The following is a 144179-nucleotide window of genomic DNA, read 5'->3' as shown; positions in this document are numbered from 1 at the left end:
AATGTAGCAGAATAAGGAAGTGATGAGTTTTGATCATTTTTTTGTCTTTGTTCGTGATGTAATTTATTTAATTGTAAGTTTATAAAAGTTAATTTTTAATAATGGCATTATTTAACAGCTGGCTCACAAAATTCCTATAAATTGAACAGCTGGCTCTCTTGAGCTGTTACAAACCAGTTCCGACATAACAATAAAGATCAAAAGTTTGCTCTCTATCAGTTACGTGATAGTGAAAGGTAAGTGGTTATTGCCAGCAAAAATTATTGGCCTAAAAATTAGGAATTTGCAGAAGACAGTTTTATCACCAGATCTCTTTTCATTCAGAATTAGCTTCACAGGTATAAATATAAAAGTATGTGTTGATCTGAGACTCCAGTTTGGAAGGATTTGTGAGTGGAGACATGAATGACTTTAGAAAGAGGTAATTTCTGCTAGAATCTAACAACCAAATGGCTCTAAAATAGAGCCCATCAAGAGATTTGAACAGACAGTTCATAGTAAAGAACTAGAATGGCCCTTCATCATATGATAAAAAGACTCGTCTTTCAAGAGAGTAAGACAAGTCACAGACCGGGAGAAAATATTTGCAAAAGACATATGTGATGTAGGACTGTTATTCACAATATACAAAGAACTCTTTAAACTCAACAATAAGAAAACAAACAACCCAATTGAAGAATGAGCAAAAGACCCGACAGCTCACCAAAGAAGATATACAGATGGCAAATAAACATATGAAAAGATGCTCAACATCATATGTCATTAGGGAATTGCAAATTATAATATCAGTAAGATACTACTACACACCTATTAGAACGGCCAAAATCCAAAACACTGTTAGCACCATGTGCTGAGAAGGATGTGGAGCAACAGGAACTCTCATTTATTGTGGTGGAAATGCAAAATGCTACAGCCACTTTTTGGAAGACAGTTTGACAGTTTCTTACAAAATTAAATGTACTCTTATTATATGATCCAGCAATTGCACTCCTTATCAAAATGAGTTGAAAACTTATGTTCATACAAAACCCTATACACAGATATTTCTAGCAGCTTTATTCATAATTGCCCAAACTTGGCAGCAAACAAGATGTCCTTCAACAGATAAATGAATGAAGAAACTGTGGCAGATCCTGACAGTGGAATATTATTCAGCCCTAAAAAGAAATGATCTATCAAGCCATGAAAAGACATGGAGAAATCTTTAATGCACATCACTACGTGAAAAAAGCCAATCTGAACAGTATGATTCCAACTACATGACATTCTGAAAAATGCAAAACTATGGAGAGAGTAAAAAGATCAGTGGTTATAAAGATCAGGTCAGAAATAAATGAAAAAGAAATGAAGGAAACAATAGCAAAAATCAATGAAACTAAAAGCTGGTTCTTTGAGAAGATAAACAAAATTGATAAACCATTAGCCAGACTCATCAAGAGAAAAAGGGAGAAGACTCAAATCAATAGAATTAGAAATGAAAAAGGAGAAGTAACCACTGACACTGCAGAAATACAAAAGATAATGAGAGATTACTACAAGCAACTCTATGCCAATAAAATGGACAACCTGGAAGAAATGGACAGATTCTTAGAAATGCACAAACTGCCGAGATTGAACCAGGAAGAAATAGAAAATATGAACAGACCAATCACAAGCACTGAAATTGAAACTGTGATTAAAAACCTTCCAACAAACAAAAGCCCAGGACCAGATGGCTTCACAGGTGAATTCTATCAAACATTTAGAGAAGAGCTAACACCTATCCTTCTCAAACTCTTCCAAAATATTGCAGAGGGAGGAACACTCCCAAACTCATTCTACAAGGCCACCATCACCCTGATACCAAAACCAGACAAAGATGTCACAAAGAAAGAAAACTACAGGCCAATATCACTGATGAACATAGATGCAAAAATCCTCAACAAAATACTAGCAAACAGAATCCAACAGCACATTAAAAGGATCATACACCATAATCAAGTGGGGTTTATCCCAGGAATGCAAGGATTCTTCAATATACGCATATCAATCAGTGTGATACACCATATTAACAAACTGAAGGAGAAAAAACCATATGATCATCTCAATAGATGCAGAGAAAGCTTTCGACAAAATTCAACACCCATTTATGATAAAAGCCCTGCAGAAAGTAGGCATAGAGGGAACTTTCCTCAACATAATAAAGGCCATATATGACAAACCCACAGCCAACATTGTCCTCAATGGTGAAAAACTGAAACCATTCCCACTAAGATCAGGAACAAGACAAGGTTGCCCACTCTCACCACTATTATTCAACATAGTTTTGGAAGTGTTAGCCACAGCAATCAGAGAAGACAAAGAAATAAAAGGAATCCAAATCGGAAAAGAAGAAGTAAAGCTGTCACTATTTGCAGATGACATGATACTATACATAGAGAATCCTAAAGATGCTACCAGAAAACTCCTAGAGCTAATCAATGAATTTGGTAAAGTAGCAGGATACAAAATTAATGCACAGAAATCTCTTGCATTTCTATACACTAATGACGAAAAATCTGAAAGTGAAATTAAGAAAACACTCCCGTTTACCATTGCAACAAAAAGAATAAAATATCTAGGAATAAACCTACCTAAGGAGACAAAAGACCTGTATGCAGAAAATTATAAGACACTGATGAAAGAAATTAAAGATGATACAAATAGATGGAGAGATATACCATGTTCCTGGATTGGAAGAATCAACATTGTGAAAATGACTCTACTACCCAAAGCAATCTACAGATTCAATGCAATCCCTATCAAACTACCACTGGCATTTTTCACAGAACTAGAACAAAAAATTTCACAATTTGTATGGAAACACAAAAGACCCCGAATAGCCAAAGCAATCTTGAGAACGAAAAATGGAGCTGGGGGAATCAGGCTCCCTGACTTCAGACTATATTACAAAGCTTCAGTAATCAAGACAGTTTGGTACTGGCACAAAAACAGAAATATAGATCAATGGAACAGGATAGAAAGCCCAGAGATAAACCCACACACATATGGTCACCTTATCTTTGATAAAGGAGGCAAGCATATACAGTGGAGAAAAGACAGCCTCTTCAATAAGTGGTGCTGGGAAAATTGGACAGGTACATGTAAAAGTATGAAATTAGAACACTCCCTGACACCATGCACAAAAATAAACTCCAAATGGATTAAAGACCTAAGTGTAAGGCCAGACACTATCAAACTCTTAGAGGAAAACATAGGCAGAACACTCTATGACATACATCACAGCAAGATCCTTTTTGACCCAGCTCCCAGAGAAATGGAAATAAGAACACAAATAAACAAATGGGACCTAATGAAACTTAAAAGCTTTTGCACAGCAAAGGAAACCATAAACAAGACCAAAAGACAACCATCAGAATGGGAGAAAATTTTTGCAAATGAAGCAACTGACAAAGGATTAATCTCCAAGATTTACAAGCAGCTCATGCAGCTCAATAACAAAAAAACGAACAACCCAATCCAAAAATGGGCAGAAGACCTAAATAGACATTTCTCCAAAGAAGATATACAGATGGCCTACAGACACATGAAAGAATGCTCAACATCATTAATCATTAGAGAAATGCAAATCAAAACTACAATGAGATATCATCTCACACCGGTCAGAATGGCCATCATCAAAAAATCTAAGAAACAATAAATGCTGGAGAGGGTGTGGAGGAAAGGGAACACTCTTGCACTGTTGGTGGGAATGTAAATTGATACAGCCACTATGGAGAACAGTATGGAGGTTCCTTAAAAAACTACAAATTGAACTACCATACGACCCAGCAATCCCACTACTGGGCATATACCCTGAGAAAACCATAGGTCAAAAAGTGTCATGTACCACAATGTTCATTGCAGCTCTATTTACAATAGCCAGGACATGGAAGCAACCTAAATGTCCATCGACAGATGAATGGATAAAGAAGATGTGGCACATATATACAATGGAATATTACTCAGCCATAAAAAGAAATGAAATGGAGGTATTTGTAATGAGGTGGATGGACCTAGAGTCTGTCATACAGAGTGAAGTAAGTCAGAAAGAGAAAAACAAACACAGTATGCTAACACATATATACGGAATCTAAGGAAAAAAAAAAAAAAAGGCCATGAAGAACCTAGTGGCAAGACGGGAATAAAGACACAGACCTACTAGAGAATGGACTTGAGGATATGGGGAGGGGGTGGGGTGAGATGTGACAGGGTAAGAGAGTGTCATGGACATATATACACTACCAAATGTAAAATAGATAGCTAGTGGGAAGCAGCCGCATAACACAGGAAGATCCGCGCGGTGCTTTGTGACCACCTAGAGGGGTGGGATGGGGAGGGTGGGAGGGAGGGAGATGCAAGAGGGAAGAGAAATGGGAACATATTGTATATGTATAACTGATTCACTTTGTTATAAAGCAGAAGCTAACACACCATTGTAAGGCAATTATACTTCAATAAAGATGTTTAAAAAAAAAAAAAAAAGATCAGTGGTTGTCAGAAGTTAGGAGAGTGGAAGGGATGAATTAGCAGAGCACAGAATATCTTTAGGGCAGTGAAACTACTCTGTAGGATACTATAATGGTAAATACATGCCATTATAAATTTGTCCGAACTCAAGGAATGGACAAGAGTGAACTATAAGGTAAACTATGGAATTCAAGTGATAATGATGTGTCAGTATAGGTTCATCAATTGTAACAAATGTACCACTCTGGTGGGAGATGTTGATAGGGGAAGAGGCTGTGCATGTGTGGGAACAGGCAGTATAAGGGAACTCTGTATCTTCTGCTCAGCTTTGCTGTGAGCCTAAAAGTGTTCTTAAAAATGTCTATTTAAAAAAAAAAAAGGGGGAGACCTTCAAGATGGCGAAGGAGTAAGACATGGAGATCACCTTCCTCCCCACAAATACATCAGAAATACATCTACATGTGGAACAACTGCTACAGAACACCTACTGAACGCTGGCAGAAGACCTCAGACTTCCCAAAAGGCAAGAAACTCCCCATGTACCTGAGTAGGGCAAAAGAAAAAAGAAAAAACAGAGACAAAAGGATAGGGACAGGACCTGCACCTCTGGGAGGGACCTGTGAAGGAGGAAAAGTTTCCACACACTAGGAAGCCCCTTCACTGGCAGAGATGGTGGGTGGGTGAGGGGAAACCTTCAGAGCCACGGAGGAGAGCGCAGCAACAGGGGCGCAGATGGCAAAGCGGAGAGATTCCCGCACAGAGGATCGGAGCCGACCAGCACTCACCAGCCTGAGAGGCTTGTCTGCTCACCCGCCCGGGCGGGCGAGGGCTGGGAGCTGAGGCTTGGGCTTCGGTCGAATCCCAGGGAGAGGACTGGGGTTGGCTACGTGAACACAGCCTGAAGGGAGCTGGTACGCCACAGCTAGCCAGGACGGAGTCCGGGAAAAAGTCTGGACCTGCCGAAGAGGCAAGAGACCATTGTTTCGGGGTGCACGAGGAGAGGGGGCTCAGAGCACCGCCTAAACGAGCTCCAGAGACGGGCGCGAGCCGCAGCTATCAGCGTGGACCACAGAGACGGGCATGAGATGCTAGGGCTGCTGCTGCCGCCACCAAGAAGCCTGTGTGCGAGCACAGGTCACTCTCTACACCTCCCCTCCCGGGAGCCTGTGCAGCCTGCCACGGCCAGGGTCCCGTGATCCAGGAACAGCTTCCCCAGGAGAACACACGTTGTGCCTCAGGCTGTTGCAACGTCACACTGGCCTCTGCCGCCACTGGCTCACCCCGCATTCCGTACCCCTCCCTCCCCCCCCACGCCTGAGTGAGCCAGAGCCCCCTAATCAGCCACTCCTTTAACCCCATCCTGTCTGGGCGGGAACAGACGCTCTCAGGCGATCTACACGCAGAGATGGGGCCAAATCCAAAGCTGAACCCCAGGAGCTGTGCGAACAAAGAAGAGAAAGGGAAATTTCTCCCAGCAGCCTCAGGAGCAGCGGATTAAATCTTCACAATCAACTTGATGTACCCTGCATCTGTGGAATAGCTGAATAGACAATGAATCATTCCAAAATTGAGGCGGTGGACTTTGGGAGCAACTGTAGACTTGGGGTTTTTCTGTATGAGACTGACTGGTTTCTGGTTTTATGTTTATCTTAGTTTAGTATTTAGAGTTTATTATCATTGGTAGATTTGTTTATTGATTTGGTTGTTCTCTTCCTTTTTTTTGTATATATATATGTATATATTTTCCTTTTTCTCTTTTTGTGAATGTGTATGTGTATGCTTCTTTGTGTGATTTTGTCTGTATAGCTTTGCTTTTACCATTTGTCCTAGGGTTCTGTCTGTCCGTTTTTTTTTTTTTTTTTTGGAATAGTTTTTTAGCGATTGTTTATCATTGGTGGATTTGTTTTTTGGTTTGGTTGCTCGGCGTTCTGTCTTCTTCGTTTGGGAATACTGGAATGGGAATTTTAATAATGGGGGTGGGTGTATGGAATCACTTGAGCTGGGGTAGTTTCGTCTTTACTCTTATGGGGATTCTTTCTTGTTCTTTCTTCTTCCTCCTCCCTCCCTCCCTCCGTCCCTCTCTCTCTTCTCTTTCTTTCTTTCTTTCTTTATTCTTTCTTTCTTTCTTTCTTTCTTTCTTTCTTTCTTTCTTTTTCTTTCTTTCTTTCTTTTTTCCTACCTTTTCTTCTAAGCTGTGTCGCTGACAGGGTCCTGGTGCTCCAGCCGGGTGACAGGCCTGTGCCTCTGAGGTGGGAGAGCCGAGTTCAGGACATTTGTCCACCAGAGACCTCCTGGTTCCACGTAATATCAAATGGTGAAAGTTCTCCCAGAGATCTCCATCTCAACGCTAAGACCCAGCTCCACTCAACGACCAGCAAACTAAGTGCTGGATACCCTATGCCAAACAACTAGCAAGACAGGACACAACCCCACCCATTAGCAGAGAGGCTGCCTAAAATCATAATAAGGTCACAGACACCCCAAAACACACCACCGGACGTGGTCCTGCCCACCAGAAAGACAAGATCCAGCCTCATCCACCAGAACACAGGCACCAGTCCCCTTGACCAGGAAGGCTACACAACCCACTGAACCAACCTTAGCCACTGGGGGCAGACACCAAAAACAACAGGAACTACAAACCTGCAGCCTGCAAAAAGGAGACCCCAAACACAGTAAGTTAAGCAAAATGAGAAGACAGAGAAACACACAGCAGATGAAGGAGCAAGGTAAAACCCCACCAGACCAAACAAATGAAGAGGAAATAGGCAGTCTACCTGAAAAAGAATTCAGAGTAATGATAGTAAAGATGATCCAAAATCTTGGAAATAGAATGGAGAAAATACAGGAAACGTTTAACAAGGACCTAGAAGAACTAAAAAGAGCAAGTAAACAATGATGACCAACACAATAAATGAAATTAAAAATTCTCTAGAAGGAATCAATAGCAGAATAACTGAGGCAGAAGAACAGATAAGTGACCTGGAAGATAAAGTAGTGGAAATAACTACTGCAGAGCAGAATAAAGAAAAAAGAATGAAAAGAATTGAGGACAGTCTTAGAGACCACTGGGACAACATTAAGTGCACCAACATTCAAATTATCGGGGTCCCAGAAGAAGAAGAGAAAAAGAAAGGGACTGAGAAAATATTTGAAAAGAGTATAGTTGAAAGCTTCCCTAATATGGGAAAGGAAATAGTCAGTCAAGCCCAGGAAGCACAGAGAGTCCCATACAGGATAAATCTAAGGAGAAACACACCAAGACACATATTAATCAAACTACCAAAAATTAAATACAAAGAAAAATATTAAAAGCAGCAAGGGAAAAACAACAAATAACATAAAAGGGAATCGCCATAAGGTCAACAGCTGATCTTTCAGCAGAAACTCTACAAGCCAGAAGGGAGTGGCGAGACATATTTAAAGTGATGAAAGGGAAAACCTACAACCAAGATTACTCTACCCAGCAAGGATCTCATTCAGATTCGATGAAGAAATCAAAACCTTTACAGAAAAGCAAAAGCTAGGAGAATTCAGCACCACCAAACCAGCTTTGCAACAAATGCTAAAGGAACTTCTCTAGGCAGGAAACACAAGAGAAGGAAAAGACCTACAATAACAAACCCAAAACAATTAAGAAAATGGTAACAGGAACATACATATCAATAATTACCTTAAATGTAAATGGATTAATGCTCCAACCAAAAGACATAGACTGGCTGAATGGATACATAAAAAAGATCCATATATATGCTGTCTACAAGAGACCCACTTCAGACCTAGGGACACATACAGACTGAAAGTGAGGGGATGGAGAAAGATATTCCATGCAAATAGAAATCAAAAGAAAGCTGGAGTAGCAATTCTCATATCAAACAAGATAGACTTTAAAATAAAGACTATTACAAGAGACAAAGAAGGACACTACCTAATGATCAAGGGATCAATCCAAGAAGAAGATATAATAATTGTAAATATTTATGTACCCAACATAGGAGCACCTCAATACATAAGGCAAGTGCTAACAGCCATAAAAGGGGAAGTCGACAGTAACACAATCATAGTAGGGGACTTTAACACCCCACTTTCACCAATGGACAGATCATCCAAAATGAAAATAAATAAGGAAACACAAGCTTGAAATGATACATTAAACAAGATGGACTTAATCGATATTTATAGGACATTCCGTCAAAAAACAGCAGAATACACTTTCTTCTCAAGTGCTCATGGAATATTCTCCAGCATCGATCATATCTTGGGTCACAAATCAAGCCACAGTAAATTTAAGAAAATTGAAATCATATCAAATATCTTTTCCAACCACAAAGCTATGTGACTAGATATTATCAATTACAGGGAAAAAATCTGTAAAAAAATGCAAACACATGGAGGTTAAACAATACACTACTTAATAACCAAGAGATCACTGAAGAAATCAAAGAGGAAATCAAAAAATACCTAGAGACAAATGACAATGAAAACACGATGATCCAAACCTATGGGATGCAGCAAAAGCAGTTCTAAGAGGGAAGTTTATAGCAATACAAGCCTACCTCAAGAAACAAGAAAAATCTCAGATAAACTATCTAACCTTACACCTAAAGGAACTAGAGAAAGAAGAACAAACAAAACCCAAAGTTAGCAGAGGGAAAGAAATCATAAAGATTAGAGCAGAAATAAATGAAATAGAAACAAAGAAAACAATAGCAAAGATCAATAAAACTAAAAGCTGGTCCTTTGAGAAGATAAACAAAATTGATAAACCATTAGCCAGACTCATCAAGAAAAAGAGGGAGAGGACACAAATAAATAAAATTAGAAATGAAAAAGGAGAAGTTACAACAGACACCACAGAAATACAAAGGATCCTAAGAGACTACTACAAGCAACTCTATGCCAATAAAATGGACAACCTGGAAGAAATGGACAAATTCTTAGAAAGATATAACCTTCCAAGACTGAATCAGGAAGAAACAGAAAATATGAACAGACCAATAACAAGTAATGAAATTGAAACTGTGATTAAAAATCTTCCAACAAACAAAAGTCCAGGACCAGATGGCTTCACAGGTGAATTCTATCAAACATTTAGAGAAGAGCTGACACCCATCCTTCTCAAACTCTTCCAAAAAATTGCAGAGGAAGGAACACTCCCAAACTCATTCTATGGGCCACCATCGCCCTGATACCAAAACCAGACAAAGATACTACAAAAAAAGAAAATTACAGAGCAATATCGCTGATGAATATAGATGTAAAAATCCTCAACAAAATACTAGCAAACAGAATCCAACAACACATTAAAAGGATCAGACACCATGATCAAGTGGGATTTATCCCAGGGATGCAAGGATTCTTCAATATACGCAAGTCAATCAATGTGATACACCATATTAACAAATTGAAGAAGAAAAACCATATGATCATCTCAATAGATGCAGAAAAAGCTTTTGACAAAATTCAACACCCATTTATGATCAAAACTCTCCAGAAAGTGGGCATAGAGGGAACCTACCTCAACATAATAAAGACCATAAATGACAAACCCACAGCAAACATTCTCAATGGTGAAAAGCTGAAAGCATTTCCTCTAAGATCAGGAACAAGACAAGGATGTCCACTCTCACCACTATTATTCAACATAGTTTTGTAAGTCCTAGCCACGGCAATCAGAGAAGAAAAATAAGTAAAAGGAATACAAATTGGAAAAGAAGACGTAAAACTGTCACTGTTTGCAGATGACATGATACTATACATAGAGAATCCTAAAGATGCCACCAGAAAACTACTAGAGCTAATCAATGAATTTGGTAAAGTTGCAGGATACAAAATTAATGCATAGAAATCTCTTGCATTCGTATACACTAATAATGAAAAATCTGAAAGAGAAAATAAGGAAACACTCCCATTTACCATTGCAACATAAAGAATAAAATATCTAGGAATAAACCTACCTAGGGAGACAAAAGATCTGTATGCAGAAAACTGTAAGACACTGATGAAAGAAATTAAAGATGATACCAACAGATGGAGAGATATACCATGTTCTTGGATTGGAAGAATCAATATTGTGAAAATGACTATACTACCCAAAGCAATCTACAGAATCAATGCAATCCCTATCAAATTACCAATGGCATTTTTTACAGAACTAGAACAAAAAATCTTAAAATTTGTATGGAGACACAAAAGACCCCGAATAGCCAAAGCAGTCTTGAGGGAAAAAGACGGAGCTGGAGGAATCAGACTCCCTGAATTCAGACTATACTACAAAGCTACAGTAATCAAGACAATATGGTACTGACACAAAAACAGAAATATAGATCAATGGAACAGCATAGAAAGCCCAGAGATAAACCCATGCACTTATGGCCAACTAATCTATGACACAGGAGGCAAGGATATACAATGGAGAAAAGACAGTCTCTTCAATAAGTGGTGCTGGGAAAACTGGACAGCTACATGTAAAAGAATGAAATTAGAATACTCCCTAACACCATACACGAAAATAAACTCAAAATGGATTCGAGACCTAAATGTAAGACCGGACACTATAAAGCTCTTAGAGGAAAACATAGGAAGAACACTCTTTGACATAAATCACAGCAAGATCTTTTTTGATCCACCTCCTAGAGTAATGGAAATAAAAACAAAAATAAACAAATGGGACCTAAGGAAATTTAGAAGCTTTTACAAAGCAAAGGAAACTACAAACAAGACAAAAAGACAACCCTCAGAATGGGAGAAAATATTTGCAAATGAATCAACGGACAAAGGATTAATCTCCAAAGTATATAAACAGCTCGTGCAGCTCAATATTAAAAAAACAAACAAACAAATCCAAAAGTGGGCAGAACTCCTAAATAGACATTTCTCCAAAGAAGACATACAGATGGCCAGGAAGCACATGAAAAGCTGCTCAACATCACTAATTATTAGAGAAATGCAAATCAAAACAACAATGAGGCATCACCTCACACCAGTTAGAATGGGCATCATCAGAAAATCTACAAACAACAAATGCTGGAGAGGGTGTGGAGAAAAGGAAACCCTCTTGTACTGTTGGTGGGAATGTAAATTGATACAGCCACTATGGAGAACTGTGTGGAGGTTCCTTAAAAAACTAAAAATAGAATTACCGTATGACCCAGCAATCCCACTACTGGGCATATACCCAGAGAATACCATAATTCAAAAAGACACATGCACCCTAATGATCACTGAAGCACTATTTACAATAGCCAGGTCATGGAAGCAACCTAAATGCCCATTGACAGATGAATGGATAAAGAAGAAGTGGTACATATATACAACGGAATATTACTCAGCCATAAAAAGGAATGAAATTGGGTTTTTGTAGAGACATGGATGAATCTAGAGACTGTCATACAGAGTGAAGTAAGTCAAAAGAGAAAAACAAATATCGTATATTAACACATATATGTGGAACCTAGAAAAATTGTACAGATGAACCAGTTTGCAGGGCAGAAATTAGACCCAGATGTAGAGAACAAACGTATGGACACCAAGGGGGGAAAGCGGCAGCGGGTGGGGGTGGTAGTGGGATGAATTGGGAGATTGGGATTGACATGTATACACTGATGTGTATAAAATTGATGACTAATAAGAACCTGCTGTATAAAATTAAATAAATAAAATAAAATTCAAACAAAAAAAAATTACAAGTGAGTGCACCCTTTGAGACAATAATTTCATTTTGGGGAACTTATTGTAAGGCTGTACTCCCCAATGTGTGAAATGATGATGGACAAAGGTATTCATTGCAACGATTTTTGTGCTAGCAAAGATTGAAAACAGATAAAATGTACATCATTAAATAAAGTTCAAACAAAACTTCCCTAGGAATGTGGAAGCTTTTATGTATTAAAACAGAAATATTTCCTAGATGGATTAATAGAAAAGGAAGAGGCAAAACTGCATGGTTATCTGCTTTAAGTTTAAAAAAGAAACACCAGGAGATACTTCACATTCCTATGTATTATCAACATAAAGACTATCTCTGGAAGGATATACAATTAACTAATAATAGTAGTTACCTATTGGGAGAGTGTGGGAATTGAACAGATAAGGGAGGGACAGAAAGAAGATTTTCTCTGTACTTCAAAAAATTTTTCAAATCATGTGAATGTATTACATATTCAATAAAGTAAATATATAAGCACACTCCCAGAAAAAAATATATAGCCCATGCCCAAGTCATAAATATATATGCCACCCCTAATAAAATAGAAAATATCTCAAATGTCAGTTTTTGTTTGAATTTTATAGTTGGAATTTTATATGATTTTAATAGAGTTATGTGTGTATGCCTATGCACACATGTGCACACACACATGCATATATATATGTAGGCACTGAGAAGGAAAAAAAGCATCCTTTGACATCCAGGAACTGACCTGGTACTACCAGCTGGTAGTACTATTGGTACTACTACTACTGGTACTACTAGTATGAGCTGGCCTGACAGCTAGGTCTTAATGCTCTCCTGTTGGACATGAACTATTTCACAGACCATCAACATCAGACGAGACCGCTCTGTGACCATGATACATCAACACAAAAACAAGACCACTTCATAATCATGTCTGAACACAGACAAAACATTAACAGTATGCAAGCCATAAAATGCCACACATCCGCCTATCCTGACTAATGTGAATGATGCTGCTTTAGCTTTGCTGTAATCTGTCCTTCTAATAAATAAGATTTATTGAGATACTCAATGATAGAATTGTCCCCACTTTCTAACAGCCTGGGTGAACCCTGTCTTCTTTGTACCCTCCTCAAAATCATCCAACCAAAGCTCAGGTCCTAAATGAGTCCTTTCTAACACCCTCTTACTGAGATGCCCTGCAGTTCCCCATGGTATATGTTCTCTCCTGCTGCAACGAGTTATAAACCAAACTTGTTCAACTACAGAAGTGTTCTTGATGGTATTTGGCTGAAGAGCATTGACAAAATATATGAATAAAGATTAAATAATCTCCAGTTTAGCCTGGCATTTACACATTAGACTCTACTATAGGCAAACCTGGATCCAAACCTGTCACTAGCCCAGTCAGCCCCAAACCACCAGGGACAAGCATGCAGGTGACAAAGTCAGGTAAAATGACTCCTTACTATGAGGGAGACTGCACACCAAAGGAGCTATGGGGCAGGAAAATATAGAATTATTGTAGGATTTGAGGAAAGGGCAGAATTTTAGGTGTAACTGAGGGAAGCAGTGTTCTGATTAGGCTTAGAGTGAAACAGGGCTATTTGTAAATGGGTTAACATCAGTTTAGGACTGCTAATGGACCAAGGGTCCTGTTTCCTTGGATTTTACAAAGTTAAGGTAGATATGGAATGTTGTGTCCAGAACTCATCTGAAACTCTCACCTAGGTTGAAAATCAAGGCAGTCTCTCTGTAGCAAAGCGACTAAGAACCTCTAGGCAAAAGTAGGGTGTTTCTTTTTTACTGGTATAATTTCAAACAACGACGTTTTGGATACTCTGTGATTTTAGAAAACAAGGTTTTTCAATGAGTAAGAAAGCAGTGGTCCCTCCAGAAGGGGATCATTTGTAACACTTTATGGTTACCGTGTACCCTTAGGAGAAACAATAGTTCTTGCCAACTTTGCAGCTAGCTTTATCTGTGTCTGCCCCCCCAACCCCCGACTTGCCTGCCAGCTTGATGAATGGAAGGACAGACTTCTACTTCCTCAGATTCTATCTGTGCCTCTTACTATGTACTTTCACCCAAGTAGCTTGACCTCTTATATTTCAGTTACCTCCACTGTAAACTGGGGATACCTACTATCTAGGGTTAATATTTAAATGAGATAATGTTTGTAAAGAGTCCAACATGTTACACGGATATAGTGCATACTCAAAAAAAAAAAAAAAATCGTCTGTCACCATAGAGATAGACTTCCTGGGTCAGATAAGTTGTTTCTCCTGGTCTAGGATATAAAATGAAATCCTGTCTTATGAGAGTCTGTTAGATTTCATCCTGTTGTATGATACTCCATTTATTGAGTGCCTGTACTGTTGGGGGCAATCAGGAGAGAAGCTTCATAACACAAGGAGGAGTTCAGCCCTTTTTTAGAGCCAGCAATGCAGCCTGAAAGGTGAAGAGTTTAAGACTCAGGGAAATTATGGATGCAGGATTCTTTTTATTTTCTTCCAGTTTTACTGAGACATAATTGACATATAACATTGCATTCATTTTAGTTGTACAACATAAACATCAGTATTCTGATTAATAACAGTTTAGCATACCCTTGAGGTCCAATAGCTACTAGAACTTACATGATGTGCTGTTGTAAGTTGTAATGATGTGTTGCTGAAAGAAAGAAAGAGAGAGAGAGAGAAGGAGGGAGGAAGGAAGGGAGGGAGGGAGGAGAAAGGAGGGACTATAAACACAAGCCCAGAGATGGATTTTCTTCATGATGTGCCAGAGGACAGAGCACTTCTGAGCTGTAATGACTGATAAACATGTATTTGATCCTACCTGTAGCATTTCTGAACCACTTTATCTTGGGCATCTTCTAAGACTTTTGATCTTTTTCTTTCTGTCCTGAACTGTACATAATTAAATCTGGATGTCTGGCCATCTAATCCTCTAATCCTAGCCGCATTCAAATGTAGCCAGTAAAGAGTACGAAATACATCATGACCATTTAAGTATAAGAGTGTCAGTCTCTGAATATACATACTTGAAGAAAGCTCGTCAAGAAAAAAAAAAAATCTTCTTTCAGCCTTAAAAATGTCATATCCTTTGACTTAGTAAAAATCTATGTGGGGCTTCCCTGGTGGCGCAGTGGTTGAGAATCTGCCTGCCAATGCAAGGGACACGGGTTCGAGCCCTGGTCTGGGAAGATCCCACATGCCGCAGAGCGGCTGGGCCCGTGAGCCACAATTACTGAGCCTGCGCGTCTGGAGCCTGTGCTCCGCAACAAGAGAGGCCGCGATAGTGAGAGGCCCGCGCAACGCGATGAAGAGTGGCCCCCACTTGCCGCAATTAGAGAAAGCCCTCGCACAGAAACGAAGACCCAACACAGCCATAAATAATTAAATAAAATAAAATAAAATAAAAATTAAAGAAAAAAAACCAAAAAAACCTTATTAAAAAAAAAATCTATCTGAAGGAAAGAATTCCAATTATGCAAAAGCTTTTATGACAAAATATTTACCAAAACATTATTTATAATGGTGGAAAATTGGTAACAATCTAAAGATACAACAGTAGAAGATCTATTAATTATGGTACTTCAACTGGATGGGCTACTATGCAGTCATTTTTTAAAATGATATTTCTGAATAATTTATAAGCCCCTAGAAAAATGCTTACATAAAATTTTTGTTTAAAATGCAGAAAATAGGTCTTCCTGGTGGCGCAGTGGTTAAGAATCTGCCTGCCAATGCAGGGGACACGGGTTCGAGCCCTGGTCCGGGAAGATCCTACATGCCGCGGAGCAACTAAGCCCGTGCGCCACAACTACTGAGCCTGTGCTCTAGAGCCCACAAGCCACAACTACTGAAGCCCGTGCACCTAGAGCCTGTGCTCCACAACAAGAGAAGCCACTGCAATGAGAAGCCCGTGCACCGCAATGAAGAGTAGCCCCTGCTCGCCGCAACTAGAGAAAGCCCGCATGCAGCAACGAAGACCCAACGCAGCCAAAAATAAATAAATAAATAAACATTAAAAAAAATAAAATAAAATGCAGAAAATAAAATAGCATATACAATACAGTCCAACAAAAACAACAACCAAATCTAGGCTTTAAAAAAAAAGATGAGTGGAATTCCCTGATGGTGCAGTGGTTAAGAATCCACCTGCCAACAGGCGGCGGATTCTCAAACACGGGTTCGAGCCCTGGTCCAGGAAGATCCCACATGCCACGGAGCAACTAAGCCCGTGCTCCACAACTACTGAGCCTGCGCTCTAGAGCCCGTGAGCCACAACTACTGAAGCCTGTGTGCCTAGGGCCCGTGCTCTGCAACAAAGAGAAGCCACCACAATGAGAAGCCCACGCACCGCAACGAGGAGTAGCCCCCACTCGCCACAACTAGTGAAAGCCCACGTGCAGCAACAAAGACCCAATGCAGCCAAAAATAAATAAATAAAAAAAATAATATTTATTTTAAAAAAAAAGAACATATTAAAAAAAAAAGATGAGAAGGAAATAGACAAAAATGTTAATAGGGGTTGTCTTCGGTTGTGGGAATATGAGAGGGCTGAGATTACTGTCCCTCATTCTTTCCACATGTTGGTATTTTTGCAACTTTTCTGTAATGAGCACACTATATTTTCCTCTTGATGTTTCTTCATCTGTTCTTATTATCCTTACGTAATTCTTAGAGCCCTGAGCAATAGCACCCTCAAGGAGCTGTGCTGTGGAGGAGCGAGTACAATACTAAAGAAACGGAGACTAGAATTCACCATTCTAAGAACTCAAGTAGGATACATCCAAAGCTAACTAATGTCAGACATTGTTTTTCACGTGAAATTTTAATTTGCTTAGAATTTTTTTTTTTTAATAAATTTATTTATTTATTTATTTATTTTTGGCTGTGTTGGGTCTTCGTTTCTGTGCAAGGGCTTTCTCTAGTTGCGGCGAGTGGGGGCCACTCTTCATCGCGGTACGCGGGCCTCTCACTGTCGCGGCCTCTCCTGTTGCGGAGCACAGGCTCCAGACGCGCAGGCTCAGTAGTTGTGGCTCACGGGCCCAGCCGCTCTGCGGCATGTGGGATCTTCCCGGACCAGGGCTCGAACCCGTGTCCCCTGCATCGGCAGGCAGATTCCCAACCACTGCGCCACCAGGGAAGCCCTTAGAATTTTTTAAAGTTACTGTAACTCCAACTTCCAGAGGGAGTTGGAAGGGAAGTCCCTAGACAATAACTATGTAGCAGGCTTATAAAACAACACAACTAGATTGGAGGTGTATGAGAACAGAGGGCTCCAGAAGGAGTATCTCTAGGAAAGCACGGAGACTGTGCGTTGTCTGATATGTTTGACTCTATAAAAGCCTATAATAAGAAGCTGTTGGAGTATATGGGAAGAATTTGCAATAGATACATAGAAAATTGAGCAAATTAAAAAATGAGACAATTATTAAATCTGGAAGAAACTGAAATATATGTAAGAAAGGAAACAATTTATGTATGATACATGCTTCAATAGTAAATTATGCTTAGTCATATTGAATTAACTAAACTTGTTTACATAATTATATTGAAAGGATGGGAGGAGTGGAAGAAGAGAATGGTTGAAGAATGCTGAATCTGTCTGCCATAATTACAAAATAATAATGACTGAAACAGGTAAATCGAGAAATAACAATCTTAGCATATTATTTAGGATGATGGAGTGGAGGATCAGAAGAACAACTAAAATAGTTGGGAAAAAAAAACTGCTCTGGGGCTTCCCTGGTGGCGCAGTGGTTGAGAGTCTGCCTGCTAATGCAGGGGACACGGGTTCGAGCCCTGGTCTGGGAAGATCCCACATGCCACGGAGCAACTAGGCCCGTGAGCCACAGCTACTGAGCCTGCGCGTCTGGAGCCTGTGCTCCGCAACAAGAGAGGCCGCGATGGTGAGAGGCCCGCGCACCGCGATGAAGAGTGGCCCCCGCTTGCCACAACTAGAGAAAGCCCTCGCACAGAAACGAAGACCCAACACAGCCATAAATAAATAAATTAATTTAATTAAATAAAAAAAAAAAAAAAAAAAAAACTGCTCTGAGGAGCAGGATTGGGGGGCAAAAAGGGATGGGACAGGAATGAGGACATTATAACCCTTTTAGAATTGCATTATTTGACTTTTTAACCTCATGCAGCCATTTTTAAAAAGGTTTTATTTTGATTTTTTAATTAACCACAAAACCATGATGAGATATTACCTCATACTCATTAGGATGGCTACTATAAAATGAACAAAAACAAAATCAGAAAATAACAAGCGTTGGGACTTCCCTGGTGGCACAGTGGTTAAGACTCCATGCTCCCAATGCAGGGGGCCTGGATCCAATCCCTGGTCTGGGAACTAGATCCCACATGTATGCTGAAACTAAGAGTTCACATGCCACAACTAAAGAGCCTGGGAGCTGCAACTAAGGAGCCCGTGAGCCACAACTGAGACCTGACACAACCAAATAAATAAATAAATAAAGTAACAAGTGTTGATGAGGATGTGGAGAAATTGGAACCCTTGTGCACTGTTGGTAGGAATGTAAAATAGTGCAGCACTATGGAAAACAGTATGACAGTTCCTCCAAAAAATTAAAAATAGAACTACCATATGATCCAGCAATTCTACTTCTGGGTATATACCCAAAAGAATTTAAAGCACGGTCTCAAAGAGATATTTGTATATGCATGTTCATAGCAGCAGTATTCACAATAGCCAAATGAGGGAAGCAACCCATGTGTCCATGAATAGATGAAGGGATAAACAAAATGTGCTACATACATACAATTGTATGTTATTCAGCCTTAAAAAGCAAAGGAAGGGCTTCCCTGGTGGCGCAGTGGTTAAGAATCTGCCTGCCAATGCAGGGGACATGGGTTCGAGCCCTGGTCTGGGAAGATCCCACATGCCGCGGAGCGACTAAGCCCGTGAGCCACAACTACTGAGCCTGCGCGTCTGGAGCCTGTGCTCCGCGACGGTGAGAGACCCGCGCACCGCGATGAAGAGTGGCCCCCGCTCGTCGCAACTAGAGAAAGCCCTTGCACAGAAACGAAGACCCAACACAGCCAAAAATAAATATAAATAAATAAATAAATTTAAAAAAAAAAAAAAAAAAAAAAAAAAAAAAGCAAAGGAATTCTGACACATGCTACAACATGGATGAATCTTGATGACATTATACTAAGTGAAATGAGCCAGTCACAAAAAGATAAACACTTTTGTATGATTACACTTATATGAGGTTCCTAGAGTTACCAAATTCATAGAGATGGAAAGCAGAAAGGTGGTTGACAGGAGCTGGAAGGAAGAGGAATGGGAAGTTGTTTAATGAATATAGAGTTTCAGTTTTGCAAGGTGAAAAGAGTTCTGGAGGTTGGTTGCACAACAGTGTGAATATACTTAATGCCACTGAACTATATACTTAAAAATGATTAAGATGGGGACTTCCCTGGTGGCGCAGTGGTTAAGAATCTGCCTGCCAATGCAGAGGACACGGGTTCGAGCCCTGGTCCGGGAAGATCCCACATGCCACGGAGCAGCTAAGCCCGTGCACCACAACTACTGAGCCTGCGCTCTGGAGCCCGCGAGTCACTGCTGAAGCCCACACGCCTAGAGCCCATGCTCCACAACAAGAAAAGCCACCGCAATGAGAAGCCCATGCACCACAACAAAGAGTAGCCCCCGCTCGCCGCAACTAGAGAAAGCCTGTGCACAGCAATGAAGACCCAATGCAGCCATAAATAAATAAATAGATAAATTTATTTAAAAAATGGTTAAGATGGTAAATTTCATGTTATGTGTATTTTACTGCAACTTAAAAAAAATTGTAAATTAACCAAAGTAGTTGGAAATCAGACTACATATGACTATGCTATGTGCTCTGCTATTATACTCTCTTGTGGAGTGTAATAATCTTTAGCTGAGCTCTGCAATGCAACTGCACAACTTAAGATATCAAGAAATGATAAACATAGCCCAAGAGAACATAATGTATTTTTCCTTTTAAGATTAAGTGATGGATACGGCTTACAACACCTGACTAAATTTAGAATATAAAAGGAGGTAGTTTTGGTCATCCTAACTAATGCCTAGAAACTGGCTTGACATCAAGCCAGAAATCAATGTCAAATTAATTGATGTATACATTCTATATTTATTCAGCAAGTGTTAACTGAGCACTGACTATGTGCCAGGCACTGTGCTGGACAATGAAACTACCTTGTAATTCATAAGCCAACTTCAGAAAGAGAAAGGGATTAAATCAGGAAGAGCAGAGTCTGAGCCCCTACTGGGTACCAAGCACTATGCCAGCTTTATTTTTTTTTAAAGACTTATTTATTATTTATTTTATTTTATTTTTGGCTGCATTGGGTCTTAGTTGCGGCACGTGGGATCTTTGTTGAGGCATGTGGGATCTTCATTTTGGTGCGCAGGCTTCTCTCTAGTTGTGGCGTGTGGGTTTTTCTCTCTCTAGTTGAGGCGTGCAAGCTCAGAAGTTGTGGCGTGCGGGTTTCTCTCTCTAGCTGAGGTGCGCGGGCTGAGTTGCCCTGCGGCATGCGGGATCTTAGTTCCCTGACCAGGGATCGAACCCCGTCCCCTGCATTGCATGGCAGATTCTTTACCACTGGACCACCAGGGAAGTCCCTATGCCAGCTTTATACACATTATCTCCACTAAGCTGCACACCATGGTGTGTTTTTCATTAGCTGTCAAACTGTAAGCCAATCACTTTTATGAAATAAGCATCCTGAATGTCTATGATATTTTTTCCAGTCAACATACAATGGATTTGTCTATTATTGAAGAATACATATGTAAGTATACCCCATCTTTCAAATCACATTTACTTTAAAACCTTTCTAGTTGACAATTTCTGCTTCAATAACTTTTCTTTGCAATTCCCACCCCCAGCTCCTCCTAAATTCCCATAGCCCGCTGTTTATACATTCTTTTTCACAATTTTCTGCTCTATAGTTTTGAGTCTCCTTTTCATATTCCCACTGGATTGCAGGGGTCGGGGTTGATGTGTTCACTACAAGTGTCTAATCTCACACAGACGAACTAACTGTTCCAGTCTGCCCCAGGACTGAACAGATTCTCGGGTTGTGATTCAGGTTTTGGGGGTTTTTTTTCTCATTTGTAATTTTTTTTTAATTTTTTTTTCTCATTTGTAATTTTAATCGAAGCATTGCTATTCATTTTTAAAAGTCTTTCCTTATAAGCACCAAATTTTAATATCTATGTCAATTTTGGGGGGAAAGAAACTCCATCAAGAACTTCCCTCCAGAAGAAAACAATGATGTTCATTCCTCCAAACAACCAAATTCAAAGTCTACCAAAACAGAAACAAACAAAGAAAAAAGCCCACACAGGAAAACAAAAACAAAAATCACATTCTAGGGGTTCATTGCATTTAGCAGCCTTCACTGTGCTGTCTAATTATCCTTCAGCTGACTTTCAAAAAAGTTAACAGCCTAGCTCATCAAAATATACATTTTCCATTTGATTTTTAAATTAAAAAAATAATTTAAAAAAAGAAAAATTGAAGGGATTCACAATCAATTGCCTGACTCATTTCGATGTCATGTACAGCCTACGAAGGTCAGGAAGGCTATTTGCAGCACACATGGTTAGGGGAATTGATTTTCAAGGTTTAGCTTTCTTCCAAACAGTGTAAAATACCCACAACTCCAAGTATGAAGGGACACAGACAATCTCCTTCGAGAATTCCACAGAACAATACAGGCACCCCAGCTGTTCTTCATAGAGTGACAGGGCTTCCGTCAAATTGACACAGTTCCCCTGTGTAAAATATTTCCCATCCGGTTTCAATACTTGCATTGAGAGGTCAAGAATCAGTCTGAGATGGGGCTTCCCTCGTGGCGCAGTGGTTAAGGATCCGCCTGCCAATGCAGGGCACACGGGTTCGAGCCCTGGTCTTGGAGGATCCCACATGCCACAGAGCAACTAAGCCCATGCGCCACAGCTACTGAGCCTGCGCTCTAGAGCCCGCGAGCCACAATAACTGAAGCCCGCGCAACTAGAGCCCGTGCTCCTCAACAAGAGAAGCCACTGCAATGAGAAGCCCGTGCACCGCAGCAAAGAGTAGCCCCCAATCGCCGCAACTAGAGAAAGCCCACGCACAGCAACGAAGACCCAATGCAGCCATAAAGAAAGAAAGAAAGAAAGAATCAGTCTGAGAAACTCCCATGTGGAATCTTCTTCCAGAGATGTGGATATTGGAACAGCTGTCAAATCATTATGTGATTCAGTTTTAAAACCGAGAAAGTACTTGGCAAACTCACTTTTAGCAGTTTAAGTCCCATGTTCTGGGGACCCCCTTGGTCCTGAGGTTGGGGTCATCCTAACTCTCAGCTTTCTCTTCTCATTGTCTATCTTGATCTTGTGTGTGTGTGTTGATATATTTATATAAAGTCAAGGGCTCAGCAGAGCGGGAGAGAGCTGAGCTGCCAGATGTTCAGAGTGCTCGATTAAAGCAACAGGCTAAAATGAAAGTAAGAGTCAAGCCTTTCATCACTTACTGTGATAGTATAAGCAAGAGGCTAAAACAGAGAAAGTTTTGACTCCATCTCCTTGCATTTTCCCTCATGGAACATTGCAGGTCAGGTGGATCAGCACAGATCTGGAATCGGGGTTGGGGGGTAAGGGGGTTTATAGGAGGGCTAGGAGTGGAAAAGTACTGAGTACTGAGTCAGAGTGGAAAAGTACTAGTACTGAGTGAGAAGGGAGAAAGTGTCTTCATGACCTCTCCCTCCCTCCTCTCCCACCAATAAGGAAGCCTAAGCAGAGGCCCTGAGGAAAGTCCTAATGAAAGGGACCTCCAAGTGAAGGCTCCTGGTCTAGAAATACAGATATGTAAGATCATGGGCGGCCAGAGGGTCCTGAGTCCTTGAGTAAAACTCCCATCAGAGGCTGCAGCGTACTGCGTGTGCAATTCTAATGGGGGCAGTATTCACCTGTGAGACTTGCCAAGTAAAGCCTTTGTAATTGCCTACACCTGGGCCTGAAAAAAATTACACATAGGTTTTTGGCCAGGAGCTGGAATATATCTCTCTTCCTCTACAACCCAATAGAAAAATGGACAACGATTACGATCAAATGGTCCACACAGAAAAAGAAATGTTAAATGATTCTTAAATACATGGAATGATGTTCAATCTCACTTATAAGAGAAATGCAAATTAAACCTGGACGGAGATAACAATTTTTCACTTAACACACTGTGATCCTAAAGGAATGGGGAAACAGATACTCCTACTGTAGGAGGGCATATATACTGGTACTGCCTCTACAGAGAGCAATTTCACAACTTCAATCAAAATTACAGATTCAGGGACTTCCCTGGTGGTCCAGTGGTTAAGACTCCGTACTCCCAATGCAGGAGGCCTGGGTTTGATCCCTGGTCAGGGAACTAGATCCCGCATGCTGCAACTGAAAGATCCCACCCGCGGCAGTGAAGATCCTGAGTGCTGCAACTAAGACCCGGCACAGCCAAATTAAAAAAAAAAAAATTACAGATTCAGGTATCTTTGACCAGTAAATACATTCTAGGAATTTATCCTGCATATAGGCCCACACCCGTGGGAAATTGGTTTTTTTTCTTAATTTTAAAATATTTATTTGACTGAGCCGGGTCTTAGTTGTGGCGTGCGGAATCTTTAGTTGTGGCATGTGGGATCTAGTCCCTTGACCAGGGATCGAACCTGGGCCCCCTGCATTGGGAGTGCAGAGCCTTAGCCACTGGACCACCAGGGAAGTCCCCCATTCATTGCTTATAATAGCAAAATATTGGAAACCACCTAACAGTTATGGACTGGTAAAACAAAAATATAATATATTCATACACAGAAATACTGTGCAGCCATTCAGAAGATATATCATTATGTTTTAAAAGCAAATGTGGGGCTTCCCTGGTGGCACAGTGGTTAAGAATCTGCCTGCCAATGCAGGGGACATGGGTTCGAGCCCTGGTCCGGGAAGACCCCACATGCCGTGGAGCAACTACGCTCGTGAGCCACAACTGAAGCCCACGCACCACAACTACTGAAGCCCGCGCACCTAGAGCCCGTGCTCCGCAACCAGAGAAGCCACCACAGTGAGAAGCCCGCGCACCGCAACAAAGAGTAGCCCCCGCTCGCCCCAACTAGAGAAAGCCCACGTGCAGCAACGAAGACCTAACACAGCCAAAAATAAAAAATAAAATAAAATAAAAAATAAATAAAAGTAAATGTGGAAAAATATGTACTGTATACACAGTTTGTGTGATAATATGGGGAAATAACATATATATTTTTTGTTTGTGTATAGAAGGATACATAAGAAGCTAATAGCATTGGTTTTTAGGGAGAGAACTAGGTAGCTGGTAACAGTAACAGAGACATTTCATTGTATACTATTTTACACCTTTGGAATCATTTTGAATGTAAATCAAAATTTAAACAACAACAACAAGCAAACAAACCAACCACAGAAACATGGGCTCTGGTATCAGACTGCCTGGGTTTAAACCTTTCTCCATCACTTACCAGTTGTGTGACCTCAGGCAAATTACTTAACTTTATGTTTCTTTCCACATCTACAAAATGGGTATAATGATAGCACTGATTTCAGAGAGTTGTTGTGAGAATTAAAGGAGATCACGCGGGTCAAATATTTATTTATTTATTTATTATTTTTTAAAAATTTATTTTATTTAGTATTTTTATTTTTGGTTGCATTGGATCTTTGTTGTTGTGCGCGGGCTTTCTCTAGTTTTGGCGAAGGGGGGCCACTCTTCGTTGCAGTGCGCAGGCTTCTCATTGCTGTGGCTTCTCTTGTTGTGGAGCATGGGCTCTAGGAGGGCGGGCTTCAGTAGTTGTGGCTCGTGGGCTCTAGAGCGCAGGCTCAGTAGTTGTGGCACACGGGCTTAGTTCCTCCGCAGCAGGTGGGATCTTCCCAGACCAGGGCTCCAACCCGTGTCGCCTGCATTGGCAGGCGGATTCTTAACCACTGCGCCACCAGAGAAGCCCAAGGGTCAAATATTTAGATCAGCGGCAGAGACTCTGGAGCAAGACTTTCAGGTCTCAAATGCCAGCTCCACCCCTCCCAGGTTGTGTGACCTTGGGCAAATTATTCAACCTCGCTTTTCCTCAGTTTCTTCATTTGGAAATGGGGAGAATAATCAGATCGTGTGAAGATTAAATTAGTTAATATTTATAAAGTACTTACAACTGCATTTGGAATATATTAAGTGCTATATAAGTATTTGCTGAATATTAGATATTTATTTAACACAAATATTAGTTATTATGGTTAGCTATTCTCCAACACTGTTGAAATAAACTCTACTTAGGTTACTTTTCAGAATTATCTTACCTACCCTCAACCTTGCTCCTCTCCTATCTGTAATTCTACAAATACACTGCATCTGTTATTTGCTCATATTATTCTCACAGTGTGGAATGCCAGTTCCAACCATGACTGACTGAAGAATGCTTAACTGTCCTTCAAGATCCAATTCAACGATCTCTTCCTCCCTGAAGGTGGCTGCTCTCTCCTATTAGCTGCCCCATCACAGATCTCTAGTCTGACCCTTCCCTACTTTGGCTGCCTCTTGTCCTGCCCCAGACCAGCAGGCAGAGCAGGCAACAATTCGTGCTCGTGGGAATAAATGGGTAAATGGAATACTGACATTTTCAAGGTAATTCCAAAAAGTGTAAGTTTTCTGTTGTGACATGTATCAAGTTCATTTTTATGCCCTAAATTCTCAGACAGAGAGGAAAGAAAGAGCTGTTCACGGACACTTAATGGAAGGTGGAAATAGAATACTTTGGAAATTAGAAGGGGTTTTTTTTAGTGTTTTTTTTGGGGGGTGTGTTGTTCTGGTTTGGTTTTTGCCTTTAATCAACATGGACCTGGCTCCCCCTGCTGGATCTAGAGTAAAACATGGATGGACTTGGAGAGTATTATACTTAGTGAAATGTCAAAGACAAATACTATATGATATCACTTATATGTGGAATCTAAAAAATAAGACAAACCAGTGAATATTGCAAAAAAGAAATAGACTCACAGATATAGAGAACAAACATGATTACCGGCAGGGAGTGGGAAGGGGGGAGGAGCAAGATAGGGGTAGGGGATTAAGAGATACAAACTACTATGTATAAAATAAATAAGCTACAGGGACTTCCCTGGTGGTTCAGTGCGTAAGACTCCACGCTCCCAATGCAGGAGGCCGGGGTTTGATCCCTGGTCAGGGAACTAGATCCCCCATGCCTGCCGCAGCTAAAAGATCCCACATGCTGCAACTAAAGATCCCACATGCCACAACTAAGACCAGCACAGCCTAAATAAATAAATAAATACTTTAAAAAAATAAGCTACAAGAATATATTGTACAGGGACTTCCCTGGTAGACTTCCCTGGTGGTGCAGTGGTTAAGAATACACCTGCAAATGCAGGGGACATGGGTTCAAGCCCTAGTCCAGGAAGATCCCACATGCTGCGGAGCAACTAAACCCGTGCGCCAAAACTACTGAGCCTGCGCTCTAGAGCCCACGAGCCACAACTGCTGAAGCCCGTGCGCCTAGAGCCTGTGCCCTGCAACAAGAGAAGCCACCGCAATGAGAAGCCTGCGCACCGCAGTGAAGAGTAGCCCCCGTTCGCCGCAACTAGAGAAAGCCTGTGTGCAGCAATGAAGACCCAAGGCAGCCAAAAAAAAATTTAAAAATAAAAAATTTATTTTTAAAAAACTGATTTGGGACCTTTCTCCTTTAAGAAAAAAAAAAGAATATATTGTAGAGCACAGAGAATATAGCCAATATTTTATAATAGCTATAAATGAAGTATATAACGTTTAAAAATTGTGAATCACTATGTTGTATACCTGAAACTTGTATGATATTGTACATCAACCATACTTAAATTTTAAAAATCAATTCATTTATGTAAAGGCAGAGGAAACAAAACTCATAGCGTATTTAAAATAGTATCTAGAGCTTTCATCAAGGCTCTTATTACAGATGGCATCGTTGTAGCTATGACATTCTAGCATCCCCATAATGACTGGCTACATAACAATTACAGTTACCTCATGTATTTGGAGAGAGAAGTGTGGCTTTGAAATCTAAGCCCAGGACTGCAGGCCAGGAATTCCTGAGTGTATATCCAACTTTGACAAGAACTGCAAAAATCGGTCTCTGGCAAATAATTTAACTTGTTTTTTATGGCATTGTTAATTTTTATTTTACTGTCTGTGTGACGGGCGCAAGAATGCTACTAGCATCTCATTGCCATTGAAGCACTTGAATGATATCAGTTGTCAACTGAATACCAAATGTCTCCTATGTGCACAGCAACACTCAGGGCCCTGAGGAACCGAAGAGCAGTATAACGTTCCTCCCCTCAAGGATCTGTGTGTCTTAAGGGAACGTGGAGGCTGTGTATGGTGCTTCGAATGGTGTCTGATACACAGTTTTAAGTCTTCAAAAAACATACATTCACTTCCTTCTTCCACCTTTGAATCTGGCTTCTGCCCAGGGCTAGAATCCCTGATTCCAGGCCTGATGGAACATTTTCTGAGATGGATTCTTCCCATCTAGATTGTCTAGATTGCCTAGATTGTCAGTGCCATGAGAACAGGGACCAGGTCTTATTCATGCTCCATCCCCAGTAACTAGGACCATGCCTGGCACATGAAATGTGCTCAATACATTTTGTTGAGTGAATGATCTTCCAAGGAAACTCATTCTATTTTTGGCTTACCCTCATTGTTAAAGAAGTGAGCTGAAATCTACCTCCCTGTCACTTGCATTCACTGGTTCTTCTCTTCCCTAATCTAGATAGTTCTCAATAAATGTAAGCTCTCTTTCTACCTCCCCTTCATGCCCTTCTGTCATCATCACCCTCATGAATATCACGAGACTATTTAAATCCCTTGCTGAAATCTAGATACTACTGACTGTACCTCCAGTGTTTCTCTAATCCATTAGCCAAATAATTAAAAACTCACAATGTAACTGAGGAAATCCATCCTGAAACATGAAACAAAGAGGAATCAAAGCCTTTAAATGTGGTGGGTGATTGTGGTCAGACAGGAGTAAATTCAGGAGTTCAGAAAAGGGAACTATCCTTAGGGTATAAAAGAGTGAGAAGAGATTTTCTGCAGTTTTGGGGCTGAAACGTTGATTCATTCATCTTAAGACCTAGATGAAGCAAACAACACAGTACTTCCCCTCACATGTTCACTCTCTAGTGGAGGAGACAGGTAACTATCAAGTGAATTAATAAAATGAACTTAAAAGATGGTGCTATGAAGAAAAAGGCAGGGTGCTGGGAGGGAGAATAATGAGGTGAGGTAGGTAGAGGACAAACATCAGCTTTAGAGAGAACGGGGGTCAGAAAGCCTCTCTGAGGAGCCATCAAGAAGGAGCTTGAGAAAAAGTAAAGGTGGGAGGGGTTTAAAGCATGAATTGAAGGACAGATGTTAGAATCAGTGAAGTACAAGGAAAGAAACAAACATGAACTCCAAGGTAAAACTTGTGTTAAAGCAAATATCTAGCTCAAAATCTTTTGTTTGTTATTCCAAATATTTGAGCATTACTTCATATAAAAACATACACACGCAAATACGTTCTGAAACATGTAAATAGTTTATATGTTCCCAAAAGGTTTCGAAGCAACTTATAGAAACATAACAGGAAATAATTCAGAAATTGGGATGAAGGTGAAAAGTAAAGACAGTGCTCCCTTCGGCAGCACATATACTAAAATTGGAACGATACAGAGAAGATTAGCATGGCCCCTGCGCAAGGATGACACGCAAATTCATGAAGCGTTCCATATTTTTAAGCAGCCGCATAGCACAGAGAGATCAACTCGGTGCTTTGTGTCCACCTAGAGGGGTGGGATAGGGAGGGTGGGAGGGAGACGCAAGAGGGAGGGGATATGGAGATATATGTATGCGTATAGCTTATTCACTTTGTTATACAGCAGCAACTAACACAACAATGTAAAGCAATTATACTCCAGTAAAGATGTTAAAAAAAAAAAAAAGAAAAGTAAAGACTAACAGGAGAAGGAAAATGAAGTCAATTGTTAGAACTGACATACAAAAGTGCATATTATACAGTTCTACACAGTAACTAGATCTGGGCTGTATATTTGATTCTGAGCTTCCAGGAACAGAGCAATAGGGAAATATGAACAATTATGAAGTTCAATGTGCCCATAATAAAAAAAAAAACGAAGTAGTTCTTAAGAGAAATATAGCTTCCTGGTATTAGGATCTGAGAGAAATATTCCTTCATCATGAGTCACTCTGTGACATAATGGTCAAAGTCCTCAACAATATCCCTGCAGTAAACACAACAGCAAGATTCCCAGGGCCATCTCTCAGAACTAGCTTCAATGCGTAAAACCAAAGTGCGGCTCAGTAAAAGAAGTTCTATAAGGGACCAGAGGCAATCCAGCTACACAGCTTATACTAGCAGCTGTGAATCAGGGATAACATTTAGAATGTCTAGAGAAATGGGTGGATTACTTATCCTTCAGGTAATCCTCAATGAATAGTACTTCTTTCACCTGAGCTTTTGATGAATAATTTGTAGTAGAGAATTGAAGTCATTTCTCTGGCAAGAAACTAGAGTGGAAATGATCTTGCTGCTAATTAGTAATTGTTTTGAAAATCAATGGCACTGAAGATAGGACTAACAATCTTTTAGAGAAGTAAGGGGTCTAACAGTGTGATAGCTTGAAAAAGGCTATCCTATTGCCATTTGGAAGTGGACTTAAAACTTTCCTCAAAAAATAGATCTTAACCCACATAATCACATGGACAGATAATGCCTCAGGCCCCAAAGTTCTTCCACACACATGTGGTCAAGATCATTCTAGCCTCTATTAGTCAAGAGAACTCAGTAAATTAGTTAAAAATTTTTACTTTCCAGGTAACTGCATAGTGCATGTGCTGTATAAATTTTTTATCAATAAATGAATTAAATGTTGGAGGACAGCGACCTAAAACAATATTTGAATATAAAAAGAGTTGATCTCAAGCCATGCTTTCTGACAATAATTATGTAGAAAGATTCAGAGCCTGCTTAGTGGTAATATCCTCAGCATAGAGGCAAATAATTATCTTTCCCTTCTTTAAAAAAAAAAAAAAAGCCATGCACTAAGCTCATCTAAAAGTGCCTTTAGGGGGCTCCTCTGGTGGTCCAGTGGTTAAGACCTCGTGCTTCCACTGCATGGGGCACGGGCTCCATCCCTGGTCGGGGAACTAAGATCCCACATGCCCTGCGACACGGCCGGAAAAAAAAAAAATGGTTTTAGTTCTTTAAGGAGCACATTTTGAAAGAAAAAGGGGAAGCTTTCTGCTTGAACCAGTGGAGTTATCTGATCTGTTAGTTTGACCGACACTGGCTAGCTGGTTGCCAAACTGGTTTTGTTTCCCTCTGGGCCCACAGTTCAACTAAATTTCCCAGCCTCCCTTGCAGTTAGGTGTAGGCAAGAGAATTCTGGCCAGTTGAATTGGGTGCATTTCACCTTCAGGATGGTGCAAGAAACCTCAGAGTGACTTTGGGTGTAGTGTACCGAAGACGATAGACCTTTCCATCAGTCTGGGTCACTCAATACCCAAGCTCTTATTGGGCATATGTGTGAGAGAAATAACTTTATATTGCATTAAGCCACTGAGATATCAAAGTTTGTTGTTACAGCAGCTAGTGTACAGTCAATACAACATTTAAATCAAGTCAAGAATATGCTTCTACCTCTCTGTACCTCAGTTTCCTTAACCATAAAATGTAGATTTTAATAGCACTTACCTCATAAATTTGCTCTAAGAATTAAATTTGTTAATGCATGTTAATGCTTCCAACAGTGCCTAGCACATAGTAAACATTCAATTCATGTTAACTATTATAGTTATTACAATAGTACAAATCTTCCTAGTAGAATTAAGTTCCCTATAACTCAAATTTCCTCTGACTATTCAGATTGTAGTAACAAGTGATGTCACATTCATGTTACTATCTGCACTGTACTGATCTGTGCCCCAATCACTGCAGGATTTCAGTACATTTCTTGGTCACCTTGGGTTGTCCCATACATGCTCTGAAATTATTCTCTGATCTCCATTTTGTTGTCTGCTAACCCCTTTTGAAGTTACTGGGAAGTAGGGGGTGGCAGAATGAGGAAGGCTTGCCGTCACGGTGTACTGCCTCTCATTTGTCCCAAAGCTATAAACCCTCAAAGTGCCAAAATAGACTCCCATCCATTTGTATCTGTTTTTTCTCAAATTTGCTTTAATTTTTAAACTTTGTGTAACAATATACTGCGTTTCAGGAAATGTTAGAAACACATTTAAGGAATTATTCTCAGATATCACAGAACAAGTTTTAATTCATTTAATTTTCCATTGTCAATCAACAGGCTTATGGGAAGGGGCGAACAGTCCACACCACTGAATCCAGGAATTCTCAGTCAGGTGCCTGGGCCTCTTCTTAACCCACTTCTTGTCCATACAGTGGGTCACCACAGTTTACCCAGTTTACCTTGGCTCATAGGGATTTTTAACCTGAGGCCCACAGACCTCCCTACCCAGCTGAAATAATCCCCAGGATATCCATGGACAGAACTCAGGAGGCCTGTGATCTTGGATGGGGAAAAAAAATTACATTTTTTTTTTTTTTTTTACTAATCTCTAATAGAAATTTAGCAATTCCTTCATTACTAATGTAGGCAACAAGTTATAGTAGTATTAGCTGTACCTGTGACTGTCACCAACAGATATACCAATAGATATTTCTATGTCACATTATAGCAGTTAAAAATATTTTGAAATAGCATTTATGCTCACACTACTATGAAATTACAGTAGTCACTAGATCTGCCATTGTCCTCCCATTTGTCTTATTTTGTACATTAATAAGGATGTATATTACTATAGCAAATGCTGATTTAATATTCTGAGAACTATAGTTTAATATAATTGGCTTCCAAATGTTTGTATGTAGAAACATTGTTCTGAGAAAGGAATCTATAGACTTTACCTGACTGCCAAAAGGGTCCATGGTACAAAAAAGAAAAACCTTTGGGTTATTGGGTTTGACATTAACTCCACACCCCAATGTATTTTTCCTTACTCACCCTCCTCTGTAGTCTTGAAGAGGACTATAGTGGTGACAAACACTCAGACACATTGAAATGCCATCCCTTAGGACAGCATGGTAGGTGATTAAGAGCTTGGGCACTGGAGTCAACTTGTCCTGCTCCACCGCTTATTAACTGTGTGACCCAGGGCAAGTTACTTAACCTCTCTGTGCTTCATGTCTGTAAAATGGGAATTATAATTTTTCCTTCCTCATAGGGTTATTGTGAAGAATAAATAAGTTAATCCATTAAGTCTCTTAGAGTCTAGCACATAGTAAGCTCTCAGAAAATGTTAGCTGCTCTTTCAAGTGCCTGTCACAGCTGTTTCTTTATGATATTTATAGGGAAGGGAGAGGAAGAGAGAAAAGAGTAGGCTAGACATTCCTCTTGTGAGTCATAGACTACACATATTACTTTTATGATGCACAAAATTGATATCCTTTTTTAAAGCACGCATAGTTCTTCCTTGAAAAGTTTCCAATTTAATTTTGTATTTTATATAATAACTCCCAACTGAATCTTTTTTAATGCTTCCGTGGCAGTACAAATGCTCCCTGCCCTTGGTTTACAAAGCAGGGCTTACATTTAAATAATATTAGTCTTTCATAATTCATGCTCCTTTCTAAGCCCTTTAAGAGGTAAATCTTGGCTATGTCATTTTAACTGAAGGGGAGAAAATATTAAAAATAAATGAAAGTAGATTCATTCATTCATTCATTTAACAATTCTTACGCTCCTGCTCTGTGCCAGGCACTGCTCTAAATGCTGAGGACTTAGTGATGAACAACACAAAGTCCACACTGTCACTGAGCTTACTTTCTAGTTTGGACAATGAACTAAAAGTATCAGGAGGTGATCAATGCTTCACAGAGCATTAAAATAAAGTGATGTTATATACATAAGGACCAGGTAGTTATTTTATATTGGGTAGTCAGGGAAGTTCTCCCCAAAGAGGTGACATTTAAGCAGAGATCTGAATAACAAAACAGAGCTAGCCAATAAGGAGACAACATTCCACGCAAAGGGAAGAGCTAGTGCAAATTCATTAGAGCGGGACTGAGCTTACCTGTTCTTATCTCTTTAGGAATGAAAAGAAGGCTGCTGTTGCTGGAACATAGTGTGCAAAGGGTGGAGCCATTCAGTAGAGGTAAACAGGGATGAGATATTGTGAGGGTTTGCAAGTAAAGGCAAGGTTCATTTTCAGTGCAATGGGAAGCTACTACAGAGTTTTAGTCAGAGGCGAGGTGATCTGATATACCATTTAAAAGCACTCCGAGATAGGGAAGGAGAGTTGAAAATAAATAAAAAAAGTCCACTTACTCATGGGTAATGAATTTAGTGGGGCAAGACTAGATATGGGAAGACTGGTTGGATGGTGGCTTAGACCAGGATTACAGCAAAGAGATGGCAAAGATGGTCAGTTTATGTGTTAGAGTATATTTTGGAGGTAAAGCCAGTAATACTTACTGATTGGGATATGAAGAAATGAGAGGAATCAAGGATAACTCCTGACCTTTTGGCCTATGTAACTGGGCTGATGGTGCCAATTATAGAGATGGATAAATCCTGGGGGAATGAGGGGATGAGGAAGTGGGAACAGATGTGAGATAATGAGTTGCAATTTCTCATTTAGTGCTCATCTTGATTTTGAGTTGCCTATCAAACATCCAAATGGAGATATCAAATATACAGTTACACAAGTTTTAAGTTCAGGGGAGAAGGCAGGGGCTGGAAATATAAGTTTAAGAATCATTGGCCTAGGAATGGTATTTAAAACCACGGGACTTGATGAGCTCACCTAGTTAGACAGTATAAACAAAGAAAAAAGGGTTGAAGACTAGGTCTTGGGGGCACTCCTAACTTTGGAGGTCTGATAAAGGGGAAGGAGCTGATAAGAAACTAAGAAGTAAGCAGGAAGATAGAAGGAAAACAAGATGAACCTGGCATCATGGAAGCTTTGAGAACAAAGTGCTTCCAGGAGGGAGTGATAACTAATGTCAGAAAATGCTGAGTGGTCCGGAAGGATGAGGACAGAGAATTGACCTGTCTTTGGCAAGATGTGGGTCAATAGTGACTTGATAGGAGATGTTTCAGTATGTGGAGGGGGATGAAAGTCCAGGGGGATGAGAAAGTAGAGTTGGCAAATATGAGACAGTTCTTTTGAGGCACCAACATCAGGCAGAAGCTGGAGGCGGTGTAAGATCAAGGGAGAGAGGGAAGTTATGTGTGTAAGGGGGTTAAATGAGGAGGGCTGGGTAGGGAAGTTGTGAGAAAGGAAAACATAGATCTAAACTTTGGTTTCTGCCCTCAGGGAGTTTATGATCTTATCTGGGAGAAGTTGAGGATAGCAGTAGCAAAAAATTTAGGCTTTGGATTAAATAAAACAGTATCTGTAATGCTGAGCACGATGCCTAACAGTAAGAACTCAATAGATGGAAGTTATAATTACAAAACAATTTGAAAGCACTCTAAGATAGGCAGTAATTAAGGACTAAACTGAGTAAGTAATTAAATGTTAGGATTTTAGAAAATGGAGAGATTACTGTCAGCCACAGCGACCATACTTCCCAGTTAAAACTCAGGACCCATCATATGACAGTGGGTTAAAAAAAATCTGTTAATATATTTATGTGAACAAATTTGCAAAGGCCTAAGATTTAAAAAAACTTTCAGCCACCTACTTAAATAATTGCCTATATTGGAGATATTTAAGTTCCATGTATCCCCAAATACCCTGAGCCATTTTGAGGCCTCTGTACCTGTGCTCTTGCTTTTCCCTCTGCCTGAAACACCATTCCCCACCTTTACATGACTAACTCCTACTCATTCTTCAGGGCTACTTCTTCTGGGAAGCCTCCCTTGCCCTGCCCTCCCCTCCAGCGGGGCTGGGAGCTCCTGTGTTGGGACCTTGTGCACAATTTTACCATAGCTTTTACTACACTGTATTGACATTTTGTATTTGTGTACCTTTTGTGGTTTTTTTCTGTTGTTTTGGAGTTTACTAGACTGCAGGCTTTCCAAGGGCAGTGTCAAGACTGTATTCACCATTTTTTCCCTTGCACTCAGCCCAGCTTCTGGCCGATCTCAATCAATGTCTATTGAACCCAGCTGAATCTAATACTAGGACTATGTTGGAATATCCTGGACACAAGTCCTTGAATGACTGATAACTAGCTTAAACACCCCACCGTGATCTTATAACAGGTTTATAACATGAGAACTACTCAGGACCCCATCCTTCCTCACTCCCTCTGAGTCTGCACAATTCCACATACTTCCTGAGCTGTTTTACAACACTTCCCAATAAACTTTTTAAAAAATCTTTTTTTTGATCATTCAGCTTCTAATCAAAATGTATTAGCATCCAGTGCAGTCTAACTATACTTCATGCCAAAATTATTAAGCTCTCATATTTTTCTCTTCTAAGTTGAAAGGAATACACACTCATGGTAACAAAGCCAATCTGTATAAAAGGAATATATAGTTAAAAGGAAGGCTCCATTCTGTTGCTGACTCCCAGCCTCCCGGGTCCTCTTTGTAGACACAGTCACTACTACCAACTTCTTTTGTATCCTTCCAGAGGTATCCTATGCTATTACAACACACTCCGTTGTTTTTCATTTTAATAAATTTATTTTACTTATTTTTATTTTTGGCTGCATTTGGTCTTCGTTGCTGTGTGAGGCAAGTTGCGGCAAGTAGGGGCTACTCTTCGTTGTGGTGCGCAGGCTTCTTATTGCGGTGGCTTCTCGTGTTGCCGTGCATGGGCTCTAGGTGCATGGGCTTCAGTAGTTGTGGCACAAGGGCTCAGTAGTTATGGCTCGCGGTCTCTAGAGCACAGACTCAGTAGTTGTGGTGCATGGGCTTAGTTGTTCTGCGGCATGTGGGAATCTTCCCAGACCAGGGCTCGAACCTGTGTCCCCTGCACTGGCAGGCGGATTCTTAACCACTGTGCCACCAGGGAAGCCCTCATACACTCTGTTTTTTAAAACATAAATACTAGCATTCCACAGATTATTTGCAACCTGGCTTTTTCCTTTAACAGATAGCTTGACTGTAACCTCATGAGAAAAGCCTTGAGGCGAAAGTACCCACCTAAGCCATGCCTGGATTCCTGACCAAAGAAACTGTGAGATAGCAAATTTTTGTTGCTGTAAACTGTTAAGCTTTGGGATAATTTGATATGCACCAATAGATAACTAATATACCTTCATCCTCTCCTCCTCTTTGTCCTGAGCTTCCCAAGTTACTTAGAGATATCTCTAGTAATGCTTTTAGAACACTACATCATACTTGTTTCCAAGTCTCTTTCCCCTACTTGACTATCTCCAAGGACAGGAATCCTGGCCCAGTTCGCTTTATATTTACTGTGTCTTACACAACGTTCAAGCTAGAACGTCATCACTTCCCTAGATTTTTGCAATAACCTCCAAACTTGGCTGCCCAAAACCCCTCTAGCCTCTCTCTGATCCATTCTCTACCCAGCTCTAAGAAATCTTTTAAAATGCAACTTGGGTTATTTGAGAGCTTAAAATCCTTCTCCTCATTCTTAGGATAAAGACCTAAATTTTTAATACAGCCTCCCAGGCCTGGCATGGTCTGCCTGCCCCATCACCACATATAAAGCCACTTCCGCTTTGTTCCCAGCACAACAGCAACACTGGTTTTTCATTTCCTCAGCTGAACCATGCCCCTTCCTCCCTCACTGTCTTTGCTCACACTGTTCCCTCTGCCTGGGATGTTTTTCCCCTCCTCCTCACTCAATTTCTACTCATCCTTTAGATCTCAGCTCAATGTCATTTCCTCAGGGAATGCCTTTCTGCTTTCCATTCTAAATCAAAGAACCCTATAGTTTTCTTTCATACCACTTATCACAATTGAGATTAAGTGATTGTTTAATTAGGTGTTTAATATTTGTCTCCCCTGGTGGACTTTAAGCTGTGTTAGGGAGGGGACACCTTGTCTTGTTCACTACTGTATCCCCAGCACAGACCATAATGCCTGACATATTGAAAATAAGGGCTCAATACTTTTTTTTTTTCTTTTATTTTTTGCTAAATGAAACACAGGACAAACATTTCCTATTCCTTCTTCAAATCTTTTCACCTTCTGAGTGTCATTCCTCTATGACAGTGTTATCTACCTTAGGTAATGACTTCTGAGAGGTAGAGATCACAGCTTTTAAGTTGTATCATATAGGACCCAGCAGAGTTCTCCTACTGAGGTGGGGATACAGCTTTGGGAAAGGAAAGACAATAGGTTTACTTATTAACGGCCTTTTGTAGCTACTTTATTGCTCTTAATATCTCTTTGGCCTGTTGGGGGCAGTGTGAAGTTAAAAGAGCATGAGGCATGCAGTCCCACCCAGCTTTGGACCCCAGCTACAGTACTTAGTAGCTGTGTGACTCTGGGCAAATTACTAATGTTCTCTGTTCCTCAAATTCCTCAGCTATAAAATGAGGATATCATAATGGTACCGTTTTATGAGGTTGTTGGAGGGATTCTTGTAAATTCCTCTCCATGACTTGTAAAGCACTAAGAACAAGGACTGGCCTTAGCAAATGCTCAATAAATGTCAGCTACTATTTTTAGCTGTGGTAAAACAAGGTTGCCCATTTCTCATTTGGTACTGGAAGAAGTTTGGGAATATTTGTGGTGCTGTGAAGTTCCCTGTGGGAGGTTAGGATTGGAACACTTAAAAGTATAATGCCTCCTCCTCAATTCTTTTCTCTACCTTTAAATCTTAATATTGAAGCCAGTGGGAGAAGGGAAAGAGGAGAAACAGCTGCCAGCTATGTTCTATTTGGTTCCAAATGACAGCAGCACCAGTTTGCACTTTCTCCTAGAAGTTTGTGTTTCTATTGTTCACACATGCATCTTCATATGCCTATTGCCAGAGAGATGAGATAAGCTAAGCAAGAGCTACCATTTCAGATTCTTGACACCTGGTAGTTTGTGAATGCTGCTTTTTTGGAATCCAGAGAACCGTCAAGCTCCCTTTCTTCCTCTTCTTATTGGGACCCTTCCAATTGATCAGAGCCTATGAAGTATTGGCCATTCAAGAGCCATAATAAAACAGTAATAAAATAATGAAGTCTGAACTGCAACAAGGAATTCACTCAAGCAAGGGCCCTCTGCTGCTGGGACCCAGAGAAAATATTTCTTCTAAGAAAAATGTAAGAAGGATACAAAAAAGTCAAACAGATAATCTTCCCTCAAGACACAGTGTTCTCTCAAGTCCCCGTCCTTCTTTTCTGAAGGAAGGCACACTCAATTCTGGGGCAGAAGCTAGGAAACCAGCCCGAGACAATTGGTTTTCCCCTCCCCTTTTAATCTCCTGAAAGAGCTGCCAATTCTAGAAATTCCTCCTTTGATCAGAAGATAAAGCAGAACAATGCTGTAGCACTAAGCGGATTCCTAAGGGACATTCTTCGAGGGTGTGTAAAGCCCGCCTGGAAGTGTGTGTACATGCGGGGAGGAGGGGAGTTGGTGGAAAACTAGGAGTAGGAAGGGTGGGTGGAACAAGAGTTGGTAGCCACAGCCACAAGGAATAATCATATAGTTGCTTCTAGACTTCATAGAGTAGCAACTCCAGCCAGTCTCATTTCCTGGGAGGCATAGGCATGTTTATTACAGTGATTAGAGGGCTTCATCCACTTCACATCCTCCCTCCAAAAAAAAAAAAAAGAAGAAAGAAAAATCGGATTTATATTCCACTATTTGTTGGAGGTGAGTGTTTACTTCTCTTACAGCTTTCTCACAATTTTTTTTTTTTTTTTTTTTTGGAGAATTGCAGCCCCTACTAGTCTATCACATTAGACTGGGAACCTCTGGAAGGAGCTGTTCTCTTACTGCTTAAGGGACAAAAATACTATGGATTAGAGTTAGAACTGAGTTTGAATCATGCCCCCAGCTTCACCATCTGTAAATGGGTTTAATTTTCCTATCTGCTTAACATGGTCATGTAATTTTTTTAATCTAACATTTGAGGGCTAAATACTTTACAAGCATAATCTCATTCAATTCTCATGCGGAAGGTATTATTATGGAGATTGTATGTGAAGATATTTTGTAATGCAGAAAAGAGCCGTCTGGCTGTGTTATTATTGGGCCATCTTCCTCACCTGGCTGTTGTGAGGATTAGATGAGACACTGATGTGAAAGCACTTTAAACGATCCACGTGATGGGCGGACTACTAATTACACACCCCGCAGCACCTGATGCACTGTGAGGACTCGGTAAACGCTGGTTGGAGTGAACGATTTTATATCTTGCCTGTTCCTTTCAGTCCTCCAATCACAAACTAATCTCCTCGGGCCTGGGGCCAAAACCACGAATCTGGGAGCTGCAGCCCGGATGCAGGCGAGTGCAGAGTCCCAGGAGAGGGCACGGGAACAATAGAATAGTTCGGAGGTTGGGGGCGGGGTGGGGGGGGACTTCGGACGCCGGGCCTGAAAGGTGGCCGACTGGGGTCCCCGGAGACCCCCTCCCCTGGTCTGGGGCTGCACAGAGAGACGTCCTAAACCCGCAGGGCACTCCTCCCGGGGAGCCGGAGTCACCCCCCGCTCCCCCAGCTAGAGCCTCACGCGACGCGCCCAAGCCCCGCCCACTCCTCAGGTAGGCCGTCCACACCAGCCAATCCGCAAGAAGTCTGGGCACGGAAGGCGGTGCTTAACCGGCCGGAAGTGACGTCTCTGCTTGGCTGGCCGCAGAGTCCGCCGATGCTTTCGGCAGCGGCTGAGGCGGCTGAGTGGAAAATGGCTCGGACCGTGGCGGCTGTGGAGGCTTGGGTTGCGGTGGAGGCAGAGGCTCAGGCAGCGTGAGGTGAGGAGCGGTAGGTGCAGCGGGGGCCGGAACCTGGGACCCTGCTCTGCAAAGGCGGCGAAGGGCCCCGGAGGTCTTGGGAGGGTCTCTTGCCGCGGCCCCCAGTCCCCCGGGTGCCCGCTTCTGACCCTCCATCCCGTACTCTCGGCGCTGACCTAATCGACTCACCTCCCTCCGGGCCTTGCTTCCATCCAGGCCGTTGCCAGCTGCCCCTCCGAAGGTGCCTGCGTCCCACCAGGACCCTCTCGTCGGGGGCGGAGGTGGGGGGGCGCCTGGGAGTTAGTTTTGTCCCAAGGGGGGGAGGAGAAGCCACCCCCTGGTTCTCGGGACCTGGCCGGAGCCGCGATGGCCGGTCCTACCCTCTGGTCGAATTGTTGGATTCTGGCGACTGTGTGTGCTGCACTTCTCAGCTGTGACCCGCATCCCCCCACCCCCGCTGCTTTTCGCCTCCTTGTCCCATCTCCGGCTTTGGGGCGAAAGATCCTTTTTCTCCAACCCCACCCCCACCCCGGTTGCTTTTTTTTTTTTTTTTTGCCGCGAATCCACTTGCTTCGGGGAAGACAGTATTATTTCAGTGTGTATTTAGCGCATCATCTTTCTGGGAGGGCGGTCAGATTAAAAATATTTGCTTAACTCTTCCTGAATGACGGAGGAACAATAAATAATTGAAGGGAAAAAAGCGCATGCTTATTTATCCTCACTAAATGGTTTGGCTTTAAGAACGAGATTCTCCAGCTGTGGAATTTTTTCTGGGGGGAGCAGGGATTGAGGAGGGAAATGAGGAAGGAGAAAAGTAAGTGAGGAATAAAGTCTGGAGATAAAGAACGTGGAAGAGAGAACCTGTGGTAGTTCTTTCCCTATATTAGCCTGATGGAAGTTCAGGTTGTAGTTATATTTTTATTTTGAACAGTGGGTGTTGAATTGGGTGTAAGGAAGGAGGCCTTTCTCTGTGAACAAGATTACTTGTTAAAGAGGTACTCTAAAATCTTTCCAGGTGGGTATCAGGCAGAAAAGTTCTGTTGGGAAAATTGTGTAACATACTGGAGCAGCAAAACTACAGATTAGAAGAGATGCAGAAAAAAGAAAGCTATTCTTAGAAGAGTGGTGAAGACGTAGTATAAAAAGAGGGACGGCTGTAGGGGGCTCCAGGAACACTGATTCCAGGAGAGACTTTGTACCTTTGCCTCCTTGGCTTGTGGTTAGGTTTCCACATAAGACACCTCTCAGCAACTCTGCCGGGGCTGGGACTGATGCTCTTATTCATGGTAGCAAATTAGACCGAAGTGCCTTGGTTGAGGTCTGTACCGTCGAAGATAACTGCTTGTTGAATATTACCGCAGTCTTTGAGTACTGAAAAGCATTTTGACTGAATTACTTAACTCAAACCTAATTCAAGAGTGATTTTACATAGGTACAAAGCACATATAGAGCTGCTTCAAGTAATTTTGCCTAAATTAATAGATTCTAAAACAATTTTTTCTTATGAAAATCTCTGTTGTGATTTGTGTTTTGTATGCAATGTTGCTTGCAGTTTTTCTTGGCAAGCACTATTGTGTTTACGTCCATAGGTTTCACAACTTTTTCTGTTTCATGGAATATAAAAGTTGGCATGCTTGCATTTAGGAATTCTAGAAACTATAACTTTATATAATTAGTTGTATGTTAAGCATATGACTCTTTGTTTTTCTCTTCTGCTGTAAATGGTTCTAAAATTTTCAATTAATTGGAGATTGCTGCATCAGTTTCCATGTCCAGGAATCCTTCTTTAATCTAGCCCAGTGTTTTTGCACTTAGTAAGCACATTCAATAAATGAACTTATACCTAACCAAGAGCACTGAATTTCCCAAGAGTTCAGAGTTCTTATCAGAGCCTCAGACCAAACTTTTCAGAGCAGCAGGGTGAAGCACTTTTTTTAATGCTTTGTAACTTGTGTTTCTTTGATAATATAAATTATCCATTTTTATTGTATTTGCCATATTCCAAAAATAATTTAAGACAGGTAAATGATAAAGGTGAATGTTTTAGTGCAGTTCATTCACACAGTACATGATGTGATTTGTTAGTTGTACCTGAGTAAGGCTAAGAATTGACCGTATGGAAGATCTTGTTTTCAGAGGGCCTATAGGGGTGTCTGGTACAGCAGTGGTTCTACTAATAGAAAAATGAATGAGAAAAAAAAATGAATGAATGCTTGTCCCCAGTAAGTTCTCTAGTCCATTTGGGGGAGACAAACACAAATTGTAACAGTATGGTTATAAGGGCATGTAAGGGTTGTGGATCCAAAACACTAAAAAGGATGTGATCACCTGGGCTGAGAGATGGAGAGGGAATGAGTGCATCTCATGAGGACAGAGATGCTCAAATTGAGTCTCAAAGGGTGAATTCCTTTTATTAATGAGGGCAGAATAGAGGTTATCAGCTTCCAGACCCTGCTGTGATACTACCAAGCTGTTTAATACCTCTGGTATCTTGTTTTTTTCATTTGAGAGTTGGACTACATCTAAATCAATGATGTCCAGTAGAAATATTAAATGAGAGCCACGTATGTAAGATATTGTACATTTTCTTGGTATATCTTGAAATCTGGTGAACATTTTACACTTAAAACATATCTTACTTTGGACTAGCTACTTGTCAAGCACTCAATAGGTGTTTGTGGTTAGTACATACCATATTGGACAATGCAGATCTAGCATATGAAAATTCTGCTTTTCTGTCTTGGATTCCTGGTTGAAAAGGAAAAGCAACTCCTATGAGAAATGTATAAATGTAGTAATTTATAATTTCTAGTCATTTTGTTAGTAGTCATACATGGTGTTCTTTTGATTGGAATTATAGTGATACTTGAAAATGATGTTGCTGTAGGAGATCTTTCAGGTTGTTCATAGGGTTTTGGTTGGGACTAGAAGAAACTTTGTTTTCCCTGTGTCTGGTGCAGCCACATTTTGAAATATCTTTATTTTGTGTTTTTATATATACTTTGTATCTCTCCTTGTCTCTGCAGTCTGTTATTTATAACATGTGATGGATTCAAAATACAGTGAGATAGTGCACATGGACATTTTAAGCAGTTAAAAATGGAGATTTGTACAATTTTAAACTACATTTTGGATCTCTTAAAATTTTTAATTCAGCTATTCGGGTACAAAAGTGAATGGGGTTTTTAAACACTCTTGATTTTAGTAGATTAGAAGGCAGTTATTATTGGTTTAGCAGCATATTTATCTTTTAACCTTGAGAATGAATTAAGATACTATAAAATGAACATCCCTACTGTTACACATATGGCTTTCTGTTAGTCTTATAGTACAAAAGTTACATTATTGATAAATAAATGATGTACAGTGCTGATTCACTTAATTTGTTGTGCATTGAGTTTGGTTTTAAAAAAAAAACCAGAGGCTTATTTAGTCATGATAACTATGACTAACAATGATAAAGTGGGCTTCCCTGGTCACAGTGGTTAAGAACCCACCTGGCAATGCAGGGGACACGGGTTCAAGCCCTGGTCCAGGAAGATCCCACATGCTGTGGAGCAGCTAAGCCCATAAACCACAACTACTGAGCCTGTGCTCTAGAGCCCGTGAGCCACAACTACTGAAGCCCACATACCTAGAGCCTGTGCTCTGCAACAAGAGAAGCCACCGCAATGAGAAGCCCGCGCACCACAACCAAGAGTAGCCCCCGCTCGCCGCAACTAGAGAAAGCCTGCGCACAGCAACAAAGACCCAATGCAGCCAAAAATAAATAAATAAAATTAAATTAAAAAATTTTAAAAAATGATAAATTATATCCTTACATTTGTATTGATTGATGATTATAGAGTAAGTAATGCTCCCCTCACCCCCAAACCTTATTCTCTGAAATAAATGGGGCAGGTATTTTTCTCATTTTCTTGAAGAGGAAAATGAGACCCAGTGAAGTTGTGACTTGTTTAGGATAATACATTAGAGATATTGCTTGAATTTACAGTGTCTTACAATGCTAAGCCTAGAGTTCTTTTCATTGCATCTCTTCTATGGTACTTCAGTGTTTAGATACATAGCACTTAACAGATTTTGGAGTGTGTATTAATGGGTACTTCCTGCCTTTAAGGAATTTATAGTCCAACTTGGAGAGACCAACTACAATACATATAGCAGAAAGTAGTTTAGTTATTAAAAAATTATTAATGGGAAAGAAAAAATGTAAGGGATAGTATAGTTACATTTAAAATAGATGAGCGTTAACTAGGCAAGATGTTTGATTTTTGAGTAGAGGGTTTAGATCTTAAACTGTTACTGTAGGAAGAAGGTGATGAAGTGTCAAGGACAGAATTATTTCAGTGTACAGGGAACAACTTGGGGAAAAACTTAGATAAGAGAAAAAGTATAGCTTTAAGGAAGGATTTGCAAAGCTTATTTAAAAAGATAAAGGCAAGACAGAGGTGAAGTAGGAAATGAGAATAAATAGACATCTGCAATATAAATTTAGAGGCCAGTGGTCAGAACTTTTATATTATTTGGATGATTCAGGAAATCTTAGCATGTGCTGTGAACTTGTTGTGGCTTGAGTAGTGTGGAAGACGTGGCTAAGAGTACGGAAAGAGAGGTTGTTGACTATAATAAGCAGTAGAGTAATGTGAGTTCCTGTTGTGAAATGAGTAGGGATTTGATAAGAATTTTACTATGAGAAAAGAATAGGCAGTGTTCATAAAGGAAAATTGGTTTAAAAATTTGCAATATGGGTAATTCTAATTGAAACAGGTCATTTTTTAAAAGAGTATTTTCCTATAAAAACTGAAATTGGCAGTTTACTTTCAGAAAGTACTAGTAGAAGCAGGAAGACGTTAAGTATTGTTAAAGTTCTACTGTGGAATGAGAGGAAAAAGCAAAGGCAATCCTTCTAGATAAAGGGGTGGGGAATATGAGAGGAGACAATAGAAGGAAATCAAAGGTAAGAGGTACTTACCTTCTGGTGAGGTGGGAAAAGAACATGGATGTTGATGGGAGAGATTCGTGCACTTAAATACCTGCCTAATTAGGGAACAGGAAAACACTTTTTCAAATGTGTTATTTGCAGTTTTGGAAATTATGCAAAGCAGGTATCCCCCACCCCCCATAAACTCTGAAGGAGACCTAATTACCTGTAAACAAAACCATACTGCTATGAGTAGCCATAACCAGATTGATTTATTAAGTCACTTTATATGTGTTCCTAATGTAATTTATAACTGTTCTGACTCTTCTTTTTAGTTTTTTTTTTTTTTTTTTTTTTTTTTTGGCTGCGTTGGGTCTTCGTTGCTGAGCGTGGGCTTTCTCTAGTTGTGGCGAGCGGGGGCTACTCTTGGTTGCGGTGCTCCGGCTTCTCATTGCGGTGGCTTCTGTTTGTTGCGGAGCTCGGGCCCTAGGCATGTGGGCTTCAGGAGTTGTGGCAAGTTGTGGCACGCGGGCTCAGTAGTTGTGGTGCACAAGCTTAGTTGCTCCGTGGCATGTGGGATCTTCCCAGACCAGGGCTCGAACCCGTGTCCCCTGCATTGGCAGGAGGATTCTTAACCACTGCACCACCAGGGAAGTCCCTTCTTTTTAGTTTAGTGTGTAAGTGTTTTTTAGACTATAGCGCTGAGTTGGGAAATGTGCTCTTTGTCTCGAGACTATAGCCTGGTTTCATCTGACTGGATCTCATGATGACATTTAGCAGACTGGAATTCTGCCTGTATTAAAATACATGACATGGGGGCTTCCCTGGTGGCACAGTGGTTGAGAATCCGCCTGCCAGTGCAGGGGACACGGGTTCGAGCCCTGGTCTGGGAAGATTCCACATGCCGCAGAGCAGCTAAGCCCGTGCACCACAACTACTGAGCCCGTGTGCCGCAACTACTGAAGCCTGCGCGCCTAGAGCCTGTGCTGCACAACAAGAGAAGCCACGGCAGTGAGAAGCCCGCGCACCGCAACGAAGAGTAGCCCCCGCTCGCTGCAACTACAGAAAGCCCGCGCGCAGCAACGAAGACCCAACGCAGCCAAAAAAAAAAAAAACCTGAACAGTTACAGCATCATGTCATGTTTTTGTTTGTTTTGCTTGTTTGTTTTGTTTAAGTCAGATTTATTGATATATAATTTACTTATAGTAAAATGTATCTGTTTTAGGTGTACAGCTCTATAAATTTTGAGAAATAGTGACAGTGTGTAACTGCCACCACCACAATTAAGATATGGAGTAATTCAGTCGCTTTAGAAAGTGTCCTTTTGCCCCTTGTAATTGTTCCCTCCCACTCACCCTCCACTCTCTGGCAACAACTGATTTTTCTTTTTCATTTCTATAGTTTTGCCTTCCAAGAATGTCATATAAATTGGCATCGTACGGTACCTGTAGCCTTCTAAGTCTGGCTTCTTTCACTTAGCGTAATGTTTTGAGATTCAATAAACCCTTTAAAAGAAAGAAACCAAACTAACTAATTTTTAGAACAGTTTTAGACTACAGAAAAATTGTTAAGATAGTACAGAGAATTACCATAAACTCTGGACCTGGCTTCCCTTATTATTTTTTTTATGTGTGTAAACTATATTTGCTAATTGTCAAAAACACAAGATTCTAGAATTAAGTTTTTTGTTTGGAAATTGTGTGAAGATTTCTGTCATGATGACTTTCTAATGACTTTTATTATAAATTATATATAACGAAATTTGTCATTTAACCAATTTTAAGTGTACAGTTCAGTGACCTTATATGTACAATGTTATGCAACCATCACCACTATTTCCAAAATTTTTCATCACTCCAAACAGAAACTCTGTACCCATTAAGCAGTAACTACCCTTTCCCCTTCGTCCTAGCTCCTGGTAATTGCTCATTTGCTTTCTGTCTCTATAACTCTACTTAATTGCCAAGATATGGAAGCAAGCTAAGTGTCCATCAACAGATGAATTGGTAGAGATGTAGTATATATATGTATATATATGTATGTATATATGTGTGTGTGTATACACACACACACACACAGTGGAATACTACTCAGCCATAAAAAAGAAGGAAATTTTGCCATTTGCAACAGTATGGGTGGACTTGGAGGATATTATGCTAAGTGAAATAAGTCAGACAGAGAAAGACAAATATTATATGATATCACTTAAATGTGGAATCTAAAAATGCAATAAACTAATGAATATAACAAAAAAAGAAACAGACTCACAGATATGGAGAATAAATTAGTGGTTACCAGTGGGGAGAGGGAAGAGGAGAGGGGCAATATAGCGGTAGGGGATTAAGAGGTACAAACTATTATGTATAAAATAAGCTATAAGGATATATTGCACAATACAGGGAATATAGTCAACAGTCTATAATAACTATAAATGGAATGTAACCTTTAAAAATTGTGGGGAATTCCCTGGTGGTCCAGTGGTTGGGACTCCATGTTCTCACTGCTGAGGCCCGGGTTCAATCCCTGGTTGGGGAACTAAGATCCAACAAGCTGTGTGGCGTGGCCAAAAATTATTTAATTAATTTATTTATTTAAAATTAAACTAATATATTTATTTATTTTTGCCTGCGTTGGGTCTTCATTGCTGCGCGCAGGGTTTCTCTAGTTGTGGCGAGTGGGGGCTACTCTTCGTTGTGGTGTGCGGGCTTCTCACTGCGGTGGCTTCTCTTGTTGCAGAGCACTGGCTCTAGGCACACAGGCTTCAGTAGTGGCATGCAGGCTGTAGAGCGCACGCTCAGTAGTTGTGGTGCATGGGCTTAGTCGCTCCGTGGCATGTGGGATCTTCCCAGACCAGGGCTCGAACCCGTGTCCACTGCATTGGCAGGCGGATTCTTAACCACTGCGCCACCAGGAAAGTCCCTATCCTTTTTTAAAATTATAGTCCATTCTAGTAGGTGTGAAGTGGTCTCTCATTGTGGTTTTGATTTGTGTTTCCCTAATGAATAATAATGTTGAGCATCTTTTCATGTGCTATTGACAGTAAGCTGCCTGGTTTTTTTTTGGCCATGCCACGCGGCTTGTGGGACCTTAGTTCCCCAACCAGGGATCAAACTTGCGCCCCCTGCAGTGGAAGCGCAGAGTCTTAACCACTGGACCGCCAGGGGAGTCCCTAAGCTGCCTTTTTAAATGGTAGGAACAGGGACTTCCCTGGTGGTCCAGTGGTTAAGAATCCGCCTTCCAATGCAGGGGACGTGGGTTCGATCCCTGGTTGGGGAACTAAGATCCCACATGCCGCAGGGCAACTAAGCCCACGTGCCACAACTACTGAGCCCACACACTCTGGAACCTGCACACTGCACTGAAAGATCCCGCATGCTGAAACTAAGATCCCACACAGCCAAAAATAAATAAATAAATATTTTTTTAAAAATGGGACTTCCCTGGTGGCACAGTGGTTAAGAATCTACCTGCCAATGCAGGGGACACAGGTTTGAGCCCTGGTCTGGGAAGATCCCACATGCTGCAGGGCAACTAAGCCCGTGCGCCACAACTACTGAGCCTGTGCTCTAGAGCCTGTGAGCCACAACTACTGAAGCCTGCGCGCCAAGAGCCTGTGCTCCGCAACAAGAGAAGCCACCACAATGAGAAGCCTGTGCACTGCAGGAAGAGTAGCCCCCACTTGCCGCAACTAGAGAAAGCCCATGCGCAGCAGTGAAGACCCAATGCAGCCCAAAAAAAAAAGGGTAGGAACATACTGATGGTTGTTCCAATAGTTGAACAGGTGTAATGCATGTCTTTTTTTTAATGTTTATTTTTTTGGTTGCATGGGGTCTTAGTTGCAGCAGGCAGGCTCCTTAGTTGCAACACATGGGCTCCTTAGTTGTGTCAGGTGAGCTCCTTAGTTGCGACACCAGGGTTCCTTAGTGCGGTTTGCCAGCTCCTTAGTTGCGGCATGCGAGCTCCTTAGTTTTGGCATGCAAATTCTTAGTTGCGGCATGCATGTGGGGTCTAGTTACCTTACCAGGGATCGAACCCGGGCCTCTGCATTGGGAGCGCAGAGTCTTATCCACTGCACCACCAGGGAAGTCCCGTAATACATGTATTTTTTTATGCCTGTTATATACTAAGAATATATGTATATTATTTTATGTAACCCTGACTACACTGTAAGATATCTGTGTTTTACAGATGAGAAAACTAAGACAAAGGCAGACTAAGTAAATTGTTTAGGAATACACAGTTAATAAGAGGGAGGTCTGATATTTGAGCTTGGGTCCTGCTGCTACTTCATTTTCTTCTCTTTGTTATCACTGTTGTTCTATAAAACTAGTAATTTCATGTATTTGATGTCAAGTGAAAATAGAATTTTGTTAGCCATAGAAATGGATGGAGTTTAGGAGAAAAGTTCCAGCAGTATTCATGTCAGTTTTTCATTATTATTCCCTATTTGGTGATTCTCAGTTGCAATCCAGTTTTATTTTTTCCTACCTTAAGCCATGTTGGAAATGGAGGCATATACCATAACAGCGCAGAAGCTTACTGTTATTTGCCATGTTGGAATTGGGGTAATGTCAGAGTATATTTAATGATTCATGTTAAATGAATGAACGATAAAGTAGTCCAAAGTTCAGTAATTATCTTCACAAAGCAGTACTACTGTTGGGATTCTGGGTTAGATTGAAAACTGCTTTGTCAGTAAAATGTCTTTGAACAGGAACCTCTTGCTGTGACAGTATCCCCCCCTTTGTCCCCTTCCCAGACACATACAGTGATACGCATAAGCAGATATAGAAAGTTGTTCTGGATGAATGCTCTGGTTGTGAACCCCTTATGTGTAGAATGCTGCTCGTAAGAGCTGAAGGTGGTATAATGACTGCTAGTGCTTGTTAGACTACAGCGTAGCTGTTGATTTTTGTCAAAATGGGAGAATTAAGCCCTTTATTAATTGCTTATAGTATTGGGCAAAGCATAATTATAAGTGTGGTATAGAGGTTAAAGAATGCGAGAGCCAGGCTCGGCTCATACATCTTTAAACTTGTGAAGAACCTTGGGAAGGCTCTTTTCTTAGCTTTTCCCATGACTTCACTCTTTTCTTATGTCCAGGTTATGGTTCCAATTTCATCTTTTCCCTCATTCTACTATTAAAAATATTATCCCCCATCTAAGTCATTCTCTATTACATTACTTTTTTCCCCATATTTTATTTACTGTCTAAACTTATCTTTTTTGTTTGCTTGTTTAAATCAAGCCACTTAACATTTCCATTGCTGTCATCCTAATTCAAGTTATTACTGGTTCTTTCCTGTAGCATTTCAGTTATTTGTTAATTGGCCTCCTGGTTTCCATTTTTGTTTTTATTACATCTGTTTTCCATAGAGCAAATAGAGATCTTTGAACAACGCATATCACGTAAATGTCTTTGCATAAAACACACCTTTGGCTTCCTATTACGCCTAATAATTGAATATACTAGTTTTCCCCTCCTTGGCGGTATATTAAGTTTAATTATAAAAGTTCATATTGCTAGATGGAGGTTTTAGGATTATTATTTTTTTGAGAGAAGATTTTTGATTTTGGATAATTGAGCTTGGTGGTTTAACTTATTCTTAATTCTTGTCAAAAACCATTTCACTAAAAATCCATACAGAAAAATTACGTTAGGTTGAAATAAGGAAGTTTTATTGTGGCATAACCCTAAACCTAGAAATATAACTGCACTTTTAACGTATCTAAATTTGGAGAAAAATGATTAAATTGTACAAGTGAAATTATTATAGGAACCTCCGTGGTCCTTTAGGAACAGACTCTCTAGATATTATATGTATATTTTAAAAACTTTTATTTATTTATTTATTTTGGCTGTGTTGGGTCTTCATTGCTGCGCGCAGGCTTTCTCTAGTTGTGGCGAGTGGGGGCTACTCTTCGTTGCGGTGTGTGGGCTTCTCACTGCCGTGGCTTCTCTTGTTGTGGATCAGGGACTCTAGGCACACGGGCTTCAGTAGTTGTGGCTTGTGGGCTCTATAGCGCAGGCTCAGTAGTTGTGGCGCATGGGCTTAGTTGCTCCGCGGCATGTGGGATCTTCCCGGACCAGGGCTCCAACCCATGTCCTCCACATTGGCAGGTGGATTCTTAACCAGGGTGCCACCAGGGAAGTCCCTAGATATTATATTGATTTGACCTTAACTCCACCAATGTTAGTAAAACCTGAAGCTGTTTCTTTCAGGTAGTTGTTTAATCTGTATTACTCTGCAACCCCACTAGGTTAATTCTCTGGTATATTTTTCTTATTTTGTCTTCATGCAACTTAAGATTTGTTTGGTGATGTCTTTCTTCACTTATAGAAAGTTTGTGGCCATTTTCTCTTCAAATATTTCTTCTGTTCAGTCTCTCTATCCTCTCCTGGGACTCCAAATACATGTATGTTACAGCATTTGAAATTGTCCCATAGAACTCAGGCATGCTATTTTACCTCTCCCCGTCTTTTTTTGTCTTTTAGTTTGAATATTTTCTTTTGATTTGTTTCTGAGTTTACCAGTCTTTTCTTTGTTGTTAAGTCCATCTAATTAATTCTTCATTTCTGATATATTTTTCCTTTCTAATATTTCTTTTTGGTTCTTTTTTTTAATAATTTGTACTACTGTGCTGTAATCCTCCTCTGCTTCATGTATATCATCTACCTTTTGTGCTAAATTTAGCATTTTCATGCTAATTACTTTAAAATTCCTATTTGACAATTTCAACATTTGGGCCATCTCTGTGTCTGCTTATTTTGACTGTTTCTTCTACCATGGGCCACATTTTCTTGTTTGTCTTATAATCTTTGATTATATGCCAGACAGTTTACATAAAACAAGAGTAGATACTGAAGTTTACTTATTATTTACTTAATATTTGCCTCCAAAATGCTCTTTATTCTGTCAGGCCGTTAAATTGAGAAAGTTTGATTTATAAGTAAAATGGGTCTGTGCTTTGTTGCAGCTTTAATTTGATTCGATTCAACACTACATTGAATTACTTTGGGGCAGAATTATAACTTTCTCTTTAGCAGGATTTGGGATCTGAGCATTGACTTGATTCCAGAGATTTGTTTTGCAGCCTAGCTGCCAGCTTTTTAGGTTGCTGGGAAGTTTCTTTGTTCTCTAGTCCTGCTTTCTGTGTCTCATGAGATCTCTGTCTTGCTTCCATTACCCCAGCCTCTGGAGGGCAGCTCTCTTACAGTCGGTAAAGGCCTGGAATGCCCTGGGGGGCTTTTTCTCAGCTCTCCTGCTATGTCCTGAGCCATTGGTAGCTGAAAGCTTGGAGTGCTATGATGGATTTCTCCCTGCTCACCTCCCCGGTCTTTTTTAGGGGCGGTGGCTGCCTTGTACTTCAGGGAGGCCCATGAACCTCACAGGGGATCTCTTTCAGCTCTTCTGCCATGTCCCCAGCTTTCACTGTGCTAGCTGTGCCTTTAGTGAAGACCCATGGAAAAGATTTAGTGGGTGGGTACAGACTTGTTCTGTGTCTGGGGTTCCTTGTAATTCTTAATCTAGTGTTTTAGACCACTCAGACTTGCTTCTGTCACTTCTTAGAATTGTAATCTGTCCTGCTAGCCTACATGTGACTGTTAAAAGTCTGGCTTATTTCTCCTTATTCCTGTCTACAGTGCATTCCTCTTCCTCCTGCTGTATCAGGGTTGAGAGTAGTGATGGGACTGCTTCTCCTGTGAAGGGTTTATCACTTTCTGGAATTTAATTTATTTGGTTTTTTATGTCCTCTACTCTGATGTCTTAAAACTATTTTTTTTTTTTTAGCTTATTTACCTTGTTTTTCATTGTTGGCATGAGAGTGACAGTCTCTTGCCACTTTGTATATCCTAGTAAGAGAAAATCCCTCTATTACATATTTATCACCTTTGTTTTAAAATAGCCTGCAAATGATGAAATATTTAAAACTCCACCAAAGTTTAGATAGTGAAAAGTAAATCTGGGCTTCCCTGGTGGTGCAGTGGTAAAGAATCCGCCTGCCAATGCAGGGGACACGGGTTCGAGCCCTGGTCCCCGGCAAGATCCCACATGTCGCGGAGCAACTAAGCCCGTGTGCCACAACTACTGAGCCTGCTCTCTAGAGCCCACAGGCCACAACAGCTGAGCCCACGTGCCGCAACTACTGAAGGCTGCATGCCTAGAGCCCACGCACCCCAATGAAGAGTAGCCCCCGCTCGCCGCAACTAGAGAAAGCCCGCGCACAACATCAAAGACCCAACGCGGCCAAAAATAAATAGATAAATAAATAAATTTATATTAAAAAAAAGGTAAATCTGCTTTCCATCATTGGCTCTTCCCAGTCCTCCATTTTTAGTTATTGACTTAGTAGTTTCCTACCTCTATCACCTCAGTCTCCTAAGGTTTCTCTTCCTTTCCAAGTCAGACCCTTCCAACTATGCTTCTGATTCTCTTTTTCAGCTCTACCCAGTATCTGAGCTAGTATTTATCTCCTGTCTCTTGTGCCTTTCAGTCTTTGTGCCCTGAATCCTTCTCTTCAACCTACCACATGTTGAAATCCTTTCCCATTTTAAACAGCCATTCCTGACACCTCCTCCTGTCTACCTAGTTCCTTTTACTGTCAAAGAATATGCCCTTTTTACTTCTAATTCCTTACTTTTTCAGTTTTCCGTACTTATCTAAATCACTAATGAGGGTCTGGGGGTGGGGAATGAGGAGTGACTGCTAATGGGTAGAGTTACTTTGGGGGGTGATGAGAATGTTCTGAAATCTGGTAGTGGTGATGGTCACACAATTCTGAATATACCAAAAACAGCTAAATTGTATGCTTTAAGTGGATGAATTTATAATAAGTTAATTAGATCTCAGTAAAGTTATTAAAATAATCACAAATGAGGTCTTAAATCTAGAGTTTTTTCAGTCCTCATCCTGTGTAATCTCTGCAGTTTCTGACAATAGTGACATCTCCATTTTAGGATATCCTATTTCCTTATTTCTGTTACCAGTCTTTATACTTATCTGTTGTTTACCTTTGACCTTTTGTTTCCTGTTTAAGTATTTGTGGCCCTCATGATTTCTCTTTTTCTCTCTTTGCTCTATGCATTATCCCAGTTCAGTCTCTACTTTTATGACTTCATTCAGTTCTTCAGTTTTGCATAGATAAGAAGGTTCATCTCTAGGCAAATCGCTCTGTTGAGCCCAAGGCCAGTATTTTAAATTAGCAAGTAGAGATGAACTGTATTTCCCAAAAGTACTTAAAATAATAATGTGTTTCAGTCTGTCTAAAAAACATGTGGCTCTGAAGAACCGTTCTGAAAATATGTACACGTGATTTTCTTCCCTCAGAGAAAGAAATTAATGGTTTATTATTTGGCACATTTAAGATGATTTCTAAGTACTTTAAATGAAAATGAATGCAACAAGAGTGGATTAAAAATCTGTTGTACCGGGGCTTCCCTGGTGGCGCAGTGGTTGAGAGTCTGCCTGCTAATGCAGGGGACGCGGGTTCGAGCCCTGGTCTGGGAGGATCCCACATGCCGCGGAGCAACTAGGCCCGTGAGCCACAACTACTGAGCCTGCGCGTCTGGAGCCTGTGCTCCGCAACAAGAGAGGCCGCGATAGTGAGAGCCCCGCGCACCGCAATGAAGAGTGGCCCCCGCTTGCCACAACTGGAGAAAGCCCTCGCACAGAAACGAAGACCCAACACAGCCATAAATAAAATAAATAAATAAAATCAAAAAAAAAAAAAAAAGTCTACAAAAAAAAAAAATCTGTTGTACCTCTTAGGTTAGAATATTAATTTTGAGTCTATTTTTGTGTACTCTTGAGTATATTACAGAATACCGAAGACACTCCACAGTGAAGAACTGCTTCCTCCTTGTTCCAGGACTGTTCTAGGTGCTTGGGGATGCAAGGATGAACCCAACAGATAAATCCCAGCTTCATGAATTTTATAGTCTAGTGGGGAAACATAGACAATAAAATAAATAAGTAAAATATACAGTATTTTGGATGGTACTGCATGCTAAGAAGAAAATAAGTAAAGTGCATAGGCAATTGAGTTAGAGAAAGTTGTGGTTATAACTAGGTTATCAGGGAGGACTTTACTCATATGTTACCTTCTCAATGAAGACTTGAAGGAGGCGAGAAAGCGAGTCATTCAGCTATCCAGGGGAAGAACAGTCCAGTCAGAGAAAACAGAAGAGCAAAACCTCTGAGTGAGAAACATGATGTATTTGAGGAACAAGGAGGCTCGTGTGACAGTAGCAGAGAGGAGAGTTGTAGGAGAGAAGAAATAGGGGACCAGATATTAGAGTGCCTCGTGGACTATTGTAAAGATTTTATCTTTTCTCTGAGATAGGAGCTGTTGCAAGTTCTGAGCATAGGGGTGAGATGATCTTTTTCAATATCACTCTGGCTGCTGTGTTGAGAATAGTGTGAAGGGGCAGGATGGAGGGGTGCTGGAGACAGTTTGGGAGGCTATTTCACTAATCCAGGCAAGAGATGATGGTTGGTCTAGGATGGTAGCAGGAATACAATGAAGAAATGCTCAAATTCAGAAATATTTGAAGGTAACGCCTCTAAGATTTTATGTACATATCCATAACTATCTCATAGAGCAGGGGTCCCCAACCCCCAGGCCGCGGACTGGTACCGGTCCGTGGCCTGTTAAGAACCGGGCTGCACAGCAGGAGGTGAGCGGTGGGCGAGGGAGCGAAGCTTCATCTGCCGCTCCGCATTGCTCCCCATCACTCCCCATCACTCGCATTACCGCCTGAACCATCCCCCCCATCGCTCGCATTCCCGCCTGAACCATTCCCTACCCCCCCATCCCCCCACCGCTGTCCGTGGAAAAATTGTCTTCCAGGAAAGTGGTCCCTGGTGCCAAAAAGGTTGGGGACCGCTGTCATAGAGCCACTACCAAACATTGCTGCCTTCCTGATAAGCTATAATTGAATTAAGATTTTCTAATTTAATTCAAATAAGAAGCAAAATAAATAAACTGGGTATACATACAATGGTGAGAGTGTGCAGTCATCTATCTCAGTGATAGGAATATCTTACTATTCATTTTAAAATGTTTTACATGTGTTTTTAAATGCAATGTATATTTTTTTACATAAATTGATCGTGTTATGTGCAATGCCCATTAAGTGATTCACAGATGGTGGAAATTTGAAAAACCATATTTTATAGTTTGTTGTTTTCTTTTACAGTCTTAACGCTTTCCCCATATCCCTTAATGAGTTAGGGCAGTGTCCTTAATTTAGCCTATACATTGGCAAATGAAAAAGGACAGTATAGCTCTTGTATTTTTTTATGGCATCACTAAAAAGTTGAACTTCTTGTGTTCACATAATTTGCCACGTGTGGGTAAGAAAAAACCCCACATACTATTCATAATGCAGGTGTTCTTTATTTTTCACATACCATATATAATACAGATATGAAAATGTATTTAAAATATGTGGGGAGTGGATTCTTTTTTATTGTGAAATAACACAGAAAAAAGTGCATAAATCGTATATGATTGTTTAACAAATAATTGTAAAACCAACACTTGTGTAACCAGTCGCAATGTTAGAAACTAGAAAGTTGCTGGTATTCCAGAAGTCCCCAGTGTACTTCTCCCTTATCATAAATCTCTTCCTCCCTCCATGAGTAACCACTATCCTAACTTTTGATAATCCTTTCCTTTTCTTTGAAGTTATACCGTTATGTAAGCATTCTTAAACAATGTAGTTTAGTTTTTCATGTTTTTGAACTTTATGTTAATGGAATCGTTGTATGTATTTTTGTCTCTCCATTTGCTTAACATTATGTTTCTAAGTTTTATCCATTTTTTATGGTTCTAATTCGTTCATTGGCATTGATGTACAGAATTCCATTGAATGAACTACAATATAATAAATAAACATTTGGTCTTTGTCCCTGGTTCCTGTCATGCAACTCCTAAAACTCTTGGAATCTCCAGACCATTGTCTTTTTGTATGCTAATAAGATGACTGTTGTCTGGGATCCCTAGATAGTTTCTGGATGAGGGCTGGTTGCCAGAAAGATCAAGGTGTGACTGCAGGTTTGAAACTTTCAACCCTACCCCCTGACCTCTGGGGAAGGGAGAGGAGCTAGAGATTGAGCTAATCAATGACCAGTGATTTAGTCAGCCATGCCTATGTAATAAAATCTCCGTAAAAACTCTTTTTTAAAAAAACTTGGGGCTTCCCTGGTGGCGTAGTGGTTGAGAATCTGCCTGCCAATGCAGGGGACGCGGGTTCGAGCCCTGGTCTGGGAAGATCCCACATGCCGCGGAGCAACTAAGCCCGTGAGCCACGACTACTGAGCCTGCGCGTCTGGAGCCTGTGCTCCGCAATGGGAGAGGCCGCGACAGTGAGAGGCCCGCGCACCGCGATGAAGAGTGGCCCCCGCTCGCCACAACTGGAGAAAGCCCTCGCACAGAAACGAAGACCCAAACAGCCAAAAATTAATAAATAAATAAATTTATAAATAAAAAAAAATAAAAAAAAATAAAAAAAAAAAACTTGTTATTTTATATTTGAATATAGCTGATTTTTTAAAAATATTTATTTATTTATTTGGCTGAGCCCTGTCTTAGTTGTGGCATGCAGGATCTTTAGTTGCGGTATGTGAACTCTTAGTTGCCTCATGTGGGATCCTAGTTCCCTGACCAGGGATTGAACCTGGGCTCCCTGCATTGGGAGCGTGGAGTCTTAACCACTGGACCACCAGGGAAGTCCCTGGAATATAGCCGATTAACAATGTTATGATAGTTTCAGTGCACAGCAAAGCGACTCAGCCATACGTATACATGTATCCATTCTCTCCCAAACTGCTCTCCCATCCAGGCTGCCACATGACATTGAGCAGAGTTCCCTGTGCTATACAGTAGGTCCTTGTTGGTTATCCATTTTAAATACAGGAGAGTGTACATGTTGATCCCAAACTCCCTAACTTTCCCTCCACCCTTCCCCCCGGTAACCATAAGTTTGTTCTCTAGGTCAGTGAGTCTGTTTCTGTTTTGTAAATAAGTTCATTTGTATCATTTCTTTTTAGATTCCACATATAAGGATATCATGTGCTATTTCTCTTTCTCTTCTCTGACTGACTTCACTCAGTATGACAATTTCTAGGTCCATCCATGTTACTGCAAATGGCATTATTTCATTCTTTTTAATCAATGACTACTGTTTTAATCAACCATGCCTATATAATAAAATCTCTGTAAAAACTCTTAAATGATGGGGTTCAGGGAGCTTCCAGGTTAGTGAACACACTGGGGTGCTGGGAGGGTGTTACTTCAGAGAAGCCATGGAACCTCCGAGCATTTTCGCACCCCCAACTTTGCCCTACACATTTCTTCCATTGGTTGTTCCTGACTTGTTTACTCTATAATAAACTGGTAATGGTAAGTAAGCTGTTTTCATGTGTTCTGTGAACCTTACTAGCAAATAATCAAACCTGAGGTGGGATCCTGGGAGCCCCTGATTTGAACCCAAGTTGGACAGAAGTGTGGGTAACCTGGGTATCCAGTACTTGAGACTGGCATCTGCAGTGAGAGCGCTCTTGTGGGACTGCGCCTGTAAACCTGTGGAGTCTGACATTAACTCTGGGTAGTGTCTGAATTGAATCGAATTGTGAACACCCATTTGGTGTCTGGGAGAGTTGGAGAACTGGTTGTTGGTGTGGAAAATCCTGTACATTTGGTGTCAGAAGTGATGTGAGTAGAAACAGACCATGAACGTATTCTCCTTCATCCGTGTTTGGACAGGTGAAGATTAGGGTTATTTCCTATTTGGGGTAATATGTGCAGTGTTATTTGAAGGTTCTTATGTACATATTTTGTGCACATATACATGAATTTCTCTAGGGTATATACAATGGAATGTAATTGCTGGGCCATAAAGTAAGGGTATCTTCAGTTTTTCTATATATGACCCGTGTTTTCTTTCTTCTTTTTTAAAATATTTATTTATTTATTATTTTTGGCTGTGTCAAGTCTTAGTTGTGGTATGTGGGATTCTTCGTTGTGGCATGTGGGCTCTTCGTCGCGGCATGCAGGATTCTCTCTAGTTGTGGTAAGCTGGCTCCAGAACACATGGGTTCAGTAGTTGCAACAAGCATGCTTAATTGCCCTGTGGCACGTGGGAACCTTAGTTCCCAGACCAGGGATCGAACCTGCGTCCCCTGAATTGGAAGGCGGATTCTTAATCACTGGACGACCAGGGAAGTCCCTGATCTGTGTTTTCTGAAACAGTTGTACCAACTTAAATTTTCCCATTGTTTCATATTTTTATCACTTAGTATTATAAGATTTAATTTTTTTCCCCAGGGTTGTATGTGTGTTGTGGTATCTTACTGTGGTTTTTTTTTAAAATTTATTTTGTTTATTTTTATTTTTGGCTGTGTTGGGTCTTCGTTGCTGCACGTGGGCTTTCTCTAGTTGTGGCGAGTGGGGGCCGCTCTTCATTGCAGTACATGGGCTTCTCATTGCGGTGACTTCTCTTGTTGCCGAGCACGGGCTCTAGGTGCGTGGGCTTCAGTAGTTGCGGCACACTGGCTCAGTAGTTGTGGCTCATGGGCTCTAGAGCGCAGGCTCAGTAGTTGTGGCGCACGGGCTTAGTTGCTCCATGACATGTGGGATCTTGCCGGACCAGGGCTCGAACCCGTGTCCCCTGCATTGGCAGGTGGATTCCTAACCACTGTCCCACCAGGGAAGCCCCTCTTACTGTGGTTTTAATATGCATTTCCCTGATTACTTATAAGATCGAACCTTTTTTCAGATATTTATTGGTCATTGGATTTCTTTTTCGTGAAGTTCTTGTCTTTGCCCATTTTTCTTTTAGATTGGTTTTTTTGTTTTTTAATTTGTAGCAGTTATATAATCCAGGATTTGGGTCCTTTTTACATGTTAAAAATATCTTCCTTTCTGTGGCTTGTTTTTATCATTCTCTTTGGTGTCTTTTTTTCCTTTTTTCTTTTTCTTTTTTTTAAAAGTGTAGTTGATTTACAGTATTGTGTTAATTTCAGGTGTACAGCTCTCTTTGGTGTCTTGATGTACAAAAGTTCTGGATTTTACTGTAGTCAAATTTATTACTTTTTTCCTTATGGTTAGTGCTTTATATATCTTACTTAAGAAATTTTTCCTTTCTCTGATTCTAAAAACTATAGTTTTTCCTTTCAAAGTTAGGTGTTTGGCTTGCCTTGAGTTGATTTTTGCCTAAGGAGTGAAGCAGGAGTCCATTTCATTTCCCTCCATTTGTTCTAGTACCATTTATTGAAAAGACAGTTTTCCCTGTGCTCTGAAATGCCACTTTTGTCTTACATCAGGTGTCTATGTAGGTGTGTGTCTGTTTCTGGGCTCTTAACATGTTCTTTAGATTTGTCTCTTCCTGCATAAATACCATACTATCCTAAGTAAAATTAGCTTTATAATGAGTCTTTATTGGGTAGAGCAAGGCCTCCCACCTTGTTCTTTTTCAAGAGGGTCTTGGCTATTTTGGCCCTTTTGGCTACTGTATAAAATTTGGAATCACCTTGTCAAATTTTATCTTAAAAGTCTGTTTGAATTTTGATTGGGATTGCATTGAACTTGTAGATCTGTTTCAGGAGTGGTGGCATCTTTATAAAATTGTCTTCAAATCTGTAAACATGGAAAAATATCCATTACATTCAAATAGTCAATATTTGTCAGTAAACTTTAAAATTTTCCCTACAGAATTTTTTTTTTTATAAGTTTACTTATCTATTTATTTTTGGCTGCGTTGGGTCTTCATTGCTGCCCGTGGGCTTTCTCTAGTTGCGGCGAGTGGGGGCCACTCTTTGTTGCAGTGTGTGGGCTTTTCATTGCGGTGGCTTCTCTTGCTGTGGAGCACGGGCTATAGGCGTGCGGGCTCAGTAGTTGTGGCACGTGGGCTCAGTAGTTGTGGCACGTGGGCTCAGTAGTTGTGGCTCGTGGGCTCTAGAGCACAGGCTCAGTAGTTGTGGCACACGGGCTTAGTTGCTCTGCGGCATGTGGGATCTTCCTGGACCAGGGCTCGAACCTGTGTCCCCTGCATTGGCAGGTGGACTCCTAACCACTGCACCACCAGGGAAGCCCCAGAATTTTTAATTACATGTATTATTAGTTGGTGGATTTCATGTGTTTGAATGTGTTAGTGTAAATATTGCTTTTTTGAAGACTGCTTTTTCTAACCATTCCTTGCTGGGTATATGGAAATACAATTGATTTCTGTATCATATCCAGTAATCTTGCTAAACTCTGGCATGTAATTCTGTTAATTATCTGCATATTCTTTGGAGTTTTTACTTTATCTGTATGTAATGTTGTTTCTTCCTACGTGATCCTAGCTCTTATTTCTTTCTCTTGCATTTCTGTGCTGTCTAGGAGTCTATAAAATGTTGAGTAAAAATGGTGGTGGGCATCCTGGTTTTTGTTCATAGACAGAGGGAAAGCTTTAAAGGTTTTACAATTAACTGTGATTTTTGTTGATACTTCTTATCAAGTAAGGAACTTCCCTTCTGTTCATAGTTGGCTAAGAATATCTGTTGAGGCGAATATATGCTTTTCCTAATTTAATTCTTTAATTATTGATGTGGTAAATTGCATTTTGTATTTACTACTAAGTTTGGTTTGCTGTTATTTTGTTTAGAACTTTTTGTGTTTATGTTCATGAGTAAGACTGGTTTATAATTTTCTTGTCTCATCCTTGCCTGGTTTTGTTATCAAAGTTAGAGTAATTTTATAAAATGTTTGGGGAACGTACCTTCTTGTCTGTTCTCTGGAAGGGTTTGTGAAAGGTTGTTATTGTTTATTATATGAAGCCAGTGAAGACATCTGACCTTGCAGTTTTCTTTGATGAAAAATTTTTTGGCAACTAACTCAATTTCTTTAATGGTTATAAGATTATTCAACTTTCTATTTTCTATTTGAGTCAGTTTCAGTAAGTTACTATCCTCTAGGAATTTGTCTACATTTTAAAATTTATTTGCTTAAACTTAATAATATCCTCGTTATCTTTCTAATGTCTGCTGCATGTGTTGGATGTCCCTTTTTTATTCTTGATATTGTTTTTTTAAAAAATTTATTTATTTATTTATTTTTGGTTGCATTGGGTCTTTGCTGCGTGTGGGCTTTCTCTAGTTGCAGCGAGTACTTTTCCTTGCGGTGTGCAGGCTCCTCATTGCAGTGGCTTCTCTTGTTGCAGAGCACTGGCTCTAGGTGCACGAGCTTCAGTAGTTATGGCACACGGGCTCAGTAGTTGTGGCACAGGGGCTTAGTTGCTCTGTGGCATGTGGGATCTTCCTGGACCAGGGCTCGAACCTGTGTCCCCTGCATTGGCAGGCGGATTCTTAACCACTGTGCCACCAGGGAAGTCCCTTGATATTGTTTATTCCTGTCTTATTTTCTTCTTGATCGGCATCACAAGATATCTTACTAGTGTTTTCAAAAGAACCAACTTTCAGTTTTGTTGATCTTCTCTGTTGTATACTTTTGGTGTTTAGGTTTGGTTTGGTTTGTTTTACTTTGCTTTGGGGTTGTTGTTTGGTTTTTTTTTTTTTTTTTTTTTTTTTGCTGCACCACGTGGCTTACAGAATCTTAGTTCCCTGAACTCGGGGCCTCCTGCAGTGGAAGCTTGGAGTCCTAACCACTGGACTGCCAGGGAATCCCTCTGTTGTTTATTTTTTATGCCACTTAATTTCTTCTGTGGTCTTTATTCCCTTTCTTCTACTTTTATTTTGCTGTTACTTTTCTACTTTCATGAGATGGATGCTTAGTTCATTAAGTTTTCAACCTTTCCAGGTTTCTAGCACCATTTAAAACTCTAAATTTTCCTTTATCTACTGTTGCATGTATCCAGCAAATTTTGGTATGATGAATATTTTTTTCCTTTATCTGTGTGTTTATTATCAGTTTAGTATAAAATTAGGTTTAGTATAACTTTTTAAATTGCTATTGCCTCAACATGAGTAAGGGTAAGTGTCTTTACTTTTTTGTGAGCTGCTCATTCAAACTCTTTGTCCATCTTTCCATAGGGTTGTTTTTCTTTATGGGCTTTATGTTATATATTACAAAAATTAGTTCTTTCTCTGTGATATGAGTAGCAAATAATTTTTCCCTGTTTGTTTTTTCATTGACATTTTTAATGGTCAAGTTATTTTTATTTTACTTTTCAGCACCTAGAACAGTGCCTGATTCATAATATACACCCAATGAATATTTACTGAGGAAATGAATAAATTCATTGGTGCTTGTTTGCCAAACAAAAGTTATTTTTTTTAATGTTTATGTACTTGAATTCTCTTATGGCTTCTAGGTTTTTGAATCACATTACAACAGCCTTTTTTATGCTGGTGTTATGTAGGAATTCTCTGTTTCTTTGGTTTTATGATTCTTTTTTTAACAGTTAAATATTTAATCTCTTTGTAATTTATCCTGTGTGGTCGATTGTGAACACATTTCTCTATGAAATGTTAACAATTTTCTAATTGTAAAAAGATTAATTGGAGGGACTTCCCTGGTGGTCCATTGGCTAAGACTCTGCACTCCCAATGCAAGGGGCCCCGGGTTCAATCCCTGGTCAGGGAACTAGATCCCGCATGCCACAACTAAGAGTTTGCATGCCGCAACTAAAGATCCCGTGTGCAACAACTAAAAGATCCCGCATGCCACCACTGAAGATCCTGCCTGCTGCAACGAAGATCCTGCATGGTGCAGCTAAGACCTGATGCAGCTAAGACCTGGCACAGCCAAATAAATAAATAAATAAATATTTTTAAAAAGATTAATTGGAAATTATGTACTTTAAAAATACAGAAGTTACAAGGGATGATAAGGCCTTAGTTAAAAAGTTGTATGTTATCTATGGGGCATAAAAAAATAAAAATTTTCTTCTCCTGAGAGATAACTAATGGGCAATTGAAATATGTTATTGACTTGAGGGAAGGGGTAACTTTTGGTAAAATAAAGTTTTCCTCACCATCCAGAAAGTAATGATGCTTGTTCACCGTGCTTTTTGTTTCTTTCCTCATAAAGTCTAACCTTGTGTTGTCCACTAGCCACCTTTGTGTTGAGCACTTGGTGTGTGGCTAGTCTAAGTTGAAATGTGGTTAGTGTAAAATATATACCAGATTTTGAAGACTTAGTATAAAAAAATGAAAGTACAGTATCCCATTCATTTTTTTATATTGATTACCTCTTTATAATATTTTGGATATATTGGATTAAACAAAGTTTATTATTAAAATTAATTTCATCTGTTTCTATTAATGTAGCTATAAAAAAATTTAAATTTCATATGTGACTTGCATTCTATTTCTGTTGAACAATGCTACTCTAACCTAATCTCATTGAAAACTGGACATTCTTCTTTTTTGTCTTTTTGACAGATTTGTATAGTGCCTAATAACAAAGTACTTGATTATTATTATTTTTTTGGTCATATGAGTTCTTTTCCCCCTCCATGAATCAATTAGAGATAGAATATGCTTTTCTAATGCAGTTTGTCTGTCTGTTTGTTTTAAAACACAAATGGAGCCCCTCTCTCCTATTTTTACTTTTCTGTTGCCACCTCTCTCCCTCCTAGTTTTCAAGATAATTTTCTCCCACTACTTGTTTTTTTTTTTTTGATATTTATTTATTTATTTGGCTGAGCCTGGTCTTAATTGCAGCACATGGGATCTTCATTGCGGCATGCAGGATCTTTCATTGTGGCATGTGGGCTCAGTAGTTGCAGCGCACGGGCTCTCTAGTTGTGGTGCATGGGCTCAGTAGTTGCAGCATGTGGGCTCTCTAGCTGTGGCGAGCGGGCTTTAGAGCATGCAGGCTTAGTTGCTCCGCAGCATGTGGGATCTTAGTTCCCCGACCAGGTATCGAACCCTCGTCCCTTGCACTGGAAGGTGGATTCTTAACCACTGGACCACCAGGGAAGTCCCACCACTTGTTTATTCTAAACTCAACCACGTGATTTTTCAGTTTTAGTTGAATTATTAATAAATGAGTTCTTTCAGTCTGTTTTGTTTGTTTCAGAGTTTAGTTTCTCTGACAAAAGAAATGGTGTCTTAAGTTCTCTAGTCACTGATGCATTATGCATTCATTCAACAACTGTAGTATAAGTTTGAGAGTAGAGGGTAAATAAAATAAGAATTCATGCCTGCAGTGAAATTATAAATTTGCTAGTCATCTGGTGATAATTAACTGATAAATTGATATATATTATAGCTAAATAGCAGTATTAACTACTTCATGGTAGAATTAAAAGAAAATTTATTAATGCAGACAGAAATAACCCTAGGATTGAGGAAGAAAGTTGGTATTTATAAAGGATAAGATATGTCTAGACACTTATTGATTCCACATAACTGTTAACATAAAAATATATTGTAGTGAATTAGCACTGCCTGGATTTGGGTTCTAATTTCGCCACTTGCTAGCTGCTATGAGCTTGGGCAGATTATATGTTTGTATACTAGGGATAATAATAGTAGCTACTTAATAGAATTTGTGAGGATTAAATTAGTTAAAATATTGCTTAAAGCAATTTTTGGCATATAGTATCTATATATCTTCAAACACAGGTCTATGTATAGATAGAGATATGTAGATATTTTCTAGAGTTTTAACAAACATTTAACTGCAGTCTTCATAATTTTATTTTTAGTAGTGGCATAATATTCAATCCATGGAGGTACCATAATTTATTTTTCTTTGAGATTCATTTTCATTTTAAAGGAGAATATTTATATTGTTGAACTCAAATAATTGTTTTTCCATTTTCTTAGGTATCTTGAATTTTAAGATTAGAAAGCATTTAGATGGGTAGCAGGACTGACTTGTTTTATTTTTGTCTGAGATTTAAATTTAAATTGTAAATGAATGTTAGAAGAAGCCAAGAGCTTTTAAATTAATTCACTTGGGTCTGCAAATAGTATCCAAAAGTTTAACTGAATAGTTTAATTGACCTCTTTTGAAGAATTTTAAAGCAGCTACAGCCTTGTGATCTGCACTGAGTTCCTTTATGTTGGGAAATTTTTGGCAGATGGTATACAATCATCATTCAAAAACAAGTTATATTGTCTTTCCCTGCTTGAATTGGGGGAACATTAGCATGGAACATTTCATTTTGAATGAGCATGTTGGAAGTTATTTCCTGCTAAATGTTTGTCATCAAGTGAAGTTTTATTTTCAAAAATTAATGGAGCATGTCAGTGCAACAGCCTTAGAAAAATAGCTGAGGCACAGGGTTACTTTTGGACAGCCGTTTAAGTCCTTTATTATTATCTGAGTATACATGCATAATAATCTTTTGGGAAACTAAAATACAGTATTTTTTTAAGGCCCCAAACTTTAAAATATGGTATTTAGCTGCTAACAGACAGCTGTTACTGGCTACTTAGAGTTGTATTTACTTTAGCGTATACTACTTTGAGTTGGAACTAGGGATAGAGCAAGCAAATGTATTGGTGATGTATAAAAACATCACCAATATGTATAAAAACACCGCAAATGAAACGACTCATTTCTCTCGTCATATATCCATACTCTTGTGCCATCTGAAATCCCTTCTCCAAGACTCCAATAGCCTTCATTCCCTCCTGTTAAAACACATGTTAATTAAATTAAGTTCCATATTTATTAAGCAAGGTGCTTTTAAATGTAGTGGGGAAGAAAAAAATGAACAAACTAGGCTTCCCTGCTTAAGAAGCTTATTCTAGTCTGTTTCGGTAGACATACAGGTTACAGATTCTGTGTTAATCAAAATACTTTTGGTTATCATGGAAAAAAGTAATTTTAAACTGGCTTACGCAAGGAGAGGGATTTATTGGCTTACATAAATGAAAAGACTGGCCTTGGACATGGGTTGGATCCAGATGTTTAATGTAATATCTAGAATTTATCTAATTTATCTTAGCTCTGCTTTCTTCTGGCTTGGGTTCATTCTCAGGTAATATCTCCTCAAGCGGTGGCAAAGATGGCCAGAACAGCTCCAGGCTTACATCCTATCAGCTTGGCAACCTCAATGATAAGCTTCTTTTCCAAATAGTTCCAGAAATTCTGTAGTTAACTCTGGCCAGACTTGGATCTTCTGGAGTTGGGGTAGGGTCGAGGGGGAGTAAGGATGGTCCAGCTCAATTCAAAGTAGATGAAACAAAAGAAAGACAAGTGGTGTCCAAAAGTTATAGATTCTACTACCAGAAGAAAGGATGCTGAGCATGCAAAAACAGCATACAAAAGTTAAGATAAAAATTTTTAGTTGAGCTAAAAAGATAAATTCTGGTAGGAGCTGCTTAAGTAAAGCCTCAGACAGGAGACTGTATTTTGAATTGGGCCCTGAAGGACAAGTAGAATTTTTCTAAGGCAGAGTAAGTAAAGAAAGGACTTTCTAGGTCACTCATTCGAGAAGTTTGGCAGTGAAAGGAGAAAATTAAAATGAAAGCTACTGGAGTCTAAAGGGGAATGTTCAAATTTTTTCCCCTCAGTATGGAGAAAACTTGAGCATTTTTATGGTAGAGGAGCAGAAGCAAGTAAAGGAGAAATTGATAATACAAAGGAGGCAGTCATTTATAAAGAAGGGGAATTCAATAGGATTAAGGATATAAGTGGAGGGGGCATCCTTAGAAAGGAAAAGGGGCTGTTCATTCTCTGAGGATGTGTGAAGGAAGGTAGGAGTGGTAACTGTGGAGGTTAAAACAGAAATTTTCTATTAAATATGTAAGTGGCTTCAGTTTTGTTTTCTAAAAGTAAGAAGAAAAGGTTTATCGGTTATCTATTCCTATGTAACAGACCATTCCAAAATGATTTTGTGGGTTAGCAGTTTGACTTGAACTCAAGCTGGGTGGTTTCTTCTGCTGGTCTTGCCTTGGGTCACTCATGTGGCTGCGGTCATCTCAACTGTGGACAGATGGTTTAAGATGGTGTCTGCACTCTCGTGTTTGGTGGTTGATGCTGGCTGTTGGCGGGATCTCTTTCTCTTTGTGCTCTCTCATCCTATGTGAGCATTTACATGGCAGTGGCTGCCCTCAGGGAAGGAAGAGCTGAAGCAGTTGGGCCTCTTATGATAGGCTTAGAACTCTCACAGTGTCAACTCTTTCACATTCTGTTGGTCAAAGCAAGTCACAAGGCCAGCTGAGATCAAGTAGAGAAATAGACCCCACCTCTTTATGGGAGGAACAACAAAGTCGCATTGCAGAGTGGGTGTATATACGGGAATGGGAAGAATTTGTACCCATTCCCCCCCACCCAACATTTTATTGTGAAAACTTTCAGTCACGAGGCCAAGCTGAAAGAATTTCAAAGTGAATACCCACATATCTACCACCTAGATTCTACTATTAACATTTTCCTATACTTGCTTTATCATTATTTATCCATGTATCATCCCTCTGTCAATTTATCTTATTTTTGATGCATTTCAAAATAAATTGTAGATGTTAGTACTTTTCTCTAAGTACTTCATGCATATTTAGCAAGTCAGTGTTCAGTTTTTTCTTTCCATAAAACATTTACATACAGTGACGTGTACAAACTTTAAGTGTACATCATGCCTAGTTTTGCAGCCTGCCAGGGAAGGGAAAAATTTGGAATAGCTTTTCAGTGAAATGCCTCAGAAACTCAACTGTAGTTGTATAAAAGAATTGCAGATGATGTCTTTCTTGACTACCTTTCTTCATGTCCTCATCACTAATAATTTTTTCATTTAGTATACCTCAACACTTAGGATTTTCATTTGTGTTACATTAATTTGAATTCACTTTGGACATTTCCCTGCATACTTTCATTAAGCATTTATTGAGCACATATTGTAGATAAGCACTGTACTAGAAAAAGGATGTAAACAGGCGTTCTCTTGCTTTATAGGTATTCAAACTAGGTGTATCTCAAATCAGATTAGATTAATAGTAGATGCCATTTATTTAATGCTTATGCTTAAGGCCAATGATAGACACTTTTAGTTGCATTGTTTCATTTAATCCTTTGTAATTTAGGAAATAGATACTTTTTCATATTTTAAAAGTTAGGAAACTAGGCATGTGGAAAAGTTATCACTTGCCCAGGGTCTTACAGCATCATAAATAAAGGTGATGTGACTCCAGAACCCACATTTAATCCCTGTATCGTATTGATTAGAAGCAGGAAATGTGCCCTCTGTTGCACAGTAGATAACTAACCCTTTAATTGGTCATTTTGCTTCATAGGGTAATCTTGATCTGAATTAAGTGTTTATTTTAAATAGAGGAGTATAAATGTTTATTAACTGATCATGAGAAAGTTTAATAAACTATCTTCTAGTTTATGAATAGATACTTTAGCAATTGGAAAAGGAGAAATTTTAGTATCATAACTATTGATTTAACTGCAGATAATCAGAATAGAAGTGTGATCAGAACTATGTGACAAATTCAGCCATAATTTAACCTTTGAGTGGAGTATTACAGTTTCTTATAGCCTTAACACTTATCATATTATTTTAATCTATGTTACAGTATACATTTTTAAAATTTCTAGAATATTATAAGCCCTTAATTTTTCATATGATGATTTGATAAAATAATAGTTACTTGATTTTATTTACTAGGTGTTGAATACTTTTATTGCTAATTGGCTTTTGAGCAATTTTACAAATAGTAAAAGATTGAAACCATTTTGACTTGCTATTTGCATAACAGTAAACCATGTCTGAACTCTTGAAAATTTGTGACTAGCACTTAAGCCATTTTATGCCAAGAATTCTGCCAGAAGTGCAACTGGTTAATGGCAGCCAGTGTGACAACTGAAGTGACAGCTTCTTGAGTTCATTTACTGTGTTAGCTTTCCTGTTAGGTCAGGGAATGGGATAAAGTCATGTATGTCTAAACATTTCTCTTAACCCAACAGTGTATAAGGTGTTTTAAAAGTGTTCCTTCACCAAGATTTTCCCTATTTCATTTCATTTCGTGGTATGTTTGTAAGTGACATTAAATCCTAAATCATATGTGGTAGGTTACAAACAAAACAAATTCATGTTTTAAAAATCTAATCGAGTGTTATATTTATTTTTACGTGCAGGTCTTGCTATTTTGGAAGCTACAAGAAAAAAAATAGATTGGAGAAGGTTTGGTCTTTTCAGTGGACATGGCTCAGATATCCAACAACAATGGGTTTAAGCAATGTTCATCTTCACATCTGGAACCAACAAGAACAAAAGATGTGGACAAAGAAGAAGCATTACAGATGGAAGCAGAGGCTTTAGCAAAACTGCAAAAGGATAGACGGGTGACCGATAACCAGAGAGGCTATGAGTGGTCAAGCAGCACCAGACAAAAAGCACAAGTTTATAGCAAACAGGATTATGATCTCATGGTGTTTCCTGAATCAGATACCCAAAAAAGAGCAGTAGATATTGATGTAGAAAAGCTTACCCAAGCTGAACTTGAGAAACTATTGCTGGATGACAGTTTCGAGACTAGAAAAACACCTGTATTGCCAGTTACTCCTGTTCTGAGCCCTTCGTTTTCAGCACAGCTCTATCTTAGACCTGCTATTCAGAGAGGACAGTGGCCACCTGGATTATCTGGGCCTTCCAGTTACTCTTTACCTTCTGTTTACCAGTCAACTTACAGTAGTAAACAGACTGTATTCCAAAATGGCTTCAATCCAAGAATGCCTACTTTTCCATCCACAGAACCTATATATTTAAGACTTCCAGGACAGTCTCCATATTTTTCATATCCTTTGACACCCACCACACCCTTTCATCCACAAGGAAGCTTACCTATCTATCGTCCAGTAGTCAGTCCTGACATGGCAAAGCTGTTTGACAAAATAGCTAGTACATCAGAATTTTTAAAAAATGGAAAAGCAAGGACTGATTTGGAGATAACAAATTCAAAAGCTACTGTCAGCAATCTACAGGTATCTCCAAAGTCTGAAGATATCAGTAAGTTTGACTGGTTAGACTTGGATCCTCTAAGTAAGCCTAAGGTGGACAATGTAGAGGTATTGGACCATGAAGAAGAGAAAAATATACCAGGTTTGCTAGCAGACGATCCTTGGGATGCTGTTCTTCTTGAAGAGAGATCACCAGCAAGTTGCCACCTTGAAAGAAAGGTGAATGGAAAATCTCTTTCTGGGGCAACAGTAACAAGAAGCCAGTCTTTAAATATTCGAACAACTCAGCCTACGAAAGTCCAGGGCCAAATATCTCAGGTATAGTCTTTTCTTCCTAACTTCTCAAACTTAGTGTAACAGAGAATTCATATTTGTGTACATAATTTATTTGGTAAAAGAAATATTTTTTATGTTGAATCTTGTTTTCTTTATTCTTAAGTATACTGTGAATGTTAGATTGTGTGGTAAAGGATTAAATGTGTTTAGGCAAATTGAAAAAAAAATTTTTAATTAAAAATTTTTTAATTAAAAATTAAAAAAAAATTTTTTGGCTGTGGTGGGTCTTTGTTGCTGCACGTGGGCTTTCTCTAGTTGCAGTGAGCAGGGACTACTCTGTCGCAGTGCACAGGCTTCTCATTGCAGTGGCTTCTCTTGTTGTGGAGCATGGGCTCTAGGCACACGGGCTTCAGTAGTTGCAACGTGTGGGCTCAGTAGTTGCGGCATGTGGGCCCTAGAGTGCACGGGCTTCAGTAGTTGCGGCGCGTGGGCTCAGTAGTTGTAGCGCGCAGGCTCTAGGGCGTGCGGGCTTCAGTAGTTGCGGCGCAAGGGTTCAGTAGTTGTGGCTTGTGGGCGTAGTTGCTCTGCGGCATGTGGGATCGTCCCAGACCTGGGATTGAACCCGTGTCCCCTGCATTGGTAGGCAGATTCTTAACCGCTGCACCACCAGGGAAGTCCCAGGCAGATTGAAAAATTGCTTACTATTAATATTATCTTCTCTAGGATTGTGAATTTTGAAAACCTATAATCAAGGATCTGGCTTTCACTGATAGGCATTAAAAATAATTTTTATCTGTCTCTCCTTGTCCATTCATTATATGTGGTCCTACTTTCTTTTCCTTATTGCCTTTATTTTTCAGGGTAAATAAGTAATTTTGGTTTTTAACCCCATTATAGAAATTCTCATGTATATTGTTTTGTTGTTTTTAACCATGAATGAATGAATGAGTAGAAGAAAGGGAGGGAGGGAGGAGGGGAGAGAGGAAGGAAGGAAGGAAGGCCCCAGAGAGATGGGAGAAAAGCCATTTAAAGGACTCTCTTTAAACACCTGTATTGATACAAGTGAAGAAAAGAACTGTAGTCTATATAGCATAGTTGCTGAGTCCGTATAGTCTTACTGTCTGGAAAAATTAGTTAAGGGTGCCTGAGACAGGATGTCTTCTCTTAGAAGAGAAGCAGCAGGGTTTAGACTTTTCCTTTCCATATATAGTATACCACTGAAGATTTGTATTTTGCTCTTATGGTATCTGTGGATTCTAGGAATGTTTAAGCCTCATTCTTACCTTAATGTGAATCATATCATTCAGCTAATTAGATCAGCATTTGGCTACTCTTTAGGCACTGAGATTCAACTAGCATTTAGGGGAAGAGAAGCAAATTTTGCATGATTTGGATGGGTTTATGTTGAATTGTTGATTTTTAAAAGCCATTTTAGATGTCTTGGGAGAAAAAAGCAGATATTAAGAAGGTTAAGAAAAAAGGATGAGGATTTCTTTGGATAACACGATCAGAACCCAGAAAAATCTTAACCAGTGCAGTGTTTTCCAAATGTATTTTGACTACAGCTCTCCACTAAGAAATACCTGTTATTAAGGTCTCTTAAGCTTTTCAGTACTGTTTACAAATTTAGTAACAGAATTTCTTAACACCTTTCAATTTAAAAGTCACAGGTTAATTTCACAGTTTAAATTGGAATCATAAATATTTATTCTAATGTCAGATTATTTTCTCTTAATATTCTATGTCATCTTGTCATGGTTTTTGTCTTTGTATTTACAAATAACAGTCATTTCCTAAAGTATTTGAAAGGAGAAGGGAAAACTTTAAGCCAAATCAGGAAGTGTGGGCGGGGGGCTTATACCTAGTAGTGGAGCTGCTGGTTATTCTATGCTTAGCTTTTTGAGGAACCAGCAAACTCTTTTCCATAGTGGCTGCATCATTTTACATTCCCCCCAGCAATGTATGAGAGAGTTCCAGTTTCTTCACATGCTTGCCAACACTTGTTATTTGACATTTTTTTGCATTATAGCCATCCTGATGGCTGTGAAATGATATCTCATTGTGATTTTGATTTCCCCGTTGACTAGTGGTGTTGAGTATCTTTGCATATGATTATTGGCCACTTCTATATCTTTTTGGAAGAAATGTCTATTTGTCATTTGCCCATTTTAAAAATTGGGTTGTTCATAGCAGCTTTATTGATAATAGCCAAAAAGTGAAACAACCCAAATGTCCATCAGCTGATGAATGGGTATAAGCAAAAGCGGTATGTCTGTACAATGGAATATTATTCACCCATACAAAGGAATGAATGAACCTTGAAAACATTGTAAGTGAAAGAAGTCAGACACAAAAAAACATGTATGATTCAATTTATATGATATGTCCAGAGAAGGCAAATCCATAGAGAAAGAAAGCAGATTAGTGTTTGCTGGGGGGTTGGAGGAAAGAGGGAATGGAGAATGATTGCTTAATGGGTACAGGGATTTTTTTTGCAGGGGGGGGGTGATGAAAGTGTTCTGGAATTAGAATATTTCAGTGTTCTTACCATAGTGGTGATGGTCACATACCATTATGAATGTACTGTGAGCCAACAAATTGTACATTTTTAAATGGTTAATATGGCAGTTTTTATGCTCTATGAACTTTACCTCATTTTTTTTTTTTAAAAAGGAAGACACTGGTCCCCCTGATCCTCCCATCCTGCTCAGGCCAGGTTACTGCTGGATTCACATTTGGGTCAGTGTTCCAATAGAGAGATCCCTCTCTAACTGTGGATCTCCTTTTTATGGATTTAGCATGAGGGCATGGTGTTTGACACCATGTAGTCTGGATTAGGGGTATCAGAAGTAGTTTGGGAAGGGCAGCTGCCAGTCACTGGAGATCTCAGGAGCTAGGGAAAGTTGCAGTCTCTGCTATCAGGGAAAAAGAAGCCCCTGGTCCTAAAGGGAGCTGAGTTTAGGCTCAGCCCTCCCATTGGTAGAAGGCAGAGCCCCTGATTGTCCAGGCAACCCAGAGTGAGCATCCAGGTCACTTTCAAATAATCCTCCTGCTCCTTGCATCACACCTTCATGTGTATGCATTTGCACCTCTACAATATATGCATTGTAGCCACAATACATAGATTATCTTGAATTTAATAAAATATTTATAAATGACTTTGGTTTATTTCATTATCTCTGTATCTCTAATTCTAACTTTCCCAGCAGTGGAAATTCATTTATTCACTAAGGGAAATAGATTATTCCAGATGAGCTGAAATTACCATTCCAGGTGAACTCTGGTTATCATCTTAAACAAGTTGAGGTTTCTGGGTCGACCAGAATTACTTGCTATCAATGATCCAAGACTGGACTCAGAACCTAAGAGCTACATGCTTTTTATCTGTGCTGTAAATGTTCAAACTGAACTCTTCTTTTTTTAATAATCACTGAGACAGTAGAGAGTTCCTAAGAATCCTATGAGATAAGAGCGACCCATACCTATTTCACAGTTGAAGAAACTGAAATGTGAAGAAGTTAAGGAATTATTAATTTTTTCATGTAATAATGGTATTGTAATTAGTTAAATGAACTCATATTTTAGAGATATTTAAGATGATAACCACAGTTATCTAGTTTAACCAACTTTATTTCATGGATGAAGAAACTTAGATCCAGAGGGTGACTTATCTCCAACTAATATTTTCTTCTTCAATTTCTTTGTAACTTAAAACCTGTAGCATAGATTGCCAGTGCTTTTGCTGCAAAACACTTGCTTCCTTGCCCTGTTGCCCTCTATAGTTTAGACTGGTGTTTTCTCCACCCTTTCCTTTGGTGGGGGCAGGGCTGTGATACTCATTTATATCCCTTTCATTGTCTCTCTGCATACATCTTTTCCTACTCATTTTTAATATTTGTCACAGTATCATCTTGATATTTTCCCTATTTGGGGTGCTTTCAGAAATCATCTTGCAGGACTGATGAGGATAGGTAGTTTCCTAAATATAGAAAAAAATTCCCCTAACAAGATCTGGGAAATCAGATCACATGGGAGTTGCAGAGAATTACTGCTTGCTCAGACTCTAGGAATTAGGCTTCTAGGCAAGTTTTAGCAGAAACATGTTTTTAGATTTTGTTTAAAGTACAGGGGGAAGGATCAAGGAGTAATCAAATTGGTTGCGAGAGACATGAGTCAAAGCCAGGTAAGCAAAAATAACATGACTTGATCAGCTGATCAATCAGAGATGGGAGCTAGATTACTACAGTGTACATCAGTAGCTTTACTAAATGGCACAGTGTCTGAATTGAGGTGGCTCAGGCTCCTTAAAGGAGTCTAACTGTGGCATGGCTGAGGAGGTATGTAGTTGTTGATCATTCTGTTATACTCTGCTCTTTTTTTTTTAATTTTTTTATTTTTTAATAAATTTATTTAATTTTGGCTGCCTTGGGTCTTCGTTGCTGTGCGTGGGCTTTCTCTAGTTGCGGCAGGCGGGGGCTACTCTTCGTTGTGGTGCGCGGGCTTCTCATTGTGGTGGCTGCTTTTGTTGCAGAGCATGGGCTCTAGGCACGCAGGCTTAGTAGTTGTGGCACGCGGGCTTCAGTAGTTGTGGCGCACGGGCTCGAGAGCGCAGGCTCAGTAGTTGTGGCACATGGGCTTAGTTGCTCCGTGGCATGTGGGATCTTCCCGGACCAGGGCTCGAACCCGTGTCCCCTGCATTGGCAGTCGGATTCTTAACCACTGCACCACCAGGGAAGTCCCCTCTGCTCTTTTAAAACCCCATGTAATAATTATGTTTGAGCACCACATTCTAAAAGGGACCATTGGTAGACTAGAGTGTGTCTTGAGAAGAGAAGACTACAGTGTTCAGGATCTAGAAGCTATGCTATTTAAGGAACTGTTGAAAAGATTGGAGATATTTTGCCTGAAGAAGAGAATATTAATTGGAGCTAATTCACACTCTGAATCTGAGTTTCTTCATCTGTGATATAAAGTTAGTTGGACTAGATAATTTCTGAGATCCTTTCAGGAATAATATTTAAAGTTTGGAAAGTTGCCCTGTAAAAGAGGAAGTTGACTTTTTTTCTTTTAAAGTTTTATGTTTGGGACATAGGTTCTCAAAGCAGTTCAGGAAGTAGAATACTTGAAAATCATGGTATTCTTGTTAAAAAATGTGAAATAGTTATGTTCTAAGTTTTCCAATACATTAAGTGCGTTGCTTTGTGCAAATTAAGTAGTACTTTGTGCTAGATTTTAATAGACAAGTGGTAACAGGTGTAAAAGTTAAAATAACCTTTCATAGAAAGCTTAAAATTACGCAAATCCTATTTGTTTATATTTTTCTCTATGAATTGAGAAATTCAGTTTAGTAACTTAGTTTTAAAATTCATTGTCCCAAAAAGTAGAACAAGGACCAATGGGGACTAAAACTCAAAAGAGGCAGGTATACAGTTAAATATCAATAAAGGAACTTATAAATAGCCATTTGGTAATGGTTCCTCTCAGGTGGTCAATGCATAGTTATTGGAGGTCTTTAATCAGAGGTTTAGTGTGCACTTGTTACAAATGCTATAAAAAGATTTTTATTTTCAAAGAAAAGTTCTAAGCCCTTTTATTAACACTAAAATTTCATCATTTTGTTTGTGTACAAGAAGATAAAGTTTGACTTGATTTAGACCAAAAGGGGGGGGTAAACAGAACACTAATAATAGGCTGATTTAAGAAGTCTGTGGCACAAACATTGGCATGGAACTTCTAATTTTTCACACACCATTCATCTCTATTTAAAAACTTTTCCCTGAGGTTCAGATTTTTTGTTGGGAAATAAGATTGCAGTGCTATTCTTTATAATTACTTTACATACTTAAGTATTCATTTCCTGTAAGAATTTTATGCTTTGTGGTAAAAACTCTGAAGGGTGTTTTTCTTCTCACTCAGCAGTCTTACTTCCTATTTCCTTCTAGTGTCTTTTGTTCATAATAATCTAAATACTTTAGTTCAAATTTTTGTTTCCAAAACCAGGAAAAGGCATAGTACTTAAAACTGTCTTCTGGCAATTTAAGTTTAAATCACACTTTTAGTTAATAGCTATAATTTAGCTACTTTGAATAGATCCCAAAGATTTTAGTAATGAATCAAATTATTTTCATAGAATTGGTTTTACAAAGTTCTGTGGCTATTGACTCTTTCTAAAACTTGATTAACACTATAAACATGTATATCCCCATTAGCACAATGTCTAATGTTAATTTTAAAGGAGAGGTAAAGTTGAATAAAATGTGGTTTTTTATTGTCTAGCTGAATATAGTATATTAGTTGAGTAGATTACTGAAGTCTCTATAAAATTTTAGATTACTGAAGTCTCTATAAAATTTTGGTAATGAAGTAACCAACTTTGTTCTGAAAAGCAACTGATATGTTTATATTTAATGCTTAAAATACATTTATTGAAAACTTGGTGTTCCATCTAATTTCTGGGATAAGATGGCATGAACCTGGGACTTGTTTAGGGGTAAAGCTTTCCCATATTCTTATAAATGCTTTATAGAGTATGCACTGATAAGTTTTTGTGAATTATTGCAAACCTGCATCACTTTCCTTAAACCCTTAATTTACCCTTTCCACCTCTCCTTGACCTCACTACCTTTTTTAAAAATTGAATTATAATTGACCTACAACACTGTTAGTTCCAGGTGCACAACATAATTTAATGATTTGGCATTTCTGTACATTACAAAATGATCACCATGATAAGTCTAGTTACCATTTGTCACTATGCAAAGTTATTACAATATTATTGACAGTATTCCTCATGCTTTACATTTATCCCCATGACTCATTTATTTAGTAACTGGAAGTTTGTACCACTTAATTTCCTTCACCTATTTGATTCCCCCACTCCCACCCCCTGCCCCTGACCTCCCCTCTGTTCTTTTTCTCTTCTTTTTTTAAAAAAAATATTTATTTATTTAGGCTGTGCTGGGACTTAGTTGTGGCATGTGGACTTCTTAGTTGTGGCATACGAACCGTTAGTTGCAGCATGCATGCAGGATCTAGTTCCCCCACCAGGGATCGAACCTGGGCCCCCTGCACTGGGAGCACGGAGTCTTACCCACTGGACCACCAAGGAAGTCCCTCCCCTCTGTTCTTTATATCTATGAACCTGTCTCTGTTTTGTTATATTCATTCATTTGTATTGCTTCTTAGGTTTCACATATAAGTGAAATCATATGGTATTTCTCTGTCTGACTTATTTCACTTAGTATAATAACCTCTAGGTCCATCCATGTTGTCCCAAATGGTGAGATTTCTTTTCTTTTTTAATGGTTGAGTAATATTCCATTGTATATATATACCATGTCTTCTTTATCCATTCATCTGTCAGTAGACACTTAGGTTGCTTCCATATCTTGGCTATTGTAAATAATGCTGCAGTGAATATAGGGGTGCATGTATCTTGTCAAATTACTGTTTCTGTTTTCTTCAGAAAAATACCCAAAAGTGGAATTGCTGGATCATATGGTAGTTCTATTTTTAATTTTTTGAGGAACCTCCATACTGTTTTCCATAGTGGCTGTATCAATTTACATCCTGCCAGCAGTACACTAGGGTACCCTTTTCTCCACATCCTCACCAGCACTTGTTATTTCTTGTCTCTTTGACAATAGCCATTCTGACAGGTGTGAGGTGATACTTCATTGTGGTTTTGATTTGCATTTCCCTGATGATTAGTGATGTTGAGCATCTTTTCATGTGTCTGTTGGCCATATACCTTCTTTTGAAAAATGCCATTTTTAAAATCAAATTGTTTGTTTTTTTGATATTGAGTTGTATGAGTTCTTTGTATATTTTGAATATTAACCCCTTATCAGCTGTATCCTTTACAAATATCTTCTCCCGTTCAGTAGACCACCTGTTCATTTTGTTGATGTTTCCTTTGCTGTACAAAAGCTTTTTAGTTTGGTGTAGTACCATTTATTTATTTCTACTTTTGTTTCCCTTGCCTAAGGAGACATATTCAAAAAAATATTGCTAAGATTGATATCAAAGAGCATACTGCCTGATTTCTTCCAGAAGTTTTATGGTTTCAGGTCTTACATTTAAGTCTTTAATTCATTTTTTTTAAAATTAATTAATTAATTCAGTTTTGGCTGTGTTGGGTCTTCGTTTCTGTGCGAGGGCTTTCTCTAGTTGCGGCAAGCAGGGGCCACTCTTCATCACGGTGCGCAGGCCTCTCACTATCGCGGCCTCTCTTGTTGCGGAGCATAGGCTCCAGACGCGCAGGCTCAGTAGTTGTGGCTCACGGGCCTAGTTGCTCTGCGGCATGTGGGATCTTCCCAGACCAGGGCCCGAAACTGTGTCCCCTGCATTGGCAGGCGGATTCTCAACCACTGCACCACCAGGGAAGCCCTTTAATTCATTTTGAATTTAATTGTGTATATGGTGAGAGAAAGTCCAGTTTGATCCTTTTTCATGTAGCTGTCCAGTTTTCCCAGCACCATTTGTTGAAGAGGCTATCCTTTTCCCCATTATATATTCTTGCCTCCTTTGTCATAGATTAATTCACCATGTAAGTGTGGGTTTATTTCTGGGCTGTCTGTTCTGGTCCATTAATTGATGTTTCTGTTTTTGTGCTGGTACCATACTGTCTTGATTACTGTAGCTTTGTAGGGTAGTTTGAAATCAGGGAGCGTGATACCTCCAGTTTTGTTCTTCTTACTCAGGATTGTTTTGACTTTTGGGGGGGTCTTTTGTGTTTCCATACACATTTTAGAATTGTTTGTTCTAGTTCTGTGAAGAATGCCATTGGTTTTTTTTTTTTTTTGGCTGCACTGCACAGCACGTGGGCTCTTAGTTCCCTAAGCAGGGATCGAATCTGTGCCACCTGCAGTGGAAGCTCAGAGTCTTAACCACTGGACTGCCAGGGAAGTCCCGCCATTGGTATTTTGTTAAGGATTGTATTGAATCTGTAGATTGCTTTGGGTATTATGGCCATTTTAACAATATTAATTCTTCCAATCCTTGAATACAGTATATATTTCCACTTGTGTCATCTTCACTTTCTTTCATCGGTATCTTATAGTTTCCCGACTACAGGTCTTTTACCTGTATTGGTTAGATTTATTCCTAGGTATTTTATTATAATATTTTTGACACAACTGTAAATGGGATTGTTTTCTTAATTTCTCCTTCTGCCAGTTCTTGTTAGTGTATAGAAATACAACAGATTTCTATATATTAATTTTGTATCCTACTGAATTCATTTATTAGGTCTAACAGTTTTTTGGTGGCATCTTTAGGTTCTCTGTATCATATGTCATATGCAAACAGTGACAGTTTTACTTCTTCCTTTCCAATTTGGATTCCTTTTCTTTTTCTCGTCTGATTGCTCTGGCTAGGACTTCCAATTACCTTTTTTTTTTTTTTTTTAAATAGTGAGGTCAAGGTTATTCTTTGTATGCACTTGCCCACCTCAGATTTATTTGCCTCTTCTTTCTGGTTTGGAGAGAAGAGATATTCCTTCTCTTTTCCCAAACTTAACTCTTTCACCTCTTTTCTTGTTCCTGTCTCCCCAAAGTATTTTTTACAATTATTCTTCAAAGTGGAATTTGTACTTATTGCTTTTCCAGTTCCTCAACATCCTCTCTTGTTCCTATTGTATTGCAGAAACTTGTTTCTGGTAGTATGAATACTAATTGCCAATCTAGTGACCATACTCACTGTCCATCCTTATTGCTTCATTTGCAACAGTTGACCACGTTCCTTTCTTGAAACTTCTCTTCTGTTGCCCTGGTTAAATCTACTTCCTAGTTTTCCTCCTGTAATCTTTGAATCATTTTCCTTGTCTAGTTTCTAAACATAGGCATTCCCCCAAGGTTTTGTTTTTGGTTGTTTTTTAATATATCTTATCTGTTCTCTCTTGGTCATTGCTTTATTCTTGAGGCTCTGAGATAGAGTTTGAAAGCTACTGATCTAGACTCCTTGGCTGTCTATGGTTGAGATGCAGTGATGATTAATTTTATGTGTCAGTTTGACTGGGCTATGGGGTCCTCAGACATTTGGTCAAACATTATTCGGGTATGTCTGTAACGATGCTTCTGGATGAGATTAATATTTGAATTTGTAGACCGAGTAAAGGCAGATTGCTCTCCCTAAAGTGGTGGGCCTCACCCTAACAGTTGAAGGCTTGAATAGAACAAAAGGGCTGACCCTACCACCAAAAAAGGGGAATTCCTTCAACTTGACTGCCTTTGAGTTGGAACATTGGGGTTTTTTCCCTGACTTTGGACTCAGACTGAAACATCGGCTTTTCCTGGGTCTTGAGCCTGCCATACTCAGACTTAGAACTATACTGTCAGCTCTCTTGGGTCTCCAGTTTGCTGACTGCAGGTCTTGAGACTTGGCATCCTTTATAATCAATCACATGAGCCAATTTCTTATAATAAATCTCTCTCTCTCCATTCATATGTGTATAAAGAGATGTCCCAGCTTGATGTCCAGTAGGTGCAGTCCATTATGTATCCCTCAGCCTCCTGAAGAGACTGTCTCCTGTTGATGGAACTTGGACCCAAAGTCCATTTGGTTGGGATATTGCTCTGTCAGTGATCCTGATGGATGCTGACAACAATTAGCAGAGAGAAATTTCCCTGTAGAAAAGTGCAGAAATTGGATGATTCCCAGTTCTTTGTCTTTAGCTCTGGAATAGAATTTTGTAATAGAGTATTTCTAGATGATGACCAAACATCTACATGGATTTCCAAACCCAAAATATTTACTAGAGAGCTCAGTGTCTTCCCCCACAAACCTCTTTGTTTCATATATTGGATAATGACATTAGTGATTTTTTCTTATTATCATTTGCCTCTTTCATTCATTGAAAAATATTTGAGGGGACTTCCCTGGTGGTCCAGTGGGTAAGACTCTGCACTTTCAATGCAGGGGGCCCTGGTTGGGGAACTAGATCCTGAACACATGCCGCAACTAAGAGTTTGTATTCCGCAACTAAGAAGTCCGCATGCCACAACTAAGAAGCCCACATGCTGCAACTAAAAGATCCCACGTGCTATAATGAAGATCCTGCATGCCACAACTAAGACCCGGCAAAGCCAGGTCTTAAATAAATATTAAAATAAATAAATATTTTTTTAAAAAAAAGAAAGGCTCTTATTAAAAAAAATTAAAAAAAAATATTTGAGGACAAAATGTGTGGGGTACAAATATTAACCATTCACAGACCTCATCCTTAAAGAACTTGGGTTAGAAGGGGGAGACAAGATGTATGTGCATATAACTGCAGTATGTAATAGAAAGTCGTGAGTGCTGCATAAAAGTTTGTGCAAGATCAGTGGAGGAAAGAGATGATTTGATACTTAAGTTGTTTTGGAGTTTGAGGAAGGGATCAGGAGCAAGAGTTGAGGGAGTTGGTGTGAAATTAAAAAAAATTTTTTTTTTGGTTCCAGAAAGAGTGGAGAAAAACAAAAAAATGCTAATGTTAATGTAAAGATGAAATCATTGGCAGCCCAGCTGTTTTTTACTTTGTGAGCAGAACATTTGTGTTAATTTTCCAGATTCTATTATTACCTTGATGTATGACTAGATAATTGGTTATTATAATCTATTTCTGTCACCATCAGTTGAAACTTATAACTTGCTTGAAAGGAAGTACCTAATACATGAAAGGCACTGTAAAAAATACTTTTTTGATTAAAAAAAAAAAGCATCTAGAAATGCCACTAAGGAGATTCAGAATCTATTAATAAGTGGAACATGAAAAACAAACAGAGTTAAAGAAGGAAAGATGGTTACTAGGTCAACAAAAATACAGATTTTTTTATAGCATTGCTCCTGCAAAGGTCACAATGCTGTTTTTGTCTCATTGTGTTTTAAAGGTTTTTTTTCAGGAGACTTTGTTGTGAGGTACTAGAAGGGCATAGTGAGTAAGCTACGTTGCCTGGGTTGAAATCCTAACTCTGATTATATTAGTCATGTGACCTCATGTGCCTCATTAACTTCTCTGTGCCTCATTTTTTAATCTGTAAAATGGGGATAATAGTAATGTTACCCACCTACTAGAGCTTTGTGAGAAATAAACAATATATACATACATATATATACACACACACACACACACACACACACATACATACATGACTGTAAATTTCTTACAACAGAACCTGACATGTAAGAAGTGCTCAGTAATTGCTAGATATTTTTTTGTGTGGTAAAATACATATAACAAAATTACCAGATTAACCATTTTAAGGTGTACAGTTCAGTGGTATTAAATATATTCACATTGTTGTGCAACCATCACCACCAACCATCCCCATAACTCTTTTCATCTTGTAAAACTGAAACTATACCCATTAAATAGTAACTCTCCATTCTCCCCTCCCCCTGGCCCCTGGCAACCACCATTCAACTTTCTGTCTTTATGATTTTGAATACTCTAAGTACCTCATATAAGTGGAATCATATAATATTTGTCATTTTGTGACAGTCTTATTTCACTTATCATAATGTCCTCAAGGTTCATCCATATTGTACCACATTGCAAAATTTTCTTTCTTTTTAAGGCTGAATAATATTCCACTGTATACCTCATTTTGCTTGCTTTTCCATTCATCTGTTGGTTTATACTTGGATTGCTTCCATGTTTTAGCTATTGTGAATAATGCTGCTATGAGCATGGGTGTACAAATATCTCTTTGATACCTGCTTTCAATTCTTTTGGGTATAGACCCAGAAGTAGAATTGCTGGATCATATGGTAATTCTATTTTTAATTGTTTGAGAAACTTACCACATCGTTTTACACAGTGGCTGCACCATTTTACATTACTACCAACGGTGCCCAAGGGTTCCAGTGTCTCCACATCGTTGCCAACATTTGTTGTTTTCTGTTTTTTGTTTTTAATAGTAGCCATCCTAGTGAGTGTGAGGTGGTATCTCACTGTAATTTAGATATTATTTTTAATAATAATAATAATTAGAAAAAGTACTTAGAAATGCTAGGAGGGAAGAAATGCTTCATACTGAATACTCATAAAAGACATTGTAGATGAAGTGGCATTCCATTGGGCCTTAAACAATTAATAGATCTTTGACTTGTGTTGTGAGGGAAGGTTAGGAGTAAAGCGTTGAAGACAAACAAAGATTCAGAGGCAAGATAGTTCAGTTTGTGTTTCATAGGAACAGGATATGATTCAAGCTAACTTGGACATAATATTCACTTGAAGTTCTGGGAAATACTGTTGGATTAGATTGTGGCAAACTTGGAGTGGCAAACCAGAGGGTTTCTTTAGAAATATAAAATATAAAAATCCATTTTTCAGGTAGTATGGTCTATTTGCTACAATACTTGTTTCTGTAACACAGATTAACTTCTGTAATTGGTAAATATGGGATTGATGTCAGTATAATGGGGAGGTAGCATTCGTTCAAAAATAATCTTTCCCAGCATATTAACATTTCAAAGCAATCTAGAACAAACTCTCTCATAATTAAAGGGAATGCCTTAGTAATACAAGAAAATATTAGGAAAACACTGCAAGTCCTGCAGAAGTGAAAATGGTGGCTACAAGAACAGTTCCACATTCCACAGGGTTAAGCATTCTGGTGAAGCAGTGAGTGCAGACAGAGAAGCTGTGAAGACATTTCTGTTTGCATTAAGAACTTTGGTGAAGAAGTCTACACCCTGGGGTATATTTTTAACTGCATTGAAATTGGTCTTCGCTAGAAGCAAATGCCCTTCAGAATCCATATAACAAATTAGGAAGCAGGAGCTCCAGGGTTTAAGGAGGCTTCAGAGGATCAAAGACCATAATTCAAGGTGCAAATTCAAGTGGAGATTTAACTGCGCTAGTGTTTCTGTAAAGACTTCTTATTGTTTTAGTTAGGGCTTTGATTACACTGATTTTTGAGTAGTCTGCCTTAACTCTGTTTTTCCTATGAGCTCTGTTATTTGTAGTAGCGATTTTTCTAGAACTCAGGGCTGGTCACTTCCCCATCTACATATCACATTCTAGCAGAAAGGGCTCTGCCACATTATAAAAGCAGTAAATTAATAAAGGAATTGTTGTCCTGAATTTTCAGTTTAATTTTCTGACAAAATCTTCTTGTTTGCTATGGTTATGGAAATCCATTACAACTCTTGAAATTTATACACTGTGTTCTCATTCACTCAAGTTTTAATTGAGAATGTTCCCATTTTAATTTTAAAGGAAATTTACATTTGAAATTTGTGCTAAATCAAGTATTTTTACGTAGTAAGTCAGAACACCTCTAAATGGACTCTGCTGCTTGGCTGTGCTTGGGTAGTGAATTTATCTTCCTAAATGTGGCACACAGATTTTGATCAGACATAAACTTAACTTTTGAAGGACTGTCAGGGTGTTTGTACAAGTTTATTAACATAGAAAATGCCCACTAACTCCTAAAACTCATTCTCTTACATAAAGAACCAGATGCTTTCTTGGAATTTGAGACCTAAGTTGAATATATAGAATTCCTGGTTTATTAGAGGAGTCCCAAATGGGCTTGACATCTTCATTTTCTTAAAACAGAGCCTAGTCCTTTAATTTCATTCAGCTGTTAACTTTCTGAAGTGTTCATTTCTGGAAGATTTTGAATGGAAATGTCTTTAGCGTTCCATTCTTATTGACTGATACAAAGTACAGCCTATTTCTACTTTTTTTTTTTCCCCATCTACACATGTTTTTATTTTTATTCACCTATAAGCAAATAGCAGAATTAACACAACATTCAGCAACTCCAGACCAGCTTTTCTTACACCGAGGAGTGATCAATTTAACACGCACAGACTTTCGGATTTCTGATGACCTCTCACTCAGCCCTGCAGCTAATCTAGATGGCCAAGCTTTAACAGCAAAGTGACTCTCTCCCTACTGCTTTTTCCAGTATTGCTCTTTAAAGGAGCCAGAGCGGGACACTGACAGCCAATAACCAGCCTGAGATGTATCACGTTGGGGGCTAGTGGACATGCCGGCCCCTGGTTGTCTTAGTGAGAGACAGGGCCCTGAAAACAAATGCCAGAAGATGCCGTCACACACAGTCCTGGGCTCGGGCTCACAAAGGCAGAGGAAATCAATCTTTTCTTTTTTTCAACCTCCCTTAAAGATTCTTTGATGCTCTGTTCTAATGCTGCAGACCTGGTCTTTTTACCAGAATTTTTTTCCTCTTTAACGTCTGGGTTGTTATTCTTATATTAACATTTTGATGACTCCATCCTAGTACCAAAGTATCCCCCACCAAAACGGAGTTCAGATTTGATCAAAACATAAACTCCCTAGAATTATAAAGGACAGGCAGAAGGAAAAGACACCCTAAACCTAAATCTGACTGCTCAGGCCTCGGGGCAGGGGGAAGGGAAGAAATCTACATGCATCACTAAACTGAAACACTGCTTGGGAACTCTGGGACGATGTCCATCTCCTGGCTTTCCTCTACTTCCCAGACAGCTGCTCGTAGAGTTTGGGCACATAGTCATCCCATTTGGCCTGGTAACACGTGCCGGCCCCCGGAGCCCCGAGCTCGTACTTTTTGCGGAAATTCACCACCTTGAATCTGCCACTGTGGTCTCCAGATCGGTTGCTGAGAATGGGCTCATCACACTTCAGTGGCCTGTCCTGCTCATAAACCAGCCAGACGCAGTGGTGAAGGCCTGTGCCCATGGGAGGCCCAGAGCCCACATAATCAGAGAGGACCGTGCCACTGCTGATGTCGTTGCCCTTCATGTTGACCACTAGGAAATGGTGCCATTCCCTGTATTTGGGGTCCTTCCTGCTGGGAGCATCCGGGTCTGTCAAGACCAAGGTATACAATTTACCTGGATGAAGGCCATCCCATGCAATGCTGGTGGGCCGGTTCTTAACCTGGGTGGGTGTCAGCACTTTGCCCAGCTCGTCAACCTCCGCCCCGCCATATTTGACCTGCAGTGGGTGCTGCGGCCTCTCGTCCACTTCCTGCAGGCTCAAAGGCCTGGACCGCTTGCTGAGGTCCACGGGCATCACGGAGCCAAGAGGGGCGGACAGCAGAGAAAGCAGCGGGAGGACTCGCGCAGGGTAGTAGTCCAGACTCCCAGCCCTATTTCTACTTCTGAGCAATTAAAACCAATGAACTTTAAAATAAGGCTTGGGACTTCCCTGGCGGTCCAGTGGTTAAAGACTGCGCTTCCAATGCAGGGTGCGCGGGGTAATCCCTGGTCAGGGAACTAAGATCCCACATGACACGCGGGCCTGGCCAAAATTTTTTAAAAAATAAGGCTTAGTTGGCATTACTTTTACAAAGATAGAAATCCATACTTTAAAACTTTGTTACTGATATGATTTATTTTACCTCCATATTTTTGTACATATTTTCATAAAAATGTGTTTGTGCTATATTGCTATTTAGCGTTTTGGGGATCTTTTACTTTTAAAATAAAAACACTTTTTTTCATTACAGAAAGGCCCAAATGGGACCAGTACTTTGCCAACTGAAAGTTCTCTTCTACAAGAAATTGAAGTACAGAATGAGGAAGTGGCAGCTTTTTGTCAATCCATTACAAAGTAAGAAATTTTTCTTTATAAAGATTATTTTTTATTAAGTAATTTTAAAAAATTTAGCTTAACCAGCTTAGTGCTACTAATTCTAAAATTTTTAAAGTTTTAACTATTTTCTCCCTGTGGCTAAAATGTCAAAACAATCAGTTAATTGGTACATTAACACAAACTACAGTTGAACCTGTTAGGGGTCTGAGTATTTAGAAGAAAAAATTGAGGTCAGACAGTAGATTTCTGATACTCTGTTACCGAGGGAGAATATGGCTTAAACATAGAAGTTTCATTAGAATTAGAAAATGCCTTTTTTTTTTTTGGCTGTGCTGGGTCTTCATTGCTGCGCACGTTGAGGTGCGTGGGCTTCTCATTGCAGTGGCTTCTCTTATTGTGGAGCATGGGTTCTAGGCGCACAGGCTCAGTAGTTGTGGCGCGCGGGCTTAGTTGCTCCATGGCATGTGAGATCTTCCCGGACCAGGGATCAAACCCGTATCCCCTGCGTTGGCAGGCAGATTCTTAACCACTGGACCACCAGGGAAGTCCCTGCCTTTTTTTCCTTTATAGGGAGACTTAGTTTTGCCATAAACTTTCTAGCATTCAAAATATTGTCCTACTTAGAATTAAACGATGATATAACAAGCAAGATTAGAGGAGCAAATATATTTTCTGAAGGTTAGAAAAATGCATTTCTAAAATGTTCTTTTAATCCTAAATGTGTCCAGTGTTCTTAATACATGAAGAAACTGAGACTCAGAGAAGTTACCTACCAAAGTTTACTCAGCTAGTCTGTAACAGAGCCAGGTCTCCATTACCTCTGGTTCAGTGTGTTTTCTTTCCATCATATCACTGTATTAGTGAGGACTTCTGTTATGAGTGCAAGAAACCCATCTTAAACTAGCATAAATCAAGGAAGTTTATGTATTGGTTCACAAACCCGTATAGCAGAAAGAGGGAGGATGGGGCAGAGCTCAGTGACAGCAAGATCCAGGAATTCATACACTGTAATTGATCCCTCCTCCCTTTGGACTCTTCTTCTTCCTCCCTTTTCTCCCTGGGCCCTTTCACCATGCATGTTGGCTTCTACTACAGATGGAGTTTTGAAGGCAGAGAATATAGCCACTGATAGCTTAGACTTTGATATTCTAATGGTCTTGTTAGCAGAAAGGAGAGTCCTTTCAGTCAGCACCAGATAGAAAAATCCCTCGGAAGGAAGGAGTGGAACAACAAACATTATGGCCAACTGGATGAGATCTGTTATCAAAAGAAGGAAAAGTAGGGATTTCCTTGGTGGCACAGTGGTTAAGAATCCACCTGCCAATGCAGGGGACACAGGTTCGATCCCTAGTCCGGGAAGATCCCACATGCCACGGAGCAACTAAGCCTTGAGCCACAACTACTGAGCCTGCATGCCACAACTACTGAAGCCCACGCACCTAGAGCCCGTGCTCCGCAACAAGAGAAGCCACCGCAATGAGAAGCCTACCCACTGCAACGAAGAGTAGCCCCCGCTCACGGCAACTAGAGAGAGCCCGTGCACAGCAACAAAGACCCAACGCAGCCAAAAAGAAACAAACAAATAAATAAACAAATAAATAAATTTATTTTTTAAAAAAAAGAAGGAAAAGTAGATCACTACTGGGAGATTTATTCTGAATCCAGTATTTTCCCCAGTGTGGTTTAAGCAAAGCAGAGTTTGGGGTTCCCAGATCATTTTTGAGTATGTTCATCATTTTTATGATATGGGACTTACTAATATCTAACTAGACTTTCTAGACTATTGGTAACATTTCATTAAAATTCTATCTTTCTGTGTGTCACCTTTTAACCAGCATTCCTTTTCTTCAGGATACCTTAGGGGAAAAAAAAGAAGAAAAATATCAGTAGAGTCACTTTTTCTTTCCTGAAAAGGTTACTCTTAACTGTATTTTTAAAACTCATATTTTTCAGTAGACGTTTAAAATAGAAGAGACATTTAGGTGACTGAGAATGCAAATTGCATGTATTAGAAATTACCTGTGCCTTTATTCCATTATACCATTATGTATGTGTGGTTAACAGTTTGGAAATAAACTTTTATCTTAATGGTTTGGTATTAATCTGATATGTGTTTTATCTTAATGGTTTGGTATTAATCTGATATGTGTTCAACGAGTTTTTAAAATTTTCTTTCCAAACAAGCCCTGTCTATTAGACTGTGTTGAGTGACTATTGCATTTAAGCTTTGCATGTTGAGAAATTAGGCTCTCTGTGATCTGCCTTTTTTTCTGCATTTGAATCTTAGTGTTATTTACACAAACTCTGCCACTAAGCTAAAATGATCATTTTTATTTATGTGTGCATGTGCGTGCGCTCGCACACACACACACACACACACACACACACAAATGGCTTATGTAATATTAAAACCTCAGATGAACTAGAGAGAATGAATTCTTTTTGTAATTTATTTCTGTTAGAGTGGGATAGCAACAAATGTTTCAGAGAAGTAAGAGGCAGAGGTGTTTTTGAAGCCATGTTCTAGAAAATTCTTTCATTCCCCTCTGACCTTGGAGATTGGAGTCAGGAGAAGTCTTGATGTCTTGAAGAAATTAATGTCACTTTCTATTTTTTCCAGTATGCAGATTTTAAAAACAGGTATTTATACTCTTAGTCAATGCCTCATTTTTTGAAATCTCCTAAAATGATTAATTTAATTATTTTAATTCAGCTATGACATTAGTGTAAGATTGTCAGGATGATATTCGTTTACAGTTAAGCCTACTTCTAGGCCTTGTTTTTTTTGCTTCTGTGAAATCACGGAGTTGGACTAGTGATCTCAAGGGTCACTTTCAGTTTAAAGTTCTGTAAAATACTTTGAATCAGGGCATTTAATTATTACTGCATTTTTCTTGCTTTTATTTCTTTTTTTTCTTTCCTTTCACACTCATCAAAATTGACAAAACTTGCTGTTATCTACTAGTTACATAGGTCCAGAGAAAGTTCTCAGAGGAATGTTAGATACCAGTGGAAATTTTTGCTGCTTCATTTGTGGTCTCCTAGGGTAAGATGAAAAACTACACTTTACACTTGTCATTCTGAATAGCCTTTAATTTCCTTTCCTCATATATGGTTCCAATCCAATATTTATATTCTACAAAAGTGTCTTGATCCCAAGGATTCCCTATAGGTTTTCACCTCTGCATTTAGTTAATTTTATTCTAAACGACGCTGACTCGTTTCTTATAAAGTAGTGTCAATTCAATTAAAAACCCTCATTTTTTAAAATAAATTTATTTATTTTTATTTTTTATTTATTTTTGGCTGCGTTGGGTCTTTGTTGCTGTGTGCAGGCTTTCTCTAGTTGTGGTGAGCAGGGGCTACTCTTTGTTGCGGTGCGCAGTCTTTTCATTGCGGTGGCTTCTCTTGTTGCGGAGCATGGGCTCTAGGTGCACAGGCTTCAGTAGTTGTGGCAGGCGGGCTCAGTAGTTGTGGCTTGCGGGCTCTAGAGCACAGTCTCAGTTGTGGCACACGGCCTTAGTTGCTCTGAAGCATGTGGGATCTTCCTGGGCCAGGGCTCGAACCCACGTCCCCCTGCATTGGCAGGTGGATTCTTAACCACTGTGCCACCAGGGAAGTCCCAAACCCTCATTTTTATATGTAACTTTTTAATCACTAGAATTTTTGTCCAGTAAATTCTTGTTTTCTGAACTGTCATCAGGAATTTCTGATTTTCCTTTTATCATCCTTAAGGATTTCTGAAAATTGAAGGCTTCCTTGGATATAAAGTTCTTTACTGTTTTATATATTAGTTAGCTACGTGATTTGCTGTGAGTATCTTATTTCATATGGTATTTCTTGTTTCATAGGAAACAAGAATACCAAGTATCTGAGAAACAATACAAATCTTAGGCTGGGTCCTATGAAGGTCTTGTCGTTGTGTTACTGAGGGGTAAGCTTGGCAACAATCAGATATTTGAAGATAATGTGTCCATATCTAAAGGTGCATTTCCAACATCAATTTAAGTTTATTACTTTATGTTACCTTTTTTTTTCAATTACATTTCTTTTTAATATTAGATCCTTTGTGGCACTTAAGATCACAGTGCAGAAACCAGATTTATTCATTTATTCATTTATTTGACGAGATGCTTATAACGCTTACCATGTACTAGACACTGTTTTGAGTGTCCTTATAAACTTAATTCACATAATTCTCACAACAACCCCATGAAGTTAGTAGTAGTATTATCCCCAGTTTATAGAAGAGGAAACTGAAGCAACAAGGAGATTCAATAACTTGCCTAAGATTACACAGCTAGTAAGTAGTACAGTCAGGATTTAAATGTGGGAAGTCTGACTCTAGTGGTAGTGCACAAATAGTTATACTTGCTGCCTGCCTCTCCAGAACCTTTCTTATTGTCAACTCAAACTATTTTATTCTGTTCCTATAACTTGATTATTTTAATCTCTACAGAAGGGAATAGATAAAACTTCCAGCATTCATTCCCTTTATAGCCCTGTGAAAAGCAGATGGGAGAAGTGGAATTTGTCTTCTAACTTCCAGAAGAAAGTCAGTTAAAGGAAGCCCACAGGTCTAAAGAAGGCATCAAATCCTCCTTTGTCTTCAGCTAATAGAAGTGCTATCTGGAGATGAGCCATACACCTGGCTTATATATTTAAATTTAAACTATTTTGCTACTATGAATACCAAGAATACTTCACAGGCAATTTTTTTGCCATTCCCTAAGTCTTAGAAATCACTTTGAGGGAGTAAAGGCCTCATAGCACTGTAAAAACCCATTGTCTATGTTTTTCTATCATGCTAACAACCAAAAACAGTGTGTAGGAAAAAGGATGTCAGAAAAAAAGATTTTAAAAAGACAACAAACTTTTCATCCCTCTGGCAATTACAATTTAGGGCTATCACCTGTATTGTCAATGGTTCATTAAAAATGTACATTTTGTGAAATTATACTGTTTAGCCAAAAATCTGAAGCAGAGAACCTCATTTAATGCTGTGTATCCAGTGTGTGTTTTGTTGATGTTGTTAGTGTTACCAAAGCTGTCCTGGCAGTACTTAATCTCTTTCCTTGGATTCTGTTTATTTAAAAGGCAAATGCTGGTGTTTTGGAGTTTTGACAGGGGTCCATTCATTGCATTTCTCCTGAGCTGCTCTAGAATTGGACAATAACACAGAATTAAATGGCCAAAAGCATGCAAAGCCTTGTTCAGGGCTCTCAAATGCAGCTTTCAAAAAAAGAATTTAATTTCTTGGTTTTTGTGAATAGATTGAAGACCAGCTTTCCATATACCAATCACTGCACAAATCCAGGCTATTTGTTAAGTCCAGTCACAGTGCAAAGAAACATATGTGGAGAAAATGCTAGCGTGAAGGTCTCCATTGAAATTGAAGGATTTCAGCTACCAGTTACCTTTACATGCGATGGTAGGTTCATAGTTCCCCAACGATCTTGTTTTGCTCTGATTAGGGAGAAAATGTTTAAAATGTTAATGTTATCATTCTTTTAATAAACTGACTTTGTTATCATTAGGTATCCTTTAAAAATCTGTGTGTGTGTTTGTGTGTGTGTGTGTGTGTGTGGTAAAATACTTAACATGCATTAGTTATCCTTTTCCAGAAATTGGCGTTCATATGGATAGTTTTCTGGTTTGGATTAATGAAATACCAGTTTACCTTTATAACTACATATTTCTCTGAAAGATGCTGAGTAATTTGGTTAATCAGTGGCTCTTGGCCAAAACCCAAAAGCATTAGCTAGCAAGGCTAATTATAGTCCTATTCTTTATATTCTAAAGGAAGACTTATTCTTTTTAACATACCTTAAATTTTGGTTTGGGGAATCGTATGCAGTAAGAATTAATACTAAAATTGAAGGAAAGTAAGGTCAATAAGCTTGATTGAAGTAAGCATGGATAAGCATTGATAGCAAATGTTTTGATTTGTATCAAATTTTGACTTGATATATCAAGATCTGATTCATTTAAAAATATATCAAATACCTATTGTTTGGTGCTTCATAAATGTGCACATTTATAGTGTACATCTCTTTTAAGAAATATAACCATATTATAGTAGAAGTGCTTTGTGTGTTTAAATAATAACTGTTACGATGCATATAAATGTGTTCAGAAATGTAGCTGTTGTATTAGATAAAGGTTTTATGGCCTTTTCTGCCAAGCTGTTAATTTTCATGAATTCTGAATGTAGTCACTGTCTTCTAAGTTGAACATAAAAGCTCTAAGTATAGAAATAGGTTACTTTAGTTTTTAATGGTTTGTAATCTTAGTATCCAGCTACTGTGAAGAATGATAATTGAATAATACTTCCTACTTTCTATATTTTTATTCTTCATTGGATAATTTACCAGGCAAATGTCAAATGTTTAAAATGGTGATTCTTTTTCCTTATGATTTGGTTTAAATAATTGTCTGCTAGACACTGCTAAATGTCATCCTTTTTGGAGGAGTCTGTAAAATAGAGGTGGCTATCTTAGTGTAGATCTGCCCTGTCTAATACGATAACCACTAGCTACATGTGACTATTGATTACTTGAAATATGGCTAATATAGATTGAGATGTGCTATAAGTGTAAAATACACACTGAATTTCAAAGACTTACTTTGAAAAGAGAAAGTAAGATATCCCATTAGTAATTTTGAAATACCAATTATATATTGAAATGATATTTTGGATATATTAGGTTAAATAAAATATATTATTGAAATTAGATTCATCTGTTTCTTTTTACTTTCTTCAACATGGCTACTAGAAAATTTTAAATTGTATACGTGACCTGCATTATAGTTCTCTTATATAGTGCTGTTTTAGATTATAAGAAATACAGTCTGAATAGGTATATACTTAGAGTTGAATGTGTAAAATGAAAATGATGACTAACTCTTTTACAGTGAGTTCTACTGTAGAAATCATAATAATGCAAGCCCTTTGCTGGGTACATGATGACTTGAATCAAGTAGATGTTGGCAGCTATGTTCTTAAAGTTTGTGGTCAAGAGGAAGTGCTACAGAAGTAAGTATTCATTTAATTATTGAGCAACATTTTTGGAAATTTCATTTTAATGGATTAAATTAGAAAAATTTCAAGTTAAATTTATAATCTAAAACCACTTTGGGTCCTAGTGAATTGGTTTATTGGATCAGTTAACTTATATTAATTAAGATATACGTTGTCTAAGACATCATGTCTAAGACAGTAGAGGATCTTGCCCTTAAGAAGCTGATAGTCTTAGATGGGAAGAATGGTGGGCAATTGGTTGACAAGTGAATTTAAAATTGTTTTTCTTTCTGCAGAGAGGCAATAGTTACATCATTATGGACTCCATTTTCCTTTTGTAGCATGCAGTATTACTTTATACATAGTGTTTAGCTGTGATTTCCTTTTAGTTGCCTGAAATAATCATTATATGAATCTTTTTCTGAACCTACTAGAAATTCTCTGTCCCTGTTTTTTTTCCTTGTTTGTCTTCATCTTCTTTCTTCTTTGCTTTAACTCTTCTCATGTAGAATTATTTCTCTATTTAAATGCTCACACTTGGTTAAAAAAATCTCTGTATTTTACCATTCCCTTCAATTCCTGATGCAGATACAATTTACATTTTACTCTCACCTGTATAATTTCTAGTTTGAGGAGAATAACATTGATGAATAATTGATATATTTTAACAGTAATCATTGTCTTGGAAGTCATGAACATATTCAAAACTGTCGAAAATGGGACACAGAGATTAAACTACAACTTTTGACCTTCAGCGCAATGTGCCAAAATCTGGCCCGAACAGTAAGTGTGTACCCTATAACTGAATTGCATTTGGTTGAATCTAAATAATTTTAGATTAATTTAGATATTAATTATTAAATATTAATTTAATATTAATTTTAGATTAATATATAATTCTAAATAATTGCTAATCAGCCAATTTGCAATTTGTACGTGCTCTGAGAGTTTTGGGTTTGACTGGGAGTGAGGCACTCTTTATCCCCTACAGGATAAAGCAGATGTGGGGAGAGTTTTAGCAGATGGGGGCGGGGGGGAGACTTTCAATCATGGAGGTTTAGGTAGCATACTACTCAGAGTTGGAGGCATGTTTGAAAATCAAAGTGGAGGAATTATAAAAGTTTGGCTTGTAATAGTTTTACACAAGTTACACAATGAAAACATCAGGGTCAGTCAAGGAAAAATGAGGAAGAAGAAAGATTTTGAATGCTAAATATGGTTTTGGGGAGAAAAAGATCCACATTGACCTTTGCACCAAACTGAGAAAAATACATTATTTTTCATGAAATGAAAACTAATTCTCTGTTTTAAAACTATAGTACTTTCTTTTGAGGTTAAAGCAAAATAGAATGCAAGAAATTAGGCCATTTTATTACTGTATAAACACTTGATGACTTTTAACCTCTAAAGAGAATCATTCTTCATTTGGTAGAATTTTAGGAGGAAAAATATCAATCATTTCTACTTTCTCTTTTCTTTATTTTCCTAGGTTTTGCTCCTATGTTAGGTAGAATTTATTTCACTTGGGTGGAAACTATTTCACAAAACTCAGTACATTTTAGCAATCATTAGTAACTTCTCTTTTCAGTTTCTTAAGGCATGATGTTTTTGAGTATTCTGAATAGTAAGGGTTATGGTTAAAGAGACCAGTGCCTTATTTATTGCAGGTAAGGTAGAAGGAAATTTGATTATCATTATAAAAAATGCAGAAATTCAGATGATCTCTTCTCATCTGGTTCCCACCCCACCTTCATTTGGCTGTCAGCCATCTTTAAAAGTGCTTTTAGCTCTCCATCCTCTCTCTATAGCACAGGCCTCGGTTTTCAAAAGTCACTTTCATTTCAAGAATTTATCATACGCTTAACCTTATTTAATTTGGCAATAGAAAGACCAAAGAATGGATTTCATTATTTGGTAAACATTGTCTGTATGTTTTTTTAGGCAGAAGATGATGAAACACCTGTGGATTTAAACAAACACCTGCATCAAATAGAAAAACCTTATAAAGAAGTCATGACAAGGTGTGGCATCTAAAACATTAATTTCAGGTTTTCAGACGTTACTTTTGGATGTGAATGCACTTATTTTGGTGAATAAAACGATCATTTTTGCATATGGTATCTTTCAGCCACAATAACTGTTCTTTATTTCAGACATCCTGTTGAAGAACTTTTAGATTCTTATCACAAACAAGTGGAACTGGCTCTTCAAATTGAAGTAAGTCTTAATTCACATTTTGGCTTGATGATTTAAAGATTCTTTTCTCTGTACACTCTTAAATACTAATGTTGGAATTGGATTAAATATTTTAGAAGGACTATTTAAACTATATTCTTGAAGTTGATATTTGATAACTTGTTTTCTGACCCAACATATTAACAAAAATTCTCAGTAGTGCTTGAGTTACCTGAGCTTTATTACTAAGGGGAACCTTCACTTCAATTCAAAAAGCATTTATTGAATGCTTGCTATATGCTAGATGCTGGAGTTATGAAAATGAATGACCTAATCCCCACCTACCAGGAACTTAAAACTAGCGATGAAAGATTTAAACAGAATTTCAATATAGTAAATGTAGAATAGAGGTGTGTGTTGGCGTTCTTTGAGAGATTGATGAGGGGCACTTCTCCCAACTTGAAGGTTCAAGGAAGGCCTCTAAGAAGGGATGCTGCCGGAGCCAAGTCTTAAACAGTATGAGTTAGCTAGAAGATAGTTGGGAAGGGCATGTGAACAAAAGTACATAGGTGTGATACATATGTGGAAGTGTAAGCACTTCTCTAATACAAAGTGTGAAGTGAAGGTTGAAAGATGAAAATGGAGATAGCCAGATGTAAATTACCACCATATAATTCACGTGAAGGAGTTTTACTTTATTCTCCAGATCGGGGGCCATATCCAGTCCACTTCCCATTCTTGTAAAGAAAAATTTGGGGGACACAGCCACATCCATTTGTTTACATATTTTCTATGACTGCATTTGTGCTCTAAAACGAAAGTTGAGTGTTTGGGACAGAGACCATATGTCCTGCAAAGCCTGAACTATTTACTATTTTCATTTTACAGGAAAAGTTTGTTGACCCCTCCTATAGCCATTCAAGGTGTTTTAAGCAGAGGGTAGGAAGTGGAGTGGGGTGGGTTGGGTGACTTGTTTAGTCTTGAGCTCTGAAGTCACTCTGGCCAAACTGTAGAAGTTAAATTTAGGCTTGGCAGGATTGGTTTCAGGGAGACTACTTAGGAAAGTTTTTGATAGTAGTCCAGGTAAAAGACAGTGAGTGTGTTACCGGTAAAGAGGAGGGACTGATTAACAATATTTAGTAGATAAAATTGGTTAGATTTTGATAGGTAATGAGATGTAAGAGAAGAAGAAATAGTGTAGGATGACTTCCAGATTTCTAGCTACTGTTATACTTTTTATCAATATATAATTATGTTGATTTATCCAATGAATATTACTGAGTATCTCCTCTCTCAAGGCACTGCTGTAGGTGCTGAGGATGTGGCAGGGGACAAAAGAAACTGTAATCCTTGCCCTTTAGAGAATTTACATTCTAGTTAGAGGAAACAGACAATAAAATAAACTAACAAGGTATACGTTATATCAGGTGGTAAGTGCTATTAGAGAAACATAGAGGAGGGTAATGTTGCAATTTCAAATAAGGTAATCAGAGAAGGCCTCATTGAGAAAATGAACTTGAGTAAAGAACTGGAGAAGGAGAGGAAGAAGCTACCTGGTTATCTGGGGGAGAGGTGTGCCTGGTGTATATAAGGTCTGCTAGGCTAGAATAGAGTGAGGAAGGGGGCAAGAGTGGAAACAAATCAATGAGGAAGATGTTTTTGCTAGTCACAGGAGAGAGAATGATGGCTTGGACCAGAAGTGATGAGACGGGGTTGAATTCTGTGATAATTTTGAAGTTAATGCTAGGAGGATTTACCAATAGATTGGATGTGGAGCATGAGAGAGAGAGAGAAGCATAATTCCAAGGTTTTCTACCTGAGCATTTGGAAATTTGGAGTTGCTTTTAGTGAGGTGTAGAAAACTGAGAGAAGAGCAGGTTTGTGGGGAAGATCTGAACTCAGTTTTGGACATTATGTTTGAGATGACTGTTATTCATCCAAGTAGTGATATTGAGTAGGCAGTTGGATATGAGTCTGGAATTTAATGGAGGAGATCCAGGCTGGAGATAATAAACTGGGGAATCATCAGAATATAAATATTTTGCAGCCATAAAACTGGATGAGATCACCAAGAAAACCACTGCAGGTAGAGAAAAAAAAAAAGTTCAAGGATGGAGCCATGGGTATACTCCCATCTTATAATAAAACAAAAAAATCCACATCCCCCTGCAGCAATCACTCCACTTCTCTATTCTCCTTATAGCAAAACTTGAAAGTTAATCTTTTTTCTGCTTACACTTCCTCTCTTCTCATTCTCTTATGAACCCACTCCAACCAGGCTTTCATTCTCAGCGGTTCTCTGAAACTGCACTTAAGATCATCAAGGACTTCAATGATCATGATTCCAGTAATAAGTTCTTAGTATTTCTTTTTCTCAACTTTTCTATCGTGTTTGATAGAGTTGATCGTTTCTTCCTTCTTGAAACACTCACATGGCTTCTGGGATACCACATTCTTGGTTCTCCTACTTCCAATGTCTGCTCTATTTTCACTCTTATTTGTGGCTTCGGAGCTCCTTATGATCTCCTTATCTTCCTGACCTCTATAACATTAGAATGCCCAGGGTGCTCAGTTCTAGGACCTCTTTTCTTCTCTCTGTATTCACATCGTAGGTGATCTCGTTTAATCTCATGTCCTTAAATACCCTACATATGTTGATCATCACTTCAGATTCAAATGTCTATTACTTGACATTTTTATATGAATGTCTGACATCTCAAATTTAAGATATATGAAACTGAATTTTTATGCTACCCTTCATATCTATTCATCAGTCTTCCCCTTCTTAATAAATGGCAACTCTGTCCTTCCATTTGCTCAGGCCAAAACCTTGTAGTCATATTTTATTTCTCAAGAAAAAGATATTTCACATCCCATATGCAGTCTCATTCCTGTCAGCTCTGCCTCGAAAATACATTCAGAATGTGACCACCCTTCATCACTACCAAAACTATACTCCTAGTCAGCTATAGAGTTAACAGCAGTTCCTTACTGGTCTTCCAGCTTCAACCTGTCCTTCTATAGCCTGTCTTCAATAGGCAACCAAAATTATCTTTTAAAAATAAATCACTAAATGCAACGTGGTATCCTGGATTGTATCTTAGAAGAGGAAAAATACATTAGTGGAAAAACTGGTGAAATCTGAAGAAAGCCTGCAGTTTAGGTAATAGTAATTTAATGAGTGTTAATGTCTTAGTTTTGACAAATTTAACATGGTTAGGTAAGAAGTTACTTAACCCGGTTTCCTTTAATGTTGAATGAGAACTCTCTTTACTATTCTTGCAACTTTTCTGTAAATCTAAAATTGTTCCAAAATAAAAAAATTATTTAAAAAAATGAATATAATCACAGAAAGCAAATGTAAAATAAGAGAAAGTCAAAGCCAAAAGATGGTTCTTTGAAAAGATTAATAAAATTTATAAACCCTTAAAAATATTAAATCATGCCACTCTTTTGTTCAAAATCCTGTTTACCATCTCAGTCAGTAAAATTCAAATCCCTAATTGTTGCTTCAAGACCCTACACATTCTGACCCACTACCTCTCTGATCTGGCTTCCTACCCCTTTCTTCCTTTGTTCTAGCTGATCTGCAGGTATGCTCCCCAGCTGGGACCCTTGTGCTTATCCCTTCTTTAAATGCTCTTTCCCCAGATACTTGCATGACTTACCCTTTCAGTTTATTAACGTCTGTGCTCAAATGTTGTCTAATCAGAGAGCTCTTCACTGACCATCTTATCAGAAATAGTAGTGACTCTCTATCATATTTATTCCCCATATTTTGCATAGCTTTATTGAGGTATAATTTATATACTATAAAATTTACCCATTGGATGTGTACAATTCAATGATTCTTTTAGCAAATGCATAGAGTTGTATAATTGTCACTACAGTCCACTTTTAGGATATTTTCATCACACCCAAAAGTTTCCGTGTACTACTTTTCAGTCATTCCGCATTCCCATCCTCAGCCCCAAACCACTACTGATCTGGTTCCTGTCTCAGTAGATTTGCCTTTAATGGAGATTTCCTGTAAATGGAATCATACCTTATGTAATCTTTTACATGTGATTTCTTTTACATACCACACTGTTCTTAAGCTCTGTCCATGTACTATGTATCCACAATTTTTTTTTTTATTGCTGAATACTTCCATTGTATGGATATACCACATTTTATTTATCCAGTTACCCAATAACTGACATTTTGAATGTTTGTAGTTTTTGATTATTATGAATAATGCTGCTATAAACATTCATGTATAAGTCTTTGTGTGGATGTATGTCTTGATTTCTCTTACGTAGGTTTATGGGAGAGGTCAGGAAGTTGCAAAGTTTTGATTCCTCCTGGTCTTAGTTTTCTAGGGATAAGATGTTAATTTATTTCACTAAAATGAAGTTAGGGTGGCAGTAGGGGTTTTGAGGCAAGGAATAATGGTTGGCTTCATCTTCTAAGGGGAATGGGAAAGAGAGCTGACCAAGGGCTTGTAAAAGGAATGTTAAATGGCACGCAGATGCCTGCTGAAATTGGAGACTGTTGGTTCTTTATGGTTGTGAGATTTTCTTTAGAAGAACTAGCTGCCTGGTAGAAGAAGCAGAGCAGTCTCTGAGCTCAGAGAACAGGTTTGGTCAGAATGAGGGTGTGAGGGCTGGAAGCAAAGGAGATTGTGATCAGAATATGATATTGTGGTTAAGATTCTGATAGGGTACAATTATGGGGTTGAAGATGCTGTGAATTTTCCACACGGACATTTTTTTTTGGCTGTGTTGGGTCTTCATTGCTGCGCGTGGGCCCTCTCTAGTTGTGGCGAGTGGGGGGCCACTCTTCGTTGCCGTGCACAGGCCTCTCACGGCGGTGGCCTCTCCTGTTGCAGAGCACGGGCTTCAGTAGTTGTGGTACGAGGGCTCAGTAGTTGTGGCTCACGGCTTAGTTGCTCCATGGCATGTGGGATCTTCCCAGACCAGGGCCCGAACCCGTGTCCCCTGCATTGGCAGGCGGACTCCCAACCACTGCACCACCAGGGAAGCCCCACATGGACATTTATGTAACTGAGGCTTCTTATAGAATATAGAGATAAACGTCCAGAGCAAAACTAAGGCATGTAGTAGGGGAAGTGACCACATGTCAGTGGCAAGGCAGATCAGTCAGTCAGGGGCCAAGTCAGGCAACAGAAACTATAGTAGTTTTTTGAACAGGGAAATTTAAAGAATTGTTAATTAGTAAAAGGTAATTAATTACTATAAGGGGTAAAAGAGGACTAAAGCAGGAGTTGGCACATTATGGCTCACATGACAAATCTGGCCCGTTTTTGTAAATAAAGTCTTATTGGAACCCAGCCTTACTCATTCATTTATGTTATCTGTGTCTGTTTTCATGCAGAGTTGAATTGTGACACACTGTTTGACCCACAAAGCCTAAAACATTTGCTGTCAGGCCTTAAAAAAGTGCCAGCCTTGCTCTAAGGGGTCCAGAAGTAACAGGTGCAAAGAAGCGCAATTATCAATTCTATGTTGAGGAGCAATGTGGATAGTGAAGGAACTTTGAGGACTTATGATAGAGCCTCTCCCTCAGCCCCAGGCTGATATTTGGCCTCTTTGAAGAGGGTATGGCTATCACAGGAGCACACAGGTTGCCTATGGCAAAGAAATTTGGTAGAGCTGTGAGATTGGAGGAGCATGGCTTGAGGGTACAGCTGGAGCGGGTTGTTGAGGACCACTGGGCTTCCATACTGAATTTAAAAATAGAGGACTGGAACCCTGATGAGAAGTACCTTCCTGCTGTTATTGCCTTTGAGTGTCCTTTCAGTGCCCTCTATTGACAAAACCTAACATTGTGCTAGCTGGCAAAGGAGAAATGTTTGTAAGGTCAAGTTCTAGTATCACAAAGTAGAGCAAAGAAGGGTGGATTTGGAACTGATAGACAATAAATTGATAACTGGCACATAAAAAATGATGGAGAATAGTATAGGAGAATGGCATGAGCCTCAAAACTAGAAAGGTTTTTGCATGAAGGTGGAAGAGCAAAAATAAGAAATACAAGTCAAGTAAGCAAAAATTGGGACCTTCGGGATCTGAGGACTGCAAGGTAATTGGGTATTTGAGAAAATGAGGTGGTTTCATTTACGCGTGAAGATGAAGAGAACATTTGGTTTATGGTAGCCAAGCCTCACAGGTGGAAAATTTTAAATGTTTAAGGGATGGTACAGTACTGAGTTTCAGCCCATTCTAACAGTACTTGGCATTTAAGTTTGGTGTAAATATTTGATGAATTAATTCATTATATAAGAACGTTTTTGTTTCTTAATGAGATATGTACTTTAAAATGATGATGGGGGAGTGGAGAAGGATTTTTGAATCATCCTCATCAGGTAAATTATTTTATAATATATTTGTACATGTATACTTATGAATCATGGTGAAATGAGCTGTGGTTGAATAGTAAGGAGGGATTGTCCTCACGGAAGTTTTTCATCAGACAAGACTTAGAAAGTGATGGTTGTATAGATGCAAATGATGCTGAAAAGTTGACTCACTTTTAGTAACTGTTGCCCAGTGTTATTAATTTGTGACCAGTATCTGAACAACCTGGTTTTTGATACCAAATTTTTGCAGGAGAGCGAGAAGTGTTGATGTTTTTAATGTGGAAATTATTCCCAAATGAAAATTTAAAAGAACTCTAGCTTTTTTAAGTGATTTCATAATTTGTTAGTGATTTATTGCTTTTGCTTCTGATTCTAATAAGAAATTAAAGGCATTTGCGTATGAATAATTGTACAGGCAAAGTGAAAATTAACCAGGCCTGCTTTTTTCCTATTTCAAAGTAAATTATGTAATTGAAAAGCTATCTTGTTTCTTTTCTTTTTCATCACAAAAGAGTAAAGGATATCTGTTCTTAGGCACATCTAAAATGTCTGGTTTTTTACTTCATCTCTTTTTTTTTTTTTTTTTTAAATAAATTTATTTATTTATTTATTTTTGGCTGTGTTGGGTCTTCGTTTCTGTGTGAGGGCTTTCTCCAGTTGCGGCGAGCGGGGGCCACTCTTCATCGCGGTGCGCGGGCCTCTCATTATCGCGGCCTCTCTCGTTGTGGAGCACAGGCTCCAGATGCGCAGGCTCAGTAGTTGTGGCTCATGGGCCTAGTTGCTCCGCGGCATGTGGGATCTTCCCAGACCAGGGCTCGAACCCGTGTACCCTGCATTGGCAGGTGGATTCTTAACCACTGCACCACCAGGGAAGCCCTTTACTTCATCTCTGAAATAGATCCTTTAAATTTCACATGCTTATGTTTATTTTACTTTTTATTTTTAAAGAACCAGCATAGAGTGGTAGATCAAGTAATTAAAGCTGTAAGAAAAATCTGCAGTGCTTTAGATGGTGTGGAGACTCTTGCCATTACAGAATCGGTAAAGAAGCTGAAGAGAGCAGTTAATCTTCCAAGGAGTAAAAGTGCTGAAGTGAGTATTTTTTAGTAATTAGCATTTTATCACGCGCAAATATGTACTTAAGTGAGCATCTGTCACTTAAACTGGGAGATTTTTGCTACTGCTAGACAAAGTGTTACCGTTTTTTTTTTTGTTTTGTTTTGTTTAAAAATAAATTTTATTTATTTATGTATATATGTATGTATTGGCTGCGTTGGGTCTTCCTTGCTGTGCGTGGGCTTTCTCTAGTTGTGGCGAGCGGGGGCTACTCTTCGTTGTGGTGCGCAGGCTTCCCATTGCGGTGGCTTCTTTTGTTGAGGAGCACGTGCTCTAGGCGCGCAGGCTTCAGTAGTTGTGGCTCGTGGGCTCTAGAGCGCAGGCTCAGTAGTTGCTCCGCAGCATGTGGGATCTTCCCAGACCAGGGCTCAAACCCGTGTCTCCTGCATTGGCAGGTGGATTCTTAACCACTGCGCCATCAGGGAAGCCCAAGTGTTACCGTTTTAACTTTGGCTTTTACTTTTGAGCTGATTTGGTCACTTACTTGGTAAGGTGGGGAATTCCTAAGAGGAGATGGACTGCCTTGAAGAACTTTGTGAGAGTTGACACTGAATAGGTGGATGCCCAACTTAACTTTTTGTGTGTGGAGGAGGAACTCTGGCAAAAATGAGTTGGTTTGGGGTTTTAAGGTAATACTACGCTTGAAGGACCTGGATAGTAATAGCTAACATTTCCCTCCCTCTGGGTGGAAGTGTTCATGATTGTCAATGGGGAAGTTCTACTTTGGACTATACCTCCTTCCTATTGGAAAGACCCAGGAGCCTCAGTAATAGTGACTTAAATTGCCTCAGAGACAACCAGGTTAGGAGCCCTCACTTGACATCATACTGTTGCATTTAGTAAAAGTTCTCCCCATGATGTTTCCACGGGGATTTAATTAACTATTTTCAGAGGGATGTTCCTAGCTTTGATTGGAAGGATGAGAGAAGGATCACAAGACATGATAAATTTAAAGAAAGGAAAAGTTATATTGATGGCATGTTCCTCAACAAATGTTTAGGAGCTAGCTTAATCCATTCATTCTCACAGAGAGCCTATTCTTATGGTATATAGAAATTTGGGTCTCTCGTGTTTTGTTTGTTTGTTTGTTTTTTCCTTTCTTATTATGTGCTTGTTTTTATAAATTAAAAAATATGTCTGAAATCACTTGGAGGTGATAAACTGCCATGGTCCTAATGTTGTCTGAGGCCTCTATTCATTATATTCATTTGCTGGATAAAGGAGCAGAGAGTAGAAGGAGAGCTCAATTCAAATAATTATAAGAGCTTTTTTTGAGACACTAAATGGTAATAAGTAGAGTTTAGTTTCTTTAAGGATATGCTTATCATGCTAATAGTAGAGCAAGTAATGGAAATGCATTTTCTTCATATTAAAAATCATCTCTTTATTTGGTTTGGGATATTCATTTTCTTTTTGCAGTCTTTTTTTATTGTGTTATTCTGCAGATACTTGGGAAGTTTCTCCTATGAAGGATTTCTTTGATATAGAATTTAATAAATGTATTGAAATAAAAGGTAAACATTTTATATTACATCATGCGCGATTTTCTCACTGATTTGTATGTATGTAAGCAGGTGACTTCACTGTCTGGAGGAGGAGACACTAGCAAGAGTTCAACTAGAGGTATGTATTGAAGTTCCTTAAATTTTAGGAGTAATTGTTGCTTTTTCAGAGAATTATATTAACAATTTCTTTAAACCTAGGCTCACTGAATCCTGAAAATGCTGTTCAAGTAAGCATGGACCAGTTAACTGCAGCAATTTATGATCTTCTCAGACTCCATGCAAATTCTGGTAGGGGTTCTGTAGACTGTGCCCACAGTAACAAGAACATCAAGGAAGCATGGACCACAACGGAACAGCTCCAGTTTACAATTTTTGCTGCACATGGAATTTCGAGTAACTGGGTATCAAAGTAAGTAACTATTTAAAAGAAGATATGTATAGCTTTACCTAGAAGCTAATCTAATCTTGAAAAATGTCAGCATCCACTGTTACCTTGGCATTTAAATGGATGATACGTGATCCACCAGATACCTTTGTGGTTTTCCTAAAAATTACAGAGATGTTTGATGCTATTCCAATAAAAAAATATCACCCCCACTACATACAGAAAAGGCAGGAAAATATGTTTAAACTTACAAGGGCAAATGCTAGTTAATAAATTAGTCAATTTATGACTGCTATTTCTGCCTTTCCTTTAGAACCAGGGTAATGGGACTATAGCACATTTTTGTCCCCTCTTTAGTAGTTTACAATTTACTCTCTGCTAGACTTTGAAGTATGCAAGAGCATATTTCTTCTATTGAATTTTTAATATGGGTTTTTCCTTTTTGATTTTTTTGTCAGTGCCAAAAAGTTTGCCACCTTCAACTTATTTGGAAAAGACTAGTATAAACTGAAAAGCCCAAATTGAATATTTTTAATGAAATTGTTTTATAATAGCTATATATATATATATATATAAAATAGCTATAAAATAAAGCCTAGTTATAGATACCAAACATAAATTCTGCTTTAGAACATAAACTGAGCATTAGATAATATATAATATAATGACTTGAAAGTGGTATATTAATTCATTCAGTAAATATTTACTGAGCACCATCTGTGGGCAGTGTTCTTAGTACTAGGGATTCAGCATTAGATAATATATAATGACTTGAAAGTGGTATATTAATTCATTCAGTAAATATTTACTGAGCACCATCTGTGGGCAGTGTTCTTAGTACTAGGGATTCAGCAGTAACAAGGCAGCAAAAAATCTTTGCCCTCTTGGAACTTGCATTTAAATGGGTACTATTGGTATCTAAAGGTATTTCATTCTTTTAAATAGTTACAGGGATAATACCCTCCACATCCTCCATACAAAAACATGTATACACACAAATAAATTTAGGGGCACTAATGAGGAGAACAAATACTCAGTAGAAAACAATGCAGTGATAATTAAGATGGAAAGAAAGTTAATACAATGCTGATTTTTATTTTTTTTAATTTTTTTGGCCATGCCGCACAGCTTGCGAGATCTCAGTTCCCTCACCAGGGATTGAACCTGGGCCACAGCAATGAAAGCTTGGAATCCTAACCACTAGCCCACCAGGGAACTCCCAATACAACGCTGATTTAAAAAGAGGTTGAGGGAATTCCCTGGTGGTTCCAGTGGTTAGGATTCCCTGCTTGCACTGCCCACGGCATGGGTTCAGTTCCCATGTTGTTGGGGAACTAAGATCATGCAAGCTGAGCCGCGTGGCCAAAAAAAAAGGAGAAGGTTGAGAAAAGCAATTAAATAGTTAGCTATGTGAACCAGTGAGATTAGATTTGAAATATATTTAGAATGATTAACAGATTGTATGAACAAAATGGTTAATGGGTAAGCCTAGCAGTAAGTTAGAGTACTAGTAGAATACAGTTTTATTGAACCTGAAACTCCTGCCCTACAAGATTGCCTGACTGTATTACCCCACTCTGTACTTGTAGCAGTTAGGGGCTAAATCATTGCTGTCCAGTGAAAGAATACAGTAGCATCTGTCCCCATGGATGGAAGCCTCCTAATAGATTAGGAAGACTGGCTCAGTGCAAGTCAGGCCCATGCACCATTAATATGCTAAACTGACTCTATTTCAGTGGCTTAGCAAAGGAAAATAGCACCTAGGGGTTTGTACTATTACTTCCTAGAATTTACCTAGAAATGAAGAATTATTCAGTGTCATTTAACTAAAATCTAAAGCTAGTAACTAACTGAGCACAAAATTGAGATAAATTCTCCAGCTGGTATCAATATGGCTCCTTTAGACTGGCACCTAGCGATGTATGTTCCCTTCGGTATTCCCTTTGCTATGCCTCTATTTTTGTAGGATTTGCAATAGTTAAATTTTAGATGTTTTTCCATAAATTCAAGTGAATGGTAACCAAATTATTTCAGATAATAGTCACTTTTAGGTAAGAATGGCTAATGATACATATTTGATTAGTTAACTAATTTGTATTATCAAATAAAAATTAAATTAATCTCTTTTCTTTTCTCAGTTATGAAAAATACTTCTTGATATGTTCCCTGACTTACAATGGAAAGGATCTTTTTAAACCTATTCAATCAAAGAAGGTTGGCACTTATAAGAATTTCTTCTATCTTATTAAATGGGATGAACTGTAAGTGAAATTTCTGGCTTTTTATTCTTTCAGTATGCCCTGTTCTTTACTTTTTTCCATTTATGCATACAGCTTTCATTTTTAATTACAAGTTCCATTAAAATTCATTAAATTCTTACTGATATCTTAAAGTCTCTTCTAGATACAATTCTATAGAATGGACTGAAATTCTCATTTAAAAATCTGAAATATTCTTTTAAATCTTCATATTGTTAAATTGCAGAACGTGCCATCAATTCTTCCTAGCCTTTGTCAAGTTAAAGTTACGTATAATTCTACGAAGATTTTTTTATAATATTGCTTTAGTTCAGTATTTATTCTGTAACACTGTATATAGGAAGCCTAGTTCTTGGTTAACAGATTTTAAAAATTATCTTAAATCCATGTACAAGATGATATTTTACACTGTTAATATTTTTTAATATTGTCTTCAAACTAAGGGAATGCTTTCATTATTTAGACAAGTAGGCAATTGCAGAACTTTTTACTTTTTATTCTGCATTTATTTTAATGGTTTCCTATTTTTCTTATATTTTTTTAATTATAAAAATAGCACATGTCTGTCAAAGCAATCAAATAATACAAAAATGCATGTGGGGTGAAAAGCGTCACTTTATTTTTAACACTTAACCATCTCATCGCTCCTCAGAGTGACCACTGTTGGACTTATGTGTCCTTTCAGATTTTTAAAAAAACAAAAACAAAACACTGGTAAACATATATGTCTGTCTGTGTATGTATGTGCACACATAAATCTCGGATCAGAAATACTCAAACATTCATCTAGCTTTTCCTAAAGGAAATAAAAATGTTTATTATTTTGCCTAGAAATTGACATTGCCAGTCTTAAGTAAAAGCATTAACAAATTTTTGAAGAGAGAAATGTTATGTGCTGGAAATTTTAATGAAATTTATTTAAGATTTTTATAGTATTTGTTAACGAAGCTTACTGCTTAAGTAAAGGTTACTCAGGATTAAAGATTATTTGATGAGTCAAATAAAATACCTAAGATTGTCAGTTTCGTTAAAGGGTTAAACTTCATATTCAATCTAATTTGTTTTTTCTATTAATACATTTTCCCCCCATAGAATCATTTTTCCCATCCAGATATCACAATTGCCATTAGAATCACTTCTTCACCTTACTCTTTTTGGAATTTTAAATCAGAGCAGTGGAAGTTCCCCTGATTCTAATAAGCAGAGAAAGGGGCCAGAAGCTTTGGGCAAAGTTTCTTTACCTCTTTTTGACTTTAAACGGTAAGTGTTACTGAGTTGTAATGGTGAGTTACTGTGGACACACCTGCAGCATCAGAATTGGCTAGAGAGTGGAGTGGGGAACAGTGACATACGTGATGAGGTAATGAGTTGCCTCATTTTTTCCGATGTGATTAAAGGAGGTCATTTCAGATACACAGAGGAAACCAAAGTTGTACTGCTATAGTTTGAACATATCTATATGGGTATTCAGAGGATTGTTTGCCACTCACTATTCCAGAAGAAAAGCAGCAGCCTATTCATTCTTTAATTGTAATTTATGGAAAGCATTATGTTATGACATAATACTCGTGGTCTTACAAGTTCCTTTGATATATTTAAAAAAAACCAAAAACTCCACTTTCCCTCTTCACATCTCTTCCCCATCCTTCTCCAGTTTAAGAGAGTCTACAACTGCATATTATTCCCTTTACCTGACTGATCTACCCTTACTGCTATGGACCCCTGGCCTTTAATCTTCAGAAGTCCCACATGTATGCAAAATTTATTGATCCTTAGGGTTAAAGGAATTCCTTTTGAGCTTTGTGTCTACTAATAGCCATTGCGATAATGTAGCTGGCCTTTCCGCTATTTTGATTATGTTTTAAGTAATAATATGTTCCATGAGACCATCAAGCATTTTCCTAAATGAAAAAAAAATTTAATTGAATAAGTTTGGAATGTTTGATATAGCATGTGATAACATTTTGGAGCATGATAATGGACATTAGCATATTAAAGTGTCTCTAAAGTTCTGCAGTCAAGAAGCCTACTGTGTTTAATAATAATATTACTGTAATTACAAATACATAGCATTTACTGTATGCTGGGTATTAGTCTGAGTGCTGTATACATAGCCTTATATACCTCACAACAACCCTATGAAGGGAGGTATTATTATTATCCCTTTTTACAGAGGGGAGAATCAAAGTGCCTTGCCCTTGGGCACTTAGCTAGTAAGTGGCAGAAGTGGGATTTGAATATAGGCAGTTTGGCCCCAAGGTCTGTGTTCTTAACATTATCCTATACTACCATTCTCAGATTTATTTGATACCATGGTACTTTTTTTGTTCTAGAATACATCTTTTAAAATATTGTGTCCCATGGGACAGTTTTGGGGAAATGACGTAATAACTGATCTATTTAACCTACAATAAAACAATTAAAAAATAAGAGTTAAAAAATTCTGCTAATCTAGTTCTACTTCCTTTTTCCTCTTAAATGACAAACACAGTTTGAATTTCCAGTAATCATTTTAAAAATCATGTGGTGTTTGAAACACTGACTTCATAAGTTTTGTTTTTGAAATATTCTTTTCTCGTGTACTTAAATATAGCATTTATTCACACATTTTTCTTTTCTTATAGTCATTCCCCCTATATGTGAGGAGGCAGTTTAAGATTTTTTTATTCTATAACTTTTGTTGGGCTCAAATTTTATTTGACACCTGACATAATTCTGAACTGCCAAAGGCTAGATAAAAGCAGTTGAAGAAATTGCTATTAGGACTTCCCTGGTGGCGCAGTGGTTAAGAATCCACCTGCCAATGCAGGGGACCTGGGTTCGAGCCCTGGTCCGGGAAGATCCCACATGCCACGGAGCAGCTAAGCCCATGCGCCACAACTACTGAGCCTGCGCTCTAGAGCCCGTGAGCCACAACTACTGAGCCCACATGCCACAACTACTGAAGCCCGTGCGCCTAGAGCCCGTGTTTCGCAACAAGAGAAGCCACTGCAATGAGAAGTCCACACACCGCAATGAAGAGTAGCCCCTGCTCCCCTCAACTAGAGGAAGCCCGCACACTGCAACCAAGACCCAACACAGCCAAAAAATAAAAAAATTAAAAAAAAAGAAATTGCTATTAATGATGTATATTTTAGAACCCTTTGCTAAATATAATCCATGACTACTCTAAAACAGAATATTGGCCACATAAAGGAGGAGAATTGTGTTCTCAATTGTCTTTTTTTTCCCCCCTATAAATTTATTTATTTATTTATGGCTGCATTGGGTCTTCGTTGCTGCGCATGGGCTTTCTCTAGTTGCGATGAGCGGGAGCTGCTCTTCGTTACGGTGCACGGGCTTCTCATTGCAGTGGCTTCTCTTGTTGCGGAGCACGGGCTCTAGGAGCGCGGGTTTCAGTAGTTGTGGCACGAGGGCTCAGTAGTTGTGGCTTGCGGGCTCTAGAGCGCAGGCTCAGTAGTTGTGGCGCACGGGCTTAGTTGCTCTGTGGCATGTGGGATCTTCCCAGACCAGGGGTCGAACCTGTGTCCCCTGCGTTGACAGGCGGATTCTTAACCACTGCTCCACCAGGGAAGTCCTCAATTGTCTTTGATAAATTAGTGTCAGGGAATAGTTATGTGAGAAAATTAAATGTAATTACATCATTATCATTAATTTTTATAAATGAGTCAGTTTTGAACACCTTCGTGCTCTTGAAAGCACCAGGAGTCTTTACTTCATTTGAGAAGTACTATCATTTTTTGCCACTTGTTTTTGACTATTAATAAATGTTTTTTATTGGATGAATGACATTCTTTCAAAATTCAAAATAGTAAGGGGAAGGGCAGTTGACTTTTGTTAGACAATTAAATAGTTGCATCCAGCACTCTACTGTTTAAAACAGTGAGCTGATGCCGTTAATCTTGAGACTTTGCCAAGTAGTGTAGTCAGTCTAGGTAATGTTAGGATTTAACATTCAAAAAATGCTCAGAAATTAAGAGGGAAGATGATTTTATGTTAATACATATTAATACATATAGAGAAAGTGTTAATGATTTAGTCTGTTAACGTACTGTAGTATAGTGATCAGAAATCCTGGTCTTGAAATTCTTTTAAAATTAATTTATGTTTAAGGTATAACCTGCATACAGCCTGATGAAGTTACTATCATGAAAGCCAAATGATTTACAGGCATTTCAGTCAACCTCAATGATAAATGAGTTCTTAACTCATTTTTTTTTTTAAATAAATTTATTTATTTATTTATTTATTTTTGGCTGTGTTGGGTCTTAGTTTCTGTGCAAGGGCTTTCTCCAGTTGCAGCGAGTGGGGGCCACTCTTCATCGCGGTGCGCGGGCCTCTCACTGTCGTGGCCTCTCTTGTTGCGGAGCATAGGCCCCAGACGCGCAGGCTCAGTAGTTGTGGCTCACGGGCCTAGCCACTCCGCGGCATGTGGGATCTTCCCGGACCGGGGCACGAACCCGTGTCCCCTGCATTGGCAGGCGGATTCCCAACCACTGCGCCACCAGGGAAGCCCCCTTAACTCAGTTTTAAATAAACTGAATCAAGCATTTAAGCTGCTGTTCCTTTATAGTTGTGTCTCAGGATTACCAAATAATTGATGTGAGAAAGTTTTTTACAGAAAAATTCCAGCTAATAGATGCAGAAGGAATGACAGAATATCACAGTTTTGCAGCCCCTACTGAAATAGTAGATTTAGGCCAGGAAATCTCAGTCTTGGCACTGTTGACATTTTGGGCCAGGTAATTCTTTGCTGTGGGAGACTGTCCTGTACACTGTGGGATGTTTGGCAGCATCCTTGGCTGCTGCCCACTAAATGCCAGTAGTACCCCCTAGTTGCCAACAAAAAAGTCTCCAGACATTGCCAAATATCCACTGGGGTCAGAAGCATTCTTGGTTGACATTGATTTAAGCAGTAATTTATTAATGCTTTGTTTAAAACCATTGTGATTAAGTTTTCTGGAACTTTATAATGGATGATTTAGACTGATAGCACTTGAACAAACCGATTATCTTCACATCACAGAAGGAGAGATATACCAATATGTGCTTCTTTATTTGATGCATCAGGAGCTAGTGGTATACAATACCACCTACAAAGTATTAAGTATTCTTGCCACATAACTAACCCTGAATCAGATCAAACCTTTAGATCTAACTATTACAGAAAATATAGGAGATAAAGGGACATGCTAAATGACACCAGAGGAATGCACTCAGTAAAATCCAGGATATAGAAAATTCTCAGAACAGAAGACCTGGATTCTTCAACAAATAACGGGGGATAAAAAAGAAGAATGTATGGATTAAAACAAGAGTTGGCAAACTTTCTGTTAAGAGGACCAGATAGAAGTAGTTGAGGCTTTGTAGGTCATGTAGTCTCTGTCACAAATGTAAAAGCAAAGGCAAAAGCAGTGATAGATAGGCAATATGTAAATGAATGAGTGTGACTTTATTTTAATAAAAGTTTATTTACAAAACAAGGTGACAGTCTGGAGTTTGTTGACCCTTGATTTAAAAGATACTTTAAAAGACATATCAACCAATGCACATGTTGGATCTTGCTTGTATCCTTATTCAAACAAACCAACTGTTAAAAAAATTTTTTTTAGAGACAATCGGAGAAATTTGAGTGCTGACTAGATAGCTAATAACTTTGAGTAATTATTTTTAATTATTTTGTTGTAATTATGTTTAAATATTTATTTGGCTGTGCTGGGTCTTAGTTGCGGCACGCAGTATCTTTTAGTTGAGGCATGCAGGATCTTTAGGTGCAGCATGCGAACTCTTAGTTGCGGCATGTGGGATCTAGTTCACTGACCAGGGATTGAACCCGGGCCCCCTGCATTGGGAGTGTGGAGTCTTAGCCACTGGGCTGCCAGGGAAGTTCCTGTTGCAATTATGTTTAAATTAAAGTGTTTATCATTTAGAGATACATAAAAGTATTTGCAGATAAAATAATATCAGAATTTGCCTTCAAATAATCTAGTTGAGGGTGAGGGTGGTTCTAAAATAGACAGAATATATGTGTCAAAGATTGTTTTTTTTTTTTTTTTTTGGCCGCCTCGTGCAGCTTGCCAGGATCTCAGTTCCCCGAGATTGAACCCAGGCCCCCTGCAGTGGAAGCGCGGAGTCCTAACCACTGGACTGCCAGGGAATTCCTGTGCCAAAGATTCAAAGGCTGTTAACCTGCTAGAGAAAACATTAAGACTGGAGTCTAGTTTTGGAAAGGATATTTGCTGTTTGAATAAAATGAGCGAAGTTTGATGAAGTTTATAGTTTCCTGCTTTTATGTCTCATGTTATTTTTCAGAAATTTCTTCTGTGTAAAGATATATCAATATCTTTATTGGTAAATGTTTTTAATTTCAGTAGACAATAAATTGGTAGTCTAGGGCAAGGGTCAGCATACTCCAGACCACTGCCTGTTTTTTGTAAGTACAGTTTTGTTACAACACAGCACACATTTTTTGAAATGTATTGTTCATGGCTGCTTTGGCACTATACTAGCAGAGCTGAGTCTCTGACAGAGATTGTATAGCCCAGAAAGCCCCAAATATTTGCTCTCTGGCCCTTTACAGAAAAATTTGCTGACCCCTGGTCACAAACAGATAAAACTTCTCATCTCAAATGATTAGTGCTTTGGCACAAAGTAGATACTGGTTTTCTTGGCATGTGTTTTTGTTCTTATGGTAAAAGTCAAGGAGCAGTTATGAAATCCAAACCACCATCTTGAGATGTGTTCCTCTGCAGATGATCTTCAAAGACTATCCTTCACCTTCCTATTTATAGAAGTTGTTTTGGGGACAGGTGACTCTGAGACTTCACCCATCTTGTCTTCTATCCTGAGCCCCAATTCTCCCAAGATAATGTTGCTTCATCTTCCCTCCTTTTGTTCTAACTCCCATACTTCAGTACCTAAATACTGAAGTGAAAGTACACTATGGAGAGTGACTCCTTCTCATATGTTCTTTTTATATAGAGGATGCTTAATAAATATTTGATTATTAACATTTCAAATTCATTAACATGTGTTGTGAGTTTTGAAGTAATTTTTAAAATGAAATCCACAGTATTCTTCTGTTTACATTCATGAAGGTTTTTAACATGTGGAACTAAACTTCTCTATCTTTGGACTTCATCACATACAAATCCTGTTCCTGGAACAGTCCCCAAAAAAGGATATGTGATGGAAAGAATAGTGTTACAGGTAATGATACTTCCTGACACGTGGAAAGGTTCAAATTTGAATTCTTTATGAAAAGTATATGTGTACCATGATCTGGGTTGTTACTAAAGAAGCCTAATTGATCTTGTTTCGGTCTTAGGATCTATATTTAATTTAAATGTCAATAAACCATTTCCTATTTCTGAGAAACAGTAAAAGATGCACTTATACCAATCCCAAGTAGTACATGTGCTATTGAGAATTACCAGTAATGGTAATCACTTTTAATAAAAGGACAGAAGCATTAATTTAATATTTGGTGTTATCACCCTGATGGCTAAGAAAAATCAAAAACAAGTTAATGTAGCAAATATGTGGACTTTTCAGCTGTAATTTAATCAACTTCTGTTAATTTTTAAGGTTGATTTTCCTTCTCCTACATTTGATATCATTTATACCACTCCTCAAGTTGACAGAAGCATTATACAACAACACAACTTAGAAACATTGGAGAATGATATAAAAGGGAAACTTCTTGATATTCTTCACAGAGACTCATCACTTGGGTACACTCCTTTGATTCTGTTTTGCCTGGGTATCTCTTACAATGTAAAGTTCAAGTTAATGGTTTATTAAATGCCTTGAATTAGTTCATGATTTAGCAATGTTCCTGATATGGAAAGGTTTTTTTTTTTTCTGTTTTTAATTGTATAAAAAGACTATATGACTACATAAAATTTAGAAATTTGTACAGGTCAATTTTTTTGCATAATCAAAAGGCAAACAATAGATTGGGAACTATAATCTATATCCTTAATATATGAAGGACCTTTTCATATAAGTAGAAAAACAGACAACACAGTGGTAGACAAGAATATGAATAAGTAATTCTTTGGAAAAGAAATACAGTACCTTTTAAACATCTGAAAAAAGATGTTCAACCTCTCAGTAATCAAGGAATTGTAAATGAATACAAGATACCATTTCACACATCAGATTGTTGAAAATTAAAATGTCTCATTATGTAAGGTATTGATGGGATACAGAAAATGGGAATTATATTGTTGGCAGAACTCAAAGCTTTTGGAGAGCAATTTGGCAAAATCTATAAAGGTCGCAGTGTCCATAGACTGTGACCTAACAATTCCACTTCCAGTTAGTTATAGTGTATTTTAGAGAAAACCCTTTTATATTTGCTTGTGGAGACAAGAATATTCATTGCAATGTTTATTTGGGTTATTGTAAAACTGATAGGGAATGTTCATTAACGGGTTAAATTATGGTACATTTATCCAACAGTACTATGTAACTATTAAGAATGAAGTTATAGCTATATGTACTAATATGTAAGATATTAAATGAAGAAAATAAGTGGCAGGATAGTGTGTATAGTGTGTTACCATTAACATATAGGAAAAAAAGAGAATCTACATACACCTTTGTGTATGCTTCTATATGAATAGACTACCTCTGGAAGAATATACGAGGTTAGGCAATTGCCACTGGGAGGGGAACTGGAAGGAGAAACTTAATTGTGTACCTTTTTGCAATACTTGATTTTTTTTTTAGTATTCCATGTGAGATAAATACATTTCAATTCAATGCATGGATTATATACACAGGGTAGATAGATGAGTAGTGAAATAGTGAAATATTTCATTCACATAAACATCTGTCATTAACAGTAAATTAGAATTTCCAAGACAAGTTCTTTTTATTTTGAATATTCCTCAAATGAGCTGTATATTCATATCTTCTAAAATTTTGTAATAGCATTTGTTTTTCGCATGACATTTGATTTTACTTTTATAAAGTGATGAAATCCTTGCTGTCTCTTAGGGTAGGTTCTGCGTATCCAACTCTGATTTCTAGTGCCTGGCATCTGGTTAGAGCTCAATAAATTTTATTGTGCTGAATTATCCTTCTTTTTCTTAACTAAGACTCTTTTATCAAGGCAGAATGATTTCTTTCCATCCCCCAAATTAGGGTAAATTAGCGGTGTTTGCTGTACATTGCGTTTTTCTATTCCAAATTAGTATTAGTGATTCTACCAAGAAGTGGCTGTCCTAAAAGGAATAAATTTCTTCTTTGTATTTTTAATCATTGAGATTATAACTGTCATTATGATATCACTGAGAAGTGATTTAATTCTGTTACATATTCAGACTTTCTAAAGAAGATAAAGCCTTTCTGTGGGAGAAACGTTATTATTGCCTCAAACACCCAAATTGTCTTCCTAAAGTGCTAGCGAGTGCCCCAAACTGGAAATGGGTTAATCTTGCCAAAACTTACTCATTGCTTCGGCAGTGGCCTCCATTGCGCCCACTGACTGCGTTGGAGCTTCTTGATTCAAAGTAAGTTAACTGTGGCTGAATTTATTTGCTCTGTTTTATTGTTTTTCCAGTAAGATATTATGTTGCAGGATTAGTTCCCTTTGTTTTAACATGAAAGCAATTCGATTCAGTATAAATGTGTAAACGCATATTTCTATAAACACATCTTTTGTGTTGAGATTATTAAAAAGGGATATCATATCATTTAAAACTAATCTAGAGAGGTTGTACATTTTGAATACTTCGTTATATTTTTATGATGTAGGCCAGAATTAATTTTCATAAGGTTTCTAAACAGTCACGAAATTGGATTTGTGTATAGGACAATAAGATTTTCTTCCTAGAAAAAAAGAAGAAACACATTGCTTTTGAATAGCTATTTGAGTATTCTTTGTCAGGAATAGATTGAGATTGTGTTTTCAGGAAAAACAGCTTCATTAGAAAGAAATCGCTGTCAAATCTTGATTTTGTGGTATGCTTCTAGATTTGCTGATCAGGAGGTGAGGTCCCTAGCTGTGACCTGGATTGAGGCTATTAGTGATGATGAGCTAACAGATCTTCTTCCACAGTTTGTGCAGGTGAGTTTTTTTACGAGGTAACCTACCCTCCTTACCCTCTCCCCAGCTTGTATGAGTAGGGACCTTGCTAAGGGATCCCCTTTCTGTTTTGATTAAAAGTACTTTTGTTGTGTGGGAATGTTGAGGTGTATTGCATTTGGATTTAGTGTGAATTTTTTTCCACTATTATCAGCTGCCCTGCTTGAATACTAACTATATATATGTATCTGGATTTTTAATTCTCAGGTTTTAATTCTCAGAACAAACCAGACTTGAACTTTTCTTTGATTTTTTTTTTAAATTGGCCTTTTAAACATAGCTAATGAATGTTATTCCCAGGTCTGTACTTTTCTGCTTGATTTCATTAATTTCACCTAAGTTAATTCATCTGTTTCATTTTTATCAGTATCATCTTTCATCCTTGATTTATATAGTTTATCTTTTGATAATTTTATCCTAACAACATAGTATGGGTTTGACCACTAGTGATAGTGATTCTTATTTTTCTTTGCATGTAGGCTTTGAAATATGAAATTTACTTGAACAGTTCATTAGTGCGCTTCCTTCTGTCCAGGGCATTGGGAAATATACAGATAGCACACAATTTATATTGGTAAGATTTAAATTTTCTTAAGTACTTTATTTCTGTCTCTCTTATTTACAGAGATGACACTCAAAGTCTAAACTGTATGCTCAGACTATTTGCTGTTGATACCAGCTGTTTCATTGAAGTCATTATTATAAAGAAGCTAAATTTTTATGTCTTCAGAAATAAAACCAGAAAATAACAAAACCCTGTATTGCAAAATTATTTGGCATGTTAGAGCTCTATAATAATGACTGAGTTTTTACTTGCTTATATAGCTTAAAATTAATTCCTGGATACCAAAAATTAAACTTGTTAAATTGATTTTTGAGAGACATTAATCTATTTCGCAGAAGTGGCTGACATAAATATTTTGCTGTATTAGGCTCCTGAAGGATGCCCTGCATGATGCACAGTTTGGTGCCCGATATGAACATGTTTTGGGTGCTCTCCTCTCAGTAGGAGGAAAAGGACTCAGAGAAGAACTTCTGAAGCAGGCAAAACTTGTACAACTTTTAGGAGGAGTAGCAGAAAAAGTAAGGCAGGCTAGTGGATCAGCCAGACAGGTATGTACCCATAGAGGGAACATAAATATTTTGATGTTAAAGGATCTTTACAGTGCTGACAAGTTGTTATTCTTTTTTTTTTTAAAAAAAAATATTTATTTATTTATTTATTTATTTATTTGGTTGGTTGGTTGGTTGTGCCGGGTCTTAGTTGCGGCTCGTGGGCTCCTTAGTTGCGGCATGTGGGCTCCTTAGTTATGGCCAGCTGGCTTCTTAGTTGCAGCTCACCAGCTCCTTAGTTGCGGCGCACGGGCTCCTTAGTTGCGGTATGCGAACTCTTAGTTGCGGCTTGGGTGTGGGATCTAGTTCCCTGAGCAGGGATCGAACCCAGGCCCCCTGCATTGGGAGCCTGGAGTCTTAACCACTGTGCGCCACCAGGGTAGTCCCGGTTGTTATTCTTTTTCAATAGACATCCAATAGAACTCTAACACACCTATGCTGTTTTGGGCAGATTGAATTCAAAAGTTGCTTAAAACCTGTCGGAAAAGATTTTATATCCTAACTCAGTTCCCTTTCATTTCCATGCTTATTAATTCCTGTCTGATCAAAATTGTTCTCTTGAGTTTCTTTTTCATTATTTTGCTTTTTAACATTTTTGTAATTGTAAAGGTAGTAGAAGTATGAATTGATGCTAATGTTTAAAAAGTCCAAATGAATAAGTTTATGGATTAAAAAATTAGGACATTTCCAGTTTCATTTTCTCCCTGTAGATATCTTGTTCACAGTTTGTTTTATGTCCTGCTTGGTCATTTTATATGACTTTACACGTATATATACAAATGTTTGGAGTTAAAAATTTTTTATAGAAACGTATGTTATTTTTTAACTAGACTTCATTATTTTAACCACTTTAAGATGTACAGTCCATTGGCTGTTATTGATAGTACATTCACAGTGTTGTGCAACCACCACCACTGTCTAATTCCAGAACATTTTCATCACAAAGCAAGCCTGTACCCACTAACCCTTTAGTTCTTATTCCCCTCTCCTCCCAGGTCCTGTTGAGAACTAATCTGCTTTCTATCTCTATGGACTTACCTATTCTGGACATTTCATATAAATGGAATCATGCAACATGTGGCCTTTTGTGTCTGATTTCTTTCACTTAACCTAATGTTTTCAAGGTTCTTCCATATTCTAGCATGTGTATTTATGGCTGAACAATGTCCCATTGTATAGATAATACCACATTTTGTTTATCCATTCATCAGTTGATGGACATTGGGCTTGTTTCTATTATTTGACCATTATGAATAGTGCTGCTATAAATATTTGTGTATAAGTTTTTGTTTCAACATCTGTTTTCACTTCACCTAGGAGTAGAATTAGTGTATCATATAGTAATTCTATGATTTTTGAAACTGTTACCCAAAGTAGCTGCACCATTTTATAATTCCAGTATAATACTAGTAATGTATGAGGAGTCCAGTTTCTCCATATCCCCACCAAAATTTGTTATTTTCCATTTTTTTAAACTATGGTCATCCTAGTGGATGTGAAGTGGTATCTCATGGTGGTTTTGATTTGCATTTCCCTAATGACTAATGATTTGGGGCACATTTTCATGTGTTTGTTGGTCATTTGTATATCTTCTTTGGAGAAATTTCTTTTCTAAGTCCTTTTTAATTGGTTTGTCTTTTTGTTGTTGAATTGTTAGAGTTCTTTATGTATTCTAGATACTAGACCCCTATCAGATGTACTGTTTGCAAATATTTTCTCCCATTCTGTGTATCATCTTTCTATTTCCTTCATAATGTCCTTTGATGCACAAAAATTTTACATTTTATGGTCTAACTTATTTTTTTGTTGTTGTTGCTTGTGTTTGTACTAGTGTGTCCAAGAATTTGTTGTCAAATTGAAGGTCGCAATGAGGTACACCTATGTTTTCTTCTCGGAGTTTTATAGGTTCACTCTTAAAAAGTCTTTGATCCATTTTGAGTTTTTTTTTTTTTTTAATATTCTATGAGCAAAGGGTCCAACTTCATTCTTTTACATGTGGTTATCCAGTTGTTGCTGCACCATTTGCTGAAGAGACTCTTCTTTCCTATTGAATGATCTTGGCACCCTAGTTGAAAATCAGTTCACCATAGTTATATGGGTTTATTTCTGGACTCTGAATTCTATTCCATTGATCTATATGTCCCTCCTTATGCTATACTGTTTTCATTACTATAGCTTTGTAGTAGGTTTTGAAATCAGGAATTTGAGTCCTCCAACTTTTACTTTTTCAAGATTGTTTTGGCTGTTTGGAAGTCCCTTACAATTCTATGTGAATTTTAGTATCAGCCTGCCCATTTCTGCAATAAAGGCAGTTGGAGTTTTGATAAAGATTGTGTTGAATCTGTAAATCGATTTGGGAAATGTTGCAGTCTTAATAATATTAAGTCTTACAGTTCATGAACATGGGATATCTTTCCATTTATTTAGATCTTTAATTTCTTTCAGCAATGATTTTTTTTTTTTTTTTTACTTTATGTTGGAGAATTCATGTAAGTACATATAGTTACACTTCATGTTTCTTAATGAGTACATGGTATTACAAGGTATCTTAGCATAAATTATGAACTATTACCTCTATGTAGGTTGTTTATACATTTTTCTTTTCCCAAACAGTTCTGTGATGAATTTTAATATATAAGTGTTTGCCCCTTTGCTAGTATTTCTTTTTTTTTTCCTTTTTTTTAAAACATCTTTATTGGAGTATAATTGCTTTACAATGGTGTGTTAGTTTCTGCTGTTTAACAAAGTGAGTCAGCTATACATATATCCCCATATCCCCTCCCTCTTGCGCCTCCCTCCCACCCTCCCTATCCCACCCCTCTAGGTGGTCACCAAGCACTGTGCTGATCTCCCTGTGCTATGCAGCTGCTTCCCACTAGTGCTAGTATTTCTTCATAGGATATTCCTACAGATGAAATAATTGAATCAAGAGCTATGTATATTTTTAGTTATAATAGTTTATATTAGATTGCAATAACAAAACAAAACAAAACTTACCAGTATACATCTCCCTCCCCACCAGTAGATTATGAAAGTATCTGTTTCCCACCTTGTTGCCAGCACTGGATGTTACCTTAAATTTTTTGTCTGTTAGATAAAAATTGGCGTCTCGTTATTGCTTAATTTCTATTTGTTAGTGAGTATTAACTAATATGTTAAATATGACCATATGTAATTCCCCCCTATGCTTATAGCCTTTGCTATAATTTTTATTTTTATAGTAAAAATTAACTCTCTTTAGCAACAACTTTTTTGACCATTTGACAATTGGGCATTTAAAAAATTGGGTCCATATCATATTTTTGTTGTCTTATAAATAGGTCTTCATTTTCATTATGTACTTACAGTATCGGTTTCTTTTCATAGGTTGTCCTCCAAAGGAGTATGGAACGAGTGCAGTCCTTTTTTCTAAGAAATAAATGCCGTCTCCCTCTCAATCCAAGTCTTGTGGCAAAAGAATTAAATATTAAGGTGACATACAATGCTTATAAGTTCATATTACATTTTCAAATAATGTGTAGGAAGAAGGCAAATGGGCAGGTATGCTTAAGGCAAATGCAGATAAAATCTGCATAGGTTGGTTATAAGTACTTATGGATGTATGTTTGTGTAAGATCCATATTTATCTCAGTATATTCTTATCTAATCACCATTCCTGAAAGAAAAAACAGTGTAAAATTATTTACTGCCTTGAAATAAATTATTTTTTGCTATGGTGTAATAGCTGCATATGTTGTAATTGTAGTGGTAAAAGTACCCAGTCACAGGTAGGCAGTTTTTTTCCTCTCTTGTGAATGGCCAGGTGGAGTCTTCCAAGGTTTATAACACTTCTTAGAGTCATCAAAAAGTAGTTGTAATCATCCAAATTGAGTAACTATATTTTTAATTGGGCTAATAGTAATACAAATAGTGGATTTTTCTCTAACATGAGCTCAGCAAAAGCAGCCAATTAATTCATCCATTAGTGTCTGTGATTTTGAAAGTCTAGGGTACAACTATCCGTAAAGGAGTCTCAGATTTAATTTTTTTAAGTTGACGTATGGCTACTCTTCATTGAAATACTGGATTGGCCAAAAAGTTCATTTGGTTTTTTTCCGTACAATGGCTCTAGTAGTGCTTAGTTGTCTTTAACTTCATGTGAAACAATTTTGTTAGATTGTATTGTGACAGCTGTCATATCAGCGAGCATTTAAAAAAAAACTATCAAAATTGGTGAATTTTTGTGTAGCCATTTTAATATTGAAGATGGAAGAAAAAAAGCAACATTTTCAGCATATTATGCTCTATTATCTCAAGAAAGGTAAAAACGCAACTGAAATGCAAAAAGAGATTTATGTGGTGTATGGAGAAGGTGCTGTGACTGATAGAACGTGTCAAAAGTGGTTTGCAAAGTTTCGTGCTAGAGATTCTCGCTGGATGATGCTCCATGGTCGGGTAGACCAGTTGAAGTCGATAGCGATCAAATCAAGACATTAATTGAGAACAATCAACATTATACCACGTGGGAGATAGACGACATACTCAAAATATCCAAATCAAGCATTGAAAATCATTTGCACCAGCCTGGTTATGTTCATCGCTTTGATGTTTGGGTTCCACCTAAGTTAAGCAAAAAAAATCTTCTTTTTTTTAATAGATGCATTTATTTATTTACTTATTTTTGGCTGCATTGGGTCTTCGTTGCCGCACATGGGCTTTCTCTAGTTGCGGTGAGCAGGGGCTGCTCTTCGTTGTGGTGCGCAGGCTTCTCGTTGCAGTGGCTTCTCTTGTTGCGGAGCACGGGCTCTAGGCACGCGGGCTTCAGTAGTTGCGGCACACGGGCTCAGTAGTTGTGGCTTGTGGGCTCTAGAGCACAGGCTCAGTAGTTGTGGCGCACGGGCTTAGTTGCTCCGCAGCATGTGGGATCTTCCTGGACCAGGGTTCGAACCCGTGTTCCCTGCATTGGCAGGCAGATTCTTAACCACTGTGCCACCAGAGAAGTCCGAAAAAAATCCCTGACTGTATTTCCGCGTGCAATTCTCTGCTTAAATGTAATGAAAATGTTCCATTTTTTTTTTCTGACAAAAAAAATCATTTATAACCTCACCATGCACATAAAATGACTGGATACACTTTGGTTTATACGCTTTCAGGCTTTTTCTAGTTACATGAACTATGTATAAAAATAAGCCCTTACTATATGAACTATTTTGTAACTTACTTTTTTAAAAATTTAATTAAATTAATTAATTTACTTTTATACAGTAGGTTCTTATTAGTTATCTGTTTTATACATATTAGTGTATATATGTCGATCCCAATTTCCCAATTTGTTTTTTTAAAACAAATTGTGACAGGAGATGAAAAGTGGATACTGTACAATAATGTGGAATGGAAGAGATTGTGGGGCAAGCAAAATGAACCACCACAAACCACACCAAAGGCCAGTCTTCATCCAAAGAAGGTGATGTTGTATATATGGTGGAATTGGAAGGGAGTCCTTTATTATGAGCTCCTTCTGGAAAACCAAACCATTAATTCCAACAAGTACTACTCCCAATTAGACCAACTGAAAGTGGTACTTGATGAAAAGCATCCGGAATTAGTCAACAGAAAATGCATAATCTTCCATCAGGATAATGCAACACCGCATGTTTCTTTGATGACCAGGCAAAAACTGCTACAGCTTGGCTGGGAAGTTCTGATTCATCCACCATATTCACCAGACATTGCACCTTCGGATTTCCATTTATTTCAGTCTTTACAAAATTCTCTGAGTGGAAAAAATTTCAATTCCCTGGAAGACTGTAAAAGGCACCTGGGGGCTTCCCTGGTGGCACAGTGGTTTAGAATCCACCTGCCAATACAGGGGACACAGGTTCGAGCCCTGGTCTGGGAAGATCCCACATGCCACGGAGCAACTAAGCCCGTGTGCTACAACTACTGAGCCTGTGCTCTAGAGCCCGCAATCCACAGCTACTGAGCCCGAGTGCCACAACTACTGAAGCCGGTGCCTAGAGCCTGTGCTCCACAACAAGAGAAGCCACCGCAATGAGAAGCCCGTGCACCGCAACGAAGAGTAGCCCCCACTCACTGCAACTAGAGAAAGCCTGCGCACAGCAACGAAGACCCAACGCAGCCAAAAATAAAATAAATAAAATAAATAAATTTATGTTAAAAAAATATTGTATAAAAAAAAAGGCACCTGGAACAGTTCTTTGCTCAAGAAGATAAAAAGTTTTGGGAAGATGGAATTATATAGTTGCCTGAAAAGTGGCAGAAGGTAGTGGAACAAAATGGTGAATGTGTTGTTCAAAAAGTTCTTGGTGAAAATGAAAAATGTGTCTTTTATCTTTACTTAAAAACCGAAGAAACTTTTTGGCCAACTCAATATAAGAGTGGGTGCTTGAGCTGTATAATTATGTCACTGGAGGTGGGGTGGGGGGGGGTTACATTTACCCCTTGGATTTTGTTTGTTGTTTCCTTTAAATTGCTCTCGCTCTCTTAATTAGTTTTTTAGCCAGTTTAATTTTAATATTAGACTTGATCTTTGCTAATGAAATTGTTCAATTTAGTGTCACTATTTGATCCCATGGCTAATTATTAATTTTACTAGTACCATGAATAGAAGTAGAGATCTCATTCCAGATCATACTGATTTAGAGGAAAGATAAGCATATACAAAATTTTGTGCTTTGTTGAAGGATTATAACACTTTTAAAGTGTCATAATATTTCAAACTTTTAATGGTTTTTATCTCAAGTTTTTAAGGTATTGCTTCTCTGCTTAGACAATGTGTTATGTTTAAGTTTCAAAAAGTATCTTTATATACCTCTTATCTGCCAGATAATCTAAGAAGCAGTTCACCTGCGTTATTTCATTTGCCCTAATTCAAAGGAAAAAGTGAAAGGAGAAATGCCTTGGACCAAAAAAAAATTTTTTTTAAGTTTTTATTTCAGTGTTATCATTCTAATGCTTAACATATTGTATTTGTAGTCGTGTTCCTTCTTCAGTTCTAATGCTGTGCCCCTGAAAGTCACAATGGTGAATGCTGATCCAATGGGGGAAGAAATTAACGTCATGTTTAAGGTAAGCAGAGTAAGGTAGTTTGTTTTTTGGTAATTAAAAAATTCTTTTCTCAAACTCCTTTTTCAAAATTGCAACAGTAATTTTGTTTATTTAGAATTTAATTGAATAACTATGTGAAAAATTATTACTGAGATAAACTGTTCCCAAATGGATTTGGTAATAAATGCAACTCTGGGCTAGAGCTGCTGTATATGGCCATGCTAGTTAAGTGTTAGTACATCATAGCTCTAGGTAATGCCTTTCACCTGGAGGTGAAATGGTATGCCCTGGAGAAGTGCAGGGCGATATTGCAAAACTATGAGAGGGGCACTCTTTTTGGAAACGTATAACTTACCTGTGGGAAGCAGCAGGAGTAGAGTACTTTAGAGTAATCTATTACCAAAGTTTTGTGTGTTGTGATCACAATTAGTATTATTTTTAAGAAAGAATGGAGAGTTTTAGTTAATTCAGTGAGTTCGTTTAGTGGAGGTTCATCAAGATAGCTTCTCTTGAACCACCTTTGATATGTATATAGCAAGTTCCCATATACTCAGATCTGGTTTTAGATTCCATTTTATTGTGTTGATGTATTTGCCTTTTCCTAAGACAGTATCATCTGTTTGAATACAGTAATTTTATATGTTGTAATATTTGTTAAGGCAAATCACCTCTTTTTTTCCATAATTTTCTTGGCCAGTCTCAAAAATGTGTTCATCATTATGTTTTAAACTTATTTTAACCAATTTAAAAAGAAAATGAAAACTTGATGTGATCCAGTTAGAATTCATCTGGGGAGAGCTAACTTTTTTTTAAGTAAACTTTTAATTTGAAATCATTGTAGATTGAAGTTTGCAGTTCACTGTAGTTCATTTTAAGAAGTTACACAGAAATCCTGTATACCCTTTACTCAGTTTCCCCCAATGGTAACGTCTTGCAAAACTGTTCTACAATATTGCAGTTAGGATGTTGACATTGATACAGTCAAGATATGAAATATTTCGATCAACACAAAGATCTTCCATATTGCCGTTTTAAAAAATTGAACATAATTCACATACCATAAAACCTAACCTTTTAAAGTGTACAGATCAGGAAACTGAGACATGAAGAGGTTAAGTAACTTTCTCTAGAATGCTGCAGAAGAATAAAAATGTGGTTCTGTTCATCTTATTCTTTACACTTTTCACTATTCCCTCCTCCCCACACGCCCCCCCCCCTTTTATTATATGTAATCTATTAAGTCTTTTGGAAATGTACAAGTTTCATTTTGTTTCCTTGATTTCAAGGTTGGTGAAGATCTTCGGCAAGATATGTTAGCTTTACAAATGATAAAGATTATGGACAAGATCTGGCTTAAAGAAGGACTAGATCTGAGGATGGTAATTTTCAAATGTCTCTCAACTGGCAGAGATCGAGGTAAATATGTTAGCTATGTCTTATTTTTTTTCCTTGAATTTAGCTCAGTGTGTACCTGCTCTAAGGGTCCTGGTGCTGGTACACTGTGATCTCAGCCTTATCACTTTCCTTTTGTAGGTAAGGATGTGCAGACTTTATCTTGTCAAAATGAAATCAGGTCAGGGACTTCCCTGGTGGTGCAGTGGTTAAGATTCCAGGCTTCCACTGCAGGGGGCATAGGATACATCCCTCGTCGGGGAAGTTCCACGTGCCGCGCGGTATGGCCAAAAAAAGGGAAATCAAGTCAGTTTAAGAATTCTTGCTGGTTTTATATAGTAACTCAATGAGTAGCCCTAATAAATGCTTGCATGACAATAAGTTTTATAAGATGGAAGTCACTTTATCATGCAAGATTCCTCATTCGTCAACAAGAGCCTACCATTTCACTGGATTAGTTTTCTGTCACTATACTTATTTCATATAGTTGAACTCTTCTTTCTTCTTATGGAATTCTATGTAACTTTGTAGGCAGTCAACTCCCTCTTTTTTTTATGTTGTTTCTAATGGTTGAGTGCTTATTTTGTGATTTGCCCTGTACTAAAGCTTTTCACTCGTGTTATCTCCCTGTGTCCTTATTTTTCAAATGAAAAATCACATTCACATCCTCTGTGAAGTTTTTAACAAGCACCTTAGTCTATAGTAATCCTCCCTTCTCCAGACTCAGCAGTTGTCTTTAATACTTACCAGACATTGCGTCTTCTCTGCTGGATTGATTTTAAGTTCCCTCAGGGGATAGTAGTACTTTGTATATATTTATGAACGTTTATCCACTGTTTTGTACACAGTAATTTCTACATGTGTATGTTTGATAATGAAATTAGAAATTTGTATGTATATTAAAAATTTGATTAAACATACTCATAGAATCAAGATGCAGGTATTCATTGAAAAAGGATGTCACTGTGAACTATAAACCAGATAATGTAACCAAAACAACATAAAGGATCCAAATGAGTTCACTCTGCCATGTGTGACCAGTCTACTAGGATTACAGCCTGACCGTGCATGCTTTCTTTTGGGATGGCCTGGAGGACTTGGCCTTCTTGGTTATTTCCAGTCCTTTCTTCAAAGCAGGTCTCTGTGTCTGTATCTCTTATTTTGATAGCAGTGCATCTCCTTGATTTGTTAAAATATATAAAACTAATTTTTAACATATATAAAAAATATATGCACATAGTAAAATATCCATATAGCATGTAATAGAATAAATTGGAATGTAAAACTTAGTTTTCTCCCACACGTCCTAGGCAGCCTGCTCCCAAAATATAACTGCTTACATAGCTTTCTGAGACTATTTTTTTATTCTTGTTTAAAAAATTTTTGGCCACACCACACGGCACACGGGATCTTAGTTCCCCAACCAGCGATTGAACCCGTGCCCCCTGCAGTGGAAATGCAGAGTCCTAACCACTGGACCGCCAAGGAATTCCCTTTCTGAGACTATTTTGTATATATTCCCACGTGCATAATACTTTCTTTTAAACAAAAGGTACAGTTCTCTATGTGGATTTTGTCTTTAAAAACATATTTTTGAGATTTTTCTACATAAGCACAGCATTTACATTTCAGTAAGGAAGACAACCGTGAGACTCAAACATATCACAAAGACAATCTTCATCTGTTCTTCCCTTTGAAAGGGCTTAATGTACTCTGAAACACTCTTATATTGCCCAAGTACATGACTAGAGAAAGTTTTTTGTGCAAAATGGGACAGCATATATCTTGTAAGTAACTTAATTGGTGAGGTCAGTATTATCTAGTTTGCAATTAAAATTGTTACTTGTGTGGGTAGCACATGGATGTACAGACATAAAGTCTGAAATAGTCAAATTCAGTTTTATATCTTGGGTACTTCTGAAAATAAAAAATCATTTTGATTTTTCACATTTTCTAGCATGGGCTGCCAGAGTTGATTTTTTTTTAAATGATGATTGTTAGCTGGTATCTTATGTCAAACATCAAAAGCTATAAATTTGGGGGGGAGACATTTTCACATATCTTAATATTTTGTTGTTAAAGGCATGGTGGAGCTAGTTCCTGCTTCAGATACCCTCAGGAAAATCCAGGTGGAATATGGTGTGACTGGATCCTTTAAAGATAAACCACTTGCAGAGTGGCTGAGGAAATACAATCCCTCTGAAGAGGAATATGAAAAGGTGATTAGCTAGTCTCTGTATTCTAAATTACTGTCAAAAATGTGTTACGTAGGTCTTAGGTGCTTTCATTTCCCAGCTCTGGTGACTAGTCATTTAGTTTAAGTTGTGAAAACAGTATTTTTCTAAGTTTTAATGAGATCCTAGTTTATGTCAAATCATTAATATATCATATTTACAGATAGATACGTACAAATGCTATCTGTTGACCTATGAAAGTAAAGTAGAGGAATTTTGTTCTTTGTTGGTCTTTTACACTATTTAAGAGCTGTCCCTTTTCTTAATTCTTTGTGGTTTGGGGAAAGAAGCTAATATTTGTTTACAGTAATATTGGCTCTGTGATTCTGAATAAGTTATTTGACCCAAAATAATTGTCAAGTAACATACTTTGAATAGCTTTCATGCACTTGGCTCTTCTGTGTGCTTTGCTAATAAGTAAGAGGGAGTATAACATAGTGGAATCTCATTGCCTGGGTTTGAATCTTGGCTCTGCCACTTAACAATGATGTGATCTTGGGCAAATAATCTCTGTTTTTGTTTCTCTCATACGTAAAATAGCAGTAATAATAGTATTTACATCATTGTTTTGTTGTGGCATTTTAAATGAGTTTAATATGTACATACCCACACACATATACTCTGGTGTGTGTGTAGAGAGAGACTAGTGCAATGCCTGGTTTTGTGATAAGTGCTGTGTAAACATATGCTGTTATCGTCATCATCATCATCACCACTAAAGATTTCTAGGGGGTTATGGAATAAAATTAATCACATGGACCTGTAGAGCCATATGACTGTTCCGTTCAGAAATGTAGTATCTTGAGAATAAACTAAATGCATGTGCTTTAGTATTTGCTTTACAAATACTCATTGTATGCAACTTGTATCCTTCTGTGTGATATTATATTATTAATTTAATCCCCAGGACAGGCAGGACTAAAGTGAAAGAAGGTCTTCCAGCTTTGAGAAACTTGCAGATGACACATAAGGAGTCACTAAATGGACAACAAGACACATTCATTATATTATTGGATGTTTAAAGATATAAGCTTTCTTGCTTTACACATGCCATTCCTACAAGCCAAAAAAGGGGGAAAAAATATTCCTTTATTTAGATTAATCTTTGTCCCAATGTTACCACTTGTGGTAAGCAGCAGAGCCTGTGAAGAGCAGGGTTCCACAAACATGATGCTTAAAAGACGTTCAAAGGCAGAGTGTACCCTAAGTAGGGACTGACAGGATCTCTACCTGTTGAAAGACAAAAGCTAGAGAGAAGGGGCAATAACCACCTTTAGAAGGGTGTTTGCTTTTGAAAAACTGGCTTCTGCTACCATAACCCAGTTTACAAGCTGTTGAGAAAGTGGTTTATAATAGTGTTTTCAACGAGTGATAAATTACTTTAATCTTTGTTACCCTGCCTCCTTTAAAAATAATCTTTTTCCTAAGATAATTTTGTATCTTTATTATAGGCTTCTGAGAATTTTATCTATTCTTGTGCTGGATGCTGTGTAGCCACCTATGTTTTAGGTATCTGTGATCGACACAATGACAATATAATGCTTCGAAGCACAGGACACATGTTTCACATTGACTTTGGAAAGTTTTTGGGCCACGCACAGATGTTTGGTAGCTTCAAAAGGTACTAATATTGTTATTATTGCTAAAGAAAATAGAGGCACTTCCTATTTCACAAGTTAATGTCCCCAACTATTACATATAAAATAAGCTACAAGGATATACTTGTACACATATAAAATAAGCTACAAGGATATACAACACAGGGAATATAGCCAGTTTTATAACTATAAATGGAGTATAATCTTTAAAAATTGTGAATCACTATATTATACATGAAACATATAATATTGTATATCAACTACAATTTTAAAAAATCAACTTCAAAAAAAACCAAGTTAATGCCCCAAACTTTGCTTTTTTTCTTGCTGTTCTTTGCCTTGTAGCTCCCTTTGAGTGTAACTAGGGTTGAAAAAGGCTCTAAAAGATGACTTTACCATGTAGCAGAAAGAATGAGTATGTGTGTGTAACCTTTGAAATGAGTTAAGGTGTATTTTATTTTATCTAGTTAGTGGTACCTATTAGAAATGTTCCCATTTATATAATGGCAACGAGTACAAATTTTTTCTCTACATTTGTTTGTAACTAATATTTGATCTCTTTTTGGCTGTGGGTGGATTGATAAATATCACCTTGGAAATATCATATATAAATTCTACCTAAATAATGAGATTATATGATGGCTTTCCTGGGGAAATGTGAATTTTTAAGAATTATGCAAATTCAGAACTGCCTGATACTAAGTTACCCACTTAGAGACTGCTATGGCTCAGATAGCTTTAGTTCAATAGCCATGTAATAGCAATAGCACTTATTTGAATATCTTCTGTAAATAATATTTTGTATGTACTTTCTTTTTAAATAGGGATCGGGCTCCTTTTGTGCTGACCTCTGATATGGCGTATGTCATTAATGGGGGTGAAAAGCCCACCATTCGTTTCCAGTTGTTTGTGGACCTCTGCTGTCAAGCCTACAACTTGATAAGAAAGCAAACAAACCTCTTTCTTAACCTTCTTTCACTGGTAACTCTGTTCTTCACAAGCATTTAATTTTATATTAATGCTTCTGTGTTTCAGTATCTAAAAATAGATATTTTGTGATTTTTGGATTATATATATAATTTATTGTAGTTTCAAGTGTCATATTATTACTGAAATATTGTAGTTTCAAGTGTCATATTATTACCGAAATATTGTAGTTTCAAGTGTCATATTATTACCGAAATATTTTAAAATTGCTGCCATGTGAAATATGCCAGGCACCATTTATATAAAATAAAAAAAAAAGTCACTAGAGTGGGTACCCTGGGGATGAGCAGTAATAGTAACTGGAAGGGACCCTGAGAGGATCATCTGGGATGCTGGTAAATGCTTTATGTCTTAATCTGGATGTGTTCAAATTTTGGACATTCATTAAGCTGTGCTTTTTAGATTTCGGTGCTTTTCTGGTTGTATATTAAGTAAAAACAAACCAAAAAAAACCCCTATGATTATTGTGACTGAAATTGATGTAGAAACAGAGGACTACACAAAAGACCTGGATTTCACAGCGTTTATTCCATAAACTGGCTATGACTTGCAACAATTGATCTCCTTGGCCAAGATTTTTCTTATTTATGAGAGAATCACTTAGTCCCTGAAACACTAACAAACTCTTCAAAACTGTGATTGTTTTGGTTTGTTTGCTTTATTTCTGATTACTTGGCCAGCTTTTAGGGAGGGGTGAGGAACAGACTTTTAAAAAATTTAACTCACAAACCTTTTATCCTTTCTAAAGATGATTCCTTCAGGGTTACCAGAACTTACAAGTATTCAAGATTTGAAATATGTTAGAGATGCACTTCAACCCCAAACTACAGATGCAGAAGCTACAATTTTCTTTACTAGGTAAGGTATATTTAAGTATATTAGAGAAGGCACACACTGTTTAACCTTGATTTGTTTTCCTTAGTTTAAACAAATACTATATATCAAAATTCTGATTTATAGGAAAAAACTGTGATTCACAGTACTAGCAAATAGGTTTATCAAAAGTTTATTTACTGAATAAATGTGAAGCATCGGCAATAGCACTTTAAAAAATACATTTATTTCAGGAATTCCCTGGAAGTCCAGTGGTTAGGACTCGGCACTTTCACCACAGTGGCCTGGGTTCAATCCCTGGTTGGGGAACTAAAATTCAGCAAGCCGTGTGGCATGGCCAAAAACAAAAAAATTTACTTCTCTCAAAATATGATCTCAAGTTTTATTTAGTATATGATTTCAATTCTAAACATCCCATTTATGAATCATTTCTGCAAAACATATTTTCTACAGTATCACATACAAGGTTTTTTTCTAAAATGATATCTCTACTAATGTATTTTTCAGGATTCTGCCATAACAATTTTCATGGATACCATAAGTGCTTAAAACAGTGAACTCTGGGACACTGCTGTAGTAAATTGTTGTTATATGATGTAGTACTTGAAACACATGTACCAATGAGTGGCATTTGAACTTGTGATTATTACTTTAGAAGCAGATCTTCCTGGCAAATATGTTCTAAAGGTCTGGTGACCAGGTTGGTCACAGACTAGTGGTACCACCTCATTAAATGCCACAGCAGGGAGGAGCACATGAGCTCATATTCTTTTCTTTCCTTTTTCTCTTGCCTTCTTCCTCTCAGTGGAGAAGAGGTAGAAAACACTGGACTGGACTTCCCTAGTCTCAAGAGTCTGGGCTGAATTGAACTGAAGGAAGCTGACTTTTATATAGCCTTCCAAACTAATCCTGATAATTTAGGTATTGATGGGTTTTGTTTTGTTTTTCGAGATTTGTTGGCTCCCCTGGGCAAAACTATAAAGCAGGCATGTAAGTATTAGTCGGCTTGACCTGCCATAACAATACACCATAAACAAGGTGGCTTAAACAAAGGAAATTAGTCTTCTCATTGCTCTGGAGGCTGGGAAGTCCAAGATCAAGGTGCCAGCCTATTTGCTTCCTGGTGAGGGTTCAAGCTTGAAGATGAAGGAGGGAGAAGAAAAAGGAGGAAGAAAGTTATTCTTATAAGGACACTAACTCCATAAAGGCCCTGTGGGGTTGGGGCTTTAACATTTGAATTTTGGGGGACACAAACATTCAGTCCCATAGCAAGGCAAAAACCTTTGTGTGAGGTTCCCTGACCTTTACTTTTTGACTCTCTTTTTGATTCTCACTCCTTGACAAAGTGAGAATCTACTCAATATTTTTAAATGAATAAAAGTGTTTTTCATCTTTTATTGTTAAAATAATTGAGAATGTTTTCTTATGAACTTTAATGTTAACACATTGTCTGATTATCTCGTAGGCTGATTGAATCAAGTTTGGGAAGCATTGCCACAAAGTTTAACTTCTTCATTCACAACCTTGCTCAGTTGCGTTTTTCTGGTCTTCCTTCCAATGATGAGCCCATCCTTTCATTTTCACCCAAAACATACTCCTTTAGACAAGATGGTCGAATCAAAGAAGTCTCTGTTTTCACTTACCATAAGAAGTACAACCCAGATAAACATTATGTAAGTTTGGTTCTGTATCTGTAGAGACTCATGGGTGCATTATTTTTGTCCTTTCCTACTTCCTTCACTGACTCTGCTAAAGTTCAAGCATTTGTTCTTTTCATACTTCTTTCTTCCATGGATGGTCCAAAAATTAGTAAGTATACTTGGAGCATCCCTAATTGTTTTTTGGTGTTTATTTCTTGGTAAATTTGCTCCAGAATCATGAAGGACAAATGATACTCTTCTTTTCAGAGACAAGAATGAAAGGGTGGTGCTATTTTGCTTTTCTCCTTCCTTATCTTCAATTTGTTTTTAATTTCAAAGGTAAACCTTGCTCAGTGTAACAAACTCAACCAATATAGAAGCATGTAAAGTAAAAATCTAAGTTCTCATTCCACTCTCCAGGGATGATTATAAAACATGCACATAAAGTTGGGTTTTTTGAACAAAAACAGGATCTTTAGTGTGCTTCCCCCCCCCAATAGTATAGCATTATCATCTTTTTTGCTGTTATTTTTGTGCTAATATTTTTGTTGGATAACTTTATAGCACCGTCAGCCTTTAAATTTTTGACAAATTGATAGATTTTAAAAGTGACTTCACTATTTTGATTTTTACCTATTCTTAGTAAATTTTTATATGTTTACTGGGTATTTTAGGATACGATTTAACTGAATAGTCCATTCTTTCCCCCCAATGATTTATAATGCCACCTTTAAATATAGTAAGTTTATATCCCTGAATTTATTTCTGGTCTTCTGCAGATATATCTGACTCTCTGTGCACCAGCATTTTACTCTTTAAAGTACTTTATATTGATAGTTTAAATAGCCAGTAAGACAGGTTTTCCCCCATCTCCCAGTCACCCTAAGTTTTGCCTTCTCATTTGCTCTCCTAAATGAATTAACTTGCTAATATTTTCACTGAAAATGCACTACACTTATAAATTTGGAAGGACATTTATATTTAACCCTAGAAATAGAATGACTTTCACATTCCAGTTCTTATTTATTTAGACAATAGTTAAGGTTACTCTTAGAATGTAGTTAGATATGCTATAAATACCTTGACTTTTATATTTGCTGTTTCCTATTGGTGACATATATATTGCAAAGTGAAAAGCACTTGGTACATATAATGGTCAAGCTGAAAATTTTCTATCAAGAAAGGTTATATTATAAATCTAATGTGTTAGGGGTGTGATTTCTTTTCAGATTTACGTAGTCCGAATTTTGAGGGAAGGACAGCTTGAGCCATCATTTGTGTTCCGGACATTTGACGAGTTTCAGGAACTTCACAATAAGCTCAGTATTATTTTTCCACTTTGGAAGTTACCAGGGTATGTTCTCATCCTTGTACATTAATCTTGTTTTATAGGAAACAATTTCTTTATTACCAAGTATAGGTCAAAAGCTTTGTGTTAAGTTAGTGTAAGATACTGTACTATGGACCATGTGCAGCTAATTTTCCTTTGTATCACAAGAGCCTGACACAGTACTAGACATAAACAAGGAACTAAGTTTTTCTTGAATGAATGATTAAGATCTTAAAATATGGGATTTTCTAGCTTTCTAAATCACTGCAGGAATAATCTATTACGGCCATATTGAGCTCCTCTGAAAAACAATAAACTGAGGCACTGATCACTAATCAAAATGTTAGTGTTTAGTTTTGTATTTGAGACCCTTTGGAAACCTTCAATTTTTAAGGTAGCTAATGACCAGTAGATGTCCTGTGTTGAATTGCTCCCATTCTTCTCAAGATTAGATTTCAAAAATAAGGAGGCAGCAAAGTGGGTATCAGAGTTTATTTCCATGTGCAGTCTCATGTTTCCACTGCCACCAAAATAAGCAGAGTTATAAGCAAGATGAACTTGATTTGAGCCCTATGGCATTTGTGGATTTTACTGGTATCAATAATAGCTATGGCTGATTGAATAATGATTATTTTGGAGGATAAGATCTGCAAATTTGTGAATGATTAATCTTGAGTAGAAATAAGTAGGAAATAAGTAATAAATATGCATATTAGCAAAGCAATGTACGTTTTGTACCAAGGTCATAAAAGGATAATATATACTTGAACTGTTTCATCTCTAGTACTTGGAAAAGAAATCCAAAAATTACTTTATAGTGAATTAAGACTCCACTTTGTATTTAAGTGTATAAAAGAATATTTCTAAATATTATACTTGATTCTATAAATACTCCCAGATGAAATAATTTAAATTCCACTCCTTTTTGTTTTTCTTTTGTAGCTTTCCTAATAGGATGGTTCTAGGGAGAACACACATAAAAGATGTAGCAGCCAAAAGAAAAATTGAGTTAAACAGTTATTTACAGAGTTTGATGAGTGCTTCAACAGATGTAGCAGAGGTGACTATCCTAACTGAAAAATAATAACATACTTTTTTCTGTGCTGCATAATATTTAAATTAATGAGTCTTTTTTTTCCTCTTCCACCTTAGTGTGATCTTGTTTGTACCTTTTTCCACCCTTTACTTCGTGATGAGAAAGCTGAAGGAGTAGCTAGGTCTGCCGGTGAGAATATTTTTCTCTTTATTGATAATTCATGACTTCCCATGACCTGCAAGTCTGTAACTTCTTGATGGATGTGGTAGAGTGACAGTGGGGTTACTATCTGTAAACAGTGAGAATGAGAGGAGGTTATTCTTTCTAAGCCAGTCGATTTCTGGATAAACATAATTTTCCTAATGGTGTGTGATTACTAAAGAAGTGTGTATCAATGGCCTACCAGGTTCTTACCTTTATTTCTCCAACATGTGATGGTCCTGGAATTAGAGCAAAAACTTTTGTTGCAGCTTGAACCACTGCAAGCAACATAAAATAAAGATGAACATATTTATATTTTCAGATGCAGGTTCCTTCAGTCCTACTCCAGGCCAAATAGGAGGAGCAGTGAAATTATCTGTCTCTTACCGAAATGGCACTCTTTTCATCATGGTGATGCACATCAAAGATCTTGTGAGTGATTACAAATAATGATGATTGTAGAGGAAACCTATACCTTGGTAGGAAACATTACTGTTAAGGGAATGCTTTTCTTTATAGGTTACTGAAGATGGGGCTGACCCAAATCCATATGTCAAGACTTACCTACTTCCAGATACCCACAAAACATCCAAACGTAAAACCAGAATTTCACGAAAAACTAGGAATCCGACATTCAATGAAATGGTAAGTTAAAATCATTTCTAAAAATTTCCTGGATTTGTTGTTTTGAGATTTTTAATTTTAAACACTTAAAATTTTTTAGCTATCAGTAGCTGAACTATTTATTGTACTAGTAAGGCAAACCACTAGCAGTCCAATGGTATTTAACAAAATGATGCAGAATTGAACCTTTGATCACAGATCCTTAGGCTTTAAAAAGATCTTAGGGGCCATTATTCAACTACCCTTCTAGTGCTTAAACCCTTTCAAAAAGTGGATGTCTAATCTGTGCTGAATACTTCCAGGCCATCCAGTTTGCTTTGGGCATCTCCAACTCTTAGATCATTTTCTTTACTGAGCTGAAATCTTCACTCCCTCTAGTTTGCACCTGTATGTCTCAGTTGTACCTCTTGGAACCACACAGAAATGCTCTGTTCTTCCTTCTACATGGCAGCCCTTGAGATAACTGAAGTTCAAATGCCCTTCCTCTTTATTCTGTTGAAACATTTTCAGGACCTTTACCTTGGTTTGATAGGAGGTAGTTTCAAAATCATCCTCCTTCTAGTTTGTCTTAGTCTGTCAACAGCCCTCGTAAAATAGAGTGACCTGAACTGAAAGCAGTAAGCGAAACATCAGCTGGACAGTGGGGAGCAGAACTGTGACTTTGCTGAGCCCCTCATGGTCAGCTTATGAATTTACTAATCTATTAAAATGCACTAACCCTTAGTCAACTACTGGTTTGGGATAATAACCACATTATTTGTGTACATTAACATTATATCCACACAAAAATGTCTGGATAGAGATTTGGAAGCAAATAATTCTGAAGTTTCATCAAGGTTATAAATTTATTAAAACCACAGAATACCCTTTCAGCCCTTTTTAAAAGCATATAAAATGTTTGGAGATGACCAATTGGTATTATTCTCAAAAAGTAGTATTGGCTTTTCTTCTAGTGTTATACTTTCAAGAAACTGAAATGTGGTCATTTTTTTAGTTCTTTTAGTCAAACAGTGAGAACTAGATTAAGGAGATGTTGCTCAGGAGTTATGGTGAGGCTTTCTTGAAAAGAAAAAAAATGTGTTGCATGCGGTGTTTGAAAGAGAATACCCTTACAACACTCCAGATTTGCTATAAACTACATTTGTAGTTGGTGATTTTGCACTGAATTATGGATAATCAGAAATTATCACTTCATGGTATATAAAATCCAACAGAATAAAGACAACAAAAGGAAATTTTAATCCCTCACTTTTTGTAAAATAGTTACAATTACACTATCCCAACTTGCTTCCTTCTACTCTCTTTTTCTTCCATTCTCTTCCTTCCATTTCTCTTTTAAAGGTGATCTATTAAATTATCTTAAGGCAGGCTGCCATGTAATTTCCCTTCCCCATACCTCCATTTCAGAAAAACCATGTTTTTAGTTTTTAGCTAATAATAATTTTCTGCTTTGTGCATTCCTGTCAGACACTCAGAGGAATGATAATACAATCCAAGACTCCTGAAATACAAAATGTGCATCTAAAGTATGAGACATATTCTACCAGATATGTCATAATCAATGTCATTAGTTGTACTCACTCTTTGACTAATAATCTCACTTATGTTTTTACGTAAAATAATCCTAGAAACCAGACAAATAAATAATTTGTAATCTGCTGTTTCTTTTTGCCTTTGCTATAGCTTGTGTACAGTGGATATAGCAAAGAAACCCTAAGACAGAGAGAACTTCAGCTAAGTGTACTCAGTGCAGAATCTCTGCGGGAGAATTTTTTCTTGGGTGGAATAACCCTGCCTTTGAAAGATTTCAACTTGAGCAAAGAGACAGTTAAGTGGTATCAGCTGACTGCAGCAACCTATTTGTAAGCTAGTGAATTTCTGAGCTTTGGAAGCAAGAATAGTTATAAACATGTGCAGACACACGTGAACTTTGTATAATATTTTTATACTGGACAGAAATTATAAAGTAAATGTACTTGCTGCATTTCAACACATCTGTTGGACCAACAGTTACTTAACTTTTATGAATTTTGTTGACTCCATTGCTGTTTTAAAGTCATTGTATAGAATGCTGTAAATCCTAAACTTAATATATAATAAGTCCTGAAAAAGACTTTGAGTTGGTGAAGGAGTTAATCCTTTCTTGAGTAATTCAGAGTAATAGCTTTAGTGTGGTCTGATAGTATTGTCAGTTCAACCATCTATTTTGCATTGTTTCTTACACAGACATAGCATGTTTGTTTTCCTGTTTTGCACCTTTTACAGCCTTTACCACTGTGTATGTTCACAAACACCAAAGGAGAGGAAAGGTGCAGGATGTTACCATAAAATGCAGCTGCTATTCACAGGGCTGAAAAGCAAAGCACAAATAATAAATAGTTATGTTAAGAACTACTACGTAGTTTATAGAAGTAGGGGAAAATAACATTGCTTTTTATTATTCATGTCTTTAAAACCTTTTTCAGAATAAGTGCCAATCACTGAAGTTGTAAATAATGGTGCCTTAACTTCATATGCTTCTCTGGCACTTCATTCTGAGTTTTTTCCTGACTTAATAGTAAGTAGTTTTCACTCCCTTTTTACTAAAGACAAGAAATTATGTAAATTTACTAATGCTTTTCCCACAGATAGATCATTTTCTGTACTTCAGATGTGTGACTTATTAGTTATTTAAACATCAGCCATTTGTTTTATATTTTCGTTGCCCACTAACTGAATGAGATTCATCAACGTAGGTGTACACTATATTCCATCATTCCATTATAATCCTACATTTATTCCCAGGAGGGTGAAATGAAGTTTGGTAATTTTACCTCCATATATCTATACTCCACTCCCTCATTAAACGAGAGAAAATATTCCCTCAAGTGTCCATTCCTGTTCGGTAGAAGAACTCCACGAGTAGGGCAGACTCTTCACAAGAGGCCCAGGACAAGAACTCTAGGGTACAGAGTAAATTTTAATGTAGACCTTTATGGCACAGTTTGTCTCGTACACTGTCTTACTTACCTTTGTAAACATTTTACATTCGCATGAATTACTTTCCTTAATATAATGAGATTTAGAATCATAAAGGACACGATTGAAATCATTCTATAGTAACCATTAAGAACAGGGTTCACTTTTATTAGTTATTCAACTTCACACATAATTTTGTGTTTAGTTTGGATAAATAGGTATATATAATATTAATTCTCATGGCTAGAATAGGAATTCACTTTTAAGTGGTAAGAGACTATAGCAATCTAGTTGCTGTGAGATAACTCACAAAACATTGAATGAAAAATACGAAGAAAGGAAGGACAATCTCCGATTCAGTTGCCCAGAACAGAATTTTTATAAACTGTGCAAATGTTTAATGTAAATGGTGATACCTGCAGAGCAGACAAAGAAGAGTTGAGAATGTATCAGTGGGACAGGTTAAAAAAAAACTTGAAATTTTTGGTGCCTAACACTAATGGTCCACTTGTAGGAAACCCCGTATGATATATGAATGTCTTTTTTTTATATTAAAATGTGTTGTCTGTTTAATAAGTTAATTAAAAGGCAGATCAAAACACCACTGTTTATTTGCTTTTTCCACATACAGTTAACATTTCCTTAAAGTGTGTAAGTAGCTTTGCAAATGTGAAGAAGTACTAGATATTTTCACTTGTTTTTAAGACCTAATTCCATTCCATGAATTGTCACTTAGCCACTGTAAAAAAAAAAAGAAAAAAAAGTACTGTCTTGGTAAAAGGTCACTGTTACTTGGACTCAGTGTATACTGCCTGTTTGCAATCTGTTATAGCAGTGTCTTTTATACAAATAGTAGAGCTAGAAAATGTGATGTCACTTTTCAATTACAAGAAATATGGATTTTTTTATCCAAAAATGTATATTACACACTCTGTATAGTTAACCAGAGTTCAAAACAAGTGGTAATCTTTCTCTTAATTTAACTCATTATGTGCCTTCTTTGGTCATTAAAAAAACACACATACGTTAAATATATTTTAAATATAAGTTATTTCTTTGTGAACGCTAATCATCAGCCCTTACCAAAAACAAACAAACAAAAAATGACAGAGGCGCCTCTTTGCACTACTTACTATCAATAAATTTTTAAATGTTTTTTTAAACATTTTTTTAAAGCTTGCATTAAAGTAAATCTGAAACAAAAGTTTAAACAAACTAGCCAAGACACTAATTTTTATGTATAATCACAGTGTTTTATACCTATCTTTACTGAATAAAAATAGTTATGCTTAAGTCGTACACCAAAAGAATTTTTTCCCCTTGCAGTGTTTTGCGACTTGAAAATAATGGTTTACTCAAAGAACCTTTTATTTTCTCTACTGAGGAACCCAATGTAGAACTTGCACTGATGTTTTTATTACTGCCTTTATAAGAATCTGTAGGTATCTAAATGTTAAGGCATGTATGATCTTTGATAAAGTATTCTTTTATCTTTTCAAATTAATGTTGTGTAAAAGTTTCAATATCTTGCCTTAAATTGGTTGACTGTTCTTTCTAGGATTCATGTGGCATTTAGAAAAGAAAACATTAAATTTGATACTTAGACTTCAGATCAAAAAGGAATCAAGCCCTACTACCATAATCCATGGATTTACTTATATGCTGTTTGACTAGCAATGCAAATATGAATAAATATGGCAGTTAGTCTCATCTATAAGAACCAAATACTTTAATTATGTTAAGGTAGTTAATAAAGATGTATAATATTTTTATTAATACCTTGAATATATTCAGTGGATTGAATGTGACTTCATAACTGTACTACAATTGTATTAAAATATTTCTGGAACAAAGGAACTCTGCTATCATTTCTTTTTTTTTTTTTTTAAGATTTTTTTTGATGTGGACCATTTTTAAAGTCTTTATGGAATTTGCTACATTATTGCTTCTGTTTTATGTTTTGGTTTTTTGGCCACGAGGCATGTGGGATCTTGGCTCCCTGACCAGGGATCAAACCCGCACCCCCTGCATTGGAAGGCAAAGTCTTAACCACTGGACCACCAGGGAAGTGGTGATTTCTTTCCTCATCCACATATTAACATTTTTGGTTCCAAACTTTGGTATGAGCTCACTGTTGCTGTTCTTTGCATCCAACCCAGGAGTTTATTAGATTCAGATAATCCTGAATTTCAGAACTGGCCTGTGATCTGCCCCTAAAAATGTCCAAATAGAGTGTCTGACTTCTAAGTGGGGTTCTTGGAAGGTCTGGATTGCCACTTTGTTAGAGCCCCATCACCATTTCATAGAAGTGAAACGCTTCTGTGAGTATGGTCCCTGGCCTTTGGTAATTTACTTAAATATTAAGTATGTCTATAACATGGCTATTACTATACTATCTTCAGAACAGAGAATGTAGATTCTTAATACCATACCTCCATCCTGGAATGATACCAGTGAGGTTGTGGTTCTCTGATCCTAGCGATAACATGTAAAAGGGCCAGAGACCATGAAAGAGCAATAACTTAATTAGAGCCAGTTTC

At 38.1% G+C, this 144179-nt stretch overlaps 2 protein-coding genes and 1 non-coding gene across 6 annotated transcripts; 2 read left to right on the top strand and 1 right to left on the bottom strand.

Annotated features, from left to right (window-relative positions):
• The first annotated feature begins 28923 nt into the window (after positions 1 to 28923).
• Positions 28924 to 29030, top strand: LOC118900317. The gene has a single exon (XR_005021097.1). It is a non-coding gene; the product is annotated as a U6 spliceosomal RNA (small nuclear RNA).
• An 11003-nt stretch (positions 29031 to 40033) lies between these two features.
• PIK3C2A (phosphatidylinositol-4-phosphate 3-kinase catalytic subunit type 2 alpha) lies at positions 40034 to 143487 on the top strand. 4 transcript variants are annotated; one of them, XM_036860362.1, is made up of 33 exons: positions 40034 to 40160; positions 70106 to 71245; positions 87646 to 87749; positions 93005 to 93162; positions 94647 to 94767; positions 95424 to 95535; positions 96694 to 96773; positions 96906 to 96969; positions 104234 to 104377; positions 105976 to 106024; positions 106105 to 106315; positions 108430 to 108552; positions 109642 to 109809; positions 115647 to 115758; positions 116137 to 116282; positions 117882 to 118070; positions 118534 to 118627; positions 119125 to 119219; positions 119578 to 119758; positions 123125 to 123229; positions 126734 to 126826; positions 128092 to 128221; positions 130280 to 130416; positions 131883 to 132052; positions 132854 to 133010; positions 133765 to 133874; positions 135316 to 135523; positions 136720 to 136844; positions 137763 to 137880; positions 137973 to 138045; positions 138380 to 138489; positions 138577 to 138702; positions 143198 to 143487. In XM_036860362.1, exons 2-33 carry the CDS (start codon positions 70172 to 70174, stop codon positions 143213 to 143215), a joined length of 4905 nt encoding a protein of 1634 aa, XP_036716257.1. In that variant the 5' UTR covers positions 40034 to 40160; positions 70106 to 70171; the 3' UTR covers positions 143216 to 143487. The 4 variants fall into 4 exon arrangements, with proteins under 4 accessions (XP_036716257.1, XP_036716256.1, XP_036716254.1 ...); XM_036860361.1 differs by lacking the exon at positions 143198 to 143487 and adding an exon at positions 141147 to 142393; XM_036860359.1 differs by lacking the exon at positions 143198 to 143487 and adding an exon at positions 140365 to 142393.
• LOC118899148 (phosphatidylethanolamine-binding protein 1-like) lies at positions 86631 to 87209 on the bottom strand. Its single transcript, XM_036860363.1, has one exon. The coding sequence runs from the start codon at positions 87207 to 87209 to the stop codon at positions 86646 to 86648; it is 564 nt and encodes a 187-aa protein (XP_036716258.1). The 3' UTR covers positions 86631 to 86645.
• Positions 143488 to 144179: the final 692 nt, after the last annotated feature.

The sequence above is a fragment of the Balaenoptera musculus genome, chromosome 8 (assembly GCF_009873245.2).
Source record: "Balaenoptera musculus isolate JJ_BM4_2016_0621 chromosome 8, mBalMus1.pri.v3, whole genome shotgun sequence".
NCBI classification, from domain to species: domain Eukaryota; kingdom Metazoa; phylum Chordata; class Mammalia; order Artiodactyla; family Balaenopteridae; genus Balaenoptera; species Balaenoptera musculus.
The sequence above is the reverse complement of the archived record's forward strand: the minus strand, read 5'-3'. Positions and strand labels throughout refer to the sequence as shown.

What these genes read in the sequence shown, in the direction of transcription:
- LOC118899148 (XM_036860363.1), bottom strand. Translation starts at nt 87,209, where the DNA reads ATGCCCGTGGACCTCAGCAAGCGGTCCAGGCCTTTGAGCCTGCAGGAA.
- PIK3C2A (XM_036860359.1), top strand. Translation starts at nt 70,172, where the DNA reads ATGGCTCAGATATCCAACAACAATGGGTTTAAGCAATGTTCATCTTCA. An exon ending in CCACTTTGGAAGTTACCAGG is followed by an intron (nt 136,845 to 137,762) that starts GTATGTTCTCAT and finishes TTTCTTTTGTAG; the next exon opens with CTTTCCTAATAGGATGGTTC. An exon ending in ATCCGACATTCAATGAAATG is followed by an intron (nt 138,703 to 140,364) that starts GTAAGTTAAAAT and finishes CCTTTGCTATAG; the next exon opens with CTTGTGTACAGTGGATATAG.